Source organism: Dermacentor silvarum, chromosome 2 (assembly GCF_013339745.2).
Source record: "Dermacentor silvarum isolate Dsil-2018 chromosome 2, BIME_Dsil_1.4, whole genome shotgun sequence".
In the NCBI taxonomy this organism is placed as follows: Eukaryota; Metazoa; Arthropoda; class Arachnida; order Ixodida; family Ixodidae; genus Dermacentor; species Dermacentor silvarum.
Window position 1 is genome coordinate 239611402 of NC_051155.1, and position 144179 is coordinate 239755580.

Consider the following 144179-nt stretch of genomic DNA (forward strand, 5'->3'; position numbering starts at 1 on the left):
CGGCCGCTGAGTGCCGTAGGGACCGTGAAAGTCACAAATAGATTTAGAATTATGTGGCATTTAAATAGGTATTACTGATGGGCGAAGCTTACATTTCGAGAGCATGCAGCAGAAGGCCAGAAAATACGAGGGGTGCCTGAAAAGTTCGTAGCCCACCCGTGAAATCTTTTTCGCGTAGTCTTGTTTTGCAATGCAATATGTTATTCAGTTATTTGAATGGTCTCATGAGCAATCTGGATTTATTTTGATTTTTGGTTTTGTTTCAAGTACAGCGATTTAAAGCAAGGTCGCGAAGCTGAAATCAGAAAATGGAGAAATTTGCAAAGCGAGCAGTCATTAAATACCTTTTAAAAAATTACTGATACCACAAGAAATTAACAAGGACATGCTGTAGACATTAGGGGACAATGCTCCTTCTTATGCTATGGTTAAAAAGTGGGTTGCCGATTTCAAGCGAGGCCAGACATCAATTGAAGATGCTGCGTGCAGTGGTCGTCCCTCAACAGCATGCATAGATGAAGATGTCCAAAAAGTGCAAGACATTGTAATGGCTGATCGACGCATCACACAGCGGCACATTGCAGAATGTGTGGGCGTATCAGTGGAGAGGTTTGACCATATCCTAACACAGCTCCTGAACATGCACAAAGTTTCGGCCCGATGGTTGCCCAAACTTTTGACATTAGAGAACAAACGTCTGCGAGAACTTCACTCTGCTGAAAACCTTCAACTGTTTGAAGCTAATATTAACAATTTTCTGCAGAAGTTCATTACAATGAATGAAATTTGGATGCATCACTTTCGTCCTAGCTGAGTCAAAAGAAGCCTCGAAACAGTGGAAACATCCCACCTCCCCCCGCCCCAAAAAGGCAAAGGTGGTTCCATCAGCTGGCAAGGTTATGGCATCAGTATTCTGAGACTGCAAGGTTGTCACTCTCCTGGAATTCCGCCCGAAAGGTCAAACCATCAACGGGGAATACTATGCAGCTCAGATTCGTCGTCTGAGGTCGGCAATTAAGGAAAAACGGCGAGGGATGCTCCTGGAAAGGGGTAAGGGGAAAGCCATCGCAACACATCGGCTGTTGCGATGGCTGCAATTCACTGCTGTGGTTTCCGACTGCTTCAGCACCCGCCCTATTTCCCTGATTTGGCTCCCTCGGACTACCACCTATTCTCACAGATGAAAAAGAACCTTGGTGGAAGTCGTTTTCTTTCTGATGAAGCCATCATGGACGCCGTAAAATACTTTTTGGAGGAGCAGGACGAAATGCTCTACGAAAGTGGAATAATGAAACTCCAAGAGTGATGACATACATGTGAGGCCCTCAAGGGAGACTATGTCGAGAACTGACTGCAAAATTTTGACCCACGGTCACTACGTCCTGGTCAAGCAGCGAACTTTTCAGGCGGCCTTCGTATTTCAGAAGCTTAGAAACAACCGCACAAGAGCGGAAGGCAAGAGACACAACACATTGACCACAGCATCTACTCTTTCGGATGCTACAAAGCACGTGCAGCACGTGCAGGAGCTGTCAGACAGCTATTAGCGTTCGGTGACGAGCGCACTCATTTAAGTACGAAAACAGCAAAAGAACCAAAGAAAATTATTCGATTTATAACAGCAGAAAGAGCCATAGAAATGTGTATTTGTATGTCGCTGTCCCGTGTTGGGCCATGTCAGGCGATGATGTAGCGTTCGGGAAGCGGAAGACGTCGGGAGACCTAGAAAAAAAAAAAAAAAAAAAAAAAAACGCCTGTAATTGGAGTGCCAGTCGTACAGCCGCATATTGCCACATTGGCATGAACGCGATATGCGGCGGCGGGCGAAGTTTTGTTTTTCTTCACTATATGCCAAAGGTGAAGCTAATGATAATGAGGTTACATAACAGCAAGATGAGTTGGATGACGACAATAGCGTTTGACACATTTAACCTATGTATCTCAGTAGTGACATTTCCTGCTTTGAGAGATATCGTATCGTCATTTTATGACGCTTTTTTTTTACCTTTGTTATAGTGACTTGCGATGCATTTCCATGAAAATCAAGTGAATAGCAGTAGCCGGTACCATCTGTTGGTGCCAACATCTGCTTATTTATTCACGTCCATATAAAAAAAGGAAAAAGAAAAAAAAAGAAACTGCATGGTTGGGACGACGGAACGAGACCGTCGGACGGAATTACCCAGTTTGGAGCTGCTGTCGCAGTAGAAGAATATACATGAATTGCGGTTAAACCAAATTCACGAAAGCACGTTAGCATGCGGCTCCCTGACGACCTTGCTGTTTAGGCGAGAAAAGCGTCGGGAACAAGGAAAGTGAAATGGAACAAAGAAATTGTAGAAAGGGGACGATGGTGTACATGCGTGGCTTGCGAGGACAATTTTCACCGCGCAAGGCCTCGAGTAAAGTGCTGTTGTTTGCAGAGCAATTACATCAGGCCGCGCTGCCAACTTGCGCCGAGCAATTTGAATACCGGCAAAGCTGAGCCACAAGGATTTCTGGCTGGCTTTATAAAACAAAAAGAAGTAAAACAGAAAGCTCGTCTGTATACAACTCAAGTCGCTGCTCCTCAGAATGCGGGGATGGTTTCCTGCCCGGAACAATGGGTAAAAATAAAGAAAGACGATGAAGATTGCAATGTGCGTACGGCCCGGTATTCGAGTGCTTGAAGTTGCCACGGGAGAGCTCCCCAGACAAACCTAACGCTCGTGGCAGCGGTGCTGACAGACAGCGCTCTCTGCCTTCGCATTGCGCATATTGTGACGAGTTGAGCTTGCGGTTGACGGACAAGGCGGAACATACACTTCTCAAGGCTGCGCGTGCCGAGAAGTGAAATCATGGCGCGACATGTAGACCGTGCGCAGGAAAGGGCGCTTCTATACGGCCAGTAAACGAGCGTCTAGACGGAGAGGAGGAACGAGGGCACGTGGCTACGTAATTGGGAGAAGGGTAAGGATGGAAGGAAAAAAAAATCTGGGGGAAAACTGGTTCTGGCGGCCTCACCTCGAGGAAGCGGCCCAGGTAGCGCCGCCCCGTACACACGGCGAGCGTGAAACTCGGCCGTCCTGACAGTCTCAGAACGCCGCTACTCGCCCACCTGTATAGCAGACGACGCCTTCCGAGCGCCTGGGTGTCGTCGTCTGCTCAGAGCGTTCTCTCGGCCTGTGGCGTAGCTTTGTCATCAAGGCATCTCCTCGTGGTTTGTGTGGCAAACAACGAACAAAGAAGGGCCTCGTTTCGACTGCGGGGAGGGTGCGCGCAGCGACTTGAAAAGGTGGACTCCGGGTGAAACGTCGTCGACCCGCACGTCAGCGTTGCGCCGCGCACAACGCGGTGAGCGACGCGCGGTGAGTGATCGGTGATGGTGCAGATAAAGGAAAAAAACGGAGACACCTTCGGCGAGAAGGAGTTCGTCGTCATGAAGGATAACATCGAGGAGTTACGCAGGAGGATCTTCGAAGAGGCCGAGAGGGACCCAGGTCAGTGTAGGCATGCCGGCCGGCGCCTTGGGGAAAAATTGTTCCTGTCAACGCCTGTCCTTCAAACGCATGCGGCAGGAAGGAAGGAAAGTTCGTCTCAGAGCACAGTGGCGAAAACGAGAGCCGTTGTTACTTCACGGTTTCTTACGCTCTCTTGTTTTGAGCCGCTTGAGCGTAGCTTTCAGAAGGAATGAAGCGATGAGTTGCAACATTGCAACAAGTGTCGGGAACGGACGCTTCAGTTGCGTTTGTGCGCTTTTACTTCTAGCCGAGGTTTTCCTTCAAATAATGCGTTGATGTTTATTGTGTGAAGGTCACGCTTATTTTGATAGTGACGACTGTCTCGAAAAAAAAAATGTCTTGCCGTATTCGAAAAGCCGTGTATTGTACTGCTGGTATGTGCTGCTCGTGTACCGTAAACACTACGTGTAGCGTCAAAACATTGCGACAATCTCATTAGTAGAGCAGTCGGCAAAGTTACAGCTATGTGTAAAGCTTCCTTGCAGTCTGGTGTATGACTGATCTCTGGACACGATGGTGCGGATAATGGCGCATTAAAACTTTCTGAATGAGTGATTTATTCGTGAAGTTATACGCATGAGAACCGACCAGTTCCGTGAAGTATAGCCGGCAAAAAAAAAAAAAACACACACACACACACACATACACGGTCACTGCAGATTTCGTTCGACAGGTCGTATGGCGCTGCCGTGACGTATGGCGCTATCGTGACGTATATAATCTGCAAGAAGATTCGAAATAGGAGTTGGTTAATTCTGCCTTTGCAAGTGGACTTCGATCTGGGATTTCACTCGGGCAGGTTGTCAAGGGGCAAGCGAGAGGCCACTTCAGCACGCACACCTCAGGACGCCGTCAGCTTTACCGCGCTATAACGCGAGCAAGCAACCGGGAAGGCACGACGCCGAGACTCCCTAATGTGCTACCGCGGAGGCACAAACAAAGCTCGTCATTTCTTCCTCAATTGCAGCGGACGCAGTTCGCGCCGCGCTGGTCCAGAACGTATGTGGGTCAGCGAACGGCGTCGCCATGCTCCTGGCGGGCCGGCGCATGCCTGTTTGTTGTGGGTGCCGCCGGGGTCGTTTATTTCGGTAGAAAGGAAAATGCGCCGGGCCGCTTCTGCGATTTTAGCCTGTTGCGGGCGTTCGCTTTGTTGCCGGTCGTTTTGACCAGAGAAGCAGCGTGCGACCTCGATTCGCACTGCCCGGTCGTTCGCTTCTTTCTGGTTGAGCTTCCTTGGCGCAGTGAGCTTCCGCGAATTGTCGCAAACCAGAGCCGCTGCGTTGGAAGCGTAACTTGCGCTTATCGATGCGCCACAAATAAGATGCAGGGATTCTTGCCTCTTTCCAAGCAACCGATCCCGAAAACTTCTGTTGCGATTGGCATGGAATGTGTTAAGGCAGGACGGTAGGACGACCATCGTAGAAGAAGCGAGCAAAGGACGACGAAACGGAATAATGAATTTTGCCCCACAGATTGTTTTTTCCCTTGGAACCGTCACATTCAAGGCTGTTTGATAGGGACTTGCGCAATTTCACCACAGACAGAAACTCTAAGCAGGGTTTCGTTTCTTTTATCGTGAGGCGTTTTTCTGTGCAGTTTGACAAGGTCCGTACTTCGGAAGATGTTCTTCGTTCGAAGTTGTTTTCACTAAACGTAAGCCTAGCTTCCTCGTTGTTTGACGCAGCTGTTGTTCGTGTTGTTCGTGAAAAACGGGACGTGCCTCAGCGTTGTGTGGCTGTTCCTGCATGCTCAGGTAAAAAAATAGCTTAACATTGCACTCGGCCACGCAACGCTTGAAACAGTGAAGCTGGGCGATCGTAGCCCAGCGTTTTCCGGAAATGCGCGCCAACGTTTCTTCTTATTACTCATGATGATGATGATCATTTTTTTCGTGCGTCTCGGACTTACGGCCATCACTGCGCGTTGCATAGCGCCGCTTGCAACACCGACACCGCGTTCCAATGCCGACACCGCGTTCCAATGCCGACACCGCGTTCCAGGAGACCCGCTCCATGAATGCGTTTCTCTCTCGCTCGCTCTCATTGCCCGCAAAACGTCTTCACCAAAGCGTTTCTCACTATAACACCTAGAGGGTAAACTGGCGCCACTGTCTATGTGAGTTTCTTAAAGGGCGCCGTGCCCTCATGGGAATGACGGGATATGTGTCTTCGAGGCTGGTGTTGAATGAGGCTTCGTCTAAAACGTGGATATGGCTACACAAATAACGCGTTCTTAAAGTAAAATCTACATAAAAGGCTTTCATTCACCCATATTACATCTCTTAATAAAGTTTACTCACCTACAATGCAAAATCAAGCGAAGAAAAGCAAGAACAGACGACAAGTTGTTCCAAAGCGAGCGATAATCTTGTCGTCTGCCCTCCAACTTTAGCGGCCAGCCGATACTTTTTACGTTTCATATAACTGTGCATCCAATAGTAAGTCCTCAAAATTAAACAAAACATGTTTTTGTGTAATGATAAAGGTAAAGTAGTTGTTTACATGCTGTTTTAGCAGGAAATGAATCTTTGTGACAGACGGAACGGTACTAGCCAGGTGCGTCTTCAAGGCGTTCTGGCTCTCCAAGAACGATGCCAATCCAAAGTCACAATATACCGGCATTCCCATGGATACCACAGCGCAGCAGCGCCAGTTTTCCCTCTAGGTAATATAGTGAGAAACTCTATGCTCTTCACCTCGCAGAGCACGAGCGTACGAACGCGCCAGCTGTGGACGAAGACGACGACGCTCCAACGCAATCATATGGTTCGCATAAATGCGTGCTCTGCAAGTGTGGCTGTATAGCCTAGTGGTTACGACGCTCGCCTTGGGGCTTGGGAGTACACGGGCTCGAATCCCGCCTCGGCAAGAAAGTTTATTTTCTTTCTCGGTAGTTTCTTGATACGCACCACAAGTTACGGCTGGCTTAAACAGCTTCGCTGTTAAAAGAAAACCCAGTTCTGTTAGCGCGCTGCGCAACTAGCTGAGTGCATTCATTATCTGAACCTTGACGCAGCTACAGCTTCCTTTACTAGTCTCAAAGGTCCCAGCCGCCTTACTTTAAATGGCCATCCTTTCCAAAAGGTTATTAACGCGATTGCGTTTAGGGCCCCGTGCCGCAGAAAATCTGGCGTCGGAGTGCATGTTGGCGTCCCTGGCGGAAAAAATCATCCCCAACCACCCCGAAAACGCAGGCCCTCCATGTGGTGCAGGGTTTTGATGAACAAAAATTGAATTTCTCACACTGAAATCTGTCAGAAGAACGGTAAAGTACGACTTAACCACATCCTACTAACATGGTGGCGTCGGATTGTAGTTTGAATGTACGAGAAAACAATTCTGTAACGAGGAAATTCAAACACAGACCCCTTTTCCAGCATTTCTACCACACCAACAGGGAGCAATCGGGTAATTTAGTTTCGAAAATGCTATCCAGATGGCGCTCGCATCCTCGGCAGGTTGTTGATAGTCATCTTCTGGCGTTGGAGGCAGGGTTCGGCAGGTCAAATTGGGACTTCGCCTGCCTGTTTTGGACATACGTGCGCATAGGGGGAATAGCTAACAATTAATAACATAATACGAAGGGTGCTAGGGCCTTCACATTCTAAGACGACTTATATTGCCCCTGGAAAAACGTCTTCCCAGCAATGTATTTTTGTTTAGAAGTGAAGCCGACTTTAAGGGGATTGGTGTAAGCTTGGTCTTTGTATACTGGCTTTCTCAAAGTTCTGTGTTGCAGTGAAGCCTACTGAAAAATGCGATGCGAGCGGGGCCCAATAACGCTGTCGCGTTCCACTCTTAAAGGCGAAGCTTAAGCATCTTCCAATTTTTTTGTTGTCTAGTTGAAGTGCCATCGTCGTTATGTGCGGCTGTTGCACGCCTGCACCACGCAGCGCAGCGCGACAGCGAGCCACGTGAACATCGCCTGGGTAAAGCTGCTGCGCTGATAGGCCTTGGTTCAAATTACACCATCGGAGACATAATTTTGTTTTCTTGAGTGACAACTTGTATTAAACGCCTTCTGACTTCTTTGCGACGCATAAACCTGAAGCACCAATGAGCAAATGTTATACCCCTATCGACCCTTGGAGCCTATCCGGTGAGAAACCCAGCCAGTCATGAGAAGCCCCGGGCCGGTAAGGAAAGAAGGCTTCGCTTTAGTAACAGAAACACAAATTTTTGGACTATCGCTAGACATAAATATTGCGCGCGTTCGCTTGAAACATGAATATACCGAAGTGGTTTCGCAAAGCGAGCGCATTTTTATTATTTAAATGGCGCATATTCTCGGGATCTGCCTGGCATCGAGGTATTTCACGGTTGCGAGTTCGCCGGCCGACTCCACAAGGGGACATGAACGTGGGCCGCCCGACGAGTTGGGAATGCTATACGACGGGGGCCGCCCAGATGTCGCAGTCACCCTGTTATTCTCGCCAGTGCCTTCCTCATCCTGCGAACATATAGAATGACAACGCGTTTTACAGCGACCCGTGTCAAGCGCCCTTCACAGTTCTAGAAGCCTCGGCGTTGGCATTGGACGTTGCAAACAAAGTTCAAGTAGGTGGATTCCAGACGCGCCGTTAGGGGCCCACTCGACGTGTTGCAGTCGTTACCGCCAATGGAGACGGGCTGTGAATGCACAAGTTCTACGGCAAGTTCGTTGCTTCACCTGTCACTGTACAAGGTCGTGTGTACAGGCAGTTCTTCAGTTTGTTTCCTCTCTGAGGCGGCTTGCTGGATAGGCTCTAACAAGCACATTTTCTTTTTTTCAGTGGTTAATGAGAATACTTCCCGACGATATTTCCCTCGAGGAAAGGTACCGACATGTTGTCTCGTTTAATTGCTGTATTTTTTTCCCATTTTAGTGAGTACCCGTTTAGCTATTGCAATACGTATCTCACTTACTGGGCAAGTATCGATCGAAGTCTCAACGATGTATATTCCATTGTGTGCCCTTGTGCCGTGCTGCACTAAGAGACTGTTAAGCGCAATGGGCCGACTTGCTCAGTAACACTGAACACTGAGCAGTATGGGAAGATATACGATGACAGTTACCGACGTATACCTTTCAGAAAGTACACTTCGCGCGTTCAACGTCACGCCTATAAGGAAGCGGCGCACAGTCACAGGGCGCTTGCTGAAACAGCGAGCAAGTTGTTTACACTTCTCTGTGGAAGCGGCGAAGCAGTCCTTTGCTGGCACTTCGCCGTGTTACAGAACAAGCGGACCGAGTATGCAAATCCTTTACGTTTGTAAAGGAGGGGATTGGGGTGTCGTTTGCGCGCAGCGGTATGAGCGGGAGATGCCACCTGCTATTATTTCTGCTTACTCAGTGGGTGGGCGAGAAGAGTGGGGGGAAGCGAGGGGCTATATTTCTTGTTAGTGGCAAGCATACGAGGCATACAGACCACGAAGCCAGAGGCAGCCTAGGGGGAATAACTGTTGTCTTTAATTGAAATGTTATAATAATTAGGAACAGCGAAATGAAAATGGACGAAAAGACAACGTGCCGCTGGTGGGAGTCGAATCCGCATATTCCGGATTGCGCGTGAAATGCATTAAGCTACCGCGGCGGTCGTTCTATCGTCAAATTTCTTTGGGTAATTGTGTATAGAGAGAGAGAGAGAGAGAGAGAGAGAGAAATTCGATGGGAAAGGCAGAGAGAAGGCAAGTGTGTGTGTGCGCAAGATTAGGTATGGGAGTGTTAGCCAGCGCCACTCACGGCCATGGTGTGAGGGGCGCTGCCACCCCCGCAAATTTTGACCCCATATCTGGTTGCTTTTCTTGTTGCTTTGTCATTGAAGAAAACGGGAAACATAAGCAAGCTCGTGAGTTTTCCCCTTCGAATATCCCGTAAAAGAAAACAAAACTTTCCGTTAGAGCCACTTAACTATTTTATATTCCGCCGCTAAAAATCTCTCAGCAAAATTAGAGCTACAACGCGCACTGATAATTAAACTGACGGAAGTAGGGACGAACCCCGCATAAAAAAAAGAAAGAAAAAGGAAAAGAAAAGTTTTTTCAGTGTCAGTGCAGTTCGACGCGGCTGCTCACGAAAAAAAAAAAAAAGAGAAAAGAGAGAGAGAGAGAGAGAGATAGAGAGATGGAGAGATAGAGATGGAGAGATAGAGAGAGAAGAGCAAGTGGTGCACTAGAAATGGGGAGCATAACACTGTGCCCTTTCAGTATCATCAGGAACGACTTTATTGCAAGCAAGTGGTATAGGCTCGACTACCTCGCATTTCGAGACCAGAAGCATTTTTCAGGGGCCTCATTGCGCCTGGCAACGTTCGACTCTGGCGATTAAACTACCGCTATGCTTGCGGTAACCCGGCAGTTTTTCCAAAAGCGTCGTTAATATTGCGTTTTGCAAAGACGACGACTTTTATGCTTTAAGTTGTTTCGGCCTGACGGTTGATATTCAGCCACTGCCATTCGCCTCAACGTCCGATTTCATTGCGGGCGCCGCGGCGTGGCGGGAGAAGCAACAAGCTCGCTCATTGCGAGTACATCGGGCCGAGAGAATTCGGCCCTAGTCTTTCTGACATGGCGTTGGCGAGTAGTCACTCGGAAACGCCTTTACGGCGCTAAATTGGAGAGACGATGTTTACGTGGAGCAGAAATTTGCGTGCACCGGAACGTTCGCTTGGAAGGGGTGCAGTGCAGAAATTCATTGCAGCAATGGCGCGCACATTGCCCATTGGTCCAATCATTTTCGGGTGCAAACATGTTCGCTTGGCGCGCTTCGCGGTGTGGAAAACACAACTGGCGGCAAAGGCTCCGTGAGTGCTGGTTGAAGCCTTCTTTTGTTAGTTCCTTCGAGCGCATGTGCTACAATTCCAGTACGAAAGAAAGGTGAAACAAAGCCGCATGCTGTTCTTTCATATAAAGGAAGGAAGGTCTGGTGTTTCTCAGCAGCCGGTAACTATACGTTTATTCTCGAGCCTTCATGTATTGCGGCGTGCAGGAAAAGCAATTAAGGGACAATGTGTATATGTCATTTATTGAATTCGTCAAGGTAGACGACAGGGGGGCCGCTATTTCCAGTAGTTACGTACTTGCACTGATGATATTGAAGTGAACTTCGGTGTAAATGACCTTTAAATGAATTACAAAAGCATGCAGCATACTGTGTGGTCATATTCCCTGCAAAGAACAGTTGAAAAAAAAAATCCGCATTTCACATTGGCAGAGATGTTGCTGTGGAAAAGAGATGACACGATGTCCAGTCTGCGTATCTCAATATGCGGATTCGAGAGCGCTGGCTCAATAGGCTGCTGCTTTCATGTTGTGCCAGCCCTAATTTCCATTATAGATATGATCTAGTTGTAACTGATGGGCGCTGAGATCTTTGGCAGGCTTTGGGCCTTTACTCTCACCCTACCCTAATTTGAATGCCATAAGAAAGCGAAATTAAATTTTCAAGTATAAAATTGAACTCGGAGCGGAGAGACCACAGGCTGGGCAGGTTCGATAACAGTGCCGATCTAGCCGATCAGAAATTGCTGAGACAGTGGCCTTGTTGTCCGAAAGTAGCGAGGTTATTCCTCGTAGGGACATCTGCGGTCGAACAAGTTAGAAAACAGTGCGCCATTGAGAATTGTGTACTTACGTAACCTTGTTTATCGCGACTCTCAACTCTATCGTACCGTGCTTCACTTCGTCCTTGACATATGTAATGTACGTGAAGCGGCTTTCGCTGGTTTCTAAGAACGTCGCTCTCCACAGCGTATCAGCTTTATCTTCTCTTCCTAGAAGGCGCAGATTTTTTTTTTCTGGAATTGAAGTGGGCGTCTTCGTCGTGTCTATACTTATGTCTGCGACGACAGCTTTCATTAATTTAATAACGAAATGCCACAAAGCAAACACGAGCATTTGCACGTAAAGTTTACATTGGCACCTCCCCGTTGAATTAACACAACTATGCCCAGAAAACGAGGATAGACTATTTAACACAAGAATAGGAAAAGACGCACTTACACTGCAGACATCGCGGTATTGTTCTACCGCGAATTATTTGAACAAAGACCGAATAATCGCGAAGACAGCTGTTCAGGTTCGATGCGATCTCATCGCGGTTTATCAGGAAAATGGTGCGCAAATGGAATGAGTTACGGTACTTTTTTTAAGGCGAGACAGAATAAATGTGTTACTTCAAAACAAGTTTACATCAGCATAAAAAATATCTTGTTGGCCCAGGCGACCCTCGAGCACTGAGAACGCACATTTGGTGAAATTAAACTATGATTAGCAACAATGCCATATAAATACTGCTTGAAAAAGGGCTAACTGGTGAATTTCAACGGTTTATGCGGTAGGCGTATAAACACGAGGACACGAACACGAGGAAACCAGAATGAACAGGTAATTTTTTTTTTACATTTTAATATAGTAGGAAAATATAGAGTGAAGCGCGAACCAACAACTCGCGTCATTGAAAACGAACGCAAGAAAATACGCGAGGCGCAGACAAAAGCAGTCGTTATAATTTGACACCACGTGACGCGGTCCTCAATTTCCGCTCAGAAATTTCCCTACCTTCCTTCTCAAGCTGCCGCAACGCGCGCTGACGCACTCCTATTTTAGTTCCACATAGCATGGCGTATGCTTACAATATTAATGTTTATTTTCATTCCCGATATTCCTACAATTGCGTCAATGAAGGTAGGCCTACAGTTGCATCTGGCGCAGCGTGCTGCCTTGTTTCCCGGAGCACTAACAAAGCCGCATGCGTGCTTGCGTTCCCATAGCCTGTGGTTCAGACGGCGTACGGTCTGTCCGAACTGGCAGCTCCTTGCACGATAGTGGTATCTTGTTTACATTTCCACTGTGCATACATCTCCGTGAACCTTGAAGCATGGCGAATGTCACCACTGTGCTTTTTGCTTCACGTGTGTCGATCTATTCGACGTTTCTTCACTTTTCCACACAAGCCTCTTAGTTGTAGTTACCCGCCGTGGTTGTTTATTGGCTATGGTGTTGGGCTGCTAAGCACGAGGTCGCGGGATTGAATCCCGGCAACGGCGGCCGCATTTGGATGGGGGCGAAATGCGAAAACACTCGTGTACTTAGATTCATGTGCACGTTAAAGAACCCCAGGTGGTCTAAGTTATTCTGGAGTCCCCCACTACGGCGTGCCTCAGAATCAGATTGTGGTTTTGGCACGTAAAACCCCATAATTTAATTAATTAATTTTAGTCACTGTGGCGTTGCGCTGCTAAGCACCACGTTGCGGGTTCAAATCCCGGTTACGACGGGCGCATTTCGATGGGTGCGAAATGCGAGAAGGCCCGTTTACCGTGCAAGAGGTACACGGTAAACGTAGTCAAAATAATTCCGAAGTCCCCCACTACGGGGTGCCTCATTATCGTGGCGCGTAAAACCGCTGAATTTTTAAAGCTTCGAAGTTTTTTTTTTTTTTTGCACCGAGAGCACAACTCGGACGTCTTGCTTATCAACCAATATTTAAGCGAAGATTTATAGGCTCACAAGTGTAGGTCGTGGTGGTGATGGTGTCACGCTGAAAAGTGGGCCGATCCTGGCGATAATGCAGAAAGGGTTCAATCTCAATGACATACTCTTGTCGTGTGAGCCGATCCTGATAATACTGCAGAACGGGTCCAAGCTCAATGGCACATACCAGGGACAAGAAAGAAAGGAAGGAAGGAAGGAAGACAGAAAGAAATAGAAAAAAGAAAAAGAAATCACGTGCGGCGCACACCCGCATTGGATATGCTACACGCGTGATCAGGGATCACATGACAAGCAGAACACGTGACACGCGCGCGACCATTCAGGTTCGTTAGGTGTGTCGCGAGGAAGGACATGGAAGGAAAGCGGGCTTTCCTCTCCTCAGATCAGTTTCGGCGAACAGATGTAATGGCGAATAACCCTCCAAGAATAACCAAACTCTTCGTTCTGCAAAGGAGCAAGCTGCGTTTGAAGAACGCCGGCGTGAACTCGCTCGGGAAAGGACTCGTCCTCGACGTGCCGATTCTAGCGTGAGGGCTTCCGTAGCCGAGGCTCGCCGTCAGCGATGAGCCGACAATCCCGAGGCGAGGGCTTCCGATGCCGAAGCCCGCTGTCAGCGACGATCACAGAATCCCGAGGCGACGGCTTCCGAACGTTACCCTGACGAAGGTCAGATACACAAACGACAAGCTTCGCTTACCCCCATTTTATCGACTGGGGAATGATTTTTTTAGCCTGCGGATACCCGCATGTATACCGTGTGTGGGCGAGCGTTGTGTTTAGTTTGAAGAAACGTATTTTACAGCAAAGCTGTTTTAGGCTACGTTCCAGGAGATTGCGTCCGTAGAAAACCGAAAGTGTAGTGTATACAACAATTTCAGAAACGTCGCGCCACCTCGTAGAGTCGTATGAAAACGCCGGGTTGGCGGCGTTTTGAAATTTAGGATTGCGAAAAAATTTAGGGGCAGCTTCACAGTAGTGGTGCGAAGAATGGGCAAACAGCGAAGCTGGCGGCCCCACCTAGCTTTATCTCGGTTCGGCCAAGTTTATGCGAGGTTATGCTTCGAGACTCGGCCACGTTTTGCGTAAGATCCCCCGGAAATCACCGACAGCCCAAGGAGCAACGAACACTCGGTCATTAAAGTATCTGGACGCTTCTGGACGCTCAAATGCTTTTGCTCGGTTTCGCGGGCTCGTAACTCCGGATCGTCTGCGAATCGCCGACGTTTCGCCGCCGCTTCGGCGGCGCGATACTCGGGATTGGACCGAAGTCGTCTCACTCGCTCTCAAGTAGCGGCGCGGCGGCTTTCGCGCCGCGCTGCCTCTGCTTCGGGAGTGACGCTCTTCTTCGGCCGTCCCATCTTCGCGGCGATGTGGTCGGCGCGGAGACAGCGGGGCTTTTGCGTTGCCGCGGCGGCGACGCGGAGCTATATATCCCGTTGGTCGGCGCAGTGACGTCACGGCTTAGTTCCGCCTCTGCGCAGCCGCGGTAGTCGCGGCAACCACTCCGCAGGGCGCGTTGACGTCATGGCTCGGTAAAGCTAAGATGAAGCGATGCGGCGCGCGCGATGACGTCACGGCTCACGCAGCTGTGGCGGGGCTCGACGCGGTCGGCGCAGCTGGGGCGAAGAGTTGCTAGGCGACGCATGGGGACGTCATAGCCAGGCGGAGGTTTTGCGGCGTACACTTGACGGACTATCATCGAGATTAAACAGCTTCGCTAGTTCACAGGGGTATGTGCCACTGTGCTTGGAAACCCTTTCTGCACTACCACCAGGATCGGCCCACATTTCGGCGTTACACATGACGGCAAACGCTCAGATTAAACAGCTTCGCTGTTAAAAGTGTGTATTATACCGCGGTTTTTGCCAGATCTTACGTTTGCTTCTTCATTACGTGACGTAGGTCAACCTGGTTACCACGTGAGCATGTTGGCGTTTGTGTGCGCGCCGCGATTGGCGTAGCCGTCTTTAATAAAACGCCTTGACGGTAAGGGGATCGTGACTGTGTACGTTCCCCGTGCAACGCCTACGAAAGACATCAAAACTTCCATGACAGACATGTTCGGTTGGGTGATGCCCAACGACGATACGCCCATTCTCATCGTGGGGGCACTATTCACTACAGCAGGCCCACCATAGTCACAGTTTTGCTGGCTTCCATCTTCACAGTAGTGGAAGAGCTCTGATTTTTTATAAGTCGCATTAAGTTTATAGCACAATGCCGCCTGTTCCGGTAAATTACCTGAAGAGGCAGACGTTACTCGTGCGACAAATCACCACGTCTACGTACCTAATAAATGAGGTCTACTAATTAACTTTTGAATTATTCACTTGAGAGCATATGTTCCAGTTGCAAAATTGAAGCCGAATAGTGAAGCCGTGTCTGCTTAGCAGAAATGATAAGACATGCGCCGTTTTCCAGATACCCGTCCTTGAAATTTGCTTATAATTGCATTCACGTTACAGTTGGGATTCTTCCAAACACCTTGACGCATGCTTTCGGTAAACAGTTTACTGGAATGCCCCTAACGTACTTCGCAGCATACTTTGAGGATGGATATTACTCAAGTGGTATTACGTTACTATTACTATCACTCAAGTGGTCTTACTATTTCTGCTAAGCAAATATGAGTTCACTACTGCTAGGCTTTAATTTCGAAATTGCGGTATGTGCCCTAAACAGACAAATAAAATAAATAATTAGTAAATATTTTATTTAGTCTCCTGGACATTGATATTTCTCGTGCGTGTAACGTCTGTCGATTATATGAAAAAAGTCTGTTCGAATTAAAATGGGTGGCACAGGCAATTATTACAAACTGGTTGCTTTTTCCATTACCCTCGCTGCTTTTGACTTTGACTGCGGTTCATAATAACTTTTCTGCAACCTGAACTATCAATTGTTCAGGGTATATCCACTGCCTTTCGAACGGTGCACTTGCACTACACTCAAGCTGTCCTCTACTTTGTGTGAGCACGATTTCTTACTGCCTCACACAAACTGGAGAACGCAGTGCCTCGTTTTATCGGTTTGGTTCGGGTATCCGTATAAAACCAATCTCTTTTCACATCGAACACTGTACTGCCAACGCGTGTGTTCTTCGGGCTTGCTTAACCGGACGCGCTTCGCTGTGCTTCGCTTGTTTGGTCTGGTTTGCTCGTTTTCGAGTCCCTGTTCTTTTGTATTTACGCTAGCGCAAGGATCATTAAGCTAGGAACACATTCCCCCTTCACCATGATGTAGCCCAAATCACCGCGGCGAGTTTAGCTTGTCGTTCTCTTGCCATAGATGTCCACGAAACACACTCTAAGCAAGTTTTGTCTACCGCGATTGCGAAGCATTCTGTCTACAGCATTTAGTTCTATTTCGAGATAGTCCGAATATAATAAGCGAGCAAGTAAGCGAAGTTGATAACATCAGCAGCCGCTTGTTATTTCGTGGCCACCCCAGCAAACCGTCGCTTAACGAGGCGAAGGAACAGCCGCTCATCTAAGAAGGTGTAGCGCCGCGTAGCCTTTCCTGCTGTTTCTTTGTCAGAACTTTAATCCTCTGGCCGGAATGCCCCCTAGGGTTGTTTACCTCCTTCCCTTTCCTCCTCCACATACACACAGACACGCGCGAGCATATACAAGGATATAACACAAACCGAACGATGGCGTCCGTCGGTGGTGCGTTGGCGAAACAGAAGTTAAAAACACGAAGCTGTAACAACGGATGAGTGCTCGCGAAAAGACGCGGCTGTCAGCTAAAGGGAAACAAATTGAAGCCAGAAGAGAGAGAGAGAGAGAGAGAGAGAGAGTTGGTCTTCAAGAAGTAGGCGGCTTGTTTTCTTGTTGTCCATACTTCCTCCTCCTTACTTGTCTTGGCTGCTCTTCAGTCTATATGCCTATAACTCTTACTCCCAACAGAAAGGTTGTCTCATTGGGCCCACGTACATTTTCTTCACGCTTTATCAAAGCGGGCCTTACCTAGCGGAGGATGCGTCAATGCGACTGAAGAAAAGCTAAAGCATACAAAGTCGTGTAGCCAGATGACAACTTTGCTGAAGCCGCCGCGAAATTACTCTCTCGACTAGCCTTTGGCTACTAGTCTACTGATTCTGGCGATTGTGTATTTTGTTTTATGAAAAGCGTAGTAAAACCTTACCTTAAAAATGTATTAAGTAGCCGATATTCACTATTCACTAGCATTCCTGTATTTATGCTTGGGAAAGTGGCAGGAGACGTAGCTTGGGGTGTTTTTATCATTAAGTTTTCGTAGAAGGCTGCATGAGTAGTTAATTCCTTTCGTTTCAAGCTAGAGAATACTCTTATTGAGCTTGGTGGACGCTTGTTTCAATTTCACGGTAGTACACATCTTTTATTACGAATACTTCCTTGCCTGTTACCTGGCGCATTGTGATGGATAGGTTCATGTCTCGCCTCGCTTGGAACTTCACCAATAAAATAATAATACAAAAGAAACCTTTGAAGATGTATGTCAATCCGAGTAATTCGTACGTTAAGGACAACGCAGCTGTATAAGGGAGTTCTCACACCCATTGAACGTATAGTTTGAATCTGTCCCGCGGCTGCCGGAAATCTATCCAAGACTTTCCAAACGCTTTGCTATAACCCGTGCAATTCCTTCGCTATAGCCGAAAATTTTTATGTGCTTCACTATATCCAAGCTTTGTACAGAGAACCGAGTTCTTCGTTTAAAACCATCAGATCGACAAACGGTACGACACGAGTGTGTACTCATAAGAGGATACTGAAATTGAACTGAGCCAAAAGGCCTAGACGCCAGACCCACAAAATGGTAGTCGATTTGGGCCCCTCCTAGCTCACCTCTAAGGTGCATCCGGGGAAACACGACGTGAGGAACAAATATTGCGGATTACTGGCTAAGATAAACCAGGCAAAGCTGTCTGTTCGAGTGAGGTATACGCAAGGTTACATTTGTTTTATATAACTCTTGATAATTACGTTTAACGTAATTATCGAGTTATAGAATAATATTTAACCATCATCTATACCACAGTATGTAATAAATATTTATCGCGGCATCAGGGCGGACTTACCGCACCCAAATAACGAGAAGTCCATGACGCCCCAAGGACTGCACGCACTTTGCCGACATCGCTTAAGAGCGATGCGAAGCTGAACCACGAAATACTACACACGCGATACCAAAGCGCCCAAACGACCAATAGTGTTGTGAACAAACCTGAATGCGGATGTGCACCACTCTGACCTTATAACCGTAACATTGTTATAATATTTTAATAAACCCTGTTCTTATAGTACATACGTTCGTGCCGTACCGCTTCTCTCTCTCTCTCTCTTTGTAATAAGTTTAAGTGACAGTGCAGGTCTCTGTGCAAAGTTCGGATACGCTTATGAAAAGGCACGGCTTTTGTAAAGGAATTGCACTGGATATAGTTAAGGTGTTTGCCAATTTCGGTAGATTTTTGGCAGTGGCAAAACTAGTGATCCTGAAGGGTGTGGAAATTTTTTTATACAGCCTGGCTGTCATTGATGTACTAACTATTTGCTCGGACTGGCATACATCTGTGAAAATAAACTTTCGTTTAAAACTGTGGAATTGCACGTTTCCGTTTTTCTGTCTAGCGATCTCTGAAGGGAAGAAGGGGGCAGGAGAGAAAGGACTTGAACAGGCAGGATTCGCGTTGAACTGTATTCCACAAGCTCAGAAATAACTCGACACTGGCACCATGATTCGCCGAGCTGCTTGAAAACTTTGACAACCTCGAGTCCTAAAGACATTTCACGATATTGCTCATTAAGATTCGAGTTTTCCCATTGAAAGCAATCGATTACCCTTGAGTGCGAAATGCTTGTTTGCTCGGCCAGCGCAGTGCAGGTCTTTACGTGCAGTCTGCGTCTTCTTCCCTTTATTTCATGTGCCCAAAATGAACGGACTCAGACCAGTTTCACCCTGCGGATCTACAAAAGATTGCCGACTGCGACGAACTGTGCCGCCGGTTCATCCGCCAGAAGAAGCTCAACCTGGATGGCGCTTTCGAGATGACGAAGAACGCGCTCATTTGGCGCAAGAAGTTCGAGGTCAACGGTGAGTTCATGACTGTTCACAGTTTCCTCAAGCGTTCTGCACGAAGGCCTCCTGATGAGACAGTATAGCCGAACTGCTTGTTACTTGCGTTGTATCAGAAAGAAGTCGCATTCGACACATGAGGCAGCGGCGTTAAGTGCTTTCGCTGAGTAAATTGTTGGTTAAACGAGCACAGAGGGAAGAAACAACACGACGTGTTTGTCTCCCTTCGAGTTTGTCCTTCGCGCGCTTTCGTATTGTCGCCACTCCAACTTGCCCAGCTCTCCTTACTTTTGATCACGCAAGTGGAGCGCACGTGTTGTAGGCAGAGGGAACGTAGTGTATGACCCACATATGCTCACATGATGAAGTTAGGCTGGAGCAATTACATCATGTACCTTTTGGCTCTACTAGATAGGGGCAATAGTTTGTTAAATCAGATTGAAGTAAATTATTGGGTTTAACGGGTGCCCCAGCAACTCATGGAGTGAGAGACGCCGTTGCGGTGATCTACGGATAATGTTTAGCCAGCTGGAGTTCTGTAACGCAGACCTAAGTCCCTGCCGTGCTTGTTGTACGGACCCATCGCTTCCTTGGAATTACCGTTGACCGAACGCTAACCTGGGGATCTCATGTATCCAACATCGCTGAGCGTGTTAATTGTACACAGAATGCCTGCGATGCATCATAGATATGAAATGGAGTGGCACAATGGAGTGAGTTTTAAAATTTTATATAGTTCAGTGTGCGTCAAGTCCTCGAATATTCATTACCAGTTATGCAAGGTTTATCCTAGTAAGACGAGCGTAGGCTCAACAATATGGTAGCCCGCAGTCTCCGTACTTCCCTCGGTTTACCGCGTTCAAGCCACAGTAGCCTTGTTGTCGCAGAAGCAAAAAAATAAAATAAACACAGCCACTTTAAGTTTTAAGTTCCTAATGCTCACCCGCCTCGTGACAAACTTATTGAAAGGAGTGGACAAATTGGTGACATCTTGCGAGCTTATGACGAAGTACTTTCACAGCAACGTAGCTTTCTACGTTCAAACGTTAGCCAACCTCCTTCGTCGATCATAACGACTTCGGTGACTACGAACATCCCAGGAATCGAAAAGAAATAGAAATCGGCACTGCACTACCTGGAAGCAAACCTTTTCCTGCTACAGCAAATGCACCGGTTTCAGCAGGGTTGCACAGTCGCATGCACGGACAGGTCTACATCAAATGACATCCCAATTGAGTGCGGCTTGCTAATTGGCGCGTGACTGGCCGCTCGAGGCACTTTGCGTGTATTTGTGGGCTTCTTTCACGCTCGGAAAAACACTTTTATGTAGCACGTATTGAGCAACAAAAAGCTGTATCGGTAGTTTTTCATGTTGGTCTACAATTTTCTCTTTGACACTTTTCATCTAATTCTCATATTTGAGAAGTTGTTCAAATAATGAAGACTAATTATGTAATTAGTCGGAAAGCAAAAAAAAAAAAGAATACGAGTATCTCGAAGCGACGGCAAACAACATTACCTTGGTTCTGTCCATCTACGTGGCATTTGCATATTTTGAAATCTTGGTGCGTGATAGTTGGGAGACCCTATATATGTATACACGAAAATACTTCTGTGAACTCTTACTCCTGTGTGTGCTGGTGCCCATAGAGGCATTCTTTGTGCACATACTTACTAGTGTTCGTGTGTGTATAGTGCTTGTTGATATTTTCTTTTTGCTTTTCCGTTTTTATTGTAGGTGGACTAACGAATTTGGGATTTTGATATAGCTCACTCTCATGTAGCCTTACTTTCCATGTTTATACATCTAAAAAAAAGACCTCTACTCTAGAGGGCCGCAAAATTTGTCCTATCACTTGTATCCGGCGTCAGCCGAGCCCATCCTCTGCCTGCACAGGTTCCAATCTCGTCACGTCTTTGTATTTTTCAATTAGACATCACAGAGGCGACCCTACCTCAGGTCTACTTTGACTTCGGCGCCATGTTTCCCCTTGGCCAAGACAAGTACGGGAGCCAATTAAGTACGTATTATTTATTTACATATATTTCTCAGTCGATACGACGAGAAATAGAACGACTGACTTAGAAATTTCTTCTCTGCGCACGCCAAGACAGCGCAAGATGTAGAGTTCGGTATGGCATGTCCGTCGGACATCTTCAGAGGTTGTCTACCGGGTGTTCAAAATTAAGCTTTACGGAATTTTTAGAAATCGCCTGTGGCAGTTAGTATAATTCTTATCATTGAGCTGGGTTATTTAATGACGCGGACATTAACAGCACGAGAAATCGAAACACATTCAACTAATTATTAAAAGTTCACTAATTCTTAGTTAATTGCTTTACGACACATATTGCAATTTACGAATTGTAGCCGGTGAGCTTGTCAAGCGTATCCACTTAGAATGAATTTCCAGAATGACACCAGTTTGGAGATATTAACAATTAAATTATGGCGTTTTACGTGCCAAAACCACGATCTGATTATGAGGCACGCCGTAGTGGGGCACTCCGGAAATTTGGACCACCTGGGGTTCTTTAACGTGCACCTAAATCTAAGTACACGGGTGTTTTCGCATTTCGCCCCCATCGAAATGCGGCCGCCGGGGCCGGGATTCGATCCCGCGACCTCGTGCTCAGCAGCCCAGCACCATAGCCACTGAGCAACCACGGCGGGTTTGGAGATATGCGCCATCAAACTTGCCGTAAAAATGCACTGTTGTTCCACTTACATTTTTACCAAAATGCTGTTTTATACATTGAAGCACAAACGTAACTGGAACACCCATGTATTTCATCCCACACTTTGGGAAATATCTCGAAACGAGTGTCATCCTGGAAATTATTTTCAAGTGTATGCGTCCTGCAAACTCACCGGCTGCAATTAGTAAATTGTAATGTGTCGTAAAGTAATTAACTAAGAAGTTTATTAGTCAATTTTTGTTAATTATTTGGATATGTGTTTCGATTTCTCGTGCTACTAATGTCCGCCTCTTCGAATAACCCAGCTTCAACGATAAGAATTATGCTACCTGCCACAGGCGATTTTAAAAAGTTCGGAACATGAAGGTGAACACTTTTGAGGCGTGCTGCCGCCCTATTCTAGCGCGGCGAGGTCTAAACGCGTTACACCAATGGTACACATGAAAAGAACCGGAAAAACTTGGTTCTTCAGATAAAATAGAAAATACGTAGCGACACAAGGACGAGCTAGTGTGCACCCCTTACAGCAAAGCCGTTTGCTGGGCTTACAGGGACTGATATATTTTAAAACAATGCATCAAGTAAGGCACGCCATAGAAAGGCAAGGGCATCATGGTGTGTCAGGAGCACCGACTTTTGGGCGAGTCTGTTTTGCATAGCAGAACACGGTCAAGTGCGCACAAACAAGGACTGAGGGAGGCGTAGACAACACAAGCGCTTTACATGATGAAAGTGAGCCCGATCTACACGCTCGTGAAGCGTTTGTGTTGTCTTCACCTCCCGCTGCCCTTGTTTGCGCGCGCTTGACCGTGTTCGGCTATAATGGTGTCTTCTGCGTTTCTTTTCTTGTCTTGGGCACTTTTCTTGTCGTGACTTACAGTATTACTTTTTCAACATTACAACTACGCTAAACATACGCGGCGTTCGGCGACGATGTTTCACAACTGTTCCACGGAAAAAGCGCTTGGCATCTTGTTTCTATGTTTGTTAGAAAGTGTAAAAATATTGTCTATGTTAGTAGTAGGAGGAGGAGGAGGAGGAGGAGGAGGAGGAGGAGGAGGATCTGATTATGAGGCACGCCGCAGTGGGGGTCTCCGGAATAATTTCAACCACCTGGGGTTTCTTAAAGTCCACCTAAATCTAAATACACGGGTGTTTTCGCGTTTCGCCACCATAGAAATGCGGCCGCTGTGTTACCATTGTTGTCACTTAGTACCAAGGTACTGCAGCACGTCCTGACAATGTATGTAGATTTTTTATTAAGTAGACCATTGAGAAATTTTCTCACAAGGAAGTGTTACGATGACGGAAATGCGGAAATAGCTTAACGCGTTTGTGTCTAGCCGCAGGCATTTGTCCAGCCCTCCGTTGTTTGTGACGCGTGCGTCTGTGCCGCAGTCTACCACCGGGTGAAGCTGCACCGAAAGGACGAGCGCAACGCAATACATCACCGGCGCTTTCTGGTCTTTTGGGTGGAGAAGCTGCTCTACGAGCTCAACCACGTGCGACTCAGCTTCATCCTGGACCTCGGAGAGTCAGGATACGGAAACATGGTGCCCCTACCTCTACTTTATCCTCAATGCTGTTATCACAAAAACAGTAAATTTACATACTAAGAAGACGAGAGGAAGACCCGGACGCTGGCGCTTGCAGGTGCAGCCAGTAGAGCCATTCATTCAGCATGGGGATAATAGGAAGAACATACGCTATTAAAAATAAAGTTTGCATCCTTCGGGGCATATCTTGTACCCAAAGCCCAAATAGTAATCGTCACCTGGCTTGCTTGCGTTTCCTTTCTTGAAAACTTTGCGATCGCTACTTTCGGGCCAAGAATGCTCAGTCGTGCTGATAACGCGCATGCCGTTCGTGAATTGCAAGTATTGGGCACTTAGCGTTAAACAAAAGAAAGGAGTGCACGGTAGATGCCGATTATTGTTTGGGAGAAAGATAAGCCGCAATGATTGCAAACTTTTTTTATAGTGTAGATTTGTCAAAACTTCTCCTTTTTGGCTTCGAACAGCCTTCTCACCCTATGTCGACCTAACGTGTCAGCAAATTTGCTGTTCGTACCAAATGTGTGGAGCCTAATTTAGCGTTTAATTTCTAGCACAGTTCTCTGTTAAAACATTACAGAACAGTTTATTGATAAGGAAACAGAGTAAAATGCGTCAATACTTTATAGTTGGGATCCTAGAATTCGAAATGAGTTGTAGAAGAGATCCATATATTACGCAGCATTATGTAAGCAATCCCTGTAACTAAATCTGGTAAATGATTAAGTGAATTCATGCATGTGACTGTGTCATGCGAGATGTGCGTCTCTATCTAATTGCAGAAATTTATTAAAGCTGCCTTGCTGAGAGACTTCACCCCTAAAATGAATTCTGCGCACTAAGTTCTATGAAAAAAAAAATATCTTCTATATGTTGAGAAACAGCTTGGCGTTTGCATGTACAGCGCTTTGTGATATTTTCTTCTTGCTTTATTCTCCTTCTTTATTCTTGCCTGTGTAATGTATTTGGAATAACCGGTGCCAAAGAAGCCTTCCTTCCAATTTCTCGTTTTAAAAAGAACTGTTACAGTTCTAACTGCCATGATGCCACTTCTGGCGCCTAAATCAGGTATCACTGAAAGCACCTGATGAAACGTGGATGTATGTCAACATATGCATGAAAGAAATTTCACACACGTGAAAGGACATACAAGAGAGGACTTGTGCGAGCACCAAATAAAGGTACTGATTAATTGCTCTTTGGATGACAGTCGCAGGTGCTTTGGATGTCAGACTTGCTTCATATTTTCGACTATACCTGGATTAACGGTCAGGTCACGTGTTTAGCCGTTTGGTAATGCATAAGCTCGTCTCTCACCGCTGACCCAGCTATAATCTCCGACCCCGGGAGTCCGCAGTTAAGGAGACCTCAGACCGCGACAAAGAAAGATGACCAAACATAAAATAATGTAAGTATTCAGTATTAGTTTCTGACAGGAGGCAGTGGGGCTGTTGTAATGCAGTGATAATGCTAGAATGGAGTTGTGCAACGAACTAGTATGACATCTGAATCTGTACTTGAAGGTAGCATAGAAGTTGTAAATTTTATTAGTTACAACAGGCTGATGATTTAGCTCGCCTCGCTTTAATCTCGTTCATTAGCCCATCTCTCTTTCTCTCTTTTTCATGTAGACATATTTGTTAGAAGCGTAGACTGTTGGGCCAGTTGGTGCATCATGTACTGCCGTTGAGCGGAATTACGTGCAGGAAGATACGAAGTGCACAGGACAGACGCTCACTGAAGTTTATTGAAAAGTTTCCAGGAAGCGGAGGGCCGCACATGCGCAGTTAGGAGGCAGAGACAAAACTCATACATAATCACATGCGAAAGCTGTAAAAATGCTAACGCCCAAGGGGATAACTAACTTCTTTATCCGTCAACGCAACTGACGGGACACTGACACACAAGGCAGATTGTGTGTATATCTGGCCAGCCTCAAAAATTTCCCTGACCAGTCTGTCATTAGACTTGTTTAAAATCATAATATTAGTGCAGTGCGACCGCAATCTCTGATGTGCGCAGGTAGGTGCATACTACCCGCTACATCCTTTAGAGACGCTGAGTGCTCCCTGAGTCGGTCGTTTAAACATCGACCTGTTTGGCCAATGTAAACTTATACTCCCTAGCACACGTTACCTAATATTAATTGCTCACTAACACGTGTTCGGAGTGAAAAGAAAATCATAAAAAATCAATAACCCTTCCTCTGTCGAGGAAATGGGGGTAAGCGAAGCTTGCCGTGTATTTCTTCGGTGTTCCTCCGAACGAATTGCACTGACGAGTACCTCGTTGTGCTCGAACCACAAGTGGTCACACACACCGCATCTGTCTCCAAAGTTCCGGTTGAAAAACACATTGAAACCTGGCCGTCGCACCGGGGAAGTTGGCGCTAGCGTTGCCGAGGCGTGCATCACCGTTGTCGGGTTCCTGGAGGGCAAGACAACGCTGACGTTTGGCCTCAACATCGCGCTCCCGCAACTCGGGGTCGGCGGCTCTTCGCTGCCGTTTGGCCTCAACATCGGACTTCCTCAACTCGGGGTCTGCGGCTATTCACTGACGTCTCGCTTGGGCTTCGGAAGTCCTCACATTAGAATCGACACGTCGACGATGAGCCCTCTCCCGAGCGCGTTCATTATGTACGGATTCCCATAAAATTGCTTGAACATTAAATCTGTCCATTGCGTAAGACAATGAATGACTGATACCCCCTTAAGCAATGGCTCATACCCCCGTAATCGCGGCCTCCCTATTAAGACGACAGAAGAGAAGTGAACTTCTACGTGAATGATGAGCGGCAACGTAACCAGCTGAGGAAGGAGATGACGACGACGAACGCGGGAGCAGTGGCAGGAGTGCGTGCGGAGCACGAACACGAGCGCAAACCAAGGGGCGCCAATGAGCCAGCTGCGGAAGAAGACGACGACGCTCGAGCCAATGCTAATGATGATAATTTTGTGCATACATGGACGCCATCAAAAATCTGTGAGTTATAACAATAAGCTTCGCTTGAAAATTGCACATGAAAAGAGACGTGTAAACCACCCTGTGACTTGCGCTACTGAGGTCGTCTACAAGATTCTGCTCCGCTGCGGTAAAGTTTACATTGGACAAACGGGTCGACGTTTAAACGACTGACTCAGGGAGTACTCAGCGCCTTTAAAGGCTGTAGCGGATGGTATGCACCTACCTGCGCACATCAAAGATTGCGGTTGCAGTGCGCTATTTAAAGCTGTAATGATTTCAAACAAGTTTAATGACAGACTGGTGAGGGAAATTTTTGAGGCTAGCCAAATATACGCACAATGTTTCTCGTGTGTCAGTGTCCCGTCAGTTGCGCTGACGGATAAAGAAGTTAGTTACCTCCTTGGGCGTTAGCATTTTTGCAGCTTTCGAATGCGATTATGTATGAGTTCTGTATCTGCCTCCTGATTGCGCATGTGCAGCCCTCCGCTTCCTGGAAACTTTTCATTAAACTTCAGTTGTAAGTGAGCGTCTGTCCTGTCCACTTCGTATCTTCCTGCACGTAATTCCACTCAACAACACTAAAAATATTTGTTAGCTTGTTAGATGTGGCTGTGCTATAAAGGCGTAGAGAAAGCGAATGAAGAAACAGCAACAACAAGCATGAAATAGGCAAATGATGCTGGTACGCTACAGCTCAACTCTAAAGATTATTAGTCAGTGCTTTAAACCAGGTTGTTTTTTTTTGTTTTAGCAGTTCCCGTCGCACTGCCGTCAAAATAACACTGAAATAATTCGCCCTCCATGTACACCGCGTTGAAAACATAATTCGGCTCCGCGCGAAGCGAATTAAGAGTAATAGTAAGGTGTGGAAGGAAACTCCAGCGACTTAACGAGTTTGAAGACGAACTTAATCCGAAGGTGTAATGCACTGTGCTCAGTGATTTCTCTTTTTTTTTTCGTTTTTTTTTGAAGCGGAAAGGAAGCGATGACCACAACTTCCTGTTTCCTCCATATGCAAAGCTGTGTCCCGCAAACATGAAGAGCGTAATCTACTCATTGTTCGAGGACACGTGTTGAACGTATAGACGGTGTTCGCTCAACAAGCGAAAAAACTATAAATGTATATGAAAACACAGACGGTTTTGGGGGTCCAGACAAAAACAATCGCAACACTCCGAATAGACGTAATACGATTCAAGGTGCTCGCGCCTCGTCCGAAAATGCAACGTGCACAAACCTGACACCGACCTGCCGGGAAGCCGATACAGGAAGTGGCTGCAGGAAGTGGGCCCCAAAACGGTTTCTATTTCTCGTGCGGCCACTGGCGTATACAGTGCGTTGCACGAAGGGTGGCAAGATAAGGTCAGCCCGACTGTGGAGCGCTATTTACGAGCACTCGCTTTTATCGATGTAGTCCGTCTAGGTAACAGATTCGGCGGCCCAGTTTTACTGAACAGGCTGGTCTCCTTTACAGCGCGACGGTTTCGGCGCATAAACGAAAACTAAAGATGGGCTGACCAAAGGAAGTTCAGCCGAGCGACTTAACCCGCTTTACCAACAACACCGATCCGCCCCGCTCGTATGCTCGATGCGTTTTCAAAACGCGCTGCCCAGGATCGATAACTAGGAATCATATACCATAAGCTCCCTGCCGTGAAAATGAATGAGAAATTTGTTTTTGACATAGTTATCAAGAATACACTGACATGAACTACTTGTTTAGGCTGATACAGTCTCGCTCTTTAGTGATTCTATAAGGAACTTCATGCTGCCGAAATGAATTCAGATCCCTCAAACACGGCGGATAATATTGAGGCAAAAAGACAAGAAATAAAGGTGCGAACCACGCTGCTCGGTTCCTCCAGCCCCTACTAACAAATTGCGATAGTTGCGGAGGATTTATGTAAATGTGCACTCATCAGGCATGGGCTTACATCATGCTACGAACACTTTTCTCCTTAGCACGTATTCGCGTGTGCATATGTATGCGCTTACTTATTTCTTACGACCCGCCACGTTGGGTGTTTGTCTGTGTTCCTCTGCTTAGAACGATTCGCTGTCGTGGCTGCTCCATCCTGATGGGGCCAAATACGAAGTCATTGTTTGAGTTAGATTCAGGAGTGGAATAAAAAGCACAAAGTGATCAGAGTTACCCGAAATCCCTCCATGACATCTCTCATGGTGATATGTGGTTTTGTACCCCACCAATCCCATTTTTCTAAAAGTCAATGCTGACGTTTAAGGACATTTTGAAATGATTATTATAATTTTTGTGTTTCCAATGGTGCAACATTTTTTTTTCAGGACATGGAACTGATTGGGTTCCTGATAAGCCTCTTCAAGGAGTACTACCCATGGGCCCTAGGTAAGTGTGTCTCTTCAACACTATGGTCATTACTTGTGGGGCGTCGCAACTATAACCGTAAAGTAGGTAAGGCATTAAATAGCGGTGGCACATATTTACAGGGAACACAAAGACCAAGCTCGTGTGTGGTTCTAATCTTTGTCGTTTTGATCTTTCGCCATTACATTACGCAGCAATGATAGCCAGTAATAGCATGCAGAAAATGACGGGTAAAATGCCTGTGCGTGATAATATAAACGTGGTATGCGGAGGCGAGAAACCTAGCAGCAAGGTGCAGTAAAAAGCAAGAATGCGTTGTGCCTTTCATCGTTAAAAAAATCATGCCATCAGTAAAGTTAGAACTATTTATTGGACTGAGTTAACTGCATGGTCATCCAGATAGTGCGCTGGTGTTTTACTGTTCCTTATAAAGGTGAATGGCTGCGCGGATCCACTAAATGCCTACTACCACCGCTTAATTAACAAATTCAGACCAACGGATATTGTATAAAAAAATTCTGGGAGGAAGAACAAGAATTTTAGTCTACGTTAGAAAGCCTAAATTCAGTATGCACGCTTTCCACCTGAACATATTTACCACGAAGCCACAGTGCAGGCTGGCCAGCTCAGTCGGCTTAGCGTGTAGTGGCGGTAGTCTTGTAGTGTACGACGGAAAGGGGACTCCGTCGCTTCCGAACAAGTACATGTGGGAGAGAAAAAATGACCAGGAATATAAATATGAAAAAAAAAAGGAGCATAAAGGAAAATAGTAAGCAGGAGAGATTCAATAGAAATGCTGTGGGATCAGGAAGGAAGGAAAAGGTAGTATGACGAGTGGTTAATTAGTTCTACGTTTTAACAGCTCTGTCGAAGGCCGCGTCACAAAGCACCGCTACGGGAACGTCACTCCCTCTTGCCTGCACGTTTATGAATTACATTTTCTTTTCCGATGCTCTATATTTGCAGGTTTCATCATGGTGTACGACATGCCCTGGCTATTCAACAGTAAGCATTTTACTTATTGTTACATCTTAAATCGGTGGCTTAAACTCGTGCTTTTCTCATAAAACTGTGGTATATGCCTGACTTGACCCAACATTTCCCCGCGTCAAGGCTCGCTTAGCTCTCCACAACTAAACGATTTAGTCACTCCGGTACTCTGTCAAAGGTAAACCCGCTGCGCATGCGCAGAGGCTATGGCGTTCTGATGCTTGAGCATGAGGTCACGGGCGCGATTGTTGGCCGCAGTGGCTGCATTCAGATAGGTGCCGAATGCAAAAATACTCGTTTACCATGCTTTGGATGCACGTTACCGAACCACAACGGATGAAAGTTAACCCGGAGCTCTCCGCTACGGCATTCCTCATAACCCACTATGCAGTTGAGGAACGTTAAACCCCCCCACTTCAGTTTTAATTTTACAAATGTGCAACTCACAAGCGCAACTTGTACCAATGCGCTGTAGTTTGACGTTACGGGCAAATCACGAAAATTTTAGGAAGACTCACCGCTGTAGCCTACCGGCTACAGATCTACTGCCAAATGGAAGGTCGTGTGTTCAACCTCCCTCCAGCCACATTCCTATGAAATTGGGAAAGTAAGAACGCTGGTGGACTGATTTTTTACGTAAGTTGGAGAACTCAAAGTAGTTAGAACGGACCAAACCCTTTTACTGCAGCTTCCATTATAGTTTGCAGCCAAAGAATGTTCAATGTTCAGACAATCTAGGCAGCAAACGATAGCAAGGAACCTTAGCGCAAGCCGGAGGTAACCGAAAGTAGGACTCGTGAAAGTTTTGGCTGCTAAAGACTGTCATTGCAAATACTGCAATCGCGCTGTTCTCTCTAAAAAAAAAACAAAAATAAGTAAATGCTTCCTCTTGGCGAGCCACCGTTTCACGCGTAAAGGTTTCTGAATCCAGGTCCACATTATTTAGCACTGCAAACCGGAAGGAATGTCTTTCATACAGCACAACGTGGGTGCGTAGTAGAACTCTATCAGTTTTTTAGCAGATCAGTTGAGTATAGGTGGTCGTCAATACTTCAGTACGTGAATCCCGGCCACGGCGGCCACATTTCGATGGGGGAGAAATTCAAGAACTCTAATGTACTGTGCATTGGGTGCATGTTAAAGGACCTAAGGTAATCGAAATTAATCCGGAGTTCCCCCCTCTCCCTTACGGCGGCCTCACAATGATGTCGGGGTTTTGAGCACGTAAAAGCTCAGAATTTATCTTCAACTACTTCAATACATGCAGGCCTTTATAAAAAATTCCTTCAGAGTAGTGATGGCAGCGTAGGCGCTACTAGTAGATGGCTTGGGTAGCGTTAACAGGCTGTCGAGGATCAAGTTAGGTAAGCTTATACGTACCGATGCAATCAAGGCAGATGAAAGTGATGCAGTGGGGTCAAAATTAATCCGGAGTCCACCACTACGACGGGCCTCATTACCATATTGTGGTTATGGCACGTAAAACTACAGAATTCAATTAAGTATTAAGATGATGCAGTGTTGGTATATATATTTTAAGGATAAAGCCTTGAGCAAACCATCGTGGAAAACATAATGTTCAGTTGTTCGCTCCACCATACATGTATAGTCGTAGTCATTTCCAGTATGCGAAGTCAATAAAGAGACCGCGATGGCCGACACTTGTTAGCCGCCACCGCACTACCCTGAATATCGCTGCGAACTTGTAGTGTCCATTTTTTATGTACGCGCCTGCTTTTCGCTATACAACTAATCTCTACTAACTTGCTCTTTATGTCGTTCCAATGTAAGCATGTTGTTTCGCCTTCGCAGCGATTCACTGCTAATACGCTTACACAATGAGTCCCGATTCCGGAATTCAAACCAGCTGCGTAAATCTTTTTACGCTGAAATTACACAGACAGAGATTGGGGTGACATATTTCTGAAAACAGGCGACTATGAACGATGTCAGAATTGTTTTCTTATGGAGATCAGTCTAAGTGCTGCTTGTATTGTTTAATTTTGAATATTGCGTTAGCTTTGTATGCGTTCTATATCGAACCAGTCAAATCTTGCAGTCAACTTAGTTTATTTACTGGCACAAGAAATATTTGTTTTTATGCGCTCAGCAACTGAAATGATTGTTAAACAGACGGCAGTCAATGGAGCCAGATATAGGAAAGGGTATGCGCCCTCAAATTTTCCTCGGAGTCTGATTGATAGGCTTGATAAGTAACTTGATAGGCTTCAAAGGGAAAAAGAACAATTTCTCAAAGACTTGTACACTACGAACACGAAGAATGCAGGAGCAGCTGCATGCCTCAGAAGCAGCTAGCGCATTTATAAACGTCGGTGCGAGCGTTGACGGTAAGATTATTAGAAAAATTCACAACTTGGCTACTGCTCCTGATTCCCGTCCGAGAGCCGCTTTCTCTATATCTTTCTCTGTGGAAGAGAGTTACGAGGCAAGTCAGGATACCCAAGTTTCTTATCCCCATGCAGATAGTTTTCTGTGTTCCCTTCTCGAAACTTTACAAGGTGAAGTATAACAACCTTAGACAACGCAATTAACGGCGAGTGAACTGGGTACCCTCCAGTTTCCTTATCAGGGTGCTACCGGCCCCGTGCTTGAGTCTCTAATCAGAAGGAAAATAGACTGCATAATTAAGCAACTTGTGCTTGGTTAATCAATGCAAGCTTTAATCACGTCCTCGCTTCCGTTTGTTTTTCTCTCTCGCATTTCTTCGCGCTGCCAATCTGCAGCGGCTTGGAAAGTGATCAAGTCTTGGGTCCCGGCAGAAGGTGTGGAGCGCATCAAGTTCGTCGACAGGAACACCATCACAAACTACGTATCTCCTGATAATCTGCCGGAATACATGGGCGGCACGGTAATCACTTTCTCGAGCTATGCCCGCCTATCCGCGAGTGACTTCAGAAAAAGGGACGCTGGATTCGCGTGGAACCGCTTGCAATGAACGAGCGTTGCCGCTGTCGCCACCTGTGGCCAGCGTCAAGAGATTATTGCCTGCGCGTGGCATGCCTCGAAATAACTACTTATCGTATCACACGGAACTGTATTTGCATATTCCTTTTAACATGTGTGTCGCTCACTAGAAACAGCCTCTGCGGGGCGCCTTCTGTTGCGTGACAACGTTTTTGTGCCACTCACGTGTCTTAGCTGGTCAAGGAAAGCGTGATTATAAAAACAGATTAGGTCATTCTGGTTGTCATTGCTTTAGATGAAATTATTTTAACTGCCTTTAGATGAAGTTATAACTTCTTCTCAGACGAATTTCTTCTTTAGAACCGTTCTTTGAACTACCGTGATGGAATGATAATGAAACGTGAAAAAAAAAAAGAGAGAGAAATGGTGCGCTGTTTGCACTGAACATTTTGGCGAATATGTGGTATGGTTCCTTCCCGTTTCCGCACAGCGTAAATTGCAAGTAAGCGCCTAGTAATAGGAAGCCATGTTGTTGTGACTGGAAACCTGAGCCAGTCGCGCACTCGTTGGAGCAGCCTGTGTGGCAGCTCCATCCAATTAGCTACCAAGCTCGGCTTTCTAATATATACCGGCTGTTTTACGTAACTTGAACGAAGCTTTTTAAATTTTATTTTAAGGTACCACATATTAGCCGAATAAAATAAATGGCGTACTGTTCGTAGTCGAATTGAGTTGCTCAAAATATTTTTGACTGTTTGTAGTTTGATAAGTTATGCAAACGTTTATATATTTGCTTTAGCGTATAGGTTACTCTGTACAAGTTGTAAAGTGTGCTCAGGAACACCTAAGTTGTTTGAATGACGTTATCTTTTACGTGGTTCGTTTTTTTCCAGGCTCTGAAGAAAACCCGCGATATCAAAAAAAAAAAAAGAAAGAGAAAGGTAGAATAAAACGCCACTGCGTGTTTGCTCGTCTGGTTTCCAGCACTCTAAACCATGTTTCCAAACAACCCACATGCATGTTATCAAAGAAGCCGAAGGGTGTGTTTCAATCCGCTTTCAGCACCGGCTTATTGCTTATTTCGGACCATGGCGGATTTCCATGCTTACAGCGACGGTGCTGATGTGGCTGGCTGTACACCGGAACCGATCGCTTCTTTTTAACAAACAAAATGCTGTCTTCGATCTTTGGAAACACGATTGAAAGCTTGCAAGGAAGCCGCGCAAACAAGCAGGGACATCAATTTTTATCATGTTAGCATACATCTCCAGATATATTTAAGACAGCATATCGCCCCCCCCCCCCCCCCCCCCGCACCTGCATGCACACGCACACACGCGCGCACACACAGAGTCACTTGGCTCCCACTCTAGAGCATTGCCATGATAAATGACAAGGCATTGAAACGCATCGCCATCATGTCGTCTCACTGCTTCCGAACAATGTTGTGGAAGTTATAAGTACACAATAAATTCTGATCACTTAGCGAATTTACCGAAATGTAAGTTCATGTGTGCCTGAGTCGTGAGTGGGTTCTGTGTTCGTCGAGCGTGCCGTCAACAGTGGCCCATGCGAGGCTTGTCATGAGTCCTCCTACCGATAGGCAACCGGGTAGCCGACGACAACATTGCGCGCGCTCAGCCATCGAGTCCAAGCCGTGCACATACAGGTATATCGCTGCCACTGAAATCAGTTTCGCACGAGGAGATACGATGCGTGGAGTTTTTTTTTTTCGGTCGCATTCGTCTTCTTTTTTTTTAACCCAGCGCCCCCAACATTGATTTCTCATCAGTGGTTTCTGATAGAGACCCACTCTAAGCCACCGCATCGAAGGCCCATGAGCAGCCACTATTGGGCGCCGCCTGCACTCTCTTCCGTCCAACAGGACGTGCCCCTTTTGAGCGGAAGGAACTTGGCTGTGGTAAGCCGGTAGTCGAACAGACGGCAATGCTGGCTTGCCGTATGTCTTCCATAGAAAGCAGGCAGGAAGTCAATTATGGCGCGTACTCCTACATTTCTTTCCTGGTTGTATATATACTTCCTTTTATGCTCCTCCTATATTTAAGCCTCCCTCTGGTTGGCTTTGTTATTGATGACGTGGGCGGAGACGTATCTACAAGCTTTAACGGAACAGCTCCGTCTGTATACCGTCGTACATCTTTCCTTCCACTCATTCTAGTTCTCTTTCCGGCTACTTCAGCGCGCTGAAGTATAAATCTACGCGCAACTGTATCTTCCTAGAAAAGCCCACCGGGCGAAGAAACGGCAGGGTTTGCTCAACAAGAGCATTTTGCCTCTTCGTCTACATACCAAAGCGAGGACACGATGAAAACCACTTCTGGGACGCCAGTACATTCAAACACGGCCCTCTTTTTTTATCGTCAGCACTGCAGGATAAAATGAAATGCAGGTCAGGACTGCAGACGTCGCTGACGCCTGATATCAACATAATGCACAAGGAAAAGTCATGCGAGTCTCAGAAGCGGGGAAGAACAAGAATGTTCTGACCAGAGGCCACTGCCTGACCTTCGCTGACCCTCTATGTGAGCTAACCAGGATGCTAAGAGTTTGCCAGCAACGACATGTTAATGCTGAGCTCGAACCGGGGATTCTGGAAATTTTTGTCTATTGAATCCGACAGGTGAAAGACGCCACCTATATACAATACGTCTGTGGCTACATTTGCCTTTATAAATTTACCTCCATCTTGAGGATTTCCGCTGAACTGATTTGGTGACTAGGTTTCAGCTAATCTTTATGAGCCCGGCATTAACCAGTCCCTCAGAAACCATTTCTCAGGGGCATCTAGCCTGGCTCATCGAAATTTGGTCATTTTTTTTTTTGCAAAATGCAGAGCTTGTTAAAAGAAAGTACCATCTATCTCCTAAGGTGGCTTCACCTTCACAACAGGCAATACTATAGAGAGTCTGTAGAAATCAGTGGCGTAGCCAGGAGGGGGGCACGTGATGACAAGGGGTCGTTTATAATCCCGCCCACGCGGCTGCGCTGGTTCGTCGCTGCTCGTCTGCTGCGCCGCTCGATATTGCTCGGAAGTTGTTTAGATGTAATTCTAACTGCCTTTAGATCAAGTTCTAACTTCTTCTCAGACGAAGCTCTTTCGAACCGTTCTTTGAACTGCCGTAATGGAATGGTAATGAAACGTGAAAGAAGAAAATGGTGGGCTGTTTGTTCTGAAAATTTTGGCGAATATGCGGTACGGTTTCTTCCCGTTTCCACACTGTGTAAAACGCAAGTGATTGTCTATAATGGGAAAGCCATGTTGTTGTGGCTCAAAACCTGAGCCAGTCGCACACTCGTAGGAGCAGCCTGTGTGGGAGCGAACCGCGTTCAATCATCCAATTAGCTGCCAAAGTCGAATTGAGCTGCTCAGAATGTTTTAAACTGGGATTAGTTAGCTAATTAAGTTCTGCAAACGTTTGTATATTTGCTTTATCGTGTAGGTTATTATCTACAAGTTGCAAAGCGTGTTGAGGAACACCAAACTAAATTGTTTAAATCACGTTATCTTTTACGTGGTTCGGTTTTTCAGGCTCTGAAGAAATCCCGCAATAAACAACAACAACAACAACAACAACAACAACAACAACAACAACAACAACAACAACAACAACAACAACAACAACAACAACAACAACAACAACAACAACAACAACAACAACAACAACAACAACAACAACAACAACAACAACAACAACAACAACAACAACAACAACGACGACGACGACGACAATAATAACCATAACAATAATATTTAAAAAGAATAAAACGCCACTGCGCGTTTTCTCGCCTGGTTTACAGCACTCTAAACCATGTTTCCAAAGAAGAGCCCACACGCACGCTATCAAAGAAGCCGAAGGGTGTGTTTCGATCCGCTTTAAGCGCCGGCTCATTGCTTATTTCGGACCATGGTGAACTTTCATGTTTACAGCGGCTAATCGGAGGCTAATCGAGCGGTCGCTCTGGAGCAAGTGTTGCCGTTGCAATGGTGGCAACGTCTCCACGTATCGAAGCCGAGAACTAAAGGCCTCAAATGCGGTGAGCAGAAAGCGAGCGTCACAGGCTGGAAAAAGCGGTGGCAACTGCGGCGACCAGCGGTACTAAAATCTACCACGAACCATGCAACGCACGCAGTGCTGCTCGCAGGTTTCAACACGCAATGTGCGCATTTGGAGAGTAAAAACAGGAGGAGAACGGCGTCAGAGGAGCTTCCTTGCGAAGGCTGACGGCCTGACGTCATGCTACCTCTTAAGTTTTTCATTTCCCCCATGTCCGAGAACTCGCTGCAGTCGCAAAGACTGAGTTCAAAGCTGGAGTAATCGCTTGAAGGCGCGCAGAGGAATTATGCGCTGAAGGAAGGAAAAGAAAGACGACCTGGCGTCGTCATTGTCTTTCTCTTCTTTGTTTTGATTCTCGTGTTCCGACGCCATGCGCGCGCAACTAAGACGACATCTTGGAAGCTCGAATGTGAATCGGTAAGCGACCCAGCGCCGCTCCAAGGCTCTGCTCGGTTGTTGGCTTCCTTATGCGTTTGCTAAACACAGCCGTAACCCTAGCGATTACGGTTAGGTCTGTGAGCTCACCGTAAAACTGGCGTGCCGTGGCAATTTGTAGCTTGCTCAGTGTGTTTTCTTGCGTGATGCTGGGTGTCGCTATTAACTTCGCCCACAACACGCCTTCACTGATATGACCACCTGACAACAGTATACGCTTTGCCGGTTATGCTGTACTTGCTTCAGAGACTTCTTTCCGAGCTATGGCGCGAAAAGAAAATGTTAGCAATAATAAATATGATTTCAAACGATAAGCATGCCTGCATGTACAGGAGATGTGAAGAAATACGCGATGAATTTTGTGACGTGATGTTGCCCTTCCGTGCCAAGACTACTACTGACGCTTACTTGTTAAAGAGTAGAAATAATCTTCCTTGGTACCATGTAAGTTGAGATACTTACATAAAGCTGGTGTCTGGAAAGGATTTCGCGCCTCAACACGATTTTTCTTTTCGTTCTTACTCTATTTTCTTTTTTTGCCTGCCCGCAGGTAAAGCTTCCCTTCCGGGAGTACACATGGGACGATGTGGACTTCATTATCAACCACGCCAGTCTTGAAGTGAGTTGCTAGTTTTCCTTGTCTCGACACGAAGAAGCCGAGTGCTTAACCCTGCAGTGTCCGGCTTACTGGGCAAGTCACGCTGAACTTTCACTTTCAGACTTGGATTCCACGCTGGCGAATATGGAAGAATGGGAGCAAAGGGGGCAAGGGCAAAGCCTGTAATGTTGTTTCTGCCTATTGGCGCGATGATGAAGCAAGATATTGAATGAAGAGTGTGGCTTAGAACTAGTTTATGTTGGAGGTTACTCGGTTAACTTTGCAATATAAGGTTCTCGATTGGTCGATTAGAAGCAACATGAATCCATTACTATTCCTGATCAATAGTAATTATTAGCCCATCATAATGCCAGAAACCACCAGTTACCAAATCGCGCAGTGTTTGTCCCCTGCATTTTGTGTCTTTGATTCTGGTCTTTCTTACGCGTCACTGTATTTCATAAGACATACATGCACACTTAACGTGGAATGAAGAGGCCGCAGCGCACCTGGTGCTTCGCACAGTGGTATTCTCAACGAGGAGATAGGTAATAATTACTGTGGTTATAAACCCCCCCCCCCCCCCCCCCCCTTCCTTCCCCACTGGCTTGTATTGCCTATTCCATGCCCATAATGACTAAAGTGGCAAAATATGCTCAGATTTGGAACTAATAACGATTGGATATTGGCGCAGTCATTTTATCGCTTGCCTATTTTCTAGCTTGAGAAGGGGGGCGGGGGAAGCATATGCGCACGAGCTGCTTACGTTCGAGAAAACTAGGTTAGTACCCGGTAACAGCCAGTCACAAGTGATAACATGGCGGTAGCTTCTACTCGTTGTCATGCCCCGATACCTCAGCTTTCATGCTGTTGAGAAAACTGATGGCGACTTCCACCGTCATCTCGGCTCCGTGTTTCTACCGATATATTTAAGGCGGGTGCTAACTTCCTCGTCTTGCTTTATCGCAGAAAAGAAGAAAAGCAAAACGTTTCCACATCAGGTAAACAGACAAGAACCGGGTGCTATTAGATATAGCAAAAGCATCACGTTCATTTTGTGTTATGTAGTTGACTGAACGCCAAGTAGAAACAGCTGTATATACGACTACTTCAGCTGCCTTGGTTATATGTAGGCAAATGATAACATCAGCTTACGGTGGGATTCGACTGGTACACTGCGCATGGGAGTAAAGTATGTCACGCTTTCTCGATACGCCAAGCGCCTGAATGCCGATGCATCGGAGAGCATTGCATTTGCCAATATAGAATGCGATAAAAAGAGTTTTACGTTAGGCCACTGCACATTGAACAGAAGTTCTCGCTTGAAATGGGAATGTGGCAAATACGAGAGGAGGGCTGCCTAAATGGGCTAGGCGAAAATGCCAGGCGACGCCAAACCGCATCATAATGGGCACCGCGTGTTTCGAGGTCGAAATGGGAACGGTCTGCACAGAATGCACCGAATATGAGCGAACAACTCACGAAAGGAGCGCAGTAGGTCCGTACGAATCTAGTATTTTTCATTCTCGGCCGCACAGGAGTATTCTTCAGCGGTATTCCGCTCTCGCGCCTTGCAAGCGAAAGTGGCAGTGGAGAATGTCAAGTTGTACGAGCTACAGACTCGGCAGGAATGCATTATAAAGCATGGGTCGGCAATTTTTCGAAGCAGCTGGCCGATTAAATAAAAAGCAGGCGGGGTCTATCGGCATATTGCAGCGAGAGGTTCGGCGCCGAATAGAAAGCACAACTTACACTGAGTCGCAGTGGTACACAAATACAACAACGATTATACCGCCGCATATGAGCCAGCATTGTCAACACTTTAGGTGTGGGATATGTCGCGGAGGAAGGGTGAAGCGTTCTAAACTGTATACTGCAGGCGGCATGGCACGCTTCGTAGGGAAGACCCTACTCACGGGTCTCCGGTCACCAGCTGCTGTTTTATGTCAATTGATGACTGAATAATTCCTCTGTCACACTAAGTACTTTTGCCATTCAGTTGTAAATGAATAGTGATTCCAGATGGCAACCATGATGAGACAATCTCACTCGTTTCATTTATTTTATTTTATTGTACCTTCAACACCAAATGTATTAAACAAAAACAAAAATGAAGCAAACAAACACTGAAACAACAAACATAAGGCAGCAAGAGCTAATGATTAAGGTCAAGTGATGCTTGAGTGATGATGTCGGATATGGCTATGCGAAATTTGGCGTTTTCTTCAGTCGCAGTAATTACGCCGGGAAAGTGGTTCAATTCTTGAGAAGTCCTGGGAATGAAATACTCATGACAGACTCTAGTGCGGCACTGCAACATTCCAACCTTGTGGCGACGATCAATGCGAGATGAAACATATGTTGGCAGTGAAATAAGATTTTCGCGCAGATAGAAATTCTGTAAGTATAATTTGTGAAACAACAAGGCGAAACCATTTACAATGGCTAGAAAGCGGAGGAGAGAGTTGCAAGAAGTTTTTCATGAAAGTCACGCATGCTGTACGACTATACGTATAATTGCCAAAAATAAAACGCGTGGCAATATTTCGAACTCGTTGAAGTGATTCAATCGGGATTTCAGAATCCGGAGGCCAGATGGATGAAGCGTATTCAATTTTACTCCTAATTAACGTATTGTATAAAATTACCTTTAATGATGAAGGAACAGAAGTATCGCCGAATATAACCTAGCATGCGGTTAGTATTTTTGATTGCGTTATTATGTGTCAAGACCAGGAAAGTGTCGAGGTTATATGGACGCCTAAGGTATAACCATAAGAGTTTACGACTTCCAAGGCAGTTTCATTGCCAGGAATCTCGCGCCGTCACAGTCCCTCAATGCAAGCAAATGTCGTCGCGGGACCCTTCTTGACGCCTTTCTTGCATTGCTTCAAACGTCTGTTCAGGTTTTCGCTGATGTATAAGGAATAACCTTCAACACACGGCGTATTGTACGCAACATGGAAAACTTGCAATGTCCACGCAGCGCCTTCACATTCACGAGATCACGTCTCAGCTTGCTTTGTGGGTTTCGTTCGGATTTGATTATCTGTGGCACATTGGGGACGTTTGGTTGCCCACACTGTAGCTCTACTTTTTCCGTGCTGCAGATGAGCCTTATCAATTGTTGCTGCTTCTTAAAGGGGTTTTCACCAGGTTTTGGTAGCATTGCAAACAGGCAATCGCGTTGCGTAGATCAAGCGGTGACGATCGTGTATACAGCATCAAACCGCCTGTACGGTGCGTAAACACCTGAAATATGAAAGGAAGGCCCTGTGTGCCATTCCTCTTGAGGGATCCCTTCCTTCCGGCCAGGGATCAGGGTGGCACGCACAAACGCCTTTACTTTGGGTGCACTGCCTCCAACGTCACCGATTATGGCATGTTACTTCGGTTAATCATTCATTGCAGAACGCGCAGATCACCACTGAAGTGCGCCACGCTGCATAAAAAATAAGAAAAAAAGAAAGAAAAAGAAATTGGGGGTGCGAGAGACAATAAAAATGGAGGCGGGCCTTGTGAAGTATACGTGACGTGGTCCCTTGGCACCGGTATCGGAGAAGGTACACATTCGGCTCGCACAAAGTAAAAGCCGCACATTCGATTGTTCCCTTTAACAGTGGGCCGGACTGTACCTTCCTGGATGCGCACATTTCACGCACATGGAAACATCCAGACTTTCCTGGAAACGTTCCGTCAGGGTGTGGAAGAATGGGATTCCTCTACCGGAATTGTAAACCGAAGAAACGGTTCCATGTTCCACGATGATTATGCTTTCTGACTACAACACAAGTGCCATTGTTCACGTACTAAAGGAACAACTGTACATATGGCAGGAATGAGTGGAAAGCTTCTAGCGTTTTTCATTTTTATGCTCAATCGTTACGCATACAGGTCATGCGCCCATAGCAGTACCGATTGGAGTAGGCTATCCTTGATGTATGACAAAGTTTAAACACGTGCCATTGCCCCGACTCGATGTAAAATATAAATGAAATTAAGATAAACGCAGTGGAGTCATCGCCACAGCAGTGGCAGCTTCAGTTACCATGGTGGCGCTCTGCTTAGCACAAAGTCGAGAGTCCACTTCTCGCCCGCAGCGGCCGCATTAAATTGCCATTATGATGGAGCGCCGGCAAGTTGATCTGCTCTTTCTCTTGTTTACAAATTAGAGAACACCGAGTGGTCGAAGAAAACTTATAGAGCCCTGCACTACGGCGTCCCTCATATTTCACAGGATCAATCAATCAATCAATCAATCAATCAATCAATCAATCAATCAATCAATCAATCAATCAATCAATCAATCAAGGGACCTGTCTGTTCCCTTTCCTTCTCTTGTTTGTGTTCGTGCCTTGAACGCGGCAGGTTCGGCCAGCTGATGTTGAGCCGTGTCTCAGCCGTGCATCGCTGATGCAGGTGATTCGCGAGCGGATCCCACGGACGCCAGCCATCGAAGAGTTCTACCGGAGTCGGTTCGGCATGTTCACGGTGCGCAGCAGCGCCGACACCGACGACCACGCAGCGCTCATCAAAGTCGAGTGCGTATTGCGGACCATGCTTACCACAACTCAGCACGGCGTATATGCAGTGACGTTTCTTACGCAAGCAGTGGTAGAGATCAGTCGGGCGTTGCAGTCTTTGACACACAATCGCAATTCGCACGAAGAGTGAGCGCCGAGCGCCTTTTGAAGAGAACATTTATCGCGGTGTGTGCATTCGAATGTGACTTGTTAAACACGAACCATGCGCTTTCCTGCTTCAGATTTCGTCTCCTCGGGGCACTTGAGTGCCCTGCTTAAACTTTAAGCCAGAGTGACGTCTTTAATACATTTTGTTCCCTGCAGTGTGGCTCACGGGGTCAACGGATCTTGCAGTCTCGATATGGCAATCGCGGGAAACTCAGTTTACGGCCTATGGCCTTTGGTGGCCGGTGTGTGTACATTGCAGTGCACCTCTGCAGTAATCCAATGTTAATCGTTCAATACTGTGTTTATCACGAAGCTTTCTGCGTTACATAGAATCATATCTGGACACAGCCAACTAGCCCCCTAGAGGGGTCGCGAGAGCTAGACGCCATTTTTTCTCCTATATGGAATGCTACATTCAGTGAATTGAAATTTAAGCGAGCAAGTAGGTTATACTTGTCCAACCATGCGTTGCGCATGTAGCAATATAAGCTTATGCAGTCGAGCTTTTATCCAGGCTTTTGCAATCTTTCAACAATAAAAGTCTCTAAAAAACGACAAGCTATATGGACGAACTTAGAGAGGGCATTCAAGTCTTTCAAAAAGCACATCTATGAAGGGCACAACTTTTTTTCCATACTGGAAGACGCGCACAACCTTTTTTCATACTGGCAGACACAAAACCTAGTTTAACTATAGATATTAACCCATCAACGTAAACAAAAAGAACATTTGCGCGCGCGGCATACATTTACGCGGTATTGACATCATGGGTATTTGATGATAGCTCGAACATCATATTACGGGGACGGTTCTCACAAGTTTGTTTCTTTTCTCTATCGCTTTCGTATTTTTTATTCTGAATGTGCGGCCGGGCGAGAGGAGGTCATGATTATATTCACCGATTTGTTGTGCACAGTGATCTTTTTTTTTTCACTGCTTGCGTTCTGGCCAGAATTTAGAATTTCAGATGTAAGCTTGTTGCCAAATCTGGCTAAAATTTTTGAAGGGACAGTTGATGTCATGCTGATGGTTTTTGATATTCAAAATGATATATTTTGAAGAAAGTTGTGCGAAACGCTGGCACGGAGAAGACAAATCCGACTAGCAATTCACATACAAAGCATTCTAAATAGCAAGTAAACTTTAATAACAATAACATATTGAGCTTGTGCAAAAGTAATTACCAATTTTATTCTACAACAAAGTGCTTATTTGTTTCAGGTGGACTTTTTATTCGGTCTTGTCACAACTGCTTTTCACGGCTTTATCCCCGGCAAGTGGGAAGCTCGAGAGACGCTGGCGAAATATCTCGGGACGCTAGTCCTGAAGGGATTCCGTTCTGACGTGTTCATCCATTGGGAGGAAATGCTGTGGGGCGTAAGAATAAGGGATGATCGAATGGCGTGAAGGGGAATATCGCGGACGCGGAATATCGACCCATTATTTCAGATCGAAGAAATCTCGGCGAGTCATTTCTATTACGTGTGGTTTAGGCATTTGTTGTGTTTAAGCATTTTCTGAGCAGAATTTCCGAAATAGTTGCAGTGAGCGAGATGGACGTCAACAGCCAAGATTTAAATATTTTAGTCGCGAGACCTCAAGCGATCGAATTACTTCTGCGCGCTTTTGTCTAATACGTGCTGGCAAACATTTGGCAAAATCGATAACGAGAGAATCTCTGATAGGTCGGAAAAGTTATCATTAACAAGCTGACGTGGAGTGGCACAATTTTAACTTGCGCAAGGGTGAGCTTACACAATGACGATTAAATGGTAGCTGGGTTCACTATGATTCCGTAGGCGGGCAATACATAAATGTGCTCCAAAATTCGTAGCTTCTAGAAAAATGTTTGTGGAAAGCGAAAATTACTTTGCACCAACTCCATGCAAGGAAGCATGACCACGTTGGCAAACCGACGGTGTTGCTAGCTATGATACATGCACCAGTTTTCAACCTCGTGTCGGTTGGCCGAAATGCGAAAACACCCGTGCACACTTAGGTTTAGGTGCACGTTAAAGAACCCCAGGTGGTCGAAGTTTTCCGGAGTCCCCCACTACGGTGTGCCTCATAATCAAATCGTGGTTTTGGCGCGTAAAACCCCATAATTTAATTTTTAAACTCGTGTAGGTTGAACCGCATTATAGTAGCGGATGCCGCATGTACTACCGCCAGTTTTTTATCGTTTGTATAATACTCTGTAGCGTGGTGCTCAATGTTATGGCACTGCTCACACTCTCTCTGGTCATGCTGGCTGACGGGAATGCCTGCTACAGGGAGTATCAAATCCATTTCTCAGAAAGGTATTTTTTTAGTGTGATCGTTACTTAGATGGTGTTCAGTAATTATTGTCGACGTTAGGCGAAAGCAAGTGGAACAAACGCTTACAGCCATCGTACGGACCAAGAGGTCTCCCTTCTAACTGCGCCAGGAAAAAAATCGTTGAGTTGAGCACTGTAAACCGCAAAAGCTTACGAGATGCAGGATCTGCCAAGAAGCTGAATTCCCGTGAAGCGTGGTCACACAGCCTCAAATGAAATGTTCAAGCATGTAGCCTTTGCCACCTACACAGTGATTCATTAAATTAGAAGTGTCATGCCTTAACAGGACAGTAATTCACATTTCCAGGGGAAACCACATCTCGTAAACCTTTGCGGTCGGCTGTACGTACATCCCCACTAGGATACGGTGCTCAGCTTTCCATTATGTTAAAGCGCTTAAAAGAAATGTTCCCCTGAAAAAGGCTGCCACCCATTATGTGCGATCAAAGCTGCAATTCGTTTTCCGTCATACTTGGATAATAATGTATCTTGATAAATACACCTTACTTCTGCCGATAAGATTGTCACGCTTACACCATATGTGTAGTAGAATTGTGCTGGTTTGCTTCCCGTACTGCGAAAGGATGCGTGACACGGGTTACATTGAAGACGAGAAGCAGACGATGGACGTTGTAGATATAGTTAGCGGGATGCTCTTCTAGAGCTTTATGGCTACTCGCCATGGATAAATTCTGCTCCCTGTGACATGACTTGACGAAGTGAAGACCAAGGTGTTCGTTATGCTTAACAACGCAAATGACACAGCAAGCAGTTTGCACTGATAGCGTATACGAACTCCAGAGTGTTTTTCGACGTGGAAATTCAAAAAGCAAAGCGTGGTTAGAATCGGCTGTGGTTTGCTGGGTAGCGATGCGTTTAATATTTTGAGAAAGATGGGAGTTTCCATACATTTGTGTCAGTACAGAAAGTCTTTTGTTCCTTTCTGAGTTTTTTTTTTTCGATTCTGACTGACAAATGAAATCATCGTCTGACGGCGCGATAAACCTGCGCCGAGCATGGTTTTGTTTCACTTGCTGCCTTCAAGACCGATATTGCGTAGTATTTAACCAAATTGATTCCACTGAGATTTACTTTCATTAAAGCTTCCATCAGAACTGCCACTCAGTTCACAACTTCTGTGTTAGTTCCAGCAGTAGTTCCCAACTTCTGTTTGCAGATGCAGCTACACCAGTGTCCGTGGGCGCAACTATTTATTGTATCCTCCATTGGCGCGATTTTTGTTTTGCTCTTGTTCAATTCTTGCACTTAATTCCTGTCTTACAGCCGCTAAGCGTACTCTGTAACATAGTTACCTAAATGGTTAGCTGCCGGGCACAAGGCAGCAGGGGGGCCGACAATAATACACATGCAAAATATGTAGTACACGACACCATGTAAAAAGTCCAACGGCGCCGTACAGCTTGTACGACCTGTCATGCCTTCGAAAAGGCGGCAAAAATCCGACGTTATTGGACAGCGCCCCGTGCTCTCCTTACGGACGAAGTTCTTTCCGGATTTTGAATTTAACCCACACACAAAAAAAAAAAGTTCTGTTGGGGCCCTAGTTCAGGACGTATGATTTTCGGTAGACGGTTTCGAACGTGTTTTTCCTCGTATGAAAAGGCCGAATGTGTTTTTTTTTCGAACATGTCGCTTTGTAGATGGCAAAAAAAAAAAGAAAAAAAATGTTAGTACCATTCGAGACAGACCTGCAGGTGAAATGCAATTGCGCTAGAAAACAAATCATAAGGACTTTGAAATACCCTATCTTAACGTAAATCTGCATGTTTCGGATGTTGCACGACGCAGGTAACTTTATCGCCTACCAGCAAGATATTTCATGCGATGGTCACGTCGGGCTCGAAGCTGTTCTTGGGGCGTCGCGATTCTTGGACGTATTCCCACATTCTAATGCGACAACGACGTGGATGAATTCACGTTGCTATCGAGCGGCTTATTATTATAAAAATTTGTTTCCGTAATATGCGCATGGGACATGGACATTCTCAAACTCAACAATTATTGCGTTGTTACGGCATAAACTACAGAGGATGTGTTTCAATAGCAAAAAAAAAAAAAAAAAAAAAAAAAAAAAAAAAAAAACATGTCCGCGTCGGGACGCATTTCCTTTCCGGTTAGGTTGATTGCTTCATTCCGTTTTGCGTCTTTCCCTTTTATCTGTTTTATCTGTTTTCTCTTCCACTTCAGCTCAATAAGCGTTGAAGCAGTTGCACCAACTGCAGCTCTAGCATTGTCAAGCTGTTAGAAGGATGCTTTTTCTCAGTAAGGAAACTTGTGAAATATTTTCCCCTCGGATCTCTCGCTATCGATTAGTTCCATTATTTGTAGTAAATGAACATGTATGAGCACAGGCTGGCTTTAATTTCGCACTTGCAACATCTGCTTCGATCTGATAAGTGCACGAAACATAATTAGTGGTATCATGGAGACATAACCGATCGCCAATAGCAATTTTCTCTGCTAAGAGTGCCCGTTTCATCAAGTAATCCAGCGATAAAGTGGGATTCGCACTACTATCTGCCATGACAATGTTTTAAGAAAGCTTGGCAAATCATAAAGTGGTACGTGAAGATCATAACTATCTTGAAGTCCTGTATGGCCTAACGAGGGTATACACAGACGAGGTGATAAAATTCCGAAGCGCATTGAAAAAAAAAAAAAACCCTAATAAAATGAACTTGACAGCGAATAGATTTATACAGGCATCCAGTTGACTGTTGTGTCCTTTACACAGACTTGTCCTTTTGTCTATAGATAGTACAGGACGGCCTACCGACAGAGGCTAACCAGGTCAGTTTATTTCGGCATTTCGGTATTTTGCTGCCCGCAGACTTCTGAACGGCCTTTTTTTTTTTGCAGAAAGCCCATGTCGCATAGAAACACGTTGAACAAAAGCGCGAATCTACAATTCCACAACCTGAGACATTTCATTAAACCAATTCTAGATTTTCTAGCTGCCCAAATAAATATTCGTGCTGTTGTAACTCATACCACCAAACAAATGGGGAATGCGGGTCAAGTCTTGCTGGCGAGCTTCGCAGTCATGCAATGCACGCGGCTGAACATTTTGTGTTCTGCCTTCTTCTTGTAATCTCTGGTAATATTACGTATGTTTTTTAAGCTGCCTGCCACACTTGCTCGCCAATTTTCTGACTACTGTTCTTTTTCTGTCTTACCGGATTTTGTTGCTCGGACTGGACGACAGGCCTGACACCGACCTCGTGTTTGGTGCCGACGAGCCTGACCTCAACAAGCATGCTGGGAGCTTGGTTCTCACTAACACCTCGGACAGCCATGTCGCGTTCAAGGTACGGCGCGCTTTTGCCGCAAGTTTACCCTTATTGGACTGGCACAGCGCTGCCTGCACAAGACTAACTTTCAGGCCGATAAAGTCGGCAGTGAGCAGTATTTAAGCGGAGATTGAATTTGGTCAATGAAGGAGAAGAAAACACGTTGTCAGAAAACTTTGGTTTTGCATACTTGGTTTATTGAAAAGCGCAGGCCAGACAGAACGAAAAAAAAAAAAAGACGCAGGAAGGACACATAGAACAAGACGTTCTGTTTCTCGCGTGCTGATCGGTGTATACTATCAAAAACAAAGTGTTGGGGTAGGGCTGTTCGAATAGCAAAATTTCGGAATTGCATCGAATACGAACATTCGAGAAAAACGACTTTCGTATCTTGAATCGAACAACGATTGTTTTCGCGCTTTAAAGTTACCAAAGAGAGGTGGCCCGGCGCGCATTTGGTAAACAAGCCGTATTTGCATTATTTGGTTCATGTAATGCCATTCACAACTAATTTTAGGGTCGATACAACATCTTACAATTGAGAAAAAAACAGCTGAATGATGACCACAACGGAAATGGAATGATATCTGGTTTACCGTGATGGTTAAAGGTAAAAAAAAAAAAAAATCCTGCCTGCCACGAGGTGCACGTAGAGTGTTGTGTTCGTTGAAGTGTCGCACTACGGATATACAGCATCGCGCATTGGTTTAAAGGGATAAAAACGTGGTGTCATTGACCAAGAGAAATGATTGCCTGAATCGAAACAACAGGTTGCAGGATGCTAAAGTGATAAGTATTTTTGGGAACGACTAAGTTATTGTGAATAATAATAAAAAAAAAACATCTCCTAAGGTTCGCTCAGAAACTGGTCTACGCTTGCACCACGGCTTTTGTGTGGCAGAATTATTTTAACATTTAATACTTGCATCCGTCTTTCACCCTGCAGTCTAATTGTTGCTATCCCTCATGAAACAGAAGCGAATATTCGAAATTCTGAATAGCGAATTATTGAAACAAATAAGAATCAAATAGCAAGGAATGTTCTATTCGTATGCTGTTTAGTTTTATTATGAACATTTGTTGGCGTCAGTACTAGCCATAGTGATGCCCATACTATGCGGGAAAGCGGTTGTTTCGGAAATGCGAAAACGGGAAATTTCCTATTGTACAGGGAACATTTGTTTTTGCTCGTTGCAGCAGGTGCCTGGTTATGTTTTGTTCCTGCATTCTTCAGGCCTCGCGAAGCGATAGTTGTCAGGTCAGGAAGCATGCAGAAGCCTCCTCATACCTGATTATTGCGTTCGATCAGCGTATCTGTGCAGGCAAGCTGGTCTAGTGCGCGTTCAACTGGCACTGGAGGCTCCACGTGCTATGTTCAGCTCATATATACAGTACTGTACAGAAATAGGGAGTGTTTCCCGATATTGTGCAGTAATGAATAAAAGCACTTGTACAGGCGGTGTTCAAAATGTAAGAGATTGAACTGCTAGTAAAGGTTTGGTATTGACGGCGCGCTGTCTCTTTTATTAGTGAAAACCCCACACGACGGGAAGAATTGCTCGTAATGATTTGTACACAGCTTCTAAACGCTGATGCATAACAGCAACCCACGGTGGGAAAAATAAAGCTGCACTTGATATTAGCCGAACGCAATTATCAAAGTAACACGCACACATGACACATCGTTAAAACAACCTAGACACCGAATCGGCAAATTAGACAACCCGACAGAAGCTGCCATGTCCTTACTGCTGCTATCATTTAAAAATTATGTTGCAGATTAGGCAAAAGCACAAATTTGCGTCATATTATTGAGGAAGTGCTAGGGGGCACTGTAGGCTAGTTTCGATCATACCTCCAGGCAGTTTTATTTTTCCGGACTCCCCAATATGCCAAAAATTGTCAAATCTGACGAATAGTTGAAGTTCAATCGTCATTTCAGACAGTGCATAGCGCTGCTAGGAGAGGAATTTCAACAGAAATGTTTAACAAAGCGTAAAAGAACTGTCGACCAAAGGAATCGATTTCTACAGGCGCGGTGACGAAAGAGTTATAGCATCAATATGCATTTCTCCCAATTTAAGTGTGTTCTCGACGGCGCCCCGTCGAGAAAGAAATGACCAAGTCATCCTGTGTCACTCTTACTTTCAGATTAAGACAAACAACATCGATGGATACAAGGTAAAGCCATTCTTTGGGATCATTCCTCTGAACAGTACTGTGAGCGTCAATGTGGCCCAAAATCCAGGTAAGAAAACGTGAACGCATGCATCGGTGCACCACAAAACCCCCAATTCTTAAAGAAGTCATTTTGCAAATCGGATCATTGGTTTGGCTCGTAAAATGCAGCAATTGTTAATTCATTGCAATTTAATGAAACTCAACAACGATCATTAATGGCAAGTTTTTAATCAAACCACGTCTTATGTCTCAGAATCAATAACATTGAGGCCTGATTTTATTTAAGCCACACTAAACACTTAATTACCTGCTACATGCATCAAAGCTATAGCTGGGCACTCCTCCCTCCGTTTTCGCCCCCCCCCCCCCCCCCTACCCTTCCATATTCAAATAGATAAACACTCCAATCTTTGAATCGCTCAACAGTCTTGACCAAATTTACTCAGCTAAAAAGCAAAAAAAGTAAGGATTGCTCTCGTTAGTGTGACAATTAGGACATGCGTTTTGATTCAGGACCCCAAGTTTATTGACTAAAATAAAATTATTTCTTATACGTTTCTTATACTGCTAGTTGGCTTCATATTACGGTTATCCAACGAAATACTGGGCAGCTAGGGCCTGATATCTAAAATCCGTGATCTACCTGACAGTACTCAAACCGGAATAAAGCGATGTAGGTCGCCTATACGTCGCAGAATTGCGATGTATGCTTTTCTTGCCCAGTTAGACTCGTACTCTAACTTTTTTATTTTAATACATTCGGGGTAACCTAACGATAGCTTGTCAAATGTACTTGAGTACACAGGGCACGAGATAAAGCGTTCTCTGAACCACGTCGTTTCCCAGACAATTTCTTCCTTGTTTAACGGCGACCGCTAACGCGATTGGATGCACTAACCGGTTGAGTGAAGTGGCCCTCTCGACACAGAAGTAAACGCCGGAAAAGTCCCTCGCGGGCTCGAGTGCGCCTTTCTTTGATCTCGACGTGTGGCGCAGGCTCGGAGTTCCACGCATCGGACAAGCTGCTCATTATGACCACGGGCATCGAGACGCTCGAGATCAGCCCACGCGAGCTCATTGACCACTGGAGATCCGTCGCTAAGGACAACATCAAAGAACACCGGTGAGTGGAACAGAAAAAGAAGAAATACGCGTTGGACGCTGTTCTCTACCAGCGTATTCCTTTGGCTTTGGCCCTCTTTGTATCGGCTATAATGGACTTGTGCCCCAGAGAGGCACTTTCGGTCACGCACACTTCAGGCCGCTTCGTTTAATCTTTTCTCGCATGGCTTAGAGCGGAATTGTTGCGTGTGCGAAGGGTTTTCTTTACTTCACTGACGCAGAACAACAATACGGTGCTCACTCCTGTGTAGCTTTCGTCTTTGACTGACTGTCTGGCAGCTGGTATAACAAGCAAACTTGACTGCCTATTGCGCGGTCTATTTACAGTCAGGAGTCTGATACGGTATATATATATATATATATATATATATATATATATATATATATATATATATATATATTATCGTGACCATGCAAAGCTAACAGACAATGAAGCCTAGGAAAGCATCGGGGGAAATTAACTGTGGATGAGATTGAAATGTGGAAAATAATAAATGGAAATGAAAGTGGCACGAAAAGATAACTTGTCGTTTGTGGGAGCCAGACCCACAACCCGCTGCCAATTGTGCGACGGTGACAGCTGTCAATTCGTTGACTAACTTGGGTATCTATATTTACCAGATCTAACCCTGGGAGTGTTAGCCAGCACCACTCAGAGCCCTGGTGGCTGCATCCTTTTTTGCCCGATGGCGTCACGAAACACGTAAACTTAGCATAGCAGTCACGTGGCTTACAGACCCTCGTGCGCTGCTGATAAGATTTGAGACCCTCGGAAAGGTCGACCGACCGAAACTATTGGGCAAATAAACTCTTCTCATCCATCTAAATACATTTTCGCCCCTTATGACGCACGCACGCACACTGGGCCATAAGATAATTAAAAACTTAATTAGATAATTTTTGGTAATTGGTCAATTATGCATTTTAATTTTGTTGTGCGAGTAATGTCCGCTTCTTCGAGTAGACCAGCTCACGAACTATAATTATGCTATCTGCCACAGACAACCTTTAAAGATTTTTGACGTGTTCGCTGAAACACCCGGTATATATTGTAGAGCAACATGAGAAGCTCCCGATACAGCTTTCTGTTGATGAATATTTGCTACATGAAAGTGTCTTTCCGAGCGTGAAAGGTGCCCGCGAATGCACGCAAAGTGCCTCGAGCGGCCAGTCGCGCTGCCATTTTGCCTGTATTCGCGGGCTTCTTTCACGCTCGGAAAAACACTTTCATGTAGCAAGTATTTAGCAACAGGAAACTGTTTTAGGAGTTTCTCATGTCGCTCTACAATTTTCTTATTGACATTTTTATATAATTATAATAATTGAGAAGTTGAATAAATAATTAAGACTAATTATGTAATTAGGCGGCTTGCAAAAATCATCTGAGTATTTCCAAGCGACGGGAAACCACATTACCTAGGTTCTGTCCAGCTACGTAGCATTTGCATATTTTAAATGTTTGGCCCAAGTTAACTGAAACACCCTGCTTTGTCCTAATACTTCTTGGACCGCCCGCATATGGCACTACGGCGAGCAGGCTCCGCTGCGTGAACGTGTCGAGCATGGCCTCCCAGAAGCCGATGTCCGAACTGAAGGAGGTCACCTCCCGATCCGGCACCACGGGCCCGCGCCAGCCAGGCCTAGGCAAGGAGAAATCGTACCAGTCCTTCTGCCCGCCCAGGGCCTCTTCGCCCAAGGCCTCTTCGCCCGGCACCTCCTCCCAGCTCGAGATGATCCAAGACGTCGTCGGTGACGTCCAGAGCAAGGTGCGTGCGACACTCCGTGAAGGGAAGCGGGGAATGCTCAAACGCGTTTTCATTGCTGCATCGCTTCGCAAAAATTATAGTGGTACACGCGGACTGTAGAAGTTTCCTTTCTGAGCCATTACTATGATTAGAAATTTGATATCATGTAGATGACCTGGCGTTAAACTATTGTTTCACGTGCGCCCTCCGCGGCAACTCAAGTATGGAAACTGCGCACGTAATAGCGTTTCTGCTTTGTGGCATTTGTATATTTGTTGCCTTGATGCAGACAATGCGAAACCTCGTACGCATGGGCAATGGGGGCAAAATGATACCTGCCATCAGATTTTCACATTGGAGTGCAGCGTTTATGTGTGACATGTTGATTCACAATCATGTCCGCTTAAAATTACCGTTGGTTGTCACTAAGTTAAAAAAAAAGTTAATTCTGCAGTACAGCTCAAAAACAGCGCGTAGAGATACAGACAATAAGGCACACGCGAAGTGATCACTTGAAAGTATTTCATTTTGGAAGATAGCACAGCTGCGGGAATGCTACGGGTACCTAGGCTTGTTTCTACGAGACGTCAGGAGTGCGACTGCGGCAACTGTTTTATTTCAACAGTGGTCAAAGCTAAGGTATTGTTGCATGGGTAAATAAGCCAGAAGAAAGTTAATCGAAACGGAGATAGTGGAAACACACAGCAATCAATATGGAGCACCTCTTTTTTGTTTCACAAAAAAAAAGGACCTTTCTCTGCGAGCAATGCGTACGTCTGCCTGTATAAAGTAGAGTACTTCAAAGCGAACACGTTGTACGCCTCTGGTTCTTAATTTCTCTTGATGTAGCCATTGTCGGGGCCCATCTTACACCAAGGATGCCAACACATACCAATTGAGCAGGATGTAGTAAGAAAATGTGCAGTCAGCTCGGGCAAGCAGGGAGAAAGCGCTCCAAGCCAGCGGTAGCTACCCTCGACTTCCTCGCTTTGCATGAGGTGATGTACAGCTGCAGGGACGCTATGCTCCACGGAGCTTGAGTACAATAGAGCTATTGCGCAGGCGCTAGTGTGGAGAGCCACTGCTCTGACTGAACGGTTCTCTATATGTACAAGAATCATTCCGCGCGTTCTCCACTACCATAGCATTCAGTGGAAGTGACAATTTCGCATCGATGTTGTGTTGGTTTCACGAACACAACAAGCAACTTCAGTTTAGCAATGTACAATGTTGGGCTGGTTGGGGTTTCATGTTCTTCTCTCTACGCACCTTTTTGCAGCACTTAACTTGACCGACAAAAAATAAATGATGAATATAACGCGTACGTGATGATTGGACGGCATACATAACGCATCGATGATGGGGGTGTTGCTCGGAGTCTCGGTTTCAATTCTGAGTTGTAGGAAATGAAAGAGCATGCCAACTGACCAATAGTGACAACTGCAACACTTAAGCCTCAGGTTTCCTCCGATTCATGTACATCGATTGGGATTTACATAGCTGGGTTTTACATAGCTCGGATTAGGATTTACATAGTTAGGTCGTACAATGACCAGACTTGAACATCCCGGGCTACCACGAACTGATGCCTTCACCAGTCTCAGCGTTTGTACAAATACGACCCTTATGCCTAGTATCAGGATGAAGTGAAAAGTTTGTTATTGCAAAGATAATCCAGACACTGAGGAACGATGTCTACTTTGTCGAGAAAAAGAAAGATAGGGCCTGCATCTTTCACTGAGGAGAGAAAAAAATAAAAATAAATAATGGATAAGCAGGAAAAGCCTGAACTTCAGAAATAGAGCCGACTATATAAGCAGTAGATTTATTCCACGGATTCTAGTCATATAAGTCTTTCCCGAATTTATCGAACTTCACTGGGCTGAGACAATAGATGCAGACGCACCTTTACTACTTTTGCGGGCATTGGAGTCCGGGATTTTCTTGTGCTCCCATTTCCTTTCCAATATAAACCTATTACAACAAGGTTTTCGCGGGAACTACTTCGGGACCATTCGCATTCACATGACTAATGCACGAGAACTTCTACCTTTAAATAGCGGTGAGAATTTCTACAGGCGCAGACTTTCCTTTCATATATCTTATACAAAGGCAAACATGGGGTCACTATGAATGAACGTCTTCTAAAGTGTGCTGTAACTAGTGTGGGAATGCCGGAAGGCAGATCGGCTTGCCTTGAACACGGTTAAGCCTAAAATATGGCCTAGGCTCAGCAAATAGCTTTCTTAGCTCTTTCCCTACCACGGGGAAAATAGGTGTTTTTTGTATGTTACGGCAGATGTTTTTTTTTATGGAGGAACTACTGGACTCAATATTTAATGTAATACATAAACAGAAAGCAAAATGAATGCACTTTTCACGCATAAAAGTTTTATTAACGTGATGTATATCATAGAAAGATATAAATTGTAAAAATTAAGATTATGCGATAAAATTCAACAAAGTTTGTAAATACACGCTTGTATCTACTAAGAAAAAATGATACAAAAATTGAGATATACACAATACATTGCCGTCTATTAGGCACTATCTCCGAAAAAAAATTTCACTAAACAGGTGTTTCGCTACAAATGTTTTAACTGCAAGCACTATAGTTGGGCGTGCCGGGCTGCGGCCGCCGATGTTCCAGGATGGTTTGCGTCGTCGTCGCTTTCAGACTCAAAGTCCAACGAAGAGTCAGCGTACTCTGACTCGCTGCTGTTCGAGGTATCGATAAGATCAGCCGCAGAGGCAGCGGAATCGCGATATCTGCGATCTCCAGAAGCACGCGCGTCGTTTTTGGAGCCGGACGTTTTTGCGTGCTGCTTTGACCATTGCGAAACTCCGGAGCGCGTTTAAAAATCACCGCTAGGCGGGAAAAAAGCGAACTGCTTAGAAAAAATGTCACAGTTTCACCCTAAGGGCGAAGCAATGAATGCGATAGCAACACAGCAATGTCATACGAAGTAAGGTGAGCGGCTTTGTTAGCAATATGAATTGTAGTAAACATGAGCTGATTAAGTAAGCAGGTGTGCTGCGGCGTAAGTAGACCGACATGAAGAGAGACTCGATGACCACGAGAAAGCGCGTGTGAAACGGTGGTGCTGATGAGAAGCGCTTCCCGTGGGCAGCGCGTGCGAGGGGACACACCTGTAGCGCTGCACTGCCGATCCGGGCAGCATTGCATGTGTAGCGTGCGTTGTAAAATGTGGCCCGACTATTACTAACTGAATGAACAAGCGTGGTGTGAGCGCGCACAAACAAACATGAATAGATCACACTGAATGACTGCAGACAACGACTGTCAAAACGCTGGCACCAAGCCCATACGCCGCAGCGGGCGAAGGTATACGTGCGGTCTATCGCTTCAACGGAAACTGAGCGGCGAGTGCACGGCGCATAAAGGTCAGAGCCGTGTGGAGATAAGAGACGGTGCGGGCGAGCGACGAGCGCGGTTGTTGGCAGAGTAAAAGTGCACCCCCCCCGCTCCCTCCGGCGCTGGCTTCCCGCTTCCTTGCTTGCGCGTGGGAGATTGAGTGCGTTCGCTCTCAATCTGATAGCGCGCGTCCCCGCACGCTTCCGCTCGGGCATACGGCGCGCGGCGAAGATTTTATCTATAGGGAACCTCACGGCGACGGCGACGCCGATGGCAGAAATCCGGTTGAAGTGTCCATATAATTACTATCGCAATAAAAATGCCCGCCCGCTATCGATGGTTTGAAACGCCACTTTCGAGACCTTCCGCGCCGCTCACGGACACACTGCGCCATCGGACGTGAAAAGTATATTTTGTTTTATTGCGATAGCAATTATATGGACACTTAAACCGGATTTCTGCCGTCGGCGTCGCTGTCGCCGTGAGGTTCCCTATAGATAAAATCTTCGCCGCGCACCGTATGCCCGAGCGGAAGCGTGCGGGGACGCGCGCTATCACGGAGAGCGAACGCACTCGATCTCTCACGCGCAAGCAAGGAAGCGGGAAGCCAGCGCCGGCGGGAGCGGGGGGGGGGGGGGGGGGGGGGCGCACTTCTACTCTGCCAACAACCGTGTGTGGTGCTCTTCCCACGAATGAAGCTTCTCCTGAGCGCGCGTAAGAGGCTGTCGTCGGAGAGAACTTTCAGGAGTGGCCGGAAATACTTGTGCCTGAGGCCACTGGTGAGAGTTCGGCCCACCCAGCTTCGAACACCAAACAATTGGCGGCTGTATGTTTCCAATTTGAAAATGCGAGGCGCTGCGTCCACCTGACATTTCTGCTTCAGTATTTCAGACACTTATTCCTTCGGACTTGATTTCGGCGTATGTGCAAATGCAGGCTCCCTTATGGATCGGTCCACTGCGCAAGCCTCAGCAACCGCAACCGCGTGGCTCGCGTAACATTCTGCTCAGGACTGCTGAAATCCACGAGCGATATCAGTTGGATTACGTGCCGTGGGAGCCGCTATTTGAGAGGCGTCCTGTTCTCTCTCAATCCTGAGCACCACGCTACGTAATCGGTGCTGCATCTGCTACCCATACACCACGACGCGGAGATTGCAGAACCTGCGCTGGCTGACGGAAAGTGCGAAGTGACGGAGTGCCAGTGACGCTGCATATTAAATGGCATCGGAAGCAAAGCGGCACAAAGAAAGAAAGAAATAGGGGGAAAGAAAACCCAGAAAATATTGCGGCTGTGCGGCCTCTAAGATGTACGATGTACTTTATTGAAGTGCAAATGGCACTCACTACAACCCCCTCTCCTCCCCCCCCCCCCCCCTCCCTTGCCCCATGCGCCGTGCCAGCGTCCGGAAAAAAACCCTCTCTTCTTTAATGGCTATTACCGTGGCATAACTGAAGTTAGAAGTGAGAAGTTGAAAGATCGGAATGAGGGAAATTCATTACAAGACTGAGCTCGGGCAAGCATGTCTTCTTCTTCATCGGTTTGCCGTCTTTCTTTAATTATTAATTAGATGTGTTACCCACTGCGTCTACGTGCAGTTACAATAGGGGGAATACAAAAAAAATAATACAAAACGAAGTAGCAGGTCTGGGTAACATGATCAATGGGCAATATATATCACAAAATTCTGAAGGGAATAGAATAAAAGAAGAAAAATAACAGCAAGCAAGCGCACAGTAACAACGAACGTACGTTACTGCTAACAGAAAAAAAAAATCAAGGGCGTCAGTAATAACTTGGCAACCACTTGTCAAACGACAAACCTATCCAACGACAAGAGAGAGAGAACGTCAGACTACATGAATGGAAAGTTCCAGCACGCATGCTTCTGTATCAGATGAGCTGTTTTTGCTTGCCACATTGCATGACGGCTTCACTGCGTGCGAAGCTGCCCAATCATTATTATTATTTTTTTACCATCCAAGTGTGATTATGAGTTGCCTATTTGTCTGACGCGCTGTTTTTGATTTTTTTTCATTGCTTACCAATTCTGGCTTCACATTTCACACCTGTTATCGCACTGGATGGTGTCCTAACTTTTTTTTTCATAGGTGAAGATTAGCATAAATTAAGTGAATATTACACTGCAGTAAAATAATCTCGCAAAAAGGAGTCACACACGCTTTGTCCTGTTCTTGACAGCTTGGCGAGGTCTACCAGGAAATGAGTGCGATCTCTCGGCGTCAGGATCAGTTCGGGTACTTCATGCTCGCTACCATGGTGCTGGTCGGTGTGAACCTCCTCATGCTGATCGTGGTCAAGAACTGCCAGTCGGCCACCGAGTGGTACTGCTGAGAAACCCCGCTGTGTTGTAGACGACCTGGCCCTTGTTGACAACGCGAACTATACACAGGCCCCCCTCCCCGAAGTGGACCAGCCCAGGCGAACGGGCGAACACCGAGGTGCGTGACCTCACCGAAAAGACGGGAGCAAGAAAAAAAAAAAAAAGAAATGGAGAGAAGGGAGTGTCAACTCAGCTGCGACTGTGCACACCTAGTCGTTGTTTTATTGCACATAAAGTATCGGAGCTGACAAATTTATATTTTTCAGTGTTCGTGTGCAGCTTCAATAAACAAATCTTTATAAAGTTGTTGACTGTTCGCATATAATATATGCTGATGTATATGCCTTTGTATATGGAGTTTGACCAATGTTATAACACCTTTTTTTATCGCACAGTTAGGTTACTTGTAACAGGAGTTTATTTGTAGACATTCTAATGAGGATGATTGTCCGGAAAGGCATTCGCTGAGTTCTGCTGCTAATGCCCGAAACTCGTAGTCCTCATGTTTTTCATTTGTCACTGCAGTGTTGCAATATTAAAGAAAGTTTTATGAATCTGTGTCAATTTGATCAAATGCTTTATGAATGTAACGTGAAAGTCTTGCTGGATATATTCTCCCTCCACTTAGACTACAGCATTAAAAAATGTTAATAGAGGTTGGTTATGCATTGTTGACTTTTTTAGCGTGCTGTTTTGAGACGCACAGCAGGACGAGAAGTCTGGACACCAAGCGCGAACTAACAACTGCTTTATTCCAGCACGAACTGTGGTACATTTATAGGTACGAGTGGTCAAGACAAGCACGAATGAGCAAACAGATCCAGGCCCATGCACAAAGGTTATGTCCAGCTCCCAAAACCGAGGCGTTCTCACATAAGTACAAACTCAGTACGTGAGGGTCAATGTGCAAGAAGGTCAATGCCCTTCTATTTGTATCACCGAAAAAAAATCGATCTTCCTTGAGGGATGTCTGAATAGAGTGGTCGGTGACGCACTTGTGAGATTTTGGGGGTTGGACATAATTTTTATTGAAGCACCTTAACCTGGCTGTGCTGGTTCTTCAACGTTTGGGGTGCGCTAATGCGGTGGCCTGCGTTGCCGCCTTGAAAAAAATTCGTGCTCTGTTCAGAGTCCCTGTTAGTTTGCGGTTCGGCAGAGTTCTTCTCTACAACGACCCGCACACAGAAGCTCCTTAGGTTCAAGTCCGGGGAGTTTACCGACCCCTCCACACCTGAGGCGTCTGGCATGAAGCTGGCATGAAGCTGGCTTGAGACACCAGTGTTCATATTGCTCGGAGTTCCGTGTGGAGATGCCCGTCCTATAAGAGCTAAATATACATCTATTTAGCCAGTTTTTTTCTGCACTTCTGCAGAGAATTATGCAACACAGATTTTTTTTAACGAAAGGGTGGTGTACCTTTACGCCCAATAAACTAATAGAGTTGGTTATGTTAAAAAAAAAGCAGGATAAAGAACATGTGTTCGTAGACTGCTTGGACGTGAATTTTCACAGGGATAAACTGTAAATAAAAATGAAGAAATATGAGAAGATTGAAGGACATAAGGCGTAGCCAAGCGCTAGCTCTTAGCTTTACTTTTGCGGGGTCATGTTGTTCAGCTGTTGCGCGAGTCGGCTGTCGCCTAACATAGTTAAGGTTGTTGTTGTTGTTGTTGCCTCAAAACAGTGCTGGAGTTAAGGTGCTGGAGAGTATACTGATGGTTCTTCCTCGTCTTTTTTTTTTTGTCACGAGTAATGACTGCTTCTCTGAAGGCCTAAACTATTTTTTTCATTACCTCAGAATGACCTTTGCTTCTGTCCGGCACAAAGTTGCCTTGGAAAAAGCCTTGCCAGTCCAGGCCACGTGGCGTAATACAGCGAGTTATCTCTTCGTTTGCGTTCAGCACGTACCGAAGGACAACGCATCGCCGCAGCAGAGGAGTGCAGTCACTGCTTTATTCATGAACGACCCGCGGGACAAAATGACAACGAATACCCTTCGTGCGTGCCTGTCACTACTCCCCCACATCCCCTCCTCGAACTCCACACACAAACAATTAACACGAAAGTTTCGAAAGCGCGCCGGAAGACCACGACGAAACCGCTGCATTTTTACAACGACATCATGCGTTCACTAAGCTGCGCCAGTGACGTCGTCTTGGTGCCAATGTGTCTTAGTCTGACTTGTGTATTGTGCTCAAAATGTGCATATGTCAACTTCGCAACAACTAGGCACGGCGAAGTTAAGCCCAAGGCGTGTTAGCATTTGCGTCCTCCTGCGCCGTTTCTGGCAAGGCATCGCATAACTGAAGTTTAGACAATGGTAAAACTAAGCCAAGAAAAAAAAATTCAGCTGTCGTGTATACCTGGTTATCAGTTCAAAGTGAACGATTCGTGAGTCGAGCGTAATCCCAGAAGACCAGAATTATCGCCGCTGAGAGAAATAATGTACTCACTATCATTGGTAACACCTTAAGCGAATATTTGCAGTCTTGCGTCATACTTGTAGTTGTGTTCTATCAGCAGCGTCTTGCTCACAGTTGTCCCGTGATACCCATTCCTGAATGGCGCAAAACATCCGAGGAGGAAAACATGCCATGGCTCGCATGTAAATCCAACTTCTACTTAAATCGAATACGGTCGAAAGTACGCAAAGAAAAAAAAAAGGAGTAACCACAGATTTGAATGTGCTTGTCACGTCACAAACATTTATCGAAGCAAAACTATATCTAGGAAGGGTAGGTGCTTCATCGGCTGTTCGTAACATAAATCCCTGCAGTATTCCATTCTCTTCAAGGCATAGCGACTCTCGCCTTCCAAATAAATGCGATATTATAGGTCATGCGCCAGCACTCATAGAACCAATGTACTAATGCTACGTCCCTGAATTATCGAACAATTAAGTAGTTCTAAAGAAGGGCACATGCTGCGACATCTTCATGCAGCTTAAGTGTAACACAGCATTCGCTTCTTTTCAGCAGCGCCATGTTCAAAGCGAACAGCACATTAGAGCGCATCTACAAAAGCAGCTGAAACAAGAAGGCCAAAACTTGGTTCACAATGTTTTACCTTGCGAAATATCTTGCGGTTTCTGCCACTAAATCAGGCACGATTCCAACCACTGTCGTTGCACTTTGTATATGACGTCGCACTGTTTTCACTCATTTGCCATAGAAGTTTCTGCTCAGTGCAAAATCAGGTTGATAAGGCCAGAACACGATCGCAGCAGTTTGGGATTGTTGGCTCTTCGTGACTTTCACTAAATGTGCAAGCGGAAAGAATAGGGAGGTGCGTACACAGCAAGGCGTTTCATTTCAGCTGTGACCTGCTGAAGACAGTCAAAACAAGTTGATTTGATTGATGTGGCTCATGTCCAAAAGCAACGCAAGGCCTATCAGCGACGCTGTAGTCGAGAAATCCACCTTAATTTCGGTCACTCGATGTTCTTTAGCTTGCATCCAAACACATGTACGCGGGCGCTCTTGACATTCTCATCCAATCGATATGCTGCCACTGCAGCTGGAAAGCGAACACGCCGCCGCCTCGTGTACCGGTGTACCTCGTGATGCATCGCTTGGACTCTGAATTTGGGCCTCGTGTACCTACCGCTATGGGTACGGAAAGCAATCTGCAGAGGTGGGCATATTTACCTCCCTAAACTCTGGCTACGCCTAGTTTAGCAAATTCAGCGCATCCAGGGAATTTCCCAACTCCAAAGCAGCACACGACCTGTTACGAGCGATGACGTCTCGTCAACGTGCCATTTGTAAAATAAAGTTCATCTTTGTCGCTCTCCACAAATCACTGAAAGTAGACCGGGGCGCTAGGAAACTGCCAAGCATAATGTTCTAATCGCTTTATCAGGCGTTACACGCTGCTCCTTATGAAGTGCAGCACCATGTGTAGAAGTCGAGATTATGACAAAATCTCCTCTGTTCGGGAATAATGGCGCAGAGATAAGACAGACACCGACCAAGGTGATAAACAAATGATTAAAAACGATGTTTAGGCCCATACACGGCAGCCTTGCTCCCAATTTCCAGTCTGGTGCTCCTTTGTATTTAGTGTCGCTGAGGCCTAAGAAAACAGTTATGTCCGTCAACTTGATTATTTCCAATAACTAGGGAGCATGAAGCGGCGCAGAGACATCTAGAACAATACCCGTTGTAAGAACGGGAGGTTCTGCCTGCGCATAAGACTGCGTTACCAGAAAAAAAAAAGACGCAAGCCGGCGAAGAGAGCATGACAGGGCACACGTTAGCCTTCCAGCTGGTGCTAGTGACGTGGAAGTGAACATGTAAGCAGGAAACTGGCTTATGTTGCACGTTTGTCCTGTCGTCATAGCTGGTTCGTGTCTTGTTTAGCACGACAATGTTTAGCCTCAACACGTACGAACTTGCCTCGCTCTTCACTCTCATCAATGTAAACCGAGTCCTCACGGAATGGATCAACAAAATCGTGAACTGAAATTACTGACATGAACAACCAGCAACCTGTGTCTGCAGCAGCTAGCTGGAAAAATGCGTGGATTCTATGAGAAACGGGACGCCTTTCGGGTAAATATAGAATATATGAGTTTCTAATGTTATTTCTACACGCATAGGCGCGCATCACCGAATGCAAGTGCGATGTTTTTCTTCTCGAAATTAGAACTGTGGAAATTCATAAAAACTAATTTTAGGGGTCGTATTGCTTAACACTGAACCATGCGCGTTGAACATATAGGTTGATTTGGAATTTACAAATGTTTGTGTGTGCGGTAAGCGAGTCGGGTTTGGTATCTTTCAAACAGCAAGCCATCGAAGGGTCAAAAGTGCAATACAAATCTGACCAGAAAAGTACTTTCCAAAACACAGTCACAAAATCAGCACACAAGGGTAAGTAGTATCCTCTGCGTGCCAGGGTCTTGCAAACGGATGCTAAACACTTTCGACATTACAGATCAAACCGAACGTGGGTTCGATTCGACTCCTGAACCAGTGTAATCTTTGTATCCCCTTCACGGATTTGTTCAGTGACTGGTCGGGCATTGTGACCTACGTAATGATGCACTTCGTCACTAAAAGTGTTAGCTTAGTAACATTATGTGTCGTGATGCATCGCTTGGACTCTGAATCCATTCTCTGAAAAGAATTTGGGCATGTAAACTTGCGGCTGAGAATTTTCCATCAAGTAGAGCCGAGTAGAGTGTTGTTGTTGCTTTGTTGCCTCAAAACGTGGAGTGTTCCCCAAGGGTTCTGGACAATTCGTCGCCGTCTTCTATTTTATGGATGCCAGCACGGATAGACACCCTCGGGAAGACTGTCATGAGCAAATGTGGACGCACATATAATGGTACTGGATATGACATGGGCCGACGAAAGTCTTTTCGCTCCTCAGTCGTCAAACAAGCGGTGCCAAAAGTTCACGAGGACGCTTCTCACCTGATCCCGGCGTGGGAAACGCTAACATCGAAGACACCGGCACAAGGTCCACTAGCACAAAGTTTCGCGTTTCTTTTGTGCACATTCTGCAAAGGGAACGCGCGTTTTCCGGCAGATAAACGTGCTAATCTTACCTCTTGACCATTCTGTAAGCTTGAATAAATGCCGACAGTGCTCACAACAGTTCATGTGGTGTGTTGCGCTAATGAGCCTCTACTATTGCACCAAAAGTTGCCACAGCGCTGATTATAGTAATGTTCAGTGCGTCAGGTTAAAGGCCGCTAAAATACCATGGTCTTGTTTTCCCATATGTGTAAAACGGTGCTGTGGACACTTTTTTTTTCATAGCACGTGTAAAATCAGGCGCGTGCAGGCGCGTGGGTTTAGGGCACATGAATTACTCGACGGATCTTGTTAAATGGGCGAAGCAAGAGTGACGGGATAAATTGAGACAACCCATGTCGTGGTCCTCGACAGTGGACCTGCTGCCATGTGGTGATGAAGAAAGGGTGTTGTAACCTTGCACGTTACACAATGTGCGTGCGCGGGTGGCGATTTGATGACATCGGGAGGCGAAGGTGACACCATTGGCGACGTAGCTGAACTATGCACGGAAATGCGCGCGTAGTCACACTTCGCTCGCCGTGGAGTCCGGAATCAACGCGACTGGTTTGCCTTCGATGGTGATGAAGTTGACCACACATGACTCTAGCTGATCGTCTTGCTCAAGCTGTTCCTCAAGCTGATCGTCTTGCTTGTCGACTTCTAGTTTCTGCTCCTTCTCTCCGTCGCCGGCGTCCGCCGAGACGCTGTCGATGGGAGTGATCGGGCTAGGCTCACTCGCAGTGCGGCCGCTCTCTTCGGAAGGCGGCGCGTGACCGTCCGCCTTCTTGTGGCGCTGCTGAAGACCCGTGGCCGCGTACCAGGCGAGCGCGGCGCAGCAGCCTACGAGTCCCGTGGTGGCCAGCAGGAGAGCCAGTGCCATGCTTCCTGTCACGTGGGTGCCTGGGAGAAAGAAAGATGCCGAAGTGTTGCATTCATATCCGTCGATTTAAACGAGGCAGCAAAGGAACATATTAAGTATACCTAACTTACGAAGCTTACGAAGGGCCATAAAGGTACAGTCTACGAAACGAGATATAATAAAATGATGGATGTAACGACGTAAGTGAAATTTCCCTTGAAATTGCCCAACCCCCAAATATACACACATTTGTACCAGAGTCCTTCCATCTTTGGAAAAACATGGATGGACTCTGCTTGTACCCTGATTTGATAGACCCACACTGCTCATTATGTGGGTCCACAGCCTCTTTAGATCATATTCTCTGGGACTGCAAGGAAGAGCCCTTTCAACTTGGTTATAATCAGGTTTCCCTCTATACCCTTATTGAGACCAAGGACTCGGGGGTTAGTGTACCGCAGCAAAGAACGCAAACATTCGGTCTAGAAAGCAACAATGAATTCAGGAAGCGTGCCCCTATATACATGTCCCCTTACCGGGACGAACTTTGCAGCGATGCTTGAAATAGTGCAAGAACCGTGACACACTGACCGTTGGCGTCACTCTCGAGCGTGGTGCTGCTGCGCTGCTCGGCGGCGATGCGCGAGTCGCGCACGTTGCTGTCCTTGTAGCGCTGGTAGGTGAACACCTCGTTCTGCTCAGTGCTCGTCTCGAGCCGCGCGTTGGCCAGCAGCAGGCCGCCCGGCACCTTGGTGTGTGTCGCCACGTTGCTCTTCTTCTTACCACGGACCACGGGGAGGTTCACCCTGGAAAATGCCATTGCCATCAACAGAGCCCTTGACGGGGTATACGTGAGTGCAAGCAGTGACATAGGTCGGCTGCCTTGTGGCGCTTTCTGCCCGAGTGCTTTAATCACGCGATTAATTATTGTGTGTTACCCTCAGTGCCAGAGGCATTTATACTTATTACAAATATTAACTTTAATATTTCTAAAGCGTAAGGCTCCTGAAATTGATTTATAGCTTATTACACAACTTTAGATTAGAGGTCGGCTGCTTTGCAGCAGCGTTTTGCAATAACGTGGGTAGGGAGGGTACGTACGAGGCGGTGATTGTGTAAGTGTCCGGCAGGAAACTGCAGACGACCAAGTAGCGGCGTGTGTTGTGCGTGATTATGTCTCTGTTCTCGTGGACGATGATGTTCGTCTCCATCTTGGACCCGTTCTGTAAAAAAAGAGAGAGGGCAACAAGCAGTCACATGGCTTAATTACATTACATTAGACACAAGAAGGCATTCCATTAGAATAGTAATAATGTTATGGGCTATTCCTGCGCAATTCCCGTAGAAATTTTATACTAATTAGATTACAATTAAAACGCAAGATACCATCAACGAATAAAATTCTGGCTCTGGTAGCACATATATAAACTCGAACGTACTACAACTCTCGAATACACCGCTCAGCCAATTATAGATAGCAGGCACTGAGGGTCTGTCGGCCGCTGAGGCAATTGATCCAAAACGGCGTTAAGGCCGCAGTGGTCACAGGAAATTGAAAGCCGCTTTATTCCCGAGCGTCAGCAACAGATGGCTAATTAATTGAAATTAAGGAAAGGAAGCGTACCTTTGCTAATCCTTTGCTCGTGAAGAGACCTGGCTGGAGGCCACTGGATCTCACTCTCAGGTGTATCCAAAGTAGCGTTTCTTTCAAGAAACCAGTGAAACGTCTAGAAATTTTATTTTGCTTCGTCTCCGTATATTTTTTTCCCAACATATCTGAATCGCGCTAGATATATTGATTATGGGAAAGAAAATTGGCATTGCGTACCAACAATCGCATGTTGACGCTTGCTGTGACAGAGAGGCATTCTTCAAAGAAGGGTCAATATTCCTGCTTACATTAAGAAAAAAAAAGTACTCGAAGTTATGCCAACACGTGGATTTGGCACAGTGGTCTATGCGAACCAATCATTGCCCGACATAGTATAACCAACACGTACGGCAGTTTGATTGGCACGATTGGATAGACACGCGTCCGATCATAGACTTGGGCGCAGGCCCACACAAATATATGGAAATTAGAGACTCCTTATCGGTATGTCTCGTTGAGCTGAGAGAGAGAAAGCTGCGGCAGTAAAATGCGTATACTGACCACCAGTCGGCTTCCGCAGCGCTTGTGGTCTATGTCGAGTGTGTACGCGTCTTGCGGTGAGCTGGGGTCGCCGAACAGCAGGCAGGCGTCGTCGTTGCTGTCCTCGACGGCGATCTTGCCCCCGAAGAAGGGACCCGTGCTGACGACCACGCGGGAGGCGTTCGCCAGGCACCGCTCCGCCCGTGCAGAGACTGCACGTCAGTGGAGAAACAGTGAGCATGGTGCTGATGTGGTTCGTTAGCGCACATTTGTAAATAAAAAAATGTGTTGTAGTTATTAGTTAGTTGGCACACTATTTATTACCTTGGTGTAACTGCAGTTGGTAATGGTAGAGTTAGTAGCATCATTTAGTAAACAAGGTTAGTCGTTGTTAACTGGTCTCAGTTACCAATTCCAAACGCCAGTTAGAACTACCGGATAAAACGTTTCTAGTCTACAACACATATATCGCAACCACTCTGGAACATGCTATAGCTTTTCCGATAGATACGTTTTAGGCTATAACTTCGTATTCGGTGGAGTTAACTGCGTTGAAATTGGTAGTGGCGGCACGTTAGTAACAGTGGTTATGTTGTTTAGTCAGTAATGTTATTAACTCTACCGTTTCCAACTGCAGTTGTACCAGGTTAGTAAGTATTGTGACAACTAAGAAGTAGTAACTACAACTACCTTTTTTTTTAGGAGTGCGTGACCACGCGTGGGTGAAAGACACAAAGACGGTACAAAGTAAGAACGAGGACGCGAAAATTTGAGTGACAGCGCGTTCTGTCGCTATTGCTCTGTGCCGTCTTTGCTTTGTTCACCCTCACGTGGAGATCACTAACTTGTTTGCTCAGGGCTAGGTAAAAATTAAACTTAATGTAGGCGCTAGCAGTATTTCTTTGCATTCATTACATTGGACTCTTAACTTAAGAAAATGGCTTAACGACATCTTTTGCGTCATGTAGTCTATACTTCTAAATGATCGAGTTCATAGCAGTTCTCAATCCGCATGCGTTAGTTCATAGCTATTGTTTTGTGTTGCTGCACGCAGCTGACGAAGTCACGGGTTCGGTTGCTCACTATGGCGTATGAATTCCGATGAAGGCAGAATGCAAAATCGCTCGCGTCTTGATCTTCGGATGCACGGGCTAACGAACCCCAAGTGTTCAAAACTTCCCTGGACCCATCACCTATATACGATATCTATAGTCACCTCTGTGTTGCCTTGGGACATATACACGATATATATGAATCAATCATGGAAGGCTTTAACTCGGTATATTGCATGGCAGTCATACGACTAAATAAGCACGTTGATGAAAATGCCGAAAGTTCCACACTTTTGACAGTGCATGGAGAGAGAGAGTGTTCACTGGCGGCTTTGAATTGTCTATCATGTGGTGTTTAGTCCACGTGACACGTCGTGGTGTTCTACGGTGCGAGCGAACACCGATAAGTTCTTTTTCAGAATAACGGCCTTTCTTTTTTTGAAAGATATAATTGAGTTGGAATTTTACGGGTGTCATGGTACGTCATACATCACAATTTCTCGGAGGAAGGCTGAAGGCTTATTGCCTGTGAAGCCCAGCCTCCTGGTGGCATACAATGAATTTGATACATTCGCATAGAGGCACTAAGAAACTTACTTTTCAGTAGAGAATTATCAGCACAGAAACTACACTGGCCCAACGTACATCGCTTCGTGTAGAATATAAATAATCCGAAATGATAATCTATTTTTTTAGAAAGTCAGGCCAACTACCGAGATTATTCAACAGAATAACAACCGCCATGAAAACGGAGTAAGCCAGGCCCTTACACGATAAATAGTATGTCAGAAATCTTTTTTAAAGAGAATCTTTATGTGCCCCCCCCCCCCCCCCCCCCCTTTTTTTTTTTAAAGGCGCTGGCAACTGCTGTCTCGCCGAATAGAAAATAACTCGTGCCAATGAATATGTTCAACGGGGCATGCGCCGCTGAGTCTGCGCGTGTATAGACAGGCAGAACTAGAGGCAGGAAGTCAACAAGTCGGCTACATAAAATTTAAGCCAGCTGCTCAGAGAGTAACAGAGTACCTACAGGGCTACAGAGAACAGCGTTCCAGTTACTTTCTTAACAAAACGTCGTATTATGCATTGAAGCACAAAAGTAACTGGGACGCCAATGCATTTCTCGGCAATGCTCGGGAATTAATATTGCGAACTGGTGTCATCCTGAGAATTCGTTCCAAGTGAATCCGCCTTGCGAACTCCAGGGCTCGAACTAGCATTGTGCTAACTGCCATAGGCAACCTTTACAATAGTTTGAAAGTGTTCGCTGAAACACTCGATATATATATATATATATATATATATATGTTTGTGGAGGATGACGAGAGCAAAGCCACATTGGAGGAGCTTGACTAGTTCCAGCCCCTTTTACCAAGACAATATGATACTAACAACTAGCACGCCAATAACGAATCTAGCCATAAGAAAAATACACGTACAAATAAGGTATAAACAGATGAAAATAAACAGTAGCAATATACTTGCTCACTGCCAAAATAAATAAGAAAATGAATAACGTGCAAGAAGCAAAATGACTTGTTGCTGGGCAAGCTGGTGCTGTTTACTGTACAATCTTTTCAACGGCGCGGCGCTTGTGTGTTTCCCGTTTTCTGTGTGGTGTTTGATTCGCTTCATTGAATATAGTACAAGCGGCGGCCATGTTCATAGACTACAAAATCAATATGTCAATAATGCGCACGCACAGAGATAAGATCAGTCACCACGATTTGGAACCTATGTCCTTCTGTTCGCTGCAAACTATGTCGTGTTTATTGGTTGTGAGAGTTTCGAAGTGCTTTCAAAGCGCAGGCTCCTTTTTCAAGTGATTCGATCCTGAAGATATTTGATCGCCAGGCCGGGGTAGGCTTTTACTCATTTCGGTGAGCCGGTGGGTGCTCCGAATTCAGAGACGGAGCGTCCAACGAGACGGAATATCCAACTGAGAAGGAAAATGAGAATTTGCGCCAGCACGTAATATGTGTAAACAAATATGTCATCATTTAGCATGCCTTTGGCGGTGCGTCCAGGACACCAAAGGGCAACAGAGACATCGAAGCTGGAACCCGGTCTAGTCCGCGGGGGGGGGGGGGGGGTCTTCCCCCCCCCCCCCCCCCCCCCTCTTTCCTCTTGCTGCCCCTTGGGTGTACTGGAGATATCTCAGGTGCACTCCTGAGGCCTTCGTTTGCCTGTTACATGTGCCCTTCTGGAGCAGTAGCTGTGCAAAATCCAATCCTGGCCCGGTCACAGGGGTGGGCAATGTTGCCCATTTCCGGCCAATCGAAAGGTCTAACGTAACAAAATGTCCAACGGGACTGAATGTCGGCTATTAGACATTCGGTTTCGTTGGTCATTCAGGCCGCAATCGCCTGGTCCGCGGCAGTGTTAATCGAACACGTACACAATCTCCAGCAATCGAAACCGGCGCTCTACCACGATGTCACAACACCGGGAGGTTCTGGGTACAAAACCGCCTGAAGGACTAAATGCTACCATTCACAGTATCACATTTCTTGTGGTCATGTCTCGCTGAAAGGAAAAGAAGCACTCACATCCCTTGGTGGTCATGAGTGTGTACTCAGAGGTGACCATCTGGAAGCGCCGGTCTTCCTCGCCGGCAGCAGCTTCAGCCGGCAGCTGTCCTGAACCATACAGGATGGCATTCACGTCCGAGTCGCTTGAGAAGTCCGGCTCGACTGCCACGCTGTAGTTTGTCAGCAACCGAAGGTCTCCTGCGGCCGCGCATATATTTTTGAAGTGCCCGATCATAACACCAGTATACATTTGCAGAGTGCTTTTTACATGGGCAGGTAGAAAAGCGATAAAGAAGCAGGACCGCCAAGCGTAGGACAATTCCGAATACCTACCACTGTGAGCGTTAGGGAACATAACGATTAATGCCCATCAGACTACAAAATTTGATTTATGACAACAATATACCGTTTAGACTTGTGTAAAGGCGCGCTTTTTTTTTCACAATTTTGACGAGGTGCGGCCCTTACATAGGACCAGACCTTTTGGTGAAAATAGTGCCGGCGCAGCCTGCCACTTGTGCACACACCAAATCCCCGGATTTGCCATTGCATCAGAGGTCAACGCGCCGCTCTCGCCATCTAGTAGCAGCACGCAGAAGTACGCTGCGCACGAAAATTCGCGGATGCGGGCGCACGGTATTGGGGAACCGAACGCGATTGCTTCTGCGTTGGAATGTTTTTTTCCAAATTGTTGGCTGCTAAGTTGGGGGTGCGGTCCTTACACGAGTCTACACGGTAGTACGTGAATGTTCCACGCTTTATCATATGAAAGATGCGCAAGAAATCAAATAACACTTTCAGAGCATATAGGTACAATACCCTATCATTAAACAAAATGTCACAGCATGTTTACGTTCTGCAGATTAAACGTTCGGTCACTACCAGCTGACCCGAACCTTGAATCTCAAGAACCAGATTGTTGATGCTTGTTATATCTTGTTTTGATCAACCTTTAATTGCGAATTTTGTTGGTTTAAAGATGAGAGCCTGTTTACTAGAAAGAATGAAATCTCCACTTCTGGTGTAGTTCTGAAGAAAAATGGCGATCAACACGGTAGCGCAGACTACATTGTTTGCTTATCAGCGAGATAAACGCGGAAACACGAAAAAAAAAAAACAGCGCTTGTTTCACATGTCTTTAATACTGTCCTCTATCTACGCTCGTTCTTGCCACTGCTTGTTCCAAATTTTTCAGTCGGGAGTGTTAGGTTATAGGGGACGCAGATGACTTGCGTTTCGGGCGTCCCGGCTTGCAACTTACACCCTGCAGATTAAACGTTTGGTCGCTACTAGCTGACGCGTTGTGAATGAACTGCTTCGAGAGATAAAATGGAATATAGAAAGGCAGCGTTGCTCACAAAAGTTGCAACGATATAATTCATGTCTTATCGATTGTATGCGACGCATCCGCGCATTCGCCAAACAAATCTGCGCGGTCGTTCCACCCTTCTTGTGCGTACTGAATAGCGTATGGATGGCTGCAAGAAAGGACCGCTACCGGAAGCGGTGTACGTACAACGCGATATAAACATGTGGGTCTTACGCTGAGCGCTCTTGCTGGAAGCAACAAAGCAGCAACCATATCCACCGATGTCGCGTTATTTCTGTGTCGGTATTTCGCGAAACAACGTGTGCTTCATAAGTGTCTTGGCTAGGCATCGAGAACTGCGGCTGGGATGGCGAGCTCGACATGCCTGTGTATTGCGCTGCGTTCAACTTTAAGATCACGGGTGGATACAACGGTGAGTTTCCTATTTCCTGAATGATACGTTAGCAATCTATCCGCCACTCGCCGTGAAAAGGGAGAAGTAAAAGCCTTCAAAGTGTATTACAAAGACGATTAAAATGGGTCGCGAAGCTTCGGACAAAAAGCGGTCGAGAACCAATATTCACCCACAATAGCAAGGGTGGTTACGGGAGGAGCGACTGAAGCGCGACTAGGGGAGGGGGTGAAGAAACTCTGTTCAAGAATAATGCTTTTTATTTAAAATCAAGACACAACTTGATTTCATTCAAAGAAAATAAAATTGCGTATTGATGTTATATACATGCTGCTTGCAAAAAAAGAAAGAACTACTCTATGTCACCTGATTATTAACAATTAATGCCACTTTTTCTGCTGAAAAAAAAAAAAAAGCGGCGTTCACGCCGCTATCCATTTCAATGCAATGCAGCTCTTGCAAGTGGGCAGAAAGGCGCGCTCGTAAGTTCAACTGCTACTATACGCCCCCCTTCACATGTTGCTCTGTTTGCTTGCCAGCGTTTGCCTGAATTCTGGAAGCGTTGTGTTTGCGAGGCGTATGTCATCGTAATTCGACGTACTCAGTCAAAGGTTGGACGACGTTTGACAATGCGACTAGCACTCAACAGCCGCAGCATTCTTCGGCCAGCAAAGTAACGATGTTCTGGGCCGGTATTTTGTAGCGATGCCTTTTCGCGCTTATCGCGCTTTGTCAATGGTCGGAGCGACGGTCCGCTCGCGTTATCAACGGGATCAGCCGGCCGTGATCGGTGGATGATAAGACTAGAGTAGAATAAGTCATAATGCCTCGCTACAAAATCGCGGCCCTGCGCGTGGCTACGATTGCGACACCGGCATGACTGGCATTTCGATGCATCGCTTTCCCAATCGACCGTGACTTTCCTTGCTAAACGCTCGAAATAAACAACGAGTCGAATTGCGGTGCATTTGAAGATACCGCTCTAAAGCAGGTCGCCAAAATAAATTTTGTGCCTTCGATAATAAAAAAAAAACACCGTAAAATAGCGTTTCTTCCTATTTAACGGATATGACGTCACTTATTCTTTTTGTTCCACTGGAAGTGTTCCCTCGTCAGACAGATGACGCTAGGCTCCATTAACCCGCGATAAACCGCCATGTATTGCACGTATGATCATCTATGGAAGCTTCGCTACCATGTACATTTACCTTGTGTATTGTACGAAACATATTTTCGACAGCTATTACCCCCAACAAAATATCGCTCGTGTGCACCAAATGAACGCGAGTGAAGCTTGGCGTGGTCTGTTTTTTTTTTTTATTGAGGAAATCCATCGCAAATGGCACAGAGGAGCCTACGTTCATCTTGCAGTTCTATTTCGAACTTAAAAGGAATGACGCTATGCTAGCTTAACATTAGCGTTAACGCCACGGTCTCGTGCCAGATCTATACGCCTTCTCCAAGCCGGCCTGCTATGTCAAACGCATTTGGCGTCGCTTCTATCGGGTGACGGTTGCGCTGCCCTAGCGTTGGAGGTACACGCACGGTCTCATCACAACGTTGATATGTCAGAAACGTCATTAGGCCACAAAATTAAAGCTTGAGCGAGGCTAGGGTGCTCGCGATGCCATGCCTCCATTATCGCGATCAGCCAGCCTCCGATTCGCGGCAGTACAAAAGCGAGCAACGTGCAAGCTGAAAAACGCCCAATAGTTGATGCTAGTGACAAAAAAGACCATTCAAGCATACACGGGAATCTTTGTTATCGCGCACGTCGACGTGAGGTGGGGAAAATGGTATTCGATGACGTTGCGCAATTGTGCGACCTGCTGGCGCGCTGACTAGAGCGAAGCCCTCGAAATGTTATTTATGAAAAATGAGAAATGTAACCCAAGAGTTATCACTCGTATTGCTACGCAAGCTGATGCAGTAACTCCGGTCAACACGAGGACAGCGTTTCTTGCGAGTGCCGACAACCAGCAGGTAAGAAAAGACATTTTCCAACAAGCATTATTTATGAAATCTACCCGAAACTCAAGAAGTGCATCTTCTCTTCACGTGTGCACTCTACGCATTTTCTTGTGTGTGTTTTTTTTTTTTTTGCTTTTGTTACACCGTCAACGAATATTTTGGCTGCACTGTTCACTCATGGATTTCTGCATACACTGCCCTGTTTGCCCGCTGAATATAGCAGCGGCCTCGAGCCTGAGAGGACCGTTTGCCAAGAAAATGCTTACGCTGTGCGCGTTCTTGGTTCCCACAGAATCAACGATGCACACAAACAAACTGGATGCGGCCGATTGCTGCCAGCACGGCCGCGGAGCCCCGCTGTGTGGCATTGGCTCGTCGCCGTATTGAATTTAGGTGGCTTCGCCAGTGTACGTCTTAGAAGCGTGAGTGGGCACGAGGTCGGCTCTTCTGATTCAGTTGCACTAGACGCAGATTTAGTTATTTTCAATATTACTTATTCTTTTCTGGAGTGCAATATTATACGCAATGACAGTTTCATAAAAAGGCCCTAAAGACGAATACGAAAGGAACACATACGACAGGACGGACATTGATGGAGCTTGATAGCTATAGCAAAATTGGAAGCCTTCACAAAACAGTAAAACATTATTGCACCATGCGTATGTGTTCCTTTCGTCGTCCTTAAGCGCGTTTTTATGAAAACTGCCGAGATGAACCAACTCGACCAAACCAAGGCATTGTTGTATACGTAATGCATTGACGCATAAGTTTTGCTTCTTGATTAACTTACCGGAACAAGGTTTGTAGAATAGGAACATGTTGACAAACACTTTTACCTCCTAAAATCAAGGGGCGCGTCCTTGCGATCCACGAAAAGGCTACCGTTCGCTTATATCGGTACGACCCGTGCCAGGACATATTATCCTGTGTTATCGCTCGCGCGAGACGCCGCTCAGGGCATTCTTCGGTGCACTTCTACAGGCCGCCTCGGAGATGCCAGTGTTCAAGCAATAACCACCTTCGCAAATCAGAGCCCGTTATTCGTTCCGCGCTATATGCCCCGCGACAGCTGCATGCAAATGAAAGTGGTTTGCGTTTATGCTGATATTTCAGAAAGTAATTGTTGACTTCATAGAGTAATAATAATAATAACAGTACGAGCGACTGTTCGCTGATTCTATTGAAAGCGCTTCAGCTGAAGTCATCATACAATTGCTTTCTTTCTTTCGTCTTTTCCTGTCAAAGAGCCAGCAAAAAGCTATTTCCCTGCAAAAAAAAAAAAAAAAAAAAAAAAACACACACACACACACACTGGTTACTCGCACTGATATGAAGCGTTCATGTGGCCCTTCCTAAGTTACTCATATGTGATAAACGCTCCCATCAGCTGCACCGTCTCTACATACGGCCAGTTCTGGCAAACCCCGTCATGACTCGTGAAACACGCAGTCGCGTGCGAGTCTCACCGATGAGCGCCTCGTAACCAGACTTGGAGGACTTGCGCAGTAGATCCAGGCTGCGCGGTGTGCCATCGCTGTCATAAACAGCCTGAGGTCCTCGTAGGCTTAGCCTCCGGAGGCGGCAGCGGGGTCCCGTCTTGGGCAGCCACGGCAGCAGTTCGCAGATCTGCACCCGGAACGCCGGCGGTTGCGGGAGGTGCCGGTACTGCCAACGCAGGCGCGCCGTCCGGTAGCTGGCCTGGGCCTCAAGGTGCTCCACGTCTAGGCAAAATAAGCAGACTGGTTCCTTACACACGTGTTCTACTGTGAAACGGCAATGGCAACACAAGATGGAGTACGTTAGCCGAGGCCAACAGTTACAGAATGTCCCGACTGTTCTGGAACATAATCCACTAGAATTCCCTATGCTTTATTGGGCAGTAAGCACTTTAGAACTAGAAGACTTTTATAGAATGTCCAGGAAGGGTACAAAGTTTAAGAATTCTAGCAGATTCTTGACAGGATGCATGGGGATCTGCGAGGAGCGCCATTCGAATGCAACCTTCATTGAAAGGCACGTGAGATGGCATGTCTACGTGAACTTGGATTTTCCCCATTAACCGAGATGAAACTGGAAGTAATTAGCAAGATGTTACTGCTGAAACAGAACTTGCTACTTAGGCGGTCTTCTACTGAATATATCACCTTCGCTTAAGGCACTCTTCATACATGCATAAATACATCTTTAGCACACTCACACATGTTTAATGGTACAATGGGAGAGACACACAAAGCGCTCAAAACATAATGTGGCCTCTGTAAGCGGAATTTTTAGTACAAGACACGTTTTAAGTAGCTCTATACCCTATGTCTGTTCTGTGTTTATGTGGTTGCTCAAAAAGGCCAAGTACGAGCTGCCTCGACGTCTGTCGAGCGGGTGCGGGGATCCTCAGTGGCTGCAAGTTTGAGAAACACCATTGTAAACCATTTCCCGACCATATCCTGCCCTGTAGTGTTATACAAATTTGTACAGCATATTTTGATCGGTATGAATAAAGCGCTGTTGGCCTAACCATATTATAACTGGTTCTGGTGCTCACTTTATCAAAATGACTGAATCAATGCGTTTCGCTGGCATTTGAAAAATGTACTGAAACAGTGCATGCGTACGTTCTGGGATCTCGCTCCTGTAACTTATCATCCCGGCGTGCAGTCATGTAGTGCTTCAGAGTACACTACTACTTCTAGAATGCTTTTCAACGACTATTTTTTCAATGCTATATGTGCGTCCACGACACCTAACTGTAGGTATTGTTTCCGTTGCTGCTCCTGCTACCATGTTTTTCAATTCTGCATTTTTCGTTTCTTTTGTGTATTTCTGAATGGAGCCCTGTTTGCAACACTAGCTAGAAGGGATGAACGGTGAACTTATACATTCAGTACTGAAGAAAAAGGGTGATGAGCGTGGTGTAGTGTAGGCTAGTTTGTTCGTTTACGCGGGGTAGCAGCGCGAAAAACGCGGTGGTTGTTCATATGTGTTTACATGTGTTTAATGTTTTCTGCTCTGCACACTATGGTCGTTGAAGTTGTTTGTGCCCAATCTCCTAGTAGAGAGTTTCAGACTATGGGACGCAAACGACTATGCGCTTGAATCCGCTTGAGCGGCCAGTAGCCGGTGCAAGCATATAGATTGACAAACACTTATAAAATGCTGCTATTGATTAGGCATGTGCTTCAACATTATTTTATCACACAAAAATTTCGTACATTTTCTAAATACAAGGTACGTAAGTAAGTGTCGCATAGTGCGTCGCAAAGGTTATATAGGAGGCGCTGAGGTCTCGTACAATCACTTCCCATGTTGTGGTCTGTTGTATAGCCCAGGCATGGGCTCAATATGCATGCAAATATTAGTTCTTAGAGCACTGTGTGTCCTTTTTATTCCTCTGCTTGTTTTCACACTATGTTTTACACAATGCTTTACACAATGAAGAGTTAGCAACTTTTCCCACTTTTATATATTTGGGATATTTTAAAAAGTCTGTCTGCCATGCCAGTGAGAAGGAGGTGCTTCGCGACATCTGATGGTCATTTTATATGGGATCAAAAGTCAATAGTGAAATGTTGAAACGCAGCCTCATTCGTAACCGAGTACCACACGTGGCCGCCCTGTCATACGACAGGGCACATAATTATGCTCATCTCAACACTCTAACCTTTTATCTCGGCGCGTTTTTCATGGTAAGGTACCTTGCCTGTGCTGTCATTCTCTAAGCTATGCTTAGCAAGGCCTTAATTAGCGGTGTGCTGGCAGTTTCAGCGAAGGAAAAGCACTTGAACCGCGTATGCATGCTGTTGTAATCACATCGCCGCCCACGTTCGCAGTGCGACAAGGCAAATCAACGAAGCATACTAATGACTCGGACACGAGTTTCGAACGAGCTGATGGGAAAGCGGATGAAAGCGCAAACATCTGAGATGAACGCACTGGCAGTCGGAATCAACGATCCATGCGGATGAGCTACCATCATTAAGGACGCACCACCGGGCCGTGAAATGGGGATATTACACCTGGCACAATCCAGGCACGTGTGCAAACGATCCGCAGTTTTGCCCCTTCTTTGATCGCTGGGAACATGAGCTATCGTTACAGATAACACATTAATTTATGAACCTTGGTGGTTAACGTTACCCGGGGGAAAGCACAAACGAAAGCGAGAGACAACGCTCTGTTATGACACAGATTTGCCATGAATTTTTTCGATTTGCCTTTTAGAATAACCACTATGGCACATTAAAAGAGGAAACGCATTGGAGCACCGATAATAGCTTTTTCACTAATGCAGTTTCAGATCACGGAGATTGCAGCGCGAACAGGCACAGGATGACAGAGTGCAGAAAAACTACAGGCGTTGTGGTTAAAAGAAGACGAAAACAACAAATCATAGTCGCTGCTTCAAAAGTGAGGAACATCGTTGTGACATGTCGTAGAAAGGTCCAATGAACCGCTGATTATCAACTCTGATAGACGCTAATTTATTGAAAACGAGGCAATAAACAGGCCCCAGTAAGAAAAAGGAACAGGAGGACAAAAACAAGAAAAAAATTGATGTTGCCAAGTCAGTGACAACAACTCCAGTTCATCCGTTGTGATGGCTTAGTGGTTACATGGCATTATCTTGATGAGTACAAGGTCGCGGGTTCAATTCACAGCTGCAGTGGCCACATTTCTAAGGGGGGAAATGTAAAAACGCTCGTGTACTTTTTAGGCGCATGGTAAACAGCTCAAGGTGGTCAAGGTTAATCCAGAGCTCTTAACTATGACGTGTGATCGTGGTGTATTGTAGTTAAGAGACTTAGGTGGACTAGTTGGTTGCTGGCTTGATCACACAGGATGATTTAGCTTGGAGATCGAGGCTGGCAATTACTCCGCTTGACAGTCTCTTGCAGTGTCACTTGGGTGTTTTCCACATGTCCTGAAAATCAGCGCCCCTTAAAAAAAAAAGAAACTCGGACAATGGCGTGAAGCTTCCTTGCGGATTTTAGCTGACCTTTCTGGAAATAGGGCGTGCAGGTACGTATAGTGAAGGCCTTTCTAGAGTAGGTTTAGTCGCTGTCATTCATGAAAGATCTCAACAATAAAGCATTCAATCTGAAGTTTCAGTGGGTTCCCCTTTGGATATTGCGATAGCTGGAAATGACAATGCTAATGGTGTTGCGGACCCAATGCTCTCCCAGTTCCTTAAAGTCAAAGTGCCAAAAAGCAATAAAGTCACACGAAATTTTACACCCATGCTCACTTTCAATCGCTTTGAATTCTTCCACATGGGCACCTGCCTAACTAGGCGGTTTCGTCGAGAGTGAGGACAGGTATGTACCACTGCATGGTTTTTCAAGACGGGATGCACATATTTTCTCTTCTGTATTTCACGTGCACTGGGTGATACAAGGGGACATCGCACACGTTCTAGGGTCGTGACTTAGCGGCCATGGTGAAAGGCAACTTGCAAAAGAAAGGCTTCCTAAATGCGTGTCTGCAACGTGTTTCTGGAAGGATCCGCTATAGCCTGCAAGGAATCTTCACGCCTTCTTCTTACATTCCTCAGATACACTAATCAGTTCAACAGGTGGCAAATATCTCAGTGACACACAAGGAGACACTCAGGTGGAACAATTGCCGTCCTCAATCGCCTGCAGCCAGACTTGCCTGCAGCTACAGCACACCACTACCACCACATGAGTAGGTTCTGAAGGAGAGCGTCGCTTTCACCGCTGTAATTCGGGCAGGAACACAGGAAGTGTTCAATGCCTCCTGTCTTTTTGCATAATATACAAAGCTGACAATCAGCATGCCTCGTCTTTAATAACCATGCTAGCGTATAATAACCAATACCGTCCCTATCCGATGCAGTAGCTAGGCTTCCTCTCGATGAAGCCGCCTGGTTACGCAAGGCACATGTGCACGGTGTATTCCAAGGCAACAGAAAGTGAGCACGTATACGACCTATTTCGTAACTTTATTGCTTTTTGGAATTGACTTTAAGGGAATCGGACAGAACTGTGTATCCGAGGTAATCACCTTTCTCATTTCCAGTCATCCCAATGTGTGAGGACGTTCACTGAAACTTCAGTGTGAAGCGTTTGTCATTGAGGTGTTTCAACGATAGTGAGTTGCATGGGAACTTGCTGGATGGTAAACCACGGTATAGTTGCTGCAATGGGGGCTTCAAGCACGTAAGGAGTGCGACATCCTGAGCAGGCAAAGCCTGTAGTTTATGTAGAGCAGCAGCTATTGTTACCACCTCGGCAACCGTCGATGAGACCACAGGGTCCAGCCGGCCGTACCAAGTGGTTACACAGAACGCAGCTGGCGCAGCGGCCTTCGTCCGCTTTAACAGGCCAACCTGTGTACGCTTTATTATGATTCAATTAGGTAGCGCAAAGTGTTCCAGAACAGGAGACGTTGCTTTTATAGATCAAATAGAGTTCTTTCAGTGCAACCCGCTGCGGTGGTGCAATGGCGATGGCATGCGCTGGTGAGCAGGAGGTTGCCGGTTCGAATTACGGCTGCAACGGCCGCGTTCCGTTGGAGGCTGAGTGCAAAGAATGCTCCTGTACTGAGATCTAGGGGCAGGATAAACAACCCCGCGCAGTTCCGGGATGTTCAGCCCCACAATTTAAAAAGAACTTGGTTTTCTTGCCGCAAGGAGCCAGCGCCGGCGCATGGTTATTACATTCAGCGTCTTGTCCCATCTCCTTCGTGGTTCCTTGTGCTTAGATATGCAGTAACAATAAGCTGAAGTAAAAATGGACTCGTACCACGGGGAAGTATCGCTGGTATACAGTACGAAGACGCGCGTGACGTCGCTGGGCTGCTACATTATTTTTCTTACACCGTGGTTATACAATGAATTCTGCTGCTAGCAGCGCGTCTGCGGCGTCGTTTTGTGCAGCGTGATTGGGCGGCACTAAGTCACATCATACCCGTCAGTGGACTCAATCGGCCATCTGCCTGACCGTGTGAACCTAGCCTAAACGACGCTCCTATGGCGGTGAACGCAGGTTTGCATTCCTCTCGCTATCAAGTTAATTTCTAACTCTGCTGCACGTTAATTAAGCCCGCTTTGCGTTTTGGTATCACAGGTGAAGCACAGTTGGAAGTTGGTGGGGGAATTTTGTTGTCCTAAGCGACATTTGTTAAAAACGTGGAGAAATCGTGCGCTAGAAGGTTAAGAACTACACAGCACGCATGAACACCTCCTAAACTTTTATAAGAGCTACGATTTTGCGCTCCTATAGTGTTATTCTTCTCCGCATCCAAATCTGTTTTCAGGAGAGTGCGGACACTCACGACTCTTTCTTTGGATTCGCCAGTGAGCTTACCTAACTGATCTTGACACCGCGAGGCGTCGTATGTTAAGACGGCCATTCGAGTACTCCAGACAAGTGCGATTGGTACTGCGCGCTTACGCCCCACTTTCCCCGAAGGAGAAATCATGTACTGTGGCGCGTGACTTCACCGTCCGAACGCTCAACTCACCGTGCAGCCACGGAGAGCGGAACCTCTGCGCATGCGTGGAAGGAGTCCGGCTGCAGATGTAGACCAGGGCGAAAGCCAGGCTCAGCAGGCTTGGCCACATGGCTGGACGGCGGCGCTGCCTTTGCTGCACGGAGCCGCGGGAAGTGGTCGTTAGAACACCAGCGACACATCTAAACGCGTACAACCATTAAGCAACTTTCGATGAAATAACTATAATTTGTAAGGACGGTATACGCCTCAGTCGGGTGTGCATAGTACGTGTGTCCATAACTAACCCGCGTGACGCTTGCGAGGGGCTGAAATCTGGGATGGGTCCTCCTTTCGCGTACGTAAAAGATAAATAAAACCCCAGAAGGCAAATTCGATACGACTGGGGAAAGCATGAGGAAATGAACTTACGTAATTGTATTTGCGACACAGTTTACATTTTTTTTTCATCCGTACTTGACAAATAGCGAAGAAACTGTTTCACGATAAAAGTAATAAGCAGTTGAAGCAACGGAATACTGAAACTGCGTGTCATATGCAATGGGGCGGACGTTGTCAGTCCGGTGGGCCTAGTTTTCCCACAACACAAGAACGAAGAAGATGTACGGTTTGGAGATTTGAAAAACGAGCAGTAAAAATTTGAAAAGAAAACGGGTAAAAGAAGCTGAGCTTTATCAAGGAAAGCTCAGTTGGGAGCAAAAGTGGGAATTGAACGCAAATAGTGCGAAACTAATCCCGTCTAAGGCTGTGCGAGCGAGAAGAAAAGCTTTAACAAATATTAACGAAATAAAAAAAATATGAGTATGATATGAATTTAGTAAAGAACTGCTTATAAAGAAATATAATATAAATTGGGCCGGCCAAACTAAGTTTAAGAGGGCGAGAAGTCAAGCGTTGCCATTTATATTCGTGACGCTGGTGTTCGTACAACTGGGATATTGTGAAACAAGGCAGCAGCTCAAGAACACGAACCGATAAAGACTGTAAATCAAGTCCCGATGTACCCCAAGAGACAGTGGAGTATACAGAGACGCTGGAGTATACAAATATGTATATATAAAATATGAGCAGTACACACTATACTGTCATACAACGTACTATCACCAACTGAACAGGCACACGATGCTGTGATGCGGTCCGAGATGAACAGATCCACAGGTGAGGAAAATGCACAGATGTAACAATATATTACTTGCTGTGCAAATTCTGTGTTGTGACGTACTACGCATAAAATTGAACTTTACGTAAGCTCTGCGGTAGTGCTTTCAGGCATATGTCCCTTTCACGTTGATATTATATCTCTTTTGTGTCTGTTTTAGCCGTCTCTGTATTTATTTCTTGGTTTCCTTCTTTGAGCTTACCGAGTTTTCATAAGTATTGATTGCTTAAGATTAAAGGAGTAGCGGGCATCAGCCATGATGCCAACCTCGCCTGTAAACACATTTATTATTTAAAAAAAGGAGACGATACGATCACAGAGTCACATAAGGTCAAAGTGGAATGTTCCATACAGTATGCATGCACACAGATCAGAATTACTCACAGAACAAGTGCACGTCAATACAAAGGGCGAGAGCGGGTGCGCTTACACGACGCTACCCACTACGGCGTGTCGTGTCTAGAACGCCCTTTTAAATTGCACAGTAGGTTGTTTAAAATGACGAGTGCACACATCAGTGCGGCACCTAGTACATGTTTAGTGCACGTGGTATAGACGCAAGTCATAGAAGTTGCGGCAGCGGCGAATACTCCTTGCAGGAAGATCGCCTCCCATCACCTAGGGTTTCTTGTCAACAGCCTGTAGCAGGAACTCTACTAATGGCAGATTGCCCCTGCTCCCCCCCCCCCCCCCCTCCCCCGAATTTATCAACCGTGGCGCGCCTCGCGTTCAAAGCTATCAACTCATTGAGCAACATCTTTCACTACATGGAAAGCTTTAACAGCCTGTTCTTGGTAGTGCTCGAGCCATCTTTTAATGCTTTTCCCGTAAAATTCGCCATATGGCAATGTTTTTTCCGTCAGACACTTTTTTATGCTAATGTAAGGCAAATGCCTTGTAGAACCGGCCTACTGAAGCCCACTTGGAGAGATTATACATACCATTCAAACACCTAAAACCGTACAGTATACTTCCAGTTCAATAGCATTTAACCCTATTTTGCCTGAAATGTTTATGCTGAATTGCATTAAACTTGTCACAGAGAATGGAAAAACGCAAAAATAAAAGCGGCGTGCTTGCTGTTACACTCAATTTAAGAAAAATTTTAGAGAGGTCTTACAAAAGGGGCATCATGTATACTACTTCTTCAAGTAGTGACTCGGGGTTAGTTTCTCGCTGTTCATGGAAACTGAGACGAAAATAAAAATTGGATTGCTGTCTTCTTGATAGAGCAGGGGACATAGGACCCATGTTGTAGTGCAGAATGCCAGAGCAAGAAGTTTTCTCACTGGCTTAGTAGTGGCTCCCTGTGGACATCCATGGACACCTTCGAGGAGGAACATATTATTTGCGATTGGGACCAAATGCTTCATTCTATGAGTCCAAGACGCCGTTTTCAAGTGTGAACTCGGCGACGTCATTATGGGGACTCCCCACAGTGTTTAGGATGAACTAACGATAACGTCTCCGATGTGAAGGAAGAGGGATTTTCCGCTATTCTTGAAAAAAAAAAATAAAACGTTGCTCAGGATTTCCTGTCAACAAAAAATAACCGTCGAGAAATGCTCCTTCCGCAGAAAGATAATGTAGTTTGCGCATAAGGGAACGCTTCTGAGCCTTGTAGAACGAAATCAGTACTCCAGTTCGAGTGCAACACTTGTGCCACTCGGTCATCGATTTCTGGCGAATTGTTTTGTCATCAAAGTGCGTCGCACTGGACGCGAGAGACCCAGGACTTACAGCGGTGATTTATCGCGCAGAACCGCACGGAAGCGTTAGTTTTCGAATAAGTGACGACATTGTTGTCTCATTGGCGCCCTTCGTAACTGTTACAAGTACTCTGCTTCTACTGATACTAACACGCAGCTCCAGTGCGCCAATACGTCAGATAATCTTGTAAAGTCCGAAATAGTGTCGCAATAGTTACTCACTAAATTAGTGATTTATGCGCGGGTGTGTAAACACATTAGGTTTCAGCAACCTAACTCACAAAGTTCATAAAGTGGCCTACTCTTAGTTTTCTAGCACACTGAATACGTCAAGCCACGTGTCATGGCAAAGACTTAGCATTCTCTGTGCGTGAAATAGCAATTTTTTTTTTTCGACCGTGACTGGTGAGACTTAAGGCAACGGCTGCTGTTGCTTCTACCTGTACTTAAGTAAAATATTTAAGCCATGTACAGGTAAGGGCCCTGTAAAGGATTCCTTTCTTGTCTCGATTATCAGGGCAACTCAAAGCCATACGCGTAGGCAAACAAGACCACGGGGCTTGTTGTCCCGTAACTTCTTATTTTCCCACACGCCTCTTTTGAGAAGTACTTGGGCCACGAAATTATTACGAAGGGAACGTTACAAGCACTGCGAACTAAGTTTATGATATTGCAGTGTCTAGTTGGCCTTCATGCGTATTTGGGAAACTGCATTGAACTGGACGTTCCTTTGGTGTCCCGTGTTGCGTACCTACAAGAGAGTAATAAGATAAGCTGTTCTCTAAACCCGGAAAAAACGTTTACGTGCTGCGTGTGGTTTGGCAAGAATCAAAAGCTCACTGTCTGATTATTTACCTCGAGAAAGGGCTAGAGGATGCGGATGGAGAGATGGCTTGCAGGAAGAGGAGGTTATATAGGATGGGTGGCGATGAAGCTTGGCGAGCTAAGAACCTTCCATCGATCTCTCTTCCACGGAGCAAGTCGAGTGCACACCGCATCAATTTCGTAATCTCCGGCGCGTGCTTAACATCGTCAGCACTGAGTCTTCCCTACTTCACTCCGCCTCGCTAAAACCATTCCACATGACGAATGCTAGCGCTGTCGGCAGTTTATCAGGGATTCATTGCGCAAAGCTGTAGGCGTGTGAGAAATATTCGTAATCGGCTAATCGAGACACGGCGCGCTTAACAGTAGGGCAGCTCCTAACTGCCTTACGCGTGGGCAGCACTATCGATTTCGGTCCATAAGTGCATGTCGTCACGCGTGCCTTTCCGTGACGCTGCCCCGCATTAGTGAAAGGGTAGGCCCGCATACCGGTTGGTGGCAGACACTCGACTTGCGCTGCATTTCACAAACCATAGGACTTGTTTTCACATTCGCGTGTGTGGAACCGGGGTCAGCGGTCGTCGTGGAAATGGGGGAGCGAATATCCAAGATAATGTTATTTGTAATACTACTACTATGAAGTACGAAGATTTGGGCTTATTCGTGCAGCATATTTAGCATTGCACCAATACAACTTTGACAAAGTGTGCGCCTCTTCAGCTAAAGTGGTGATGTCTAATGCTAAAAATACTACTACTTCTTAATTAGGTTTCAATATATTCGCTTGCATAAGTAAATGTAAAATAAAAAGTATAAACAGGACAATCAGAGAGAGAGAGAGAGAGAGCAAGCGAGAGAGGAAAGGCAGGGAGGTTAACCAGAAGTCAGTTTCCGGTTTGCTACCCTACACTGGGGTGGGGGATAAAGGGGTTGGAGAGAGTGCAAAGAGAGAGAGAGAGAGAGCGAAAAAAAAACAGAAAAAAAAAACACAGGCATTGGTAACAAAGGAGGCGTTCCAGTCACAGACGTTCACACAGGCCAGTGGACTTCAGGAACCGCAGGAGCGCTTGCACGGCCTTCTGACGCGATGTTGAGTCGCGTCGATGTTGCAGAATTGTTTCTTCCGAAAACGGCTGGTCATCCAACTGGTTCAGCACGACGGAGAGCGATTGTCTCTGCACACTGTATTGTGGGCAACCGCAATACAGTGATTGCCCACAACAGGACAATCAAGTGTGTATGCATATATATGTAATAGACGGAGACGAGCTCTCCTCGGAGTATATATAGGTCACCACCGTTTTTAAGCTATGTTACACTGTCACCTATGTTCCATACGCTTATGTCACATAAGAGTACGGACAAGATCGCTTGCTCTCGCTTGAACTGCATGGTTTTTTGAAACAGCGTTAGGACACGGAGGCGTGTCTAGAGAAGAGAGAGAAAGAAATGCCGGAAGGTTAATTTTATTGTTTTGTTTTTCTCATCAAGAAAAGATATGAACTTCAAACTTTAAGATGAAAATTGATATTAACGATTAGTATTCATTTCATATCTCATTCTTACAAAAGAAAATCCTATTTAACTATTCTTCCCTTTTCTACCCACTGCAGTCCGATTCATGGCTAATTCCGCGTAGTGGGTTGTGCGATACATATATAGGCACCAAACCGAACCAAACCAAACTAACCAGAAGTAATTCCAGCTGGCTACTCTCCACGGAACAAAGTTTTAACAGACGAGAGAAGAAAAGAGAAGCAACGTAGGCACTTGAACGAGGAGATCCGCGGCATCCACTGATACACTGACAGAAGAGAGAGAGTTCGCCTTTTAGACGAAAATTCACATAGTAGGCGTTAAAAGCGCTATATTGGGTTTATTAAACTCAAAAGCGTTGTAAAGAAAAAAAAAACGCAAACGACGACTAGTCGTTCTCCTTTTGCCTGGAGACCTTCTTTTGCGAAATTGCGTCCAAATATGCGTGCAGTTTGACAAGTATATGTACCTATATATGTATAAGTGTACGTAGCCTTAAAGGTGCCAATGGTGGGGTTGGTGTTTCTGCAGGTGCTATAACCATGCCAGCCATTGCCGGCAATTCCTCCGCCTGAACGCCGCTGTCTAGAAAGAAAATCGTGTTATCACTGATCCATGAGTGCAGTGTCTCGTAAAAACGCGAGAAGGTGTGACGTCTCCTTTCGCACTATACGCGTCGCCACTTCCGAGGAAACTAGATCTCCCACGCACGTGTGGAAATCCTCTTCTCTCCTGTTAGCCAAATAACCTCTCCTTCATTTGTCGTGCAGACTACTCTAGCCACCACTTTCTCCACGAAGCAATGCAGAGCCTTAGTAACGTGTGTGTGTGTGTGTGTGTGGCAGCGAAACAAGCGGAGACGCTCGGAATACAATATTGCGGCAAACAAGCACGCCGGAGATGACGTAATCTACCCGATAACGGGGCAACCTCGGGACGCTTTTAACATCGAAGAGTGGCATAGTAGTGATCTGCTGCTGAGTTCTTTGACTAGTCTAAAAATGCTGTGTGGTAATCTTTACAACAGTAGCGCCTGAACTTGTATTTCTTGATGAAGCTGTATGATAGGAAATGCAGCCCTCCCCCATCCCTCCAAGAAAAAAAGAGGGGGGGGGGGGGAGATTAAAGGAACGGCTGTGTCTTATAGTTTGCTTATTGTTCCGTCTCTTGCTTTTTTTTTTACCATGATGCAGTTCCTTATGCAGGGGAGCTCTGCTGACTATATCTCCATGACGGGTACATTTCGACACCCTGCACGGTTTTTTTTCAGTCCATTCTCGAACGCGAATACTCGTGCTTCGCGCAGCTAGTCGGTCGTTAGAAGGATGCTGTTTTGCAATAGCGTGGCGTACTGGCCGCGTCACTCGGTTGGGAACTCAACAGCCAACGTTGTTAAACAACAGCGTATTTAGTCTGTGAACACTAAAGTAACCCTGAGAGCAATAGCTTTCGATACAACGCTTTGCTATGGTGTCTATTCTTTGCACGCTCTGCGAGCTCGAATGCCCAACGAGGGACGATGGGCTAGCCTGTTGTGCGAACAGTGCCGAACACACATCACAAAGAAAAGATCCAGACTCCACTCATCAAGGAGCCATTACAAGTCACAAGTGGGGCCACACCCAAGCCAAACACCTGACTACTATCTGTGATTTTGCTTAGGACGAACTGATGGGCTAGTTGGTTATGCATGCCTGTTTGATCACAGCGCACACTAAATTGACAGGGGCCGATAGAGTAGACACTACAAAGCGCAGTCAGCGCTATGTGGTGTCTACTCTGTCGGCCCCTGCCAATTCACCGTGCCCTGTGATCTGAGGATTTATGGTGCCCACCATAGATCTCTGTTGGACTTTATTGGAGAAACCAGATTATACATGTACTACCTATAACTTGCATGCATCAGATGTTTATTGCCGATAAGCAAACTTCCGAATGAAAAAAAAAAAAAAAGACCAGTGGAGATTTAGCGGTAAATGCGAGATAAATGCGTTAACATTACGTCACATCTCTCTGAGGTCCCGTATTCATGATTTAAACCACGTTCACCACATTGCAAAGGGTTCTTGAGGAGCTCACTCGACGCACATCCTGCCCCGTCGAGGAGCGAAGTCCAAATGGCTGTGAACCGGAGCAGGCCACCGTCAATTGCTCTCTATATATTCTTTATTTATTTCGTGATACTGTCAATCCCATCGGGGATGTTTACAGGAGTGGGTTAGAAGGGTCTGTTGACATTGTGGTACAGGCATTCACATTAGTATACAATAGGGTAACTAGAAAGTGTTACATAATAATGGACCTATGTTAACAGCATTGAGTAGGGCAAAACGATAACGCACAATTAACTTATTTCAGTTACATACGATGTACTGCAAGAGCAAAAAAAGAAATAAACAAGCAGATGAGATATAAAATTGAGAATATCATCCACAATTTCACATCCCAGATTTCTAATGTACCTGGTAAGTAAAACAATGATAAACACAATAATGATAGCCTCACTTACTCGTTGCCGAAAGCACAGTTTGGCCAGCAGGTTCGAAATTTGTCAACAGTGGGCTGTGCGACCACCGTCTGGCGTAAACCAGTCACGAATAGCTCGCGGGAAGAACGAATAACTAAATGTATTGTTAGCGCAGAAATATTCTTGGAGTGCAAGCTTGCTATGGCTTGTCACGGGTTTACCTTGTAGTCTCCAACTTCTCCTACGCGGGCCTCCCGATCTTAGTGACCACCCTTATGCGGATTTTCCGCCGAACTCTTCATTTAGAAATGGCACGAATACGTCGCTTCCTCAAGTACGCTAACAGGGAGAGACTCAAACATCTCACTCCTCCTCACATGTTTAAGGACCTCGCCCTCTGCCGATTCGTGAAAATATTCATAAAGTAATTTCCAACACAGCCACTACCCCTGACATAATTCACAAATGGCAGACGTTGACTGACCGAAAGAAGAACGCCTCTGCCCCACCCATATGCACCATCTGCCACTCCATTTGCGAAGACAACTTACAGCACTCTCATTTTACAATGTCCCACGTACGTTCAATATTTATAGAGACGACAGCAATATTTTTCTACATTGCCACATTGAAGCTTTACAGAACGACGTTCCCGAAAACACCGATCCCCTAGTAAAGTTAGCCCACTTCGGCGTTGCTAGCGGCCTGGCTCGCGAGATTTAGTGGGTGTCTACCTCTCCTCGTATGTCCCTCCTACCCCAACCAGCGACCTTCGGTTCTCCCTTCGCTTAATAAAAGGATTCATTCTCTGGACGTGTTATCGGAAATGTAGGTGTGAGAATCCGCGTTAACCTTATTATGCAGTATGAGATACACAAATTTGAGTCGGTACAGCACCGCACGACTGGTCAGTGTATGAAGGCCGATCTCGGACAGCATCTGCGTAGGCGAGTCGGTGCGTATATACAGGGTGCCCCAGCTATCACGCAGCACGATTTAAAAAAAGAGGAACGGCGTTACGCGAAGCCAACCTGGTGCGTATTGTTTCCAGTACAGTGGAGTAGCCGCCAGTAATTTTTTCGTTACTGAGATTTAATTAATTAATTATAATGAATTATCTAACTCGGGAAGTACTGTCCTAATTATAAAATTGGCAATGAGAACGCCGTAGAGCAACATGAAGAACTCCCGATACACCTTTCTGGTGCTCAATACGTGCTACATAAAAGTGTTTTTCCGAGCATGAAAGAAGCCCGCGAATACACGCAAAGTGCGTCGAGCGGCCAGTCGCGCTGCAATTCTGCGCGTATTCGCGGGCTTCTTTCACACTCGGAAAAACACATCAGCCTGCCTTGCCGATTTTTTAATGCTTAATCTTGATCTTGATTTGACGGGAAGATCTTCGCGTCACGAGAAAACGACGTACCCTGCGACTGCTACATGCACGAGAATAATTATGACACGTTCGCAATCGCATCGCGTCCGCAAGGAAGACTCCTAGAAAACAGCTCACAGGAACGGGGGTATCCTACAAAGTAGTTTGGTTTAGAGGTGTTAAGGAGGATGAAAGTTGTAGGAGCAGGCCTACGATTGTATGTGATCACATGAAATAAGGCGCGCACGCCACAGAAAAACGAGATGCTTCTTGCTAACACCCACGTAAACCAATAAAGTACTTATGGCGTACGTCTCGTTTGAATAAACCACGTGCGGTTCAGATGTTGTGAGCGACTGATTTAGTGCACGTTAGAAGCATATTGCTACTGCCGGAGGTCATAAAGTTTCAGTACAGTGACTATTGGTACATTTCGTCTGACTGTGTGCCATGGCAGTTGCGCACTGGAATTCCCCCTGACGCATGCGCACGGTGGCACTTGAATGAGCAGCCGTATGCATTCGGAGGACGTCGCCCCTGACAACCTCCGCTCTTATTTTGTGGAGCGGAAAGTGCGTGAAACCCGGGGACGAGCTAGTTGCATGGTGCATGTAGGCACGGTGCAGGCGCGGACAGCCATCGTGTCTTTCCGGCCTGAAAAGGCGATACGGAAATGCAAAGCGGCGGAAGGGTTGCACCTAAAAGAAATTCATGTATAGCACAGTGCGTTAAAAAGAATTGGCAGAGTTCCGGGCACGGGAACCACTGACAAAGAAAAAGTGCAAAGAAGAGAGAAGGAAGCTACTCGGCGATCAAAACCAACAGTGTGCGTCGTATTTTCATGGGTTTCGGCACGGAGAAACGTGTCCACTGTGTTTGGCGGAAGCTACACACAAATAATTTCCGGGGCTTGTCCTATGGCATGGTGCAAGGGCTTCTTTCTATTGAAGCGGGGGCTTCCATAGATTGCAGCTATGGCCTTCTAATTTTTTTTGTGCTTTGCTAGTTTCATTTCTCGTGCTTGTGTTTTTACGTTCTGCTACTCGTGAGCTCCCGACTTGCTGGCATGCCGAAAGACCTTATTCCTCTCTGTATTTCATTTCGGAGGCCTGCATTTAGGCAGATATGTGATTATAGATCCGAAAGCGTTTTTGCTTCGTGCTTGTGCTTGCTGATTCGGATAAAAGCCTGCTATTGAATGTGTGCTCCTGTTGAACCGCCTGCCCTCTTCATATTTTCGTGTTCGGTGCTTCATTTGTAACAGACTCGTTATTAAGTCGCTTGAGGAAACGTTCGGACGCTGACGCTCTACTAGTGACTATCAGTGTCCTTGCACCCGACGCACTTAGTTATGCCGCTATTATAGGATCTCATAAAAATAGGCATCTGGAGAATGCGCAGGAAGTTGAGGGTTTGAAAGATGGGAACGTGTGAGAATTTAGGCCGCGGAAAATTGCGCTGCATGGCACCTTGCAGCCTACTGTATTAGAGAGCCTACATGCACTATACTGTAGTGCTCTTTGTAAGCGTGGAGATGGGAACGCGTAACTTTCAGTTCAGTCAGCAGTGCCCTAAGCTGACCCCGGTGAACTTCAGCGCTTGGCGCGGCGTACATGTGAGTGAGGCAATGATTCCTCGTGCTAATAATGTCATGTGGTCCTCAGCGTACGAGCATAAATTCGAATTTTAAGGCGTAATATTTTAAAGCGAAGCAAGCTGTAAGATTTTACACACTGCAGACACGCGATCGACCAAAACCAGAGTCACAGAGCACATAGTATACGCACCAAGCCGAACTCGTTATTCACTAAGTGCTTCTCAAAGTACTTGAGAGGCGACATTAAGCGACACAATCTGGTTCCGCTGCCGTCTCATCAGTGCGTGTCGATGCTGCCCAAGCTTCGTGTTTACGAGCAAGTGTGCACTCGCGTTCCAAGCCAGCCTTCGCTGCGTGTCGACGCTGCGAAATGTCAACGGAGCCCCTCGACGCTACATCGGGTTATTGTGTTGGGGAACCTTGGTTCAAATCTCACCATCGGACACCGAATGCATTTTACTGAGCGGCAGCTTGCGTGAAACTCCCCGCAGCGACATATCGGAAAGAGAGCGGAAGCAACCGCAAAGTGGTGCAAAGAGCGAAAAATGCTTTGCTTTAATGCGGGTACAGCCTGGCTTCCCCTATGTCCAGAACCAGATCGCAGTGCATTGTCGCAGCCTGCAGCCAGCACCCTCAAAGTTGGGAAAGTAGGCGAAGAAATCTTCTATTTAAGAGGTTCGGTGGCGCTGCCATCGGTAATAAACATTATTGAATGAGAAGATAATTGCGTTTGCGCTGGAAAATATGAATCCTTGCTATTCTGTGATAGTCTACATCATGTGCGCATTCAAGAAAAAGTTTCGTACTAACATCACCAGAGGAAAATCACGTTGCGCACATCATTCATCCATCCCGGCAATAAACCATAGCATGGTTTACGCCAACGTATACGCACGAATTAAGGATTTATTGCACGGAATACAATTTGAAATGGACTAATTATAATAAATGAAGTACGACCCAGACTCGAAGCCATTTGTTTTTTTTTTTCACGCGTGTTTAGACGTTCGGAAAGTTTTGGGGGCTCTAGTGGCACGCTGTGCAGTACCAGGATTAGAGGAGGGTGAGCGGGAAAAAGATAGAGGCGTTACCTTGAAACTTATCTAGGGAGCTTACGCGCGCCCGGTTCGCAGCGCCCAGTGCGGGCCATTGCCCGGAAGCCTGGCACGGGACCTTTCTGAAGCAACGCGTATCCTATGCATCCATTGTGAGCGGCATTGTTTTGGAACAAAGAGAGCACAAAAGCGAACAGTGAAGGGCTTCAAGCACTCTTTACGCAGTGATTAATTAGTAATACATTAAGCTAGCCTATATACATCACTGTATCACGCGCTTTTGAATCAGGCTTATGTCTCCTCTGTGTTAAGATAACACAAGCTTTGCTCAAAGCTATCTCCTTGAGAGAAGCCGCAGCTTTGTCGTGTACGTAACACCATTATCAGGGCCGTTTGCGCATGTACCGACACGGAGTCATCGCGCTGCCACTTTTACACGTGCTCTTTAGAAAAGCACGTAAACAACTGGTCAAGCTATTCTTGTATCTTCATTCTTCCTGTTCTTCTCCTGCTGAAATGGCTGGCAAACTCTCTAATGAAGCATTTTCGTTGTACTTAAGAGACACTTCTGCGTGCCACTGGTTATGTCTACGGAAAGAGAAGCAAACACAGAAGCTCAAAATAATCTTTTTTCGTCTCCCATAACCTTATAGTACCGTACAAGGTCATATATAAAGCACGATACAAAATTATTTATTTCTTGGCACATTTGCAAATGAGATCTTATGACATTTATATACTATAAGGAGGTCTCACAGTCTGTAGATTACTCTTAAGCGTCGATAATGATGTGGTTTTTTAACAGGATACATTTCATAAACGTCTCTGGGTCGAATAAAATCTAACCATGGAGCTCCGTGAATTTAACACTGTCCTGACCAATAAATGGTGGTCCTGGACAACGCGAAGACCAAGCGAATGGGTTATAGGGGTGGCATGAAAACTGGGAATGTCAATTATTGAGTCCACTCCAGAAATAGTCATTCATAAAAGTGAAGCTCGCTTTATTTCCCATGGTTATCCCTTCACACGGCAGCACACGAGGGGTGGGCGGAAGCTATAGGCACGCTCTTCTAGGCCGCCATTTTGACCTCGCGCCTATACAGCCCAAGCCACCGTGTGCATGAATGGCGGAGTCCGGATTGAGACCAAGGAGCATCTTATCGTGCAATGCTCGGACCTTTGAATCAACACCTGTGAGGCCATCAACCATGCAGGCAAACATCTCTAGCTTTCAATAAAGACAGCATCTCTCATCTATCGCTCCCATTTCTAAGCAGCGAAACGCCGGCACCAATAGGTGAGCTAACGCGCATGCGCTGAATGTTAGTGTCTCGGATATAGGGTCGAGCGCCGTTGCAACGAATGCCTTTACTATGAAATTACCTGGTTAATGAAGGGCCTTACCAGCTTTCCATCTTTTACTTACATTGTGAGCGCCATTAAGCAGAATATTACAACGAATGTTTCTGTTTAACGAGATAACCTACACGTTCCTATAGTTGCATTTTGGTGTTTTAGAACGAAGTTACGCCAAAGTGCTCTCGCGGACTTTGTTTCAAATTTGAGTATAGGCTACACGCAAGTGTCATAGAATGGCTGTTTCTTCCAAGACTGCATGGTTCCAAAGCAGAAAAAAGTCGACGCGATCCTACTAAGAGTGCCCTCGTGGTGTGCAGCTGCTCAGCCAAGCATAAATCCCGTTGCCAGAACACGTTGAATATGTTTGTGCTGTGTTGAGGAAACAGTGCAGCAGCCATTAGGGAAAGACAGTTAAAGTCTGCTAAAATTCGTTATCGTTTCAGAATGCTTTGTCGGTTTTTAAACGCCTCAGCATGGTCAGAATAAAGTTGATTTTGTTTGTAGTATTCTTTTTCTCCCTTATTTGGTGCCCCAAGAGACACTGCCTTTATAACAAAGGGTCCTAGATGGCACATTATATTCCGGGTCCCGCTCACTTTGCTATAAAGGCGTTTGAGTGCATTGCGGCTATGGCCTTCACCAAAGCCAAGAACCGCGCTCCCCTGTACTCTCGCTTATACACAGTCAGCGATGGACAACACAAGATAACACGCAAAAAATAGATACAAAATTAGCTTATGCACTGAATCCTTTTATGAGATGCCGTCGCGTGAGCGCACTTGTCGCATCGGTGCAACCAGCAGCCCTTGTTTGGTTTTAGTTTAGCAGCATTGCCCTGCTTATACGCTAACAATCCTACTCACTGCGCACATTAACTGATATTTATGTACCCCAGAACCGAATTAGCAGCAATGTACGTGATATAAACCGCGTCTTTTTGTAAAAAAAACAATGAAGTTGGAAACGAGCGATCCCGGTGCAAACAACTCGTTGAACGCAGGATGCGAGTCTTGTCAAACAGAACGCAGGGCACCTTGACCGCAAGAAAAAAAATTAATGGTGCCATAAAATGCCGTACGCCTCTTGAAGCCTGCCCACTTGTTCCTGATTTTGGCTGTTTACGTGGTCTGGTGTTTTGTATGTCTCCTCTTTCCGGCATGCTCCGTTCGAGTCCCGCGGGGAAAACTGTACCGGGAGGAAAACCAATTAAAACTTTTCTCCTCCTCGCGCCCACAGCGAGCCTTGTTTTTCTCTTTAACAGTAATCGGGGGGAAATTGGATCGCAAAAGTAAACGACGCTGGGGGTGTCACGCGCAATGCCCCTGCGGAGGGATACCGCTTGTGACGGGAGACGCGCTCAAGATTGCTGCCGACGCCGCCGCGAACCCCTGCGGGCCTCCTCTTCACTTGACGCGCCGCTTAAGGGCTCGGCAAGGTGTAGCCGTTATTGGTCAGTGCAGCCGGTAGGAGGAGCTCCGCGCGCGCGTCGAGCACTCCCGTGTAGAGATAGGTCGCGTTTTATCTCGTATTTTATCGGTGACGCGAGCGGTCTCGGTGTGGGCAGGAAGACTATAAGATCGGATGAGAATGATTGAGCGAATGGGCTAACCGATCGACAAATTAATGAAATACAATTGGGCAGTTGCCGGGCTGCGTCCGAGAATGCATAGGTGGGCTTGAAATTTTTATCACCCTATCAACAAATGTATCTCGTTCCTCATCTTGACTGAAATCATGCCTATATACTGAGGCGTGTCATATACGTTTGAATAAAATGTTATTGAGTTTAACGTCCCAAAAGCAACTTGTGGGCTGTGGCAGTCGCCGTAGTTGGGGAGGCTCCAGATTTATTGTATCCAGCTGGAGTTCTTTAGCATGCAGCCAGCGCACGGTAGACGAACTTTTTCACACTTTGAAGCCATCTAAATGCGTTTACTGTCACCATAGCACTTACGCGACGCGGGCAGGTGCGAACGATGAATGCCTTGACCGGGAATCGAATCCGCGACCTCGTGTTCAGTAGCGGAACGCCATAGCCATGGTATCAGCCACCGCAGCGGGTCTCTGCCTGTTTGTAATCGTCTACTTGACTTCCTGCAGCCACTAAGCTGAAAGAAACATAAGTGTTAAGAACGATCACGCTGTATTAGAGAAGTTATCTTTTAAACTGGAATTGGACCCTGCCGGCACACCGGTCATCCAAGACGCGGCTCCGGCAACATCAGTAATGTATCCCACGAACTCGTTACACATCATGAAGGAGGCTGCCCAGAAAATGATAGCTGTCACAACTATAAGAATTCTTTTAAAAATACACTCAAACGCACGTAATTATGCTCGTAGAGCTACTTACTAGTCCCGAGAGAGTTAAAAAAAGTAATAAAGCTGCAGAAGCCTACTTTGTGTCTGCTGAAAGTGTCCCTGCAATGCCTCAAAGGTCAAAGGACTCTCGTATACAAGCCCAGTCCAGATCCACCGTCTGAGAAAACTTCCAACGCTCCCATTAAAAGCAACCGCTCCTCGGAGAGCGCTTTTCCCACGGGTTCTGCTGGTTGCAGCGGAATCTCTTCGTCAATGCAGTAGACTAGCCTAACTCTATCCCGCCTTGAGCCCTCCCGGGGCGACCGTCTCAGAGCTGACTCCAAGTTCATCTATGCACTCACTGGAGTGTGATTTTGTTCATATTTTATCGAAGAGGCTCACGTGTTCCTCCTCACGCCTCGTGACGGTAGCAACGACCTAGCTTTAACGATCGTCGTGGTGGCGACAGGCACTATTTCTTTACGTTGCTTCAGTGGACGGTCATGGTAGGCAAGCTCGCATTGTTTTCTGTGCCCGAATAGTAGAGTCGTGCATCGAATGACTGGCATCTTCGAAGCGAAAAACGAAACAAACGAGTGGTAAACGCACAGAGCGGCGACTTCCAATTGAGCTTACTAACACCAAGTGCTTGGGACTGTATGAACATACAAGGCCAAGCCCCACATTTTAAGTTGTTCCTTTCGAATATGTACGTGAACTTACACTTTCACAGAGGAACTCGACGGAATTTACTAACGCTCTTTTGCGTTATATTAGATTTGGATCCGAATCTACAGCTCCGTCTTCCGTCAGGAGTATCTAGAGCTGAGGAGACGCTTCTGTGCCGCTTGTGGCTTGGCGTGGCCTTCACAAATGCTTACTCATTTCGGATCGGAATGGCCAACAGCCCTTCATGCGATTACTGTAGCTGCGGGGAAACAATCGCCCACCTTCTCTGTGAGTGGCCCGCTTCAGTGCGACCAAGAAAGAACTTTCAAGAGTGTTAGATAGACTTGACAAATGCCCTTTTTCGGAGGAAAGGGTCCTGGGACAGTGACCGAGACCATCCTCAACACAGAAAGCTTTGAAAGCGTTGTTGCGCTTCTTGCGGAGAACTGGTCTTAGAGACAGACTTTAAGCAGTGCCGTATTCTCCTGTTCTTGTGCTCTTCTTTCTCTTTTTTGTAACATCTCTTTTCCATTATCTTTTATTCCTCTTAACCCCTTTCCCCAGCACAGGGTAGCCAGATGATCTCAGAATTGGCTAACCTTCCCGTCTTTCCGTCTATTCCTCCTTCCCTTCAATTCCTTCGAATCTGTTGCCTTATATCTCAACTAGCTCTAATAAGTTGCATCCAGATGGTAAAGAAATATGAAGCACAAAGCAATTATATCGTATATACAATTAGCAGCCTAATTCCTTGGCTTCATCACCAGCACTAGAGGCGCGCAAACGCTCTCTTCATATGAGTAATGACTGAAAAAAAGATTCCCTTACTTTGGGCCATTTTTATGTGCTTTGCCAATCAGATGTTCCGTTGAAGAATAGGGAGCTGGGTGAGAGGTTATATTTTGGAAGACTAGAAACAGCACTCAAAGGTTTTGAACCTTGCTGGACGATTAATAGGTTGCATTTATTTGCTCAGTGTTTTTTCGTATTGCCTGGCGCATGCGTATTGCTCATGTATATATACTGGACACTTTCCCAATAAAAATTCAGTTGCGAGTCAGCGCCCATAATACAAAAAGGTTTGAGTACACTCTACCCATGTTGTGTTTTCACCACCCTAGGTTCTTTACGCGAGATGTTTCTAAAATGCCAAGATTTCCTATTGTATAAGTCATTCTTGCTGAAGTCAATGGTGTCAAGAAATTTATCACACGGCTCGCGCTTTACCCAATTAACAAACTGCCAATTCCTTCTGTCTGGTTACTGGCTTGTCTTTTATTCAAAGGTGAAAAAATGAGAAACGAAAGCAACAGCCTGCAGTTGTCTCGGCACGGAGAAAGCTCCGGCGACGAGCGGAAATAGGGCACGACTGTAACACTAACGGATGCTCCGCGCACCATCGCGTATATACACCGACAAAAGAGGACCACGAAGAAAAAACAACACCAAAAGAAAGCGCCCTTCTCGGTATACGCAAGGTCACACACGACGCGCTGTATAGTACAATTCTTTTTTGGGTGCAGAAGACAATTAGCATTAATAACAAAGCTGTTGCAAGTATGTCAGCGGGTCACTTCGCGCGGCGCCATCCCTCCACCATTTAGCATCCCCTTCTGGGAACAAAGAGCGTTGAAGTGTGTTACGTCAGAACGGAACTCCATTACCGGCGCCTGGCGCACGTCTTGAGACGACCGTAAAAAAAAAAAAAAAAAAAAAAAAAAAAAAAAAAAAAACTGTTCCGGCTGGCTGCCACGGAGGCGTCTGTGCACGGGCGTCGGATGTGGTTCGGGAAACTGCTCGCAGCGCTCTTTCTACAAACGTGTACTGTACTCACTCACCCGCAGGCGGAAGGGTGTAGTGCGGCGGAAGGTTTTGCGGTGTCTAGCATGGAGCTACCGATAGCTTTAGTGTGTCCGGTATTCAGCTACACGCAATGGAGTTTGCGTAATACCGGGTTACCGAACGTTAGTGTCGACATCTTGTGACGCTTAGTCTACTACATAGCCTGATAGGCATGTTTCGTGAGTGTTCATTAAGAGTGAGTGTTCGAAGCACTGGAAAAGGCAACGTGTTGAAGATTACGCCGCTTCGAAAATTTCCGCCGTCAGCGAAGAGAATACACTTCGTTAATAGAACAATGGCGCTGTGATTGCCTCGCTGAGCTCTGCGCCACCAGTTGGCACCACACTGCCGCTCTCTTTCACGCCTCGCGTAATCTGGTAATCCGGAAACGGTAAAAAGATTGAGAACAAACTAAACCTCGTCGCTTCAAAGAACCATATAAACATAACGTCGATATAGTATATTCAGATGCAGTTCACATATGGGAACAAATGCACAGGAGAGAGAGAGAGAGACAGAGAGAAAGAGAAGAAAGTCAGGGAGTTTAACCTGGACAAAAATAATGCGGATTCCACGCACTATGGGAATCCATTTAAGCCAACGTTTCTGTGCTGTTTGCTTTGAATGACGATAATTAGCGGTGATGTTGACGGTGATTGTTTAATTCCTCACTGCTGCTTAATGCGTAGTACTGAGAACACACAGCGAGACGTGTTTGCTTGAGGCGTTGTTGTGCGCCAATATTCATAACCTCCGACAAGGTTAGCATTGTAATTGCCTCACACGATACATCGCATCATGGCAGAAGCGTTAAACTTTAATTGAATTATGGGTCTGTACGCGTCAAAACCCCGATCCGATTATGAGGCACACCGTAGTGGCGGACGGCGAAATAATTTTTATGCCCTATAGGGTTCTTTAACGTGCACCTAAATGTAAGTGCACAATCGTTTTTGTATCTCGCCCCCGTCGAAATTAGGCGAAATCGAACCCGTGGCCTCGAGTAATGTCATAGTCGCAAAGATGCCGCCGCGGACACAGAAGTGTTGATTTCCCGTGCGGCCGCTTCCGTGGTGTCGCCTAGATGCTACGGTGCTTAATGCGGCTCTGCGCCAGCACGTCTTACGTGGGCTGTCGGCCTGACAAATTTACTCGGTGTTTATTTTTGAGAAATAGCAAAAAAAAAAAAATACCGTACCACACCTTTAACTTAAATTTATCCCGGGCGCCGCAGATAATTACAGCCGTCAAAAGGGCATTGTGGCGACGCGATGGACAGGTCCAAACGAGTTTCTCGCGTCGCCTTTCCTCTCTGCCACGCTCCTGCCAAGTGTATGCGCCCTCTGAACCACCTCCCAACGTGGCGTGCAAGACAACGACAGCAGCAGCAGCAGCAGCAGCAGCAGCAGTGCAAAAGTGGAAGGAAGAGCCAAAGAAAGCTTTAAAAATCTGGGCTAAAAGACAGGAAGGGAGTAGAGAGAGAGAGAGTCAGAGGGCACAGACACAGGACCATGGCCGGTTCTGATCACCGCTCACAATCACAATGCAGGGGGGATCACGTGTAGCCCAACGAACGCCAATTCAGACTGAAGCCGTTTTTGCAGGTTCATTGTCGTTAAGTATATTACAGCAGTGCCTTCGTAGCTCTTGCTGCATGGTTTATTGGGTCAGGAATGAAAAATAAATTGTTCCGACAATGCACGCACGCAGTCTGTAGGGCACAAGAGGCACTCGAGTATTTCTAAGCTGTATAAGTGAATGCGCCACACCGAGAAACATAAACACAGTACTCACATTCCAGGTTACACATTAAGTAACACCCAACTAGTAGTCGTGTCGAAAGTATAGTAAGCGTCCTAGACAGAAATATCAGCCTGGTTCTGGTGTGTCGCATCTCCCTGCTGATTGACAATGAGTTCTCGTGAATTAAATTTATTGGGCTGACAGTATTTTTCTTTAAGACTAGCACATGCGCTGCCATACGATCTCTCTCTTCAGTATAATTAATTTGCGTGCCACGTAATGAGGGCACTGCTAGGACATAAGAAACTTCTGTCTCGGAATACTCGTGCGGTGCAAACTAGACGAGGACACGAGAAGAGCTTATGGAGACGCACAGGCACACTCTTTCTGTTCCTGGGCCCTCGTCTAGTTAACGCTGCACTAGTATTTCGAGACAGAAGTTTCATATGTCCTGGCAAACTAGACGGCGACACGAGAAGAGCACATGAAGACACACAGACACACTCTTTCTGTTCCTGGGTCCTCCTCTAGTTAGCGCTGCACTAGTATTTCGAGATTGTTTCTTAACAAGCCTGCACCACACACACCCCTAGTTAAACTTCCAGTCCTGGCTGATGACTAGGCCTCTAGTGTATTTGCAGACTAAGGCTGGGTTCCGCTCTCAATAAGGATTTCTTTTCCTTTCCGTCGAAGCTGTCTCGTCACTGACCATGCAGGTAATGTGTCGCACTTACATTCAGGGCACTCTTTCCGCAGCGAGGGAAACTGGCGCACTTTATCACATCACGAACATCCTTGATCGACAGCCTCTAAAAGCTACCGAGCTCAAAGGTGCGCTCCCCAGCTATGAAATGCAAAAAAAAAAAAAAAAAAGTGCCCGCCGCACGATGAATCCGGCGTGAAGAGCCCACGTTCTTCTCTGCTTAGTGCAGGCGTTTACGGGCCAGGGATTCTGGGTCGTCAGCCTCGCGCTACTGCCCGTAAAACGCACTGGCGTGTCTTTGTAAGCGGTCCTCATCCCGGACTTCTTGAACTATGCACGTCTCTTCATTCATTGGAGTTGATGAGCAGGCCTTGACGCATCACCGAACGCGTTCTGCTGACGGCTACTTTTGTGTTCCTTTTTTTATTGCAAGAAAACTGATACAATTAGTTCAAGAGGCAAACTCACAAGACACAGTGCACCGACCAAGCATACTTAGTCGTACTATCGTACTAACCCCACATTATTTATCAGTCGTGAGTATAAGGGAGCCTACAGGCCAGGGGCTCCCTGTATAGTCGTAAGTAACTGAGCAGAACCCGTGGCGCGGGCCCCAAATTCGTTGTTTTCTGTGCGTTTCGTTTTAACTCGAGGTGTATGGAGAAGAGTGCGGTATCATTATGGCCGCGATAATGAAAATATAAATAATGTCGGGACATAGTACTGAAAAACCCTATTAAAACCTTATCGCTACAAACGCTACACATGCTGTGAACTTCTGCGAGGTTGAAATAATGCGACCTTTTTCTGGTGAACGCACGTCGTAGGTTCATAGGATACTTAAATTACGAAAAAAAAAGTTGGTGAAAGGTAACCAAAAGCAAGCACGAAATTAGTGACCACCGCTACATTTTATTACCTATCACAGATCGTTATTAAATTTTTAATAGCCATTTACTAAGGGAAGAGGTCCACACGTGTGAAGTTAAGTTTGTAATTGTTACCACGTCGTATTTCCTGCGGTCAGTTTTGTTGTATAATGGTGCCTGCTACTTTGTATGACAATGACGGTCAGTTAATTGATTGTTGAAATGTGGTAACGGAAATGTGCTTTTTATCTTTTATCGCTCGCTATATTTTACCCGGTTATGTCACTGGAATGAACTTAAGTGTGGCGGCGTCACCGGCGCTTGCCCAAGAATATAGGCCTCCCATAAGGATAATCAACTGCATTAGAAACAGTTGTAACTTTTCTAGTTAGTAAGTTTTACTAACACTACCAAGTGCCGGTACTAACCAGTGTAGTAAATGGTGACGCGTTACTAACAAATCCAACAAACTTATGTGGCATTCGCTTCATGTAATGTCACGTTTCTGGGATCCTTGATGTATTATGAATAAATTGAGTAACCACTACATTTGTCTTAAGGAGTGTGGTCAGTTTACCAATGCTAAAGTCACCCGCGTCGTTATAGGTTGGTTGCGTGAAAATACATAAAATATTTTTTTTGTAATTAGAAAATTTGCAAAAATAGGCGACAACTCATGGAATTACTGCGAAAGTGCTAAGCTACGAGAAGTGGCAGGTAACCTAGCGGTTACCGAAACAAAACTAAAATTATCAAGACCCGAGTTTTTAATAAGTACAGCCCACTACGCAAAAAAAAAAAATCGTTTTTAATTAAGCATTGTACCTCGACATAAGGGGTGAAGGTATTGAGACTACTGACCGCACGCCCATCGAGGCTTGACTTGGGCCACTCCGAAGGACAATCGGATTTCAACCCGAATACATTTGGTAGAATGATGAGAGCACTATTCTTCTCTTCAGAATTTCTTTTTCTGCAACCATACGGTTTCTATTTTTGTTTTCTCAATGCAGATTACAAGGGTTTCAAATACATGAAAATAAATGTAGGGCTTTGGTCTTTCTCGGGGAATTCTTGTAAGCACCAGATAAATCACGAACATTTTGTTTTTCGTCCTATTTTTTTCATGGTCGTTCTGGATGTATAGTCGGCTGAGAGGCGTGAAAGGCCCGACTGCGTGCGAATACGCTGCGCGCAACTTGTCTGTCAAGAAAAATGGGCACAGCACGAACCACTGTCGTCCTTAGACACTGTCTCTAGCCTAGGAACAAAGTAGACTGTCGACACTAGCATTAATGTCGGTCTCCGTTCTGCTTGGCAAATACCTCATGGCGTTTGTTTCTGTAGCAAAACCTTCTTTGCCTATTTCACACGGTTTCCTTCTTTGACGTGTCGTCCCAAGTAGGTTGTGCATACATTGCACGGAATATTGGCCAACAAAGCCTACAGCCCCATTGAGCGTAACCTTGTTCTGCGTAGTCAAACAATAAATCCCGACATAACACCGGCACATATAATGCCGCCTCATTGGTATGCCTTAAGCACACAGACCTCTTAACGGCTCATGATATTCAACAATTTTTATTACTTCCTTGACTTCCTTATATTTGGGAAACCCCATTCTTGGGTCACTGGGTACCTGCACATCCTTGGGCCAACCCTCCGTGATGACACCCACCGAGGTAACCTAGTGGCTACGGTGCTCCACTGCTTGCTCAAGGTCGTGGGTTCAAACCCCGGCCGCGATGGTCGAATTTCGATGGGGACGAAGTGCGATAACGTTCGCGTACTTAGATTTAGGTCCACGTAAAATAATCCCAAGTCGTCAAAATTAATATGAAGTCCCCCACTACGGCTTTCGAATCCTGCAATCAGATTGTCGTTTAGGAATGTAAAACCCCAGAATTTAATTTCTTTCCTCCGGAATTTCGCATGAGATTACAAGCCGCATAGGACAAAAATAAACACAATTTGTTGCATAATATTTAATTGTTCATTTCGCTGAAGATTCGCTTCACGTAGATTATAATATATGTTTTGGACCTGCATAGTTTTTCTCTGTTTGCCTCCGCGGTATTATCGAGAAAGCAGATGTGTTCACAATGGGTTGAATGTGCCCGGAATTCGTCTGTTATAATGCGTTATTCTGAAGTATGGTGACATAACTGAAGTTGGTCACTGAACCTAATTTGTTCCTCAGTAAAATGGCAGTGGTGGGCCTAATGTTCCTTTTGTTAAATTTGCGGGCAACTAAACAAGAAAAAAAAATAAGAAAGAAAGGCGCAATTTATGCTTTACTTAGCTCTCACGATTTATGTCGGTCGCTTTGTTTCTATTTGTTCCACCACCAAGAAAATGGTGCTCTCGATGTTGGATAGAGTGCTAATCTGGGCCTGTTGGCGCATACTTGGGCGAAGAAACGAAGCCAACAATGCTTTAGAACAGGGCAACAGGAGACGTCGACTGGATGGAAGCATTGACTAGCAACCGAACTGTTTATTCATAGTGAAAAGCTAAATATAAGCCGGCATCACCAACTACAACAGACCTGGGCCCGAATTCACAAAAACTTCTTACGCTAGAATTGTTCGTAAGAAAGAATTTCAGCCAACCCGGATGCAAGACATAATATTATCAAAGGCGACCGGCCAATGGCAAAGAGCACTTACGAAAGAAAATCTTTGGGAATCTGGCCCCTGGGCCCGAATTCAGAAAAACTTTTTACGCGAGCATTTTTCGCAAGAAAGAATTTTGGCCAATCCGGATGCCAGACATATTAGCGAAGACGACCAGCCAATGGCAATGCGAAATTAGAAAGAAAAGCTTTGTGAATCTGGCCCCAGGATCCAAGACTGCATCGCGGCCTCGTATGCGTGTTTGGGACTCTGCCGAGGCGTATGTAAATAAACTCAGTGTGGTGCGACTCGCCTTCGCCTTTTGCATCTGTATGTTAGTTAGTGTGCAGGAAATGCTGCAGCATCCCTCTCCCAAGACTTGCTGCATCAATGCTATCCGTTGCGCGCTGCAATGCACGCTGATCCACCGCGCCAACATATAAACGGCTGGTGCACCTCAGGGCCGAGGCATATTGGCGACAATGGCCTGAGATGAGGGCCAGATGTTTTGTTTGTGAGCGATGGCGTCGCGGTCTTTATTTGTTTCATTATTGAAGTAATAATAAATTGTTCCTTTTTGTTCATGTAACTTTCATTTCTGTCCAGCGTGAATGGAGGCCGTGTAGCAGCAAGGCCGAATTCACAACAGTGGCGCCCAACGTGGGAGCCACTTGCCACCAAAATTGCAGCGTGCTCTTTTCGCACTAATTTAGATGTGCCAAAGTGTGGCGACGACGCTCTGAAAATGAGTCCCATGTGCGTCCAAGATTGTTGCCTCGTGAAGCCTGTCGTGAAGCTAGCAGCTTGCTAGCTGCTCGTTTGAAAGCAAACACTGACAAAAGAAAGCTTGTGCAACATTTTCTAGAATAGGGCTGAACTAAATGAAATCCGGCCGGTAAATGCAAGTTTCCGAGCCCCGCTGAGGCGCCGATCACTCACAGCTGTCAAGTGAGTGCCATCATGGCAACAAGCTTTCCACGCGTTAAGGAACTGTCTCATAAATAAGCCTGTACGTGATGTCTTCGCTCCTTGCTTGCAGCGCACGTGTCTTTGCTCACCGCGCTGAATAAAGAACAAGCTGATGGAACAAAGGGACAGGCAAAAAAAAAAAAAAAACTGTCACAAGAAAGTCTAATCACATGGCACTAACCTTGAGATCTCCAGCCGAAGCTAATCCCAGGCCGTTGGTGGCCGTTAATCCGAGGGAGACCAGCAAGTGCACGAGTGCCGGTCGTTCGTGTGCTCAGACGAAGGAGTTGCTGAAACACGGGGCTCTATCGAGCACAGGGGATTCCACGAACAGTCTCACCGGTGGGCAACGCGTCGCTTGTGCGTCGCACCAAGCCGGCAACTCCCACGTCGGTGTACGTATACGGAGGCGTGCGTCCGCGTGCGCTCTCCCGCGGTGCGTGTGTGCCGAAAGAACAGGACGCCGCCTCCGCTTACGGCAAGCGCGAACGGGGCCCCGCACGAAAACGGGCGCGCAAAGTAAGGAACTCAAGATTGAGAACGGCTAGGACGAATCTCTTGCCCAAAGCATTACGAGAGCTCCTGCGCAATGGTACGCCGCGTAAGCGTGTTGGAGTAGAAAAAAAAAAAATGAGAGAGAGAGAGAGAAAGAGACGTGACGACGCGAAGAAGGGGGGGTGCCAGGACAACAAGCTGATAGCGGAGGACTTCAATGGTACTCTTTTACGTGCACGAACAATTTTTTTGCTTTGCTTTTTCCCCCGCTCGCTGACACCATTGCAGAGCTCCGGACTGCTAGTAATTTGTTATTCGTAAAGCAGGGCAACTGCAATACGCTAGGCTCACTCCGCAGCAAATTTGCCATGGGAGGAAGAGATACAGTCGAGGCAGTGTGAAAAAGAAACCGAGGAGGACAAAGGGGCAAAAAAATGACTTTTATTTTCGTTTTTTTTGAGTAACTTTACGCCTCCCCCCCCCCCCCCCCCCCCCCCTCTTTTTTGAGCTTTGTAGCAAAAGAGAGGAATGCGAGAGCACTCGGCGAAGAAATATGACAAATTGGTCGTTTCTTGCCTTCACGGCCTCACCACGCTCGCAGCTTTCGTAGTCTTTTTCTCAGTCATAATACTCGAGAGAAAGAAACTGCCTAGGAGAGAGAAACAGAAGCAGCAGCAAAAATACTTATGGTGATGGCCCCACATAGAGAACAGCGAGAATCGCGAAGAAGAGCCCGGCTCTAGTGCCACATTTTTTTGCTACGCCTTGCTAAGTAGAACAGCGTACAACAACGGCCGTTGAGGCAGCCGTCATGGCTGCTTGGCCGAGTCTTTGTGGGAGCACATGCTCTCCCAGACCAGAAACCGCACCGCGGAGAGCCGCGCCGTGCGAGGATTGTTCCGCCCGCGCGAGCGGGCCGCCTTTCAGCCAACCTTGAAACAGCGCCCCGTCGTCGCCTTCTCGTCTCGACTGCAGCTTTACGTCTACAGGCAGGCGTGTCCAGATAGCCGTTGTCGTTGTCTGCAGCTGTATGGACGGCGATCGAATGGGCTGTCCCTCTCCGACTGTCTGACCGTTTGTCTTGTCTGACCGTGCGTCCGACACTGTATGTGACCGTGTGCGTGCTTGCTTGCCTGCAAGCGTCTGTCCATCTGTCCGTCCGTCGGCTCGCTCACCAACCCGCTCGTCGAGGCTGATTTGACGCGAAATGTTGCGCTGATGAGTTTCATTATTCCCGCCTCTGCTTGTGGTGTGCACCAGAAGTAAGAAGTGGGAGGAAGCCCCTGTATTTATGAGGCAGAAAAAGAGTAGCTGCAAAGTGCATCATGCCGTTGGCGAAGGAAACCAAACTCCATAAAGAATGCATCGCAACATAGCACTTAGTGCGCCTTGTTTTGAATGCAGGAGCTCAAGGCAAAGAGTCAGTAAAGTGCACAATTAAGATAGCGCCACCTTAATTACCGCTAGACGACACGCCGCATCCGCTTTCTTGAAGCCACATTGTCTCATGACTCCCTCATAAACCTGCGAGGACAAGGGCTCACATAACGCGCAGAATGCAATTCAAGAATAAATTGTTCTGTCTGTGCCAATGGCAACATTGCCGCAGCTTTGGCTAGTGTCATGCCTCATGACGCGTGGAGATCGCTGGCAAGCGGAGCTAACTGAAAGAGTTTTACCTCCCAAAGCCACAGAAGTTCTATGAGAGACGCCTTAGAGGATGACTCCAGATTAATTTTCAACAATTCTGGTTCTTCACCGCACACGCGAAGCACGGCGTAGGAATTTTCTTGCAATTTGCTTCCGTAGGAATGCGGCCACCTCGATCGGGCGAATGAAACCGAGAGGAGAAAAGCGTTTTGGCAGTTGGGCACTGTTCTCATTGTCTCCACGAACTCGAGCAACGCCGAGTTTACGACGTGGCGACTGATGCACAATGCTGAATCGCTAAAAGTGCTCGTGAAGTGAGATCAAGAGTTGGAGTGATGATAAAGAAAACGATGCGTTGTGGAGGGAGCTGAGAGTGGGACGGGGCAAATGAAAAGTCTCAATACATTTTGTTGGCTGACTAATTTAGCAAGCTTGTGGCGATTATTTGGTAGACTTAGTAACGTCACTCAAAACAGGAAGAGGAAGAAATGATGATAGATGGCAGGAAAGAATGGAGTGCAAGAAGAACCAAGTGAGAGTTGATCTGGTTCTTAGATGGTTTACGTGGGGCTGCCAATTTCAGTGGAGTGACTTAATTGTACTTGCGATGAGGCACACGCACGGAAAGAACAAACCAGGGGCTGAATTCACAAACATTCTCAATCGTAACTGCTCTTCGCCATTGGTAGGGCTGCCTTCGCTAATAATATGTATATCATAAGGATTGGATGTAATTTTATCTTACGAACAATTATATCTTACGAGCTTTTTATGAATACGGACCCAGATTCCTTGCGACTGAAAATTGAAGACGGCTGGTCGATTTCAAAGCACGGTGTTCTGAACGCTAAGTTTCGCTGACGTGAAAGATGATGTAGGCACATCACTGTTGGCTCTCAGTGTTGCGCATTCCTTGTCTTTTTTTCTTCTTCTTCGCTTCTGCAAAACACTCCAGACTGTCAACGACGTGTCTCTTTTCTGCAAAACAGCGGTGCATGTGTGTGCAGCGAAGGAGCTCGCCGCAGGGTCATGCGTGTGCGTTTCAAGGCGACTGCGAGGAAGCGGAACGAGCCTCTAGATAACGACACTCCAACACAGCGGATGCCGCCTTGCACTAGAAAAGAAAAAAATGTAAACGCGAATAAGGAAGGAGCAAGGTGGAACAAAAAGAGGCGGGGAATAAATTTAAAGTAGGGTCACGGGGAGAATGCGAAAGTAGGTTGCTGGCCACGCGATTTGAATGCTAAGCAAAACGAAAGAAGGTGCTCTCGCAGCGGCGTGCTTAGTCCCCAAACAAGATCAGACTTCGAGGGACACGTCTTGGTATGAGTCAGTTGTGTGTGGAGCCCTGAAATATTTTGAAAAATAATTGCAAGCACTAGATTACTCGGTTATGTTGTGCGCGTTCCAAGTAAGTTCGACTGCAACTTTGTGATGTTTACGAGCTGTCACTATTAAAAAAAATCATTGCTTGGTCAACATTTATTGTCCAACAAAGAAAGTTTCACCTATTGTAATGTCAGGTGTTCAAAAATTATACATGTGATCAGTCCTACCAGAAACTACCAGTTAAAATGTCGATGCTTACGACACAGTCAAAAGTGGTCTCTTATTTTTCAGTTGCACTTGGGCTGGCGCAGGAAGTGTTCAAGCCTGGGTCTGACAAATGAGTACAATCTGCTGGCAAGGGACTGAAATATTACAAATGCACAGTGTGTATTGTGTGGGTTCTTTATCAGCACGCCGAAAGCAACTGTTACGTGTAAGTTTGTTATAAGGTGCCATTTTTCTAATATCCAGTACACTCATTTTGTGTTATTTTCGAGGTAAACACACAAATGCCCTTTTATGTAATGTATGCCGATGCAAAGCTGTACAAGGGACACGGTTTTCTATCCTATCTCATTTTAGTACCTGCGTCATCTCGACTGTACAATCAACCTACAAATCAAATGCGATATCGGATACTAAACATTAAACGATCAATGCATAGAAGAGCAAGTCAATCTGGGCGTCGAAACACCTTTATTGCCGATGTTGCTACATAGTGGGTGAAAAGATTGAATGCTTAAGCCCGCTGTTGCGAGGGAGAAAGACACATAATTGCTAAATAATGCCTCGCATGGTAGCGCATTGGAAAGAAAAGAAAATTAAATCCTATGCAAACAACGTAATTGTCCCTAATTACCCTAAAAAGCTTGATTCTGGAGTAAATGCTTTTCTTGAGTCACCCACGATTGCCTAAAAGGTAAGTTACTGAACTTCTGCTTCTTCTTCTTTCTGGGGTCTTACGTGTCATAACCAGTTTTGATTATGAGGCACGCCGTAGTGGAGGGCTCCAGAATAATTTTGACCACCTGGGCGTGTTTAACGTGCACTACAACGCAAGAACACGGGCGTTTTTGCATTTCGCCTCCATCGAAATGCGGCCGCCGCGGCCGGGATTCGATCACGCGACCTCGTGCAGTTACTGAACTTGGCGTACAAATGTAACAACGTGCACAGGCTTTACTCTTATTTTTTGCACTTTTTGTGTTTCCTTCGCTGAAAGAGTTTCACATTATTGCTGCATAGCCAAATATTGGCGAATAGAGGTAATGCGGCATTCAATAAAGCGAGTCCGAGAAGGAACAGCTTAGGCTTCTCATTCTTCATTGCATGATTAGGATGTTTATTCTAGCGAATATCATTCGAGACGCATAAAATTAAGTACTTGCGGTTAGTTACTTCACAATATGCATATTGATAACGTTGTATGTATAGTGAAATTGGTTTCCTGTGCGCCTTCATTAATAAATACTGCTGTTTAGGCTTAACAATTTTCCCGAATTGCACCAAGCAGTGCTTTTTTTTTTTTTAAACGCCCGTTTCAGAACGAACTGATCAGATTCGTTATCAGTTTGCGAGTACAAAGCACAATCCTCTGCATAAATCTTAATTATAACAAAACATTCATGCGAGATATTCAAGAAAACAAAAAAGTAAGCAGCCGTTGCATTTTAGTCTAGACACATGACACAAAGTATTGCAACTACAGAAAGAAGGATAGCTCTGCCACTCGGCTTTAGAAAAATTGCACTCATGTTAATCTAATTTATACCGAGTCTACTATCCGCGAGGTTTTATCTAAAAGGTTGCACGTCGGTGAAACGAACAATAACTTCGACTGCGTCCAGTCGAGTCAGATACTGGAAAGGGCCGAACCACTTGCGTGACAACTTTCTCCCGGCGTCCATGGGTGGCTTTGTAATGTCTTCCGAGCGCAGGGTTAACTTATTGTGAGTGCAGGACTTGCCAACTCCGTCCACTGGCCAGTTAACGCCGGAATAAAAAGAAATCTCAGGCGTCGCGTGTCATGTTGTATTCATGAGCCGGGCGGGGCCGGCATCATTTGAGTTACGGACTTTTGCTGTTCTTTCACCGCCGATGCTGATGTCAGCGAGCGCGCTGAGGAGAGTGCACAACGAAGGCGGAGCTGCTAAAATGAGACTTGGCGGCTGAAGAAAACCAGACACCAGCGATTGTCTCATTGATTCCTCCATGGTGGGTACGGTGCTGTCTCCATGGTGGATACAAGTGCTGTCGTGTTCAGAGAGTGTGCACATTACGGAGCCGGGCACGTTCAAGCACTTTCGATGCTCGCCATGCAGTTGCGTGGTTCACGATAGTCTTCGATATGGGAATCACCAGAGTGTATCGATAACGGACCCCATTACAGTGAAGAGATAAAGGAATTAAAGAACTCATTTTCTTATTCCAAATATTCCATAACTCCTTCTATAAAACTGCCCTTCGAAACTATCACACTTAGCGAAAACATAAAAACGTTTCACATTTAAAACAATCATTCCTCAAACATCTGTAAATATAGTTTTTTTTATTGCGATACCCTTAGGGCATAATTCTTGATGTGTATATGTGTATTATACCTGGTGGTCAAAACTAAGTTTTACGGAATTTTTAAAAATCGCCTGTGGGAGGTAGCATAATTCTTATCGCTGAGCTGGGTTATTCGAAGAGGCGGACACTAGTAGCACGAGAAATCGAAACACAAAATGAATTTCTTAGTTAATTACTTTAGGACACATATTGCGATTTACGAATTGTAGCTGGTGAGTTTCGAGATATTATTTCTCAAAGTGTGGGACAAAATACATGGGCGTTCCAGTAAGTTTAGTGCTTGAATGTATAAAACAGCATTTTGGTGAAAAAGTAAGTGGAACAATGGAGAATTTTTACGGCGAGTTTGATGGCACATATCTCCAAACTGTTGTCATTCTGGATACACCTGACAAGCTCACTGGCTACAATTAGTAAGTTGCAATATGTGTCGATGTGTCGTATAGTAATTAACTATGAAGTTAATTAGTTATTTTTGTTAATTAGTTGAATGTGCGTTTTGATTTATCCTGCTACTAATGTCCGCCTCGTCGAATAACCCAGCTCAATGATAAGAATTATGCTACCCGCCACAGGCGATTTCTAAAAATTCCGTAAAACGTAAAAATGAATACCCTGTATGTGTGCTGTGAGGCCTGTGTTGTCTATGAATTGAAGCAGTGTTTTATGTAATCAGTTATCATGTATAATTCTCCAATCATAAACTAGGGAGACATGATAAAAGAAAGTTTGAGCAAGAGTATTTAACTATAGATACAGTTTACAATTTTCGACCCATGCGCTAGGAAGTTGATAAGACTAGAATAACATTATGGATTTCAAAAGCTTCCAGCTATAATACCCCGTACTTCAAACGCTCATCCGGAAATTAATATTTGGTTACGACAAATTCAGACGTTAATCTCCCCTCTAAGAGTTTAAAGAGTTTCAAGAGCCTTCGTGGCTAGTATAGGCCTTAAAACCGACCCTGTAACGGCCTTATGGCCACCAGCATCGTAAATTAAAAAGAAAAAAATTAAGAGAGACGAAATTGCAGTGTTCTTGTTACTTTTCCTGTGTTTTTCGTTTTACGCAAGCTTGTTCTGATTCCTTTATTTACAAAGAGCGTTTAGTTATTACTCGCAAAAATTCTTTTTACGTGTTTCTGGATATTGTATATTAAATTGCATTACTGAGGTATACTTAAGTACATGCCATTCTGGTGTTTTTTTATTATTATACACTGCGACATATTGATTACATTAGTAATGTGCTAGCTATATAATGTCTTTTTAAACATTATTCTGTAAGCAAATTGCATGTGCTCGAATTACCGAGGGCACCACAGACTAGGCTTTTGTTACAAAATTCATGTAGCCTAACTTTGCTAAGTTGAGCTAAGATCTGGCAAAGAAACATTTTGCCCGTTTACAACACAAAAGACAAAGGGACAGGGGGACAGACGCAGACAAAGCGCTTTGTTTACGTCTGTCATGCTTTCACTGAATCTTTTGTGAGCTAAAAGGCTAACATCAAATACCAACGTGCCCAAACTGACATTCTTACAAGGAACATTTATGTGACCAGAAATGAGAGCATGATTGTAGCTAAATGGAGAGTATTCGTCCGTTATATGTGCATTTTCTTGTAGGTCACGCCTTTCTTGAAGTATTGAAAACTGTGCCCATGCTGCGTGTGTCTTAGCATGAATTTATTACCGTTGGACAGAAGCGAAAAGACCAAAGATTTCATGGTTTTCTCGTGAACGGGTGGTCAATTCAACATCACTAAAACCAGTTAGGATTTCATAATTTTAAGAATCATACGAAGAAATAAGTATTTGAAGTTCAGTTAAAAATTGGTTTACATAGCCATGAGCCTATGCAAGTAGGATGTGATGTTTAGAAGCGTGTGCAGAGTGTATGAGTACATAGCTCACTATTTATCTAGACCCACCGGGCTGGCGTACTTTACATGACACCTAATGCTGCCGCGAAATGTATCATCAAGGCTGCAGAGTTTAAAATGATTTGACACACTGTGGATGAAGTGAAATGTTAAAGTGCCAGAGCCCAAGGTAAATGAAAAAGGACCCATCGAAATTGTCCCTCTGAACTGCTTTCTTTTTTTGCAGATTCCCCTCGAAAGTTTAGTTGTTTACCTTATGAACGTGTTTATCTTTAAGGGCTAAGTTTTTTATTCAAATTCCACGTGGTCTCTTTGATGAATCGCTGTTCCTCAAAGCTTGTTGTCCGCATCACGCTAATCGACAGTTCCAATTACTTTGTAAGAAAATCTGTAAAGGACTTTGTAATCTTAAGCCTTTGTAAATAAACATGTAAACACATTGTTGCAAGGACACGTTTGCGCTCCTTCATGTACTCGCTGTAAAGTTGTGTTTACGGAGGACAATGATGATTTCGCTGAAAATATCCCTCAAGAGAGCAAGAACCTTCATGGCTAGTATAGGTCTTAGAATAAAGTATTTCTCTCTCTCTTCTTGGCTACATGGTATTACCAGGCGATAAGTTCATGGTAGCCGTTCGCAGACACAATTAATGTATGCGATCGCCCGTTTTCAGTCGTCCACAGCAATAACAACAAAGTGTTTTTCGAGCACCGCGTGTTCATTGTTCGGGCTGAACGAAGCAGCGTGATTCAATAGTTCGACTCAGAAGCACGAATTATGCTCATACCAAACAGAATCCTGCGTACAGCCGCTGTCTTTCTTTGTGACGTGTCCCCTAAATCTTGAGGAAATTGTGATTGCAGACTCTAATTCATCAGAAATCATTCGACCGAAACGCATTTAGCATTGTCGTCTCGGCTGCCGATCCGCTGACGTAAGCTGCAGCTTTAATATGCTGCTTTGCTTGACCGAATTCATGTTGAACCTCCTCCAGCTTCACGTCAATGCACCCTCTCTTCCCGCGGATGAAATATTGGTTTGTTCTGCGCCCGAATGTTTAATGGTTTTGCAGGACGAAGCCTTGATCGCGACTGCGAGCCATGGAGAACTATGCGTCGTGGCGCATAGACGCGTGGCCTAGGGTACGAAGAAATGGCGCCCATTGCGGTCGGGCTCTTTTCACTGAAATAGTTGCCAGCCACAGACGCCGCTAATGAGGACTCCTTTTTCTTGTGCTCAGTTTGACTAACCACGAACGAGGTTCGCTGGGCCAAACACTCTTTCGGCAGGGTTAATGAAGGCTGCATGTACCTCACTATGGCTCCTCGAAAGTTTTGGAACATGGTACCTTACCTGCATGATACATCAAAGGCGCACAGCGTTTGTCTGTGCGGTTGTTGTGGTGGGGGCTGCAGTGGGACACTTATCGTCCGCCTACTGTTACAAACGTTACAACAAGTTAGGAAGTCTTATGTCTTACTTGGTTAGTAAGCAGCAGTGAAAGTATATTTCTGAACATGAGGTATGAAGACAACCACTACGAGCTCTATGAGTGGGCTATTTGGTTATCCATCTTAGACGAATTCACAAGGCAAACGGCTGAACAAATGACAAGGAAACACGCACACGCACACAGATATCTATCTACCGTCAGTTGCACTTCCCTCCGCGAAGAGGCAGGGCGTCTGTCGAGTGAGGTCATGAACAACACTTTACAATGTGGTGAAGGCGGTTTAATCAATCATGGATCCGGCACCTCTCAAAGAGGTGCGACGAGATGCTAACGCATTTCTCTAGCATTTACCGCTAAAGCACCATTGAATTTTTCATCTGCTTCCGCTTAGGGTTAACCATCATTGCTGTATACAGAGAAATAGTACGCAGCATTATTTCAGTAAACCTAACAGCGCGCCGAAGGCGAGGGTTGGGGGCGAGGGCGAAGACGAGCGTTGTCGTGGCCGCCACGCGAAAGCCACTCACTTCCTTGTTTTCGTTTAGGTTGTTCCAAAGCAAATAGCAGCCAAGAAAAAAAAAACAACAAAAATCCCACATGACTCGTCCGCGCATTGGACGCGGCAATAGCGGAAACCATGGAAACGGCTTCCGCGTCACAGAGCGTGAAGAGCCGGCCCTCTCGAGATGCCGCCGTTGCTGCGTACTGCTGCACGACATCAAGTGCACGGCTGCAGTTGACGCAATAGCGGCCGCAGAAGCGGCGCAGCTCAGCTCACGCCGATGCGAGCGCGGAGCAGCGAGGCGAAAACCACGCCCGCTCGGGATTGAGCACCGCACTGGCTGCGGAAGCGCCGAGCGGAAGTGGAATCCTGTGGGCCGTCAACTTATATACAGTCCGTTGTGTACGACGTGCCGTTCCATATACGCTCGTTGCATCTGGCATAAAGGCTAGACCGGTATCAACATGATGAATAGTGCAGCGATCTTCTTTTTTTTTCTTGCTGTGGAGCTGCGGCCTCGAACTATATCCGACCCTAGATTTTCTATGGTACCGCACGTCCTTGCATCTGCCGGTATCAGCGTGCTAGAAATCAATTTGTCACCACATATTCTTTGTATACGGTAACTATGTTTCTGTTTTGCATCTTCTGAAGGCTACCATGGCACTTTTTTTTATTGAGAACTTGCCGCATAATAAATCATCCGCAACATCAAAAACGTTTTGTCAATAAGGAATATGTATTTTAGCAATGCAAGATGTACGGTGATTTGATGGGAGTTAATATGGGTATAGAAAAAAAAAAACCGTGCTTGAAATGGCCCAATGCCAGAAAGACGACTGGGGGTTCATCATTTTTATATTTGTTTCTATGTGCGCTTGTTTTTTCTTATGTATATTTATTGTCGCCATATATATATATATATATATATATATATATATATATATATACACTCGCATTCATTTAGTTAGTGAGAAAATTATTCAACATAAAATTATTTCTGAATGTTCATTATGAAATTCTCTTCTATAGACACCGCTCCATTGTAAAATATCCAAATATTATTGCATTTTCAGTATTGTGTGCAACGCGCTAACTTGGTTGCTGTATTTCAGAACAACAATATATTTATTATTATAATATAATAATAATGATAATAAAGAACACGGAATCTATTAGCCGAAGGGAGCAATATTCCATACTCTTGACCAAAGCATCATTGACCAAGCCATTATTGAGGACCCATACTCTGTTGCGGAACTGCGTTTCTTCACAAAAATTTCTCAACTCGTGAACCAATTGTTGCCTTAAAACGTGTGCCTAAAGAATCCCCACAGTATTTGCGGCACATGCTTTACAGTCGTTCATTTTGTTTCTTATTCTGCCACTGCTGTGCTAATGCGAGCTGCGCTGAGCAAATATAGTAATGTTATCGTAACTTTTCGTAATTTTCTACGTAAAATAAGTTGCACGCATTCTAGCTGTAGTATGCTCTGTTGACAGGCGGCTAGACCCACTTTTTGATAATGGCGAAATCTGTGAATGACCAGACAGACGCAAACAATCTAATTACCTAGAAAGAAATATTTCACCGGTGTTTCATCAGGGGCTCTCTTGCCCAGGGATCAAATTAAAAAAAAAGTGTTTTTTGAAACAGAGCATTTGACATTCATCCGCACTTGCTGGATTAGTCCCGCCAAAAAAAAAAAAAAAAACAATTTTGCTTGTTGACATACTCATCGGTAGAAACAGGTCACCATCATCACAAGACTGTTACTCCTGTTTTCCCAAACACACATCACCGTGGGCTCTTGAATAATTGATTATTTAATTTTGACAACGTGGGCTTCTTTAACGTGCATGAAACTGCCACTGCGTGGCCTTTGTTAAATCTCCCGCCATGACGACGAACAAATATTTGTCACATTTTTTTGGCTTTGTTGCCTTGTATGAATATTATCTCTGAAGAACACAACTACTTCTTTACATTTTTGTTTTTCTACCGAGTACCGTTTCTTTCTTCCTTAAGTTACATCGTGTACTTTTTTCTTAAAACTCGCACTGATTTAATTAATGTAAATGATACATTAAAGAAAACGGTTCATATAAAGCAGGCACGAGCAACAGTTCCCCTTAACCTTCTTCCCTACCTCAGTTACCAGTATCAGTCGTACAAATCTAATCCCCCAAGCGCATTTCACTTACTTCGCTTCAAATTGGCCGTTTCTGAAAAAAAGAGACATGGCCTGCCGAGGACTTCGCACCAGAGCGAACTCGAATGGCTCTGAAATGCTCGTAGAGCTCCAACGTGTAGCGGCGCATCGCTGATGCTGCGCCCGAATTCTCCTCTTCGCATCCGCCTGAGCGCAGAGCGGGAGCAGCGAAGCGCGTCCCTCAACGAACGTCGCGGGCGAACTACATATCGCCACGCTCATTGTCCGGAGTCCTAGTGACCCTGCAAGAGTGCAACCATCGGCGCTTCTGTACCCTTACGATGTGGGCTACGCGGTCACAGAGGCGGTGGCGTTCGCCATGTTTCAACGCGGTCCTTTTCACTCGAGCCTCTATGGAGACAGCGGCGAGAAAAGAAAGGTGTTCTCGGATGCGACGTTCGGAGAGGTTGCGAAAAGCGAGCGGCTGCTCCGAGTGTTAAACGCATCGGCGTGGCCCCTCAGAAGCCGTCGTTTAAGAAGCCCGACCCACGTGCTTTGGGTTTCGTCGGTTCGGCCGCAGTGGCACCATTGAAGGCAGCGCGGTGTCAGTGCGGTTGGTGGCCGGCAGCGCGTCTTTATCATCGCCTTCGCATTGTGCTACGCACCGAACTGACGAGCCAGGGCTGGCTTCTTCCGGAATGGTGCTTCGTCCGACAGTCGAGAATGCGCGGCGTTTCAGTTTGTCGGCTAAGTGGTTTGGCAACCTTACGATTGAACAAAAGGCAGTGCTTAAATGCGGAAGAAGTGATTTCCGGGTGCAAAGAGCAAACTTTGCAAGAAGTGAACATGAAGGGTGGTGATGGGTCGGGATAAACGTTGTACTCTAGCTGATGACATCGCTTGATCGCCGTGGAGGTCGCAGCACTTCCGACAGAATATTACACGTGACATTCATTACAAAATTGCACTTCGGACAGGATATTACACGTGACATTCATTACAAAATTGCTGCCTTATCGTTGAGGAGAAGCTAGAAGAAAGTTTTAAAATCAAACGCATTCTTACGAAGATGACACTTAAAGGATGGAAAACAATATGCGGCAACAGAGAGCAGCAAAAATCGATACCTTGTTGTGAGAAAGTATTCTCTACGTGGCTAAGTTAAGCGGTCTAGTAAAAAAAAAAAAAAAAATATGTCAGCTTGACTACTCTCAAGACTGCAAATATTACCACGTAACGAAGAAGCACATTTGAAATATTGAAACGAAAACCTCACCTTTGAATCCTCGCTTTAGCCTTCTGCGGAATTCAGCAGGTCGTCATACTGAAGCGTTGAAATATTTGTCTGTGTTTTCTGCAAGGAGATAAGAGGCAATGTATTACCATGCTACATCACGAATGACAATAGAAGGGAGAGAGAGAAAGCTCTTTATTGAAAATGCAGTGTGTTTAGCCAGCGTATTTTCGCCTACATGCTACTCTGCAGGGAATGGGACGAAGGAGAAGAAAAGCTCTAGAAGAGGGTGGGCAGAAGAAAAACAAAATGCAGGTCGTGTGATGTTGCCAGCAGTAGGGTAAGTGTGCGATGCGACGAAGGTAGATGGCAAATGCAAAAGAAAAGAAAATCACAGTCTTGAAAAACAAGAAAATGTACCTTTTTGATATCTCATTAAGGTCTATGATTAGGTTATTGTTATCTAATTATCTCATTAAGTTATTCTCCGTATCTGTCCCTCTTTAATCTTTGTTAATTAAGGGCTCCGCCACATGGTTCTAGTATGTCAAGCATGCGCAGGGTGAGATTGGGACAAGCAGATGCTTGTCATGGGAGGGGGGGGGGGGAGGGGGGAGGGCAGCACCACTGAAATGGGATGTAAGCCAACCTGAATGAGGGACGTTAGGTGCTGGGCGAGTTGGTTCATATTAGTGGATGAAAGAAATCAGCGGAAAAACACGCGTAGTTTTCTTTTTTTTCTTCGTGTTTTCCCGCTGGTTTCTTTCCCTCACCAACCTGAATGAACACGGTTCCATGAGCGGAGCATTGGTGACACGGATAAAGGATACTCCAGTATTCTTCGTTACGTAACCTATTACTGCGACAGCAGTGAAGAGCTCAAATTTGGGCTTTTTTTGTCCGTCCGTCCGTTCATTTAGTTACGCTAACGGTGACCGTTGCGTCATCGACGTTAGTGTGTCGTCGTCAAGCCGCCTCCTCATCCCCAATTTCACGATAGAGTGAAGCAGCATAGGTTATTGCATGTTTTCCGTATCTCTAAATCTTTAAACTCTGTTAATTAAGAGCTCCCACACGTGGTTCTAGTATGTCAAGCACCTGTAGGGTGTTATCGGGACAAGCAGATGCTTGTCGTAGTGGGGTTAGCACCACTGAAATGGGATGTAAGCCTAATGAACACGGTTCCGTGAGACACGGCTGAAAAACACTCCAGTATTCTTCGCTACAAAACCTATTACTGCGACAGCAGTTAAGATCTCAAATTTGGGCTTTCTTTGTCCGTCCGTTCATTTAGTTACGCTGACGACGACCGTTGCGTCATCGACGTTAGTGTGCCGTCGTCAAGCCGCCTCCTCATCTCCAGTTTCATCATAGAGTGAAGCAGCATAGGTTATGGCATGGGATCGATACTCTACGTTTACCCTTAACAAACTCGAGAAAATCCAGAGAAACGCTGTTCGTTTCAGTCATTGTAAGTTCAAACGCATTGGCTTCCCTTCAGAGCTAATGATGTAAAGTAATATTTCAACCCTCGAACTAAGGGGTGAAATATTTATTGCACTTACTAATTGACTACGAATTCGCCGTAGAGCTCTTGTTATACGTAACCTCACTGTCGACAAAGCACACACATTACTATAGCTCAGATTAAATAACACCTTATGCTCGGACAGACCCCCTGAGGATCTTTCTTTCCTCGCACCATTTCCGAATGGGAATTCTCAAACCGAGCCGTATCCACTGCATACCCAGCGACACTGCTTTTCAGTCTGCATATACATGTAGGAGAGACGTGACGGTGGTTGTACGAGCCGTGCCATCGTCCCTGATCAGAAGGGCGAAGGCGGCGAGCCGAGCAACGGCTGCGACGTCCAGCGTGGCTGGCTTATAGAACGACACTGCGCCACCATAACTGCGCGTGCCGAGCTTGCGCTTCGAGCACGCGCTGCGCATCTTTATTTTTCTTCTCTTTGCAGCGCCGACCATAGCGCTCCGCGCTGCGGCGTTGGTGGGCGCTACATACATCTGTTGCCTGTTGCTCGTAATCCATATTTTATCTTGCATACTTCCAATCGCGCTTGTCCTTTAAGGACCATATTGGGTGCATGTGCAGTATCAATAATAAAAGTAAACATTTTCCACCACCGCCATAACATCGGTCGCGCTGCAGTCGATCCCCAGTAAACCGGCTTATAAGAAGCGAAATTTGACGGCACCAGCGAGCCTAACCCTGTTCTGCGTATTCAAGCAGCAAATCATGGCAGTATACCTGACTCAGAAGCTTTTCTGAAGCACACAGACATGTTTATATAACAGAGCATGGTAATCAAAGGTTTCATAACAAAGGGGCAACACCCAAATCGTTGCGTTGCATCAAGTTCTGCATACACACTTGTTGGGCAAAATGCACTGAGGGCAGCCAATTAGCGCCTGAATCAAAATTTTGCCAACCTCGGCAACTGGCATTAGAACTCATGTCACTGCAAAGACGAGCACTCACTGCAAAAACGCGCACATCCTTGTGCTATGGCGCACAAATAGCGCATCTAAACAACATTTTCTTCCTAATATCGAGACGCCGGACTCGAATCTGATTGATTTGAAAATAAAGTTTACGTTCTTCTTCTTCCGAATATTGGGAAACTTAAATTTCTTTTACAAGTTGGTGCAGCCATTTCATGTTTTTCCCCATTCTCATTTGAGTTTAAGCTTTATTTTTCATGAGTATTATATAATATAGTTCAATCCCCCCCCCCCCCCCCCCTCTTTCCCTTCCTAAAGACCTTATAACCATTAGCTGCGCCTTTACCTTGCCTATATATATTGACTGAACGCATTTATTTAAGGAACAAGCGAGGTTGCAAACAAGGAGTACTGCTTATTGGGCATTGCTGTTCTAGTCCTGTTTTCTTCGTCTCTGTGTGTGTTAATTTACGCCCCTCGTCCAATAGCAATGCAAACGAGATTGAGGTCTCCACTCTGATACTATAGTATATCATTTCAAAGCGAGAAGAATCGCTGATGTCCGCTCCTTTTTTTTTTTGCCTCCCGTTTCCTCCACACCACATGCAATCACCACGGATCTGCTCGCCGCGAATACGTTCGCTGATGAGGGTGCGCGTCTGTGCAAGTGAATGATTACTGCACAAGTGTTTCTCGAGGGAAAAAAATACAAAAAAAAAGGCCATCTTGCTTTTCTATGGCAGTCAGTGGCTACTGGTACGGCCTAGGCTGGGGTTTCGCTAATGAGCACGTTCGAGTGGGCGACGTTGACGCAAACGAGAGGGAAGTGAGGTGATTTCAGCTCGCTCAGCTAGGAAAACGGATTTACTGCGACATCGAAGTTAGGCAACTTACTCTTTGCGATGTAGTTGTGTCGCATTGATCGGCCGGAACGCATTAGGAAAAGGCGGGAAGGCGAATGCGAATCCCAACAGAATGGGTAAAACGGCGAACACTGCATCCGAAGACTCCTGATTTTGTGCAAGCCTCGGTGCTGAGACGTGGTCCACGCTGCTAAAAGCAAGACCATGCCCCCACGCTGTTTCTCCACGTTCGATGGCTCTCTTTTGTAAATATCCTTTACTTTTGATTCTGTCCTATGTATGCCGGTTCTTCTTCCTCTTGTACCCTTTTTCATCCCTTATGTCATTCAGGTGTCAACATCACGTTAAGCGGTTGCCGAATGGCCAGCGGTATTTTGTGCCGTATTACAATGGATAAATGAAAAACCTGCTATGACAGAACCTGGTCAAGGGCCAGGCCCTTTCTGCTCATTTATGGTGTTCTTTGGAATTCTCTTCAGCTTTTGGGTAAGTTGTTTCTTCTGATGACATGAGAAAAGTCGCGGCACAGTAAATGTGTATGCGCAGTGTTAGCGTTATCGAAGGGTTTCTCCAAGCGATAGGCGCCAGCAACACTGTAATATGAACCGGTCATTACCGGAAAAGCCACTGGCGTGCGCTCGTTATTTCAGCGCCAAGGATCAGGTGACCACGAATTTTCTTCGTGTGAACGCGAGGAAGCCCGAACCCGTTCGCCTGATCGACAAAGTAAAGGTGGAGACAAAAATAATTTACCAAAATTAAGATTGATATGCCTGTGCGTAGGTAGTGGAGGCCTTCAGCCTAGCTGAAACAACCTCAGTGAGTTGCGCAGCTTACGCAGGCCTAACCCACTGCCTCCCACTCTCAGGAGAGTGGGAGTTGAGAGTGGGAGGTACGAAAGGGAGGAACTGCGGAGAAGGATGCATGGTTGGCAATTCCTTAGTGGGCCGGTTTTGTTGTGGTATGCATAATTGGAATACCATGCAGATTTTTTATAACAAAATAATGAGCGTAGCGAACGTAGCATTCTCGTGAAGGAGTTCTTAGCGGAGGCGGACATACTTCGCCGCTAATAACGTGCGCATCAGAAAGGTAATTAACAAAAATATATTAATTAACCTCGTATTAGTGCCTTAGGGGCAGTTGTCTAAATGACAGATTGGGAGGTGGCGTGACATTTTCATGCACACCCATCTTTTAATATCTTGAATATAGAACCTAATTCGAGATATTCATCAGCAAATTCCAAAGCTCAATCGAGGCAATACCGAGACTTAGCGCGCCCCACTGCGTGTCAGACGGCAACGCCCCGTAAATAACTGTGGGGCGAAGTTTGAATGATAGCTTGCCGCGGCAAATCCTGACCCGGCACACAGCCGCACATGCTTGCCAGGCAAGACGTGCTGTATTAATTAGTAGCTGTCGCGACTGGCTGAGACGCTCGGTTTCAAACATCCTCGCGCTTGTCGTCACGGCGCAGTCGGGGCTGATATGATAGCGGGGCCGCCTTTTCCGCGCTCTCGCGGCGCTTGGTTTTGATATTGCCTGGATTTACGGTTGAAATTTGATGATAAAGATATCGAATTAGCCTAATTTGATACCTTATTAATTTAGGTGCGACTTTCAAGATTAAAAAGAAATGAGGTTGCATTAAAATGTGACTGGCTTGAATTTCACCATTTAAACACATGCAATGCACCAATAAAAAGTTAATTAATAAATTTTTGTTAATTAGTCTTCTGAAGCTCACGTTATTCGCGGCAAAGTATGTCCGCCTCGCCTAGAAACTCGTCTGCAAAAACTCCGGTTCGCTGCGCTTATAGCCTTTTATAAGGGAGCTGTATTGTCTAAAAACATTTTAAAAATGACAAAAAAAAAAAAAACTTGTATATCGCCTTTCGAAGTCTATATGAGTCTTGCTATGATGCGAACGCTCACGTTTTATGCCTATATCTTGTGATTTCAATAAATATAATTGTTAGCGTAGCCCTTATGCACGTTTCTTATTTGCCATCTGGTCTCCCTTCAATACGCTTCTTTTACCATCGAATGTGAACCCACTCCCTGTCTATATAAAGTAGGCACCCCTACTGTTGGAGGGCGCCAAGCTTAAGCACATTCCAAGAGTGGACGTGAACCGTTGGAGACCATAATCAACCCAAACTGATACTAGACACACTCCTTGCTTATCTTGGTGAGACTGGTCTCGTGGCCTAACTCTTAAGGCGCCGGGACTAGTCAGCCTAGTCAACCCCTAAAGACAATTGTCAAGAGGGTAGGACAATTAAAATAAATCGTTATATTTCTGCAGATGCCTGATGTCAACGAATGTACATTTCTTCCTTTTCCTTGCTTTTCCCTCTTTCTCTTGTTGCATTGTGTATGCCCAGTCCTGCAATAGCACTTTCCTCAGTGGTGCAGTGTGAAAAAAAAAAAAAAAGAAAGAAAACGTTTGAACAACCTCCACTGCTACATGCGGTGACGTCATCGTTCTTTCTGCGAAATCGCACCCAATTCGTCACGTGACAGCAAGGAAGAGGCACGGAAAACGGTACGCCAAACCACTGCAGCTGCGGGGTTGTGGTGTCAGCTCTATCGTTCGTCAGACCTGATCGCTTCGGTGGCTCTCTTCAAAGGGCTCCTTCTTTAAGCGTTGGCGCAGCCACGAAGTGAGACTACAGGGCGGCGATAAAGAACTGGCTTGCATATACACGTATGCGCACGCGTGCCCCAATATATAGCCGCTGACTTGACGCGCATCCTTTGCGAAGGAGGCCACCTTCCGGGCGCTCCTCCCTTTGCGAGTGAGCGCCAGCTGGCGTTGGTGGCAAGTCGTGAATTGGGTCGTGTTCTGGTCGGCTTCCCCCCTTTGGCGCCTCGAGCACGCCGCAAGGTCGAGTCGTCCTGCAGCGGTCCCCGTAGCGACGGGGGCTCTTCTTTCGTGTGGTGCACTGGTCGGTTCGCTGTCCACCCCACGGAGTGTTGAGTCTAAGGCGCGTCACGTTCCCTGTTGTGCATGACCGCGTTTCGCAGCCAAAAAGTCACCGTCTTACGCACCGCAGAGTTGGGCAGTTTCCGAGGCCACGTGCTCCGAGCAGGACAAATGGGCTCGGATAAGGTCCGCGTTAAGCAGGCGCACTTCTGTTTGCGTAGTCTTTGACGCGAAAAAAGCGCGCCGCAGCAAAGAACGTCACAGCCGCCGGCAATGCCCGGCTAAACGTGACTTGCGCGTCTTTGGTGTTAGCTGGGAGTTTACAAAAGAGGTCTAGAAAAATAAATAGCGTCAGATTAATTTGCGGGGCTAAAACTGGCACTTCCCAACATTGATCGAGTCCGGCAGCACGGTGTTAACGGCCGCATACGTTTCATTCATTTTGTGCCCTCTCAAGATCCGGAAGTATTGCAGTATAGTGATCAAATGCCTCTTTTAGCGCTTTTCATGTTGTGATTTTTGTATCTTGGAAGTTTATTTTACAGAGACCCGAGTAACTACGCAAGACCAGCTACGACGGCAGCTAGTCCTTCGATGAATGAGAACTTGGTTAAGATAACCGCAGATTCCGCAACTTAAAAGGACTGTCTAACGTTTTCAAGAACCTCCTATTTTGTAGCGCAATAGATATTGTCCCGACAATATAAGGTTATTTGCAGATGACTGCATCCTTTATCAAGAGATGCGCAGTCTATGCGACCAGGTTGTTTTAAACTTAGATATAATGAAAATATATTCTTGGTGTACAACCTGGCAGATGAATATCAATGTCAAGAAAATGGTGGCCATGACTGCAACACATTACCGACTTCCTTTGCGGTCTTTGTGTAATAAACCTTCAGAAACTATGTTTTGTTAAAACCTATAAATGCTTATGCGTTACGCTCAGCGCAGATGTTAAGTGGAATGAGCATGTTGCCTACACTGAAAAGAGACCTATGCAATTTTAGGATTCCTGATTAAGAAGGTCCTTGCGTAGATCCAGCACAAATTTAAGCTACTTAATTGCATACAAATGTTTTGTCCAATCCTTGAGCATTCATCTCTGGTATAAAATCCACAGCCAAGTTAATATTATAAAACTTGAAATGATTCAAAGAAAAGCAATACAGTTTGTCTCTAATTATTAAAGTAAATTTACGTAACACAGTATATTAAAAAAAAGAAACGCTCTTCTGGATACACTACAGACAAGACGGCGCCATGAAAAATTGAAGGGCCCAATGAAATATGCTCAACAGTCGGTAAATTTACCTTCTTTATCGAAAATTAATGAAGTTTACCGACTGTTGAGGATATTTCATTGGGTCTTTTAATTTTTTGTTAACTTATTGCCTAAAGTTCTAAGACCTCCCTCCTATAAATGGAGCATCAAGTTTATAACTTCGTATCTCCATGACAGAGTGAACTATCGCCATCCTGTGAACTATCTGTTACAGGATTCGAAGTGGAGAAACATGACCTGGCATGATATCAATGCGCAGTTTACGCCTGGTTTGTAGAATTTTCATTCACAGTTCAACCATTTGTGACGTCACAGCAATAGTTTGTGATGGGCGATAACAACTCCACGAGAAGCTCAAGCGAGCATTGAGATGCCCCTTACTTTCATCAGGGCGTAAATATCTCAGATTATGTCTCTTCTATAAGAAAATTCATTTATATATTTTTAGTGGATGCCTTAGTACTACAACGCTTAAGTGTTTGTGCTTAAAGTACTCAGGCTTACATGCACGCCTATCCCTTAAAGTAAAAAAAAAAAAAAAAAAAAAAAAAACAGTGACGCTACGCGCTCAATGGCCACGATTCTCGTGACCCGAACGTTTCTTATCTTAGAGCGGAAACGGTCAATGCGTTATTTGCGTCGCTGACAAAAACAGCAAACGTCGCTGCTTCTAGCGTCAAGTGTACTAACTTTTCACCCGGCTCGGTTTTAGCGGAAGTAAGAGAACGTCAAGGCTGTCGCTTCGTTCCGCCAAGCTTTAAAGGAGACAACTTCCATCAACTGAACAGGAAAAAAAAAAAAAAACGAAAAAAAAACGAAAAAGGAAGAACAGAACGTTCGAAAATGTGACGAAAAATAGGAACACCATCTTGGAGTTGGGTTTCCGCGTTTCGAAAGCTTCTCATGGAAGCACCAAAATGAGACTTCTCAAAGCGAGACCCTGCAAACAGTTTCACGCCAGCTCAGGGCGACGCGGACCAGCTCGCACCGTCTGCGCAAAATCCAGAACTCCCTCGGCGAACGCCTCAACGTCCTCTCATTTTTCGCGGAAGAGCGCGGACACACTGGTCGTACGCGTTCGCCCGCGCAAGTCCAGCGAGCTGTCAGGAAACGAAATGCGTGGAGGGCACTTTTTACGCGTTTTCTTTGTTTACTTTTCGGTGGTGGTTGACACCTAGAGTGTGAAAGGTTTTCCGCCGTCGTGAGCACGTTTTACTCTGGCCCTCGGATTTCACATCAATTGAAGCGAGCCTGTTTTTCTTTCGGTCCCTTTACTACGCTTGAGAAATTCCCTTCGCGAAAGTCCAATGATCTACGATACACGAAAAGGACAAGCGGATATGTTCTGCTGCGACATCGTTCACAGAGCGCATCTTGGCGTTTTTCTCCTGGTAAAGTGAGGAGATATTGATTGAGAAAAGCAAAAATCTGCTCTCTGTAGGTATGTATACTTGCATTTAAACTGAGAACATTTATTTGACTTACTAAAAAAATAGGTATTACCAGCAACCCCTTGGCAGCGGAAGTAGGAGCGGTAACTACGGTACCAACGAAGGTTCGTAGAATACAAGTTCGCTCAGCCGCGCCATTGGGAAACCAAAGAAAGTCAGTAAAGAAAAGCGCAATATGAATTGAATGTACAGCAAGGTGCAACTTGAACTTAAATATGTATATTAGGATTCCCCAGCTAACAATAGCCAAGCTGTTATAAGAAATAAGAAGGAAGAAAAAAAGAAAACAGGCAGAGTCAATTCCAGTTGACATCTACGTAAAGCACGGAGGAAGACGCAAAACGAAGCCCTCTTGGTGCGATTGGCTCATGAACCATGTGTGTTTATAGAAAGCGTGGTTCTCCAGGTATAAATATTAGTAATAAAGAGTGGCATTTTTGTTTATTATGTTTTATCCTCCCTAATGGGCCTAAATTTCAAAGCCATCCATACTTGTCCAAATGCAGATGGCATTAACACTATGCCAAAACCCATAACCTCTAGGTAACGCCTAAGCGCCTCAAAACGCGCCAAGCGTCTCACTGCGCTGAATAGCCCCCGAGATGCCCACGAGATATTTGTCTCGGGGGCAGGTCAGCGCGCGTGGTGGGGTGTGTTATGGGCGTGAGCTCTAGTGTGCTTGCGCAAGCCCATACCATGTGGTAAAGCATTGCGCATTGATCGCAGGGTGGGTATTTATAAGAATACAGCGCAGGGTGTATTGCGTCGTAGAGACTCAAGTGTGGATATGTTTCTGTTTGGAGTTTTCGCCATACTACGGCTTCCTCTCGTGTGAGATCATTGTGAGGCGGTGGTAGTGTTCTTCGGGAAAGGTTATAGTGTCCTAAGATGAGCGTGTAGGTTAATGCTATCGGCTCGGGGTGGATCTGCTCGGCGCGTCCCTCTCGCAGCTCCCGGTGCGCATGCGCTCCGACGTATAGGTGTGTGCCTGCTGATTGCCGCGTACGGACTCATGTCCCGAAGTCTACACGATTTGTACGTATAGTTGGAGCTGATGCGCTCCACTCAGAATGGGATGTGCGGCCCCGGAAATTTTGGCCCTGGAAAAATTTCTGCATGCCGTTTGAGAGTCCGTCAGAACTATGACGCGCTCCCAGTGTGGTCTCGTCGTGATGGCTAACGCTATCGCTAATTCCTCTGCCTCCGCAGCGCTCGCTCCGGAAACCGACGACGCACTTATTTCGGTCCGGTGATTGTCGGCTACGCTGGTGACAAATGCGGTGCTTCTTGCGGTGCTGGCCGCGTCTACCTACAAGGCATTGAGTATTCTGAGGCTGCCGTTGCTTCAGCTGTAAGCGACATTCACAGTCAACGGTATCGGCAGGAGGCATGAGAACATCGGAGACAGTGAATGTCGCACGCAGCTTCAGCAATGGAAGCCTCAGAATAACCACTGCAGATCTTAAATAAACTTGACTACAGCAATATGGCATGTCGCTACACTACTTGAATGCTTATCGCAATACTGCCGACAGTCATCGTGAGATGGCTTCTGCCGTATATTATTATTATTAGAGCAACGACGTAAGCATCGGCGTAACCGAGCGAACGAGCACAGTGAAAGATGAAAGTGAACGCGGATCGCAGCGGGGGATAAAAGACGCGAGGAGGAAAGCAGAGGAGGTTATGGCGAAAGCGGGAAAAGAAAAGCGTAGTGCGGCGACGATGGCTACGAGATGGCGCCATAGTAACGCGCGTCGTCTGGTAGATTTGTCGGCAGCGGCTGCGAATCGTGCTCGCGTGTCACCCACGCGCTGGCTCTCGCGATCTCCTTATTAGCGAAGCAGTCGCTCCGTTTGCAACGTGCCGCACGAGACAGATTGTCCGCGCCGGCCAATATATTGCGAAATAAAAAACACGTGTAAAGCTGTGCTCAAATTTCGCACTAGGAAGTATCGTAATCGTCGGTGAATTTTTGTTTAACAGCTTGGCTATACATTACGTTGGCACGCATGCACGGTATTTGAACAGACACTATGAGGAGACGGCTCAAATGAAAGAGCGTGTTACACTGGCAAAAATACTAAATAATTGGCCAGAAGAAAATAGAAAAAAATATTTTTTAATGAGCGGTGAGGATAACAATGAAAATGTTGCGCAAGGACAAATTTTTCGGTACTATAGGCACGCACAGCAAACAAAAGCACGTATATATGTCGAGTTCGCGACTTCCCGTGAAAGCGTGCTCCATTCAGCTATTGTTCTCGGAAAATGAGAATATCGGCATGCTTTAGTTCGTGCTAGCGACAACAGAATGATCTCATTGTGCTCTGCCGTCTATTCTTATTATTCTCCACGGAGATACGCAATTGAAACTTTGTTTCGTTATTCGTCATAATGAACATAATTTGGAAGTGTTGTAATTTTCGCCGTGATCTTGCGCGTGGGTAGGTCAGATTGATCTCCCATTTCGGAAAGCGATATCTTCCGGACATAGGCATTCTATATATGAAGCGAATACGTTTATTCTGGGTGCTCTTAATGGTAATCAACTTTTGTTTTTGAATGAACTAACATACCGGAGATGTGATCCAGCTTATTAATGATGTGTACGTATAAGGGGCTGCCAGTTTCATTTACTTAGCACAATATTTGAGGTGGTGTTTCAATTATCAGAAGTTCTCAAGTGTTGCTCAACCACCCCCCCCCCCCCCAAAAAAAAAAAAAAGGAAACAATAAAAGCCAGGAAAAAAAAAAACATGAACCTTACAGATTCATTTCATTGCACTACTGATAATTTAATCGAAGCCTTTCTACTTAGCCACCCTGTTAAATGGACACTGAGACACTTTTTGAACAAATACTCCCATTCGGTAGACAATATGCCACCGTGATTATGTGTGTCAAATGGTATTTCACTGCATGCAGCAGGGCATCTGCAATCTCATACAATAAATCACTTGCTCTCATTTCTCTCGCTTTCTTCATTCCCTTGCGCGCTATAATAGGTTTCACTCTTTTTATTTTTCTCCTGTCGCTTTATCAGCCGCAGTAGCCCAGTGTCCATCTATGGCATTGCGCTGCTGAACTCAAGGTCGCGAGTTCGATGGGTGCGAAAAAAAAAAAAAAACGCTTGTGTACTTAGATTCAGGTGCATGTTAGGTAACCCCGGGTGGTTAAAATTAATCCGGAGTCCACCATTACTTCGGCAAACTGCAGTGCTATTTGAGAGGGCCTCATAATTTTGCAGATCCCTATGTTGTTGGTTTCTTTTTTGTTTTTATTTGGTTCACGGTTTAAACGCCAACGTCGCAACATGGCTCGTCTTTCAGGTTCGTTAGGCGCGTCTTCGAACGCGGAAACCGGAGCTCGCCAGCGAAAACGAGGATATATGACGTGCTAACTCATCTTGAAGAGGGAGGCTGGACATAAATCACAACGCGAACAAGAGAGTGAACGATACAAACGCTGGGCACTCGCAACATAGTTTTATTGTTTTATTTGGAAAAGGAATTTCGAAAAACACACCAGGGCCCCACCATGAGACAGAAAGTTGCACTCCCGAAGAACTACAAAAAATGTGAAAGTGCTCGCTTGCTATGTCATATTTAGTATACGGTATACTTGTTCTATGAGCAAAAGAGTAGCCTGCGCCGCCTAAATGTGCCAACATCTCCTAAATATCATCTGTTAAGGAAATTGGACGTGCCTGCGTTCATGCATGTAGTGGAGTCGTGTGTATATGTGGAGACGCCATAGCGTTACCCCGTGAATAATTGAAAATTAAAAGCGCGCTAAAGAGACAGTGAGGAGCGCGATTCACTGCTATATGGCACACATGGCAACAGAAGCGAGTGTGAACATAGGGTATACTGAATGACGCGGTTCATTGGATCGAAACGCGCAAGCAGCAACTCATCCAGCGAAGGGTCGAGAAAGAGTAAGAGAGAGAGAGAGGCAGACGACCAGAACTGGAGCAACAAAAGGAAGAAAAAAGAAAACAAAGAAAGAACGAGAATGAAAATAGTTTTTTTTTTTGTTTGTTTCACGGAGCGAGGTGGCTTGAGAGGCGGGGAGCGAGGACGCGAGAGGGCGTAGATGCGGCCAGTTCCACACGCTCCATTTGCATGCGTATCGTCACTCGAAGCTGTTTTGCCTCCTTGCGGAACATTCGACAGTGCTCTCCACCCTCGAGGGTTGCCCGATAAGGCCTGCACCCGCCCTCGAGCGTCTGAACGTCTATGTGTAGCTGCAAACCATGAAATGGCGGACTAGAATTTATTTACGCGGATATGCGCTGTTCGGTGGCTCCGCGCTCAGTGTCTGTCTCTGATTTTTATTAATGACAAGCTGAAATGACCAAGAACACTGTGGTTAACGCCATTTTATTCGGTTCTTATAAACTGACGACGATTACCATGCCGTACTATGAACGTAACGTTCAGCTTCCCGCGCTGCCATTTCGGAGGGCAATGGTAATGCTCCTCCCATCTCTCTCTTCAGAGGGCGGCGAGCAAGAAATCGAAGACGTAAAAAAAAGCTGGTTTATTTTTACGACGCTAGCAGCGTCATTCGCAATAGACGCCGCGCCTGTTTTGACGCAGGCGGTGATATCAGGCTTTTGAGCAGTTGTGAGTATCACCTTGGTGTAACCACACTGCATGTATTTATGTGTGATCTGTGTGCAATCGCAGATTTTTGGAGCTAATATTGGCCGACTATAACAATGATAAGATTACCAAGACAATTTTTTTAAACTTCCGGCTCAGAACTCAAATCTACACAGAACATGTTTTCGTGTAAGAGATCTTCTAGAACAATGAGTGCTTCAAACATGATTCTATTCGGCATTTCTAACTAACGTTCGTGGAGTTGAAAACTTTTATCATTTTTGCACAAAATTAAAAAAAAGGACATGGTTCAATGCGCCTCAGACTGGTTAGAATGTTTAGTGCATGTGGGGCCGTACTTCAACAGCATTGTGAAAAGCCGGATACAGTTTGAAAGTGCTATTGTGGCCATTCGAGTGACTTCAACGGCAGTCGGACGAAGGATAACCTCCGCATGAGAAAAATGTTCCGTCTGGCATTTTACGAGCATTACAATAGGACGTTCCTTGAGAAAGCACTTCAAAGAGTCTGCGACACCATATTGTAGGCTGATGTATAGCAACGCGAACATTAGTTTCGGGAGGTTGAGTTAAGGACGCTGTCATAGTCGTATACAATGGCGTCAGCTCTTTCCACTTGTATTAGTTCTTATGCGGCAAATGTATGACTTTACAGGCGCCAAAAACGGAAATGTTACATCTCGGCCAGGACTGCGGGTACAATGAGGGGCGAACAGGAATTACGTCAGCCTGAAACGACATCGCAAGTTACGCTTAGGTGCGATGTATGACCTCGTAGGAGACTCGGCGTTCAGAAGGTGCGGTGAGAAAGCGGCCAGCCAGACAAATGCCAATACGGGCTCTGCTGAAGTCTCTTTGCCCACGGTACGTTTGCCCCACAAAAAGCAACAGAATAGGCTAGCATAAAAAAAAAAAACAGCAGTCGGTGTTGTGGGAGGGAACATTAAGTGCTGAAGAAATACTTGATGCGTGGTTGCTAAAAAGTTGCACATATTTCTATCAATTGCTTGTAAGAACACTTTCCTTTCTCTTAAGTGCTCAAAATGAGATCTCTATGTTTTGCATTGACTTCATAATTAGAGCATCACGTGTTTTCTTTGAATTTAATCACGGTTTCGAACAAGGCTTGATAATTATTGTTTCCGAATGGCAATTTTATTTTCGTATTTTCACAGCAAGAGTTTCTCTAAAGTTTACTTTGCCCTTTCCGCATATTAAGCTGCACAGAACATTTAGCACCTATAGAAGACTTATTTTAGGTAAAGCCTTCCCGGCGTCAATAAACACCTTTGCTCATTCAACCATTTGTTATTAAAAGTCTTTCAACTGCCGCGCTCTTACTGAATATTCAATGAGCACCATATAGACGATCTCAAGGAAGTTTTGAAATACCACCGTCGCTTGGAGTTAACACGATTTTTCTTCTAACTGTAATGACTGATAAGCAACGCACGTGTTCATTCTTTCTCTTTCTTTTTTTTCTAATGGTTGCTTAAAAAATTAAAATTAAATTATGGGGTTTTACGTGCCAAAACCACGATATGATTATGAGGCACGCCGTAGTGGGGCACTCCGGAAATTTTGACCACCTTGGGTTCTTTAACGTGCGCCTAAATCTAAGTACACGGGTGTTTTCGCATTTCGCCCCCATCGAAATGCAGCCGCCGTGGCCGGGATTCGATCCCGCGACCTCGTGCTCAGCAGCCCAATTAACACCATAGCCACTGAGCAACCACGGCGGGTAATGGTTGCTTTTCATGCATTATATTGGCTGTACAGACGCGTTCAGCGTGTTAACAGCCGCGTTCGGCATCGAACTCGAAAAAAAAAAAAGAAACGTTGCTGCTCCAGCCCAAGATGATCTTTGGGGCAAAATAATTGCAGCCATCTCTTGCCGGGGGCTGCGAAAACTGGCGTAACGAACGGCCGAGATAATGCTGAGCCTGTTAATCTCGTATCCTTGGCGCCAGTGTTCTCCCTGTCATCAGCTGCCCAGTAATCAAACCTACTGCGTGGACCCCGCTGACAGATGACATCTCGCATAGAGGTTAAGTACGCTTGCTCTAAACGCAAGAGCGAGATTAAGAAAAAAATGCCCGTTCAATGTACACGTTGTAATCCATGTGAAGCGAACATTCGTTCAAACAATGCGTAATAAATCCTATACAATTAGCGGTTATGCGTACAATTTGGGCTTACTTTCGTCCTATATGCAGAGTACATCAATCAATTTTAACAGCGGAGCTGTTTAAGTTGATTGATGTCAACCGCCAACAGCCTCAGCCAACAGCAGAACTGTTGGCTGAGGCCAATCTGTCTGGGTTATATCTAATACCCCCCCCCCCCCCTTTAATTAACCCCCGCCTTTAATCATTTAAGAGGATGGGTGATGGGTGACATGTCACTGGCTGAGAGAACGAAGACGACACGTGCCGCTCACATGAGACAAGAGCAGGAATTAAGCGTTAGAAAATGGGTCGCTGTGATTAGGCTCGAAGGGGAAAACCATTTCCGTGTCCACGTGACGTTTTTCGTAACAAAATATACCATAATTTTAAAGCGAAGCTTGCTTTCCGAACTCTCCACGGCTAGGCATGTCTATATATATATATATATATATATATATATATCGTGAGTAATTATCGACCGACCCAACAGTAGCAGACGTGCCTAACTGTGGAGAGTTGGCAGGGAAAGCTTCGCTTTAAAATTTTGTTAGATTTCTGATTGACGCCATCCCGTCGACACGGACATGGCTTTCATCTTCGAGCCTTCGTGCCATTTTCTAGCGCTGCCTGCTCTTTTCTCATGCAAGCGGCGCGTGTCATCTTCGTTCTCTGAGCCCGGGACATGTCGCCCCTCCTCTTCAATAATGGCGCCGTAGGTAAAGGGGGGGGGGGGGGGGACAGTATTTAATGAAAAAAGAAACGGACATAGGTTGGCCTCAGGCAATAGTTCTCTAGCCCCTGATACTCTGCTCAGAGTGAGAGGGAAGAGGAGAAAAAGGATGACGTCCTGGTCACAGCGGAGCGCCGCGGGTTGGACACGCGGGAGTTTCGTAACAAGTAAATGTCGTTCCTCTTGATGTCGAATAAGATTGCTGCGTAGAACACACGTCGTCGGTGTTTCGTTGGCGACAGCGCCGCCCACTTTCCTCGACGTTGTTATTCAAGACGCACTCTACGTTATCCAGATAAGCCACCTCGTTCTTGCGTAGGATGGTGGCTAGCCTCTCGAACGCGCTCTAACGTCTTCTCGCACAGCGGCACGTTTCCTGGTCATCTGTCCTTCGGTTAACATCTTCCGCATGAGCCGGATGTCTAAGGTGCACGAGAGAAGCGCTTGGCGAGACGAGGTGTTTGCGGGAACGTGTGCTCTTATCATAGCGTCCGCTGCAAAGATACATTTTCCCTCATCTCACAATACACCACGCTTTAGTATACCCCACACTGTACTATACTTCGACAGGTGTCCTGACTGCGGCTAACCTGCCACCCTATACCACGCCACCTGGGCGTGCCAACACTCCACAACTTTCATCCGTAGCCCTCACCGCACGCTAGCACAGTGGGAAGCCTATAGGTGTCCCGCGTCGACCCGTGAAGCCCGCTCGATTTGGTCCGGAGAGCGCGCTGGGTGCCCGTGACTCTTGTCGTCGCGGACTGAGGGCTGCACTCACGCGCAGAGCCCTACGGGTCTCTGCGACCTATACGCAGTGGATGTTTTATCACTGTCTCGCCTTTGCGAGACGACCCAGGATCCCGGTTTACAATTATGGGCGTTCACCCAGCTATACCGTCATCGTGCAACATCACGATAATTGCCTGTTGTACAACGTAAAGAACTAAAGGGACAGATCAATGAGTTCACGGTGGGGGCACTGGTCTCGTGTCCACTATGTTTCTTCTCGTTCGTCTTGCAACAAGCATCTGACCATGACGTATCAACAGTGCTGAGCGTGAGCTCCTATAAGATGACAATGTGCATGCTCTTCCGGATAACCAACGCTTGCAAAGTGCGACACGTAGTTAAGTAATGCATAGTATTATCCGGAAGTGGTTGAGAGTGCTCGGTTTCGCGTTCCATGCAAACTTGCGCCCAAGCAGTTTTTTTAAATAATAGCCATGCCCGAAAAGATGGAGTGGATCATAAGCAGCACGACATAGCTTCAATATCATGCCGTAGATATCTTTTATCGCGAGTGCCACGAGAAGATTGCTTGCCAAGCGATCTGCTCGCTCGGAACCGGTTGCTTCTTAGAGGAGTTAGTGACCTTTCCTTAGGACCCCACGCATGTGTTACAGTGCACCCTGCACTGTTATCTTCGGACATGACATGCTGCACGCAAGCAAACCAGCTCTGAAAAGAGGAAAGACAGCTCCTGAAATGTTCTTCTCACGTGCTACAATTTCCCCTTGAAAACCACGCATTTTAAGGAAAGAAAAAAAAAAGAAAAAAAAAGTTTCGGTGACCCTTACTTCTTCAGAGCCCAGAGTTGATGTATAAACACGCATACCCCGAGATATGCACGTATACAACTCCACTCTGTACTCATTTAAAGCACCGTAGCCGAAAGAGCAATGTAGAATCAGTGAACTGCATCTTCAGAAAATCTGGAACGTGCTTCACGTTCTTATATGCTTGGCGCATTCTGAGTCCACACAAGAACTTTATCCCAGCGTTCACTGAACCTCTCGTATCTACACCCCTTGGTGTTTAGTTGTGCCCGGTTATCTCCCATCCAATCTGCGAAAAGTGCAGCAGATGCGAAAAAATAATTTTGCCAGAAAAATGCTCTTTAAGAGAGGAGACTGGCATTTGGGCCATAATAATAGATGGAAGAAAGGCGCAAACTAAAATGTTGAAAGTAAATACACAGAATTTGCGGCTGTCGCAAGGTTCGAAACTTGGGTAACCGATGGCGTACGTTCAGAAAACGGGGAAATCGCTGATGGCATCTTGCCATGACCCTAGACACGCCAGCAGTTCAGCCATCAGAAGGCTTTTTTTATAGGTACACCCGTGAGCAAAACTATACGGACCACAGGGTCACTAAAAAAACTTAATTTCTTTGTTATTAACATGCATAAATTGAAATTTACAAGTGTACTGGAAAGTTCGCAATGCCAAGTTTGAAATGCAGTCTTTAATTTCAAGTTACATTCACAGGCAGAGGAGAAAATCAGCTTCATCGCGTAATACCTGGTCTGTATACTTTTGCTCACGGGTGTACATATGGCACACAGTGTACCAGCTCTTTTATTCACTCTTATTAACAGTAATGAATGCTTTTCAAAGCATTTTAGTCACAGCGTTAGTGGTGGTTGCGTCTCGTATCTATTTTTTTTTTTTTACTGTCGTGATGTTACGTATAGCAACAATTTAGTGGAATTGTTAGCAATAAATACCATTTCCGCGCCGCCCTAAAAGCACACCTCGCGTTATCGCTTGGTTCAAATCATAAGCTGGAGTATACGGTTGTCCCTTCTATTATGTTAATTAGAAAAATGACGTTTTATGGAACTATTCAACATATGCAAACACTTTTCTAAGAATTGGCTTATGAAATGCACCGTTATGAGCCAATACTTGTAATGGCTTCTTCAATTAAATTTCAGGAAATTTTTTTGAGGAGCCCTGAATGCCACTGAGTGGAGTAAGATAGCGTTGTTACCAAAGCAAGTGCTCTTGGCAGTCACAGCGCGCTCCATATTTCACTTTGTTAACTTGCTTTTTCTTCTTTATGGGGTTTTAGGTTCTTCTTTAGGGGTTTTAGGTTCATAATCAGTTCTGATTATGAGGCACGCCGTAGTGAAGGGCTCCTGGTTAATTTTGACCACTTGGGGTTCTTTAACGTGCACTACAACGCAAGCACACGGGCGTTTTTGCACTTCGACTCCATCTTGCCTAACTTGCCTAATTGTTCTCTTATATACATAACAGATGATCCAGTTCTTACCACGACAAATACGGCATGGTCATGGAACTGTTTCATTGAATATTATCACATTTTCGAGTTTACTTTCTATTTCACTGAGGGGAAAACTCATCCAAATTTAATCAGTGATATTTTGAATCCGGTGCGTTACTATTACATATAGAAATGTGGCTTCATGAACGCAGACATATGTAGCGCACTGCACAATCGTTGAAGCATTCTGCAGCGCCAGAACGTAAGTTTCATCAAATTCTACGCTGAATTAATCGTCATGTCTGCATTAATGCTATGCACTCTACGAGGTCGAGCCTATAACCATTGGTGCGGCTCAGCGAGATGCCTTCGCGAAGTGGTTTGAACATTTTATCGTCAACAACTCGCTTCTAGTAAAGAGCGATTAATCGGAGAAGTTATAGTAGCGGTGCAAACCTGCCTAGTCTGTAATAGATTAGAGTGTCATATGCCTAATGAGCTACTGCAGACGGTTAATCAGTGCTGTCAGGAGCCACGAGCACTCACGTCCTCAGCCGATCGTCGCAGAACATAGTGAAACGAGCTGCGTCAATGACCCTTAGAGGAAGTCATCGAGTTAACAGAGCACTCAACAAAGCAGAGCTGCTGATGGTGTCTGCGATCCCGAGATCACGCTCACTTCGCCCCAGCCGGAACTCTTCGTGACGCTGGAAGCGCGCGAAGGGAGAGGGCATCCAGTCTCAGATGGTACGCCACGCCGAAAGCTGTGCAGTGCAATGCGAGCGGCTGCGAAACAGCGGCCATGAAACGTGAGGGTCAGCGAAGAAAGCGAGGGGTAGTCTGTCTTTACTCTGCCCTGGCTAAGGAGCGTCTGAGAGAGTTTAGGAAACAATGGGTCCTTTGCGATGCGGCAATGCTTAACTAGTCGCGGCTTTCGCTGGTCCCCTCCAGTGTCTTTTGTTCTGGTGGACCTCTGGTACTGGGCTCGAAAGAAGACTGGCAACAACGAAGTAGAAAGAAACGGCGCTCTGATGAGCAGACGGCGAAAACACACAGAGTTGCCTTGAGAGTGTGGGCACGCCGCGACTTCATTCCAGCGTGCGGTAGGAGGCGCCCACCTACGACTTTCCCTGGTGACCAATGTTTAGACGCGCGTAGCTTCCTCTGTATTGATGGGTCGCGTTGCTCCATAGGAAGTCGATATCGGTCTTGACGATGACTTGCTTATACGCATTTATGGTGGCTACAACAATGAAAGCACGCACGATAGTTCGTCTTGAAGAAAGCTGACAGGTATTAGGCGAACCAGAGAGAGGGCGATGAGGGGACTCACGTGAGCGTGCCTGTTTTCCTTCTCTCTCTGTTGCAATGTTGTCATCAAGAAACTGGGACGTGAGAATCAATCCATGTATGTCGTAAACCTCTATCACAAGGTTTTCATAATAATTTGCATGATGTTTTATCAATGGACCGACAACTCTGTTTTGCAAGTGAGCATTGTATGTGGCTAAAGATGACAATGCTTTCATCAAGAGATGTAAACGATAGAGGAAATGAAAGGCGGGGAGATTCACGAAGAGTGAATCTGGTTTGCAGCCCTACACTGCAGGGTGGGGAAAAAGGAGAAAAGGATATATTGAAGCATGGTCGCAGACTTAACGGAGGAGCTACGTGAGCATGAGAAAATATTGAAGGACACGAACTTCTCTGTACCAGGACGAGAACCAAGGAAGACTCAGTCACATTTACACGGACGGTTTGGTCACGTGTACCAATTCCACAGACGCTGTTGTTGTTATGGCCAGTCCGGTTACAGATAAAAAAGTTAGGAATATTTTTCTACTGTTGGCAGTCGAATACTTTCTAAGCATTATACGCGAAAAAGAGATCTCATTCTCTCAAGCACTATTATTACTTTTTATACGTTAGCATATTGCCAATGTGAGCAACCCGTCATTGTAAACATCGGCCCATATAATCACAGATTTTAAGCTTTAACCTTTTCATTAGGGTAATGGTGTGGCAAAGTTGGCATTCACGGAAGATGGTTATGATGAGTCGCACATTCAAAACAAAACGTTAATGCGTTTGTAATCGCAGCATGTATGTTACGTTTGACGACGATTTCTCGTAGAGCGAACTAAAATGTGCACTTGCGTGAGGTCGCGTATAAGCTACTGGAGGCCCAGGCACCGTTACCTATCGTATTACATAATATGAGAGAATTAGGCATTTTGGACTGCGTTCATAATTATGACCATAGCACGAGATGTGGCACTCCACTAGTTTTATTTGTTGTGCCATCTTTGGGAACTTCTCTTAAGCTTTTCCGAAAGACACAGAACATATTAGAAAACGTTTGGTCTCGATGAAGCCGCATGGTTGGATTTACCTATACAGTAGCAGGTAGAAAATATCTACCCTCTCTCCACCACAAAAATGAAAGAAGTGGCAATTTTATTTTATTCATGGGCTGTTTGTGGCAGTAATTCAATGGCTGTAAGCCAACATAGCGCTTAATTTGTGCAATGCAATGTCGCCCATAGTTGCTTGTAATGATAAATACTATCTCCCTCGTCTACTGCACGATGCTGTTACTGTCTGATCTCCGATATGACTTATTTATTCGATCCGCAGTGCATTAAATTTTGAATGACTTGAACGGCTTCTATCGAGTCGCGAAAGATAGTGGATCATGAAGCGCCTCATGAAAATTAAAGTTTAGTGCCACTTGGACTGAACCGCTTAGCTGTATGAATTAGTGATGGCTACTCCGATCATAATGGGAATGGGCAATTTACATTTGTTCGTCCAGTGCAGATGTAGAAAGACTATCAATCACCTCTTCTGCAACTATTCCAGACTCTTCAGTTTGCCTTGAGTGAACTGGACGATCGGCTTTTCATTGCAGCTATAGCTCCGCGCAGCAAGGCCTTATCGATCATCAATCAAGAAAAGCGCGCGAACGCTTCTTCCGTACCTGAAGCTTACGGGAAGAAATACCCGACTGTGGACACTCTGCAACCCATCTAGTGCATGTCATTAAACAACCTTCTCCCTTTCACTCCACAATACCCCTTTCCACATTGGCAGCAAATTGCACAAACTCTTTTCAACCTCGCCGCCTCTACTTCCCTCTTTCTATTTGCGACTGTATAACTTGCCAGGCAGTATGTCCCGAGTTTGATTTTAAGAGACTTCCAGAAACAGCTTGAGCGAACGTCTTTTACTAATATTGCAATATCACACGCGTCAGTGAATTCAGCGCTAATTTCCTTCTTTCCTTCCCTCCGCTCCCTGCCTGTCATCTTTGTGTTCCCCTTTCCCATTCCCCCGGTGTAGAGTGGCCAGCCGGACGTTATTCTGGTTAACCTCCCTGCCTTCTCTCTTTCTCTTTCCTCTTCCCCCTTCTCCTAGCAGAAACAGCCAATTCACCTGCCAAGCTGGTGCAGTAACAGAGCCGTCAGTACAAACGTGGTCTCAGGTTCTGAGCACTGCGTGTAGAAATTGCTGTGCTGCTTTATTTCGAAGGTACTAATGATATGCCGACATTTCCTTTGATGCCAGGAATATTCAGGTGTGCCTTAAGTTGGTGCAGACAGCCACAAAAGTAACGATGGTATTTTGCAGGCGTAAATTCTGATGGCAGGCAGGCATGATGCTCTGCAATATGTCGTTAGCGAGTGTTGTACATGGCCTCATTGTAGGGAGGAAAGTCAGATAGCGTGACGGCGGCCGATTAAGGGGCCTAATATGCGCACTCAGAACGTCAAAATAAATGTACGCCGTGATCGGGTGAACACGAGCGACGGCTACCATGTAAGCTCCTTCACCGGGAGTCCAACTATCGGGAGCCCATGGAAAGTCCGTATCACTGGAAGATACAGAGGAAGGACGCTGGCGCTAACCCGCCCCCCTTCCCCTTCACATGTCGGCGCTTCTTTTGATATGTGATTTGGTCTTCACATGACTTCATAAGTCACGCAGAAAGTTGCTGCATTGAAAATTTGAGGGTGCATATAACAATATCACAGAGTACAATGAAAGCAAGTACAAGTTTAACTGAACACAGTCAAACGCAGCATCTTCCATTGGCTCTTTCACCCAACTTTGTTTTGTTTAGCTCCCCCCATCCTCCCCCATCTTTTCGGCCGCATTGTTTGGGCATGGGCAGTGTGCATGGATGTTCGCCGCACAAGTAATTCCCAGCACAGATGTACGATATCTAAAACAATCCAGAAAAAGTTCATTGCACAGTTACAAAATTATTGTACTGATGCACCTCAGGACTTCTTGCCAAAAATTGCAAAAGCATGAACTACTGTCGTCAGCTATTTCTTCAGATGTGATATGTGAGGGCTCTAAGACAGATCTCTGCCGATGACGATCCCCACAAATCGGCGAGTTCATTTGTTTGGGACTATTAAGGCCATGGGTGCGAGTGGGTTCGGGTGCCATCTGCTTGCCTGCAAACGCAACCAAAGGGTACTTTTCCAGTTGAAGGTTGTAGGCTTATTTGTGTGAGTGGATCAGTATCTTTATCGTCGTCATTTCAATTGTTCAGTTGAATTTGTAGGCTTGCATGTTACACCCGAATCCAATATGAACATATC

General features: G+C 45.8%; 2 protein-coding genes across 3 annotated transcripts; one reads left to right on the plus strand and one right to left on the minus strand.

Moving 5' to 3' along the window:
• The first annotated feature begins 3005 nt into the window (after nt 1-3005).
• LOC119442968 (motile sperm domain-containing protein 2-like) lies at nt 3006-59257 on the plus strand. Of its 2 annotated transcripts, none has more exons than XM_037708062.2 (14): nt 3006-3479; nt 18902-19048; nt 20965-21051; nt 23129-23283; nt 28552-28612; nt 29558-29596; nt 32326-32450; nt 37568-37636; nt 41984-42156; nt 47851-47953; nt 50087-50183; nt 51113-51239; nt 52776-53004; nt 58562-59257. In XM_037708062.2, the coding sequence occupies exons 1-14, from the start codon at nt 3362-3364 to the stop codon at nt 58712-58714; spliced, it is 1683 nt and encodes a 560-aa protein (XP_037563990.1). In that variant the 5' UTR covers nt 3006-3361; the 3' UTR covers nt 58715-59257. The 2 variants fall into 2 exon arrangements, with proteins under 2 accessions (XP_037563990.1, XP_037563991.1); XM_037708063.2 differs by having other exon boundaries at nt 3007-3479; nt 42035-42156.
• Nucleotides 59258-61395: 2138 nt separating this feature from the next.
• LOC119442969 (uncharacterized) lies at nt 61396-97076 on the minus strand. Its single transcript, XM_049662485.1, has 8 exons — nt 97000-97076; nt 81973-82096; nt 75960-76214; nt 70820-70999; nt 67240-67430; nt 66189-66310; nt 65679-65893; nt 61396-65128 (listed from the first exon to the last, which is right to left on the minus strand). The coding sequence occupies exons 2-8, from the start codon at nt 82070-82072 to the stop codon at nt 64752-64754; spliced, it is 1440 nt and encodes a 479-aa protein (XP_049518442.1). The 5' UTR covers nt 82073-82096; nt 97000-97076; the 3' UTR covers nt 61396-64751.
• Between the last annotated feature and the right edge of the window lie 47103 nt (nt 97077-144179).

Bases quoted from the DNA above. Each gene is read 5' to 3' on its own strand.
- LOC119442968 (XM_037708062.2), top strand. From the start codon at position 3,362: ATGGTGCAGATAAAGGAAAAAAACGGAGACACCTTCGGCGAGAAGGAG. The intron at 29,597-32,325 runs GTAAGCATTTTA...GCCAATCTGCAG, and splicing joins CATGCCCTGGCTATTCAACA to CGGCTTGGAAAGTGATCAAG. The intron at 42,157-47,850 runs GTGCGTATTGCG...ACTGGACGACAG, and splicing joins GCAGCGCTCATCAAAGTCGA to GCCTGACACCGACCTCGTGT.
- LOC119442969 (XM_049662485.1), bottom strand. From the start codon at position 82,072: ATGTGGCCAAGCCTGCTGAGCCTGGCTTTCGCCCTGGTCTACATCTGC. The intron at 76,215-81,972 runs GTGAGTTGAGCG...TATTTTGCCTAG, and splicing joins CCGCTCTCCGTGGCTGCACG to ACGTGGAGCACCTTGAGGCC. The intron at 71,000-75,959 runs GTGAGACTCGCA...GCGCGGCCGCAG, and splicing joins TGGTTACGAGGCGCTCATCG to GAGACCTTCGGTTGCTGACA.